Genomic DNA, 144,179 nt, shown 5'->3' with positions numbered 1-144,179 from the left:
GTGAGGCAGCCCCAAAACTCGGTGTAACTGCAAAGTAGCCCAAAAAACCAACAGACCTCTCCTGACTCATCAACAACAAGAGCACTGGGTTTGGGTGTATTGAGCACTGTTAAGACCAATAGAACATTTTAACATTTAACACATGTTAAGAGCAATGGAACATGTTGACCTTCCTTTTTTAAGGTTCTGTGATAAGCTGCAGTCAGGGGCATTGGCGTAGCAGTGACATAAAACAGTCCCCAGACCGGCTGATGCTGAGCCTGCCCTGCACCCTCTGCAGGCTGAATCATCCAGCCAGGAGAGGAAAGTTTATACAGGAATGGATTAAGTTTATAAGGGATGGTTTTACACCTTGTGGAGAAGGACAACACATCATATTTTACACACAGCCTTCTATGTCATGTAGCTGGAAAATGACAGCTGTTTAGATTGTTAAATGTCCATTTGAAAAGAGACCAGACTGGTATCAATCACAATAGATAATTTCCTTCCTTCTTCAAGTAGACAATGTACATACAAATACTATAGAGACAGTTCAAATTTAACTGAAGACTTATCCAATTTAGTTTTATATATTAGGCATACAATCATTTTTAACACCCTTCCAAGGACACAAATCTGTCTAAAGGATAAAAGACCAGTTGAATATTGCTCTGTTTTTCTGAAAGATGGAGTTTTCTGCCTTATTTTTAACACAGACAAAAGGCAGCTGCTAGTTTGTCTTTGCCCTGTATCTCATTTCTGTAAAATTACTTGACAGCTGTGTATCAAGACGAATGCATAATCTCGTCTCAACTAAAACATCCAGAAAACTGAAGAGATAGAGTTAAAATACATAGTAGATTTCCTTTTGAAGCAGTATAAGATATTTAAATTACAGTGTCCCATTACTGAATTTCTGAGGTATGTCAATTTCTTCTGTAGTTCTAATGCTTCTCATTTCAATTACATTTATTAGAAAAAAAAGTTATGTTTATAATTTCTTTTTAACAATAACCTCAATATATATAAAAATTCAACACTTAAAAAAATCTTAGAATATAAAAGTTCATAAATGTCAAAATTTTACCTGCTTTGGGGCAATACTGAGATAAGTTTCATCTGAAAATACAAAACAATACTTATGCAAGCTTTCTCCATCTCAGACTAATCAGAACATTGTCCTCCTCTTGTCTTCAAAACAATCAATTAACCACCAGACTTCACCACAAACAATTGATACATATTAAATATGGTGGTAAGAATACAGATTAGAAGCTTTTATCAAAACTCATCTTAGTGTTGCACTGAAAGCAGAAACTTTCTCTTAATAAAGCATTTCAGTCAATATCTGAATATGCGATAAGCATAGGACGCTTGAATACTGATGACCAGAATATTGATTAAAATTTTTTTGAAGGCTTGTTTCCTACTGAGACAATTTAATATGCCCTGGAATATATATATATTATTAATATAATGAATATAATTATTTATAATAAATTTCCAGAATTATGAATATAATTCTGGAAAGTTGAAACAAGCAAGGGGCCAGATCCAAACTGAGGCTTTCAGTAATTAAAATAGAACTTAAAATATTATAGGAATTCATGTCTAAAGTTATGTTGCTGAATAATAGCTCATGAGCTGCTTAATTTAGAATGTACATTTTTTACACCAAAATGAATTTGATGGTACTTATAGTTTTGACTGGCTTAGGGAATTCCAGAGATCAAGTTAATGTGGATTTTATGCAGGCAACACTTCACTCTTTGACTGAACTCCAGAACCAGGCAACAGCTCAGTTGTATCACTGATGAGCATTTCTGAGCTACAGGAATGTCAGCATGATCAAGGAATAGGCTTGGCATTGGTCTCCCATACTATAAACAAAAAATCTCACACTGTTTTTGAACAAGAGTGAAGTTTTTGCACTTAAAATACTTAAAAACCCAGACAAATTCACAGATCTTAACTAGAAGCAGAAAAAAAATGATTACAAATGAATGGGCTCCAAAACAGAGTATTTCAGACCTCAGTAGCGGTGTGGCTTTTCTTCCCTCCTTTGTCTCAGGGAAATGAGATCTTATGACTATATAGACAATTGGGGTGAAATTCATGTTTATTTTCTTTATCATGGACTTATGGCCACATGATTTAAAGAGCTATCAATTAGGATTGACTTCAACTTTGGATAAGTGATCTCCATTTACTTTACTTTACATTGTGATATAAATTCTGAAGCCAATATATACCAGACAGGCCTGCTGAAATTAAAGCTTTAGCTCCATATCCATCCCACCAATGACAAAAATGGCAATGTTTATTATTATTGTTGATGTTGTTATTATTATTCCTGTAGTTCACATAATGTTTAGTTCTGTATGATTAACAAAACTGAGTGGTTTTAAACTCAGCTGGTGAGGACAGACACACTTAGTAAGAGTAGCACATCCTCACGTAGAACAGATCTTGAGAAGCTTCTGCTTCATTACCACTCTCCATCATTAAATTACAATTGAAATGGGTCAGGTTAAACAAATAAGCAAAGAAAGAGCAAAACCATGCAAAACCACATGTTGTGTGAGTATTGTGCTAGCAGGTCAGTAATAGCCTACAGTGAACATTTAGTTATTTAGAAACAAAATAAGGAGCTTAAGCAATGCCAATTAATATGAAACAACATGGATTTTCAGGATTTTGTAATATGGAAAAAAGGCTTTCTCTAGATTTTTCACCTTTCTCATTCCTCTCAGCACTGAGGTCAGTGAACACACTGCTTTGCACAAAGTGACCGTAAAGGTGACCTTACAAGAACATTAAATCAAAAGCTAAAATCCACCTGATACAATTTGGAAGATTTTTGAAAATAAAGGGTAACACTCTCTTGTTTCTATCTCCAAAACATGGTAGAAGCTGACCTTGACAATTACAGCCCACAGAAAACACTTGTGAAAGTGAGAGCAGTTGGAAGCCATGCAATACAAAGACATGAAATGAAGAAAGACTTGCTTTTCTTTACACACATTTGCATCATACCTCTCTTCAGTTTCTCGAAATCACTTATGAACTGCAATGCAGCAAATTGATAGAACCACTGACACTGTCTTCACCTCATAGCAATGCCTGTGAAATGGAAAGAGGATTCAGAGGCAAGCTTGCAATATCCTTTAACTGAAAACTGGTCTGATAGCTGACTAATTAGTCTTTTAAAAAGGGATTTGGGTAATGAAAGCAAAAGCCTTCATAAAAGATGAGAGAAGGCTATTCTATTCTATTCTATTCTATTCTATTCTATTCTATTCTATTCTATTCTATTCTATTCTATTCTATTCTATTCTTCCATCTTTCTAAGTTGACAGACATCTGTGCTTTTAAAAAGACCAATGAGTATTAAAATTTGTATCTGTGCAGAGCAATGATTGTGAGCTGAAAAGTGTTGTTATTTGTATTCAAGACTTATGAGCTTTCTGAGAAATGCACTAAGCAGGAGCTTTTAGTGACTCACTAATTGTCAGTGCATTACCATAAGAAATTACTGGGATAAAGATTTAGTGGAGATTATGATTCAAAATGAATGCAGCCAGATTTTCCCAGGTACTTTACAAACTTTAGAGACAATTTTTTTCTGCTTTTAGCTGCTGATGGTAGACTATCCTTGGACTGAAGTAGGTGAGAGGGTGGTATAGGAGACACATTCAAAGAGATTCAAAGGAAATAGTCCTGTCACATCTGCCTCATTATCATCCTTCTGAAGCACCTTATGTCTGATTTATGTTCTAAGTTGAGAACCCCAGTGTTAAATTAAATGGAATTTTAGTGAACATCATAACAGAATCAATGTCTGTGTCGGTTCTTATAGTCATAGCAATCAGCTCATAAGTAACTGCCAACAGTTTTGTGTTAACTGTGAACTTGTCACAGTCTTTCATTCAAACAAAAGCAATTAGCTGTTTGCATGTATTCTGTTTGTAAGCTGACATGATAATGATTCATACCATTGATGTTAATGAAACCTGCATTGTAAAAATAATTTGATGGAAGACTCTCGGCTGTCATCCCACCCTTTCCATAAATCTTGTCCAGTTTGTGCCGTCATGAACATGATGATCTCAGGTGTCATGAAGTAAAATGAGTTATGCAAAAAAACCAAACAACCTAGATTATAAGCAGAGGTTTTACAACTCTAGGTTGTACTACTGTATTCCTTGATGAGCTGCAGGGTTCAGGCCCTGAATCAGGTCTCAGTGATGCTTTTGCTGTGTTAGCATCCATGCGAAATATCTGAACCTCCATCCAATTTTTTCTGTTTCATTGACATTTGATCAGTGACTCATAGAATGGTTTGGGTTGTAAGAGGCCTGGGAAGTCATCTGTGTGCCACAGGCAGGGACACGCTGCACATATGTGAGAGGCAGATCCTGCTGCAGCTGGGCTCAGCCACGCAGTGTGACCTGGAGCTGTCCCTGTCCCAGTGTCCCCAGCTGGTGGCACACAGACACGCAGGCTTCCGAGGCTGCAGCCCTGCTCCAGTTGCTGGCACCGACCACCACACTGGTCATGACCTCCTAAGTAAGCAAGAAGTAAGGAAGAAAGAAGAACAGTACATGGCAATAAAGAGCGGGTGAAGAAAGCAGCTGAAACACTAGCACATTTAACATTTTTTTACAAGAAAAGATTGCTATTTGACAAGATAGCAAGATTTTCCTGGCTGTTGTGATAGAGTGGTTGATGAACAGAGTTGGAAATTTGAGATCACTAGGAGTGGGCAGCAGAAGTGTCAGAGTCACCACAGTGTTTTCTACGCCATGCTACGTAATACAACAATGTGGACAGTACCTGTGGGAAATATTTTTGGTAAATCACTAGAAAAGCCTAAGGATGACCACAATCCTGAGAAATGGCAAGCCCAAGCTCATATGAGGAAATTATGCCTTAAATTTTAGGTTTTATATTTTCCAGATTCTGTGCTCTTTTGGTGTGTAGTTCTGAGCTTCGTATTAAGGGATGGTAAGCTCTCTTCATAGAGTAGGTAGACAAAACAATTCCTTCTCTAGCTTGGAACCAAGGACCACCAATCCAAATTTCAGGCCCAAGATCTTAAACAGCAGAGGACTGAAGAGAGAAAAACAGGAAGGATGGGACTTCATATGCTAAAGCTATAATTGAACAATTAACTCCAATATGCAAATGGACCAAAACTCATAAAAGTGTGGCACTCGTGATTGGTTGTCCATTTTACGACCATCTTGGGTGTAGCCCTGGCCAGGTTCTTGCAGTGCCCAAGGTGTATCCATTGAGGCCTTTTAATAAATATCTACTTTATTCTTTAATTCTGATTAGCCTCTCTTTTAGGTCAGCCTTCTCAAGGCATCAGTTCCACACAGACAGGTGGTCCTGATGGCTGATGTCCTAGAAGACTAAGCCCACTGAATTTTTTTAATAAAAGACTAAGCCCACTATAATTTTTTTAATAATCATATCTGAAAAATCAAAATGTCCATGGGAGGAAAATACAGACCTACTTAGAAGTACAGTAATTTTCTTCAAATATAAAGAAAGCAAGAGATTAAAATTTGTCAGAAGAAGGCAAACAATCTTCAAATCTAGGACATAATTTCTTTATTTAGGCAAACCGGTCTTTCACATCTGTCCCTGCTTGCATGACCCACATATGGAGCAGGAGTAGCATGTTTACCATAGGATGCAATTTTAGTCATTTTAAAATCAGTACGTGATATTAGTTGTTATTGCTTATGTGGGAAATTACATACTATTTATCTAGGTGTCTGTCCCTTAGATAAGCATTGGTTACATAGATTCATAGTTTTGTGTAAAACATAACACTGTACTGAATACATTTTTTTGCATCATTTTGCCACACCCTTTTGTTTTGCCAATATTTGCTTTTCTGTATGTTTGTTTTTTTCAAGGGACATTACTCTTGGCTACATCAGCCCAGAAGCTTATCTTGATAGGCATATTAGAACTGTGTATCAAGCATAATCACTGCCAGCAAGATCACTTTTTTTTTCTCTTTCTTTCTGTTTTCTCTTTTAATTGCTTACAGAAATAGCAACTAAAGTATACTTTGCTTTCAAAGGTATTCAGAATTAAATTTTTAAATACAAAAGAGACCTAAACCCCAAATTAACTTATTATGAATATTTTACTCATGCCAAGTATGCCTGTGGGATAAACGAATTGTTCAGATTGGATGTGGATAAATGGCAGGTGGAGTTAATGAGAAGCAAATGGAAAAGTCCTGAAGCATTTGAAGTTCCCCACTCCAGGCACAAGCCTCCAATGGCATTTCAAGAATTCACGAATCTGCTTGCTAGTTAGCTTTGAGAAATTACACTTGAGCATCTATAAAACCTACTTCCAGTCAAGAAAACTTCTGTTTGTGTCAATAATCTAACCCTGAAGGAAAACAATTTGGGATTAAGCAAAAATGGGGAACTGCTGGAGAAGCAGAATGTACTCATGCATGCTACACAGTTAAATACTTGTGGAGAATCCAAATAAATTATGGTGAACCAGAAAACTCCAAGGCATAATGACTTATAACCAAATTGCATTTAAAACCTCAGGTACTTTTGAGAAAAAAAGAGAGTGTTACCACGCAGTTGTATAATTTCCAATGTGTGAGTGTAAAGATTGAGAGAAAAGAAGTGTGAGATCATTCAAAACCAGCAGGTTAGAAGCTAACTTAAATGTGATAAACTAAATAAATCTCGTTAGGAAATATGCATCTTAAAAGCTTTAAATTGCTATACATCACCTCTAATATAAGCTGCTAGCAGCAACCTAAGTATCACAATATTGTAAGGAATCATCAGGTAGGCAAGGGAAAATGTCTCTGTGAATGACTCCACAGTACCAAATGGTACCAATTCACTGCAATCCTGAGAACAGATCTCTGGGTGAGTATTACTGTTCACAAAACAGGATCTGAGGGGAATAATTTTACAAGATTGGGCAGCTACAAATAGCGGTTCAACCATTCGTGTCAAGGTTTTAAGAGACATTGATAAGTGTGACACTTCTGAGCTTTGGGAATGCCCTCTCTGACTATATTCTGTACCATGAAAGAAGACTGTGATGGAAAAACACAGGCTATCAAGGCAAATAACACATTATTAGGCCAAGCTTTATACTCATTTCACATCTCCAGTGTGGAGGTGAACACTCACCTTTTGAGCTCCCCAGGACACCTCCCTGGTCTCAGGTTTTGTACAGGTAGTTACTATTTCCCATCATGTCACTGAGCTTAGACTCTGAGAGGGTATTGTGGGCAGACCCATCATGTCTGCAGCACCTTGTTCCGCCACACTCCTTGCTGGACATGTCAGAGTTTTCACCTTTACACCAGTGCCCTGCTCAGCCTTGTGCTGCACCACTCCTGCAGCTGCATGACAAACTGCTGCCTTTCTGCTCTCGAGTGATCTGTGTCCCAGGCAGCGTGCTTCTCCTGATGCTCTCCCTGGCATTTCATCTGGCTCCAGCCTCTCAAAGCTTTCCTGGCACTGTGGCTGGGAGAGCCACACCTGAAGCCACACCACCTTCCTCTTTCAATCTCCTTTCCCTGAATTCTGCATATTGCCCCAGACTACCTGTATAGAGACCTGTCCTTCAGAATGGAATAGAATAGAATAGAATGTGTATATAAACATATATACACATACCTATGCATATATATATATATATATGTATACTCTCACATATATACCTATATATATGTATATTAATGATTAAAGAGCATTAAGGCTGAGGTAATTGTGGCAGCTGTTCCTTTGGAAAAGACAATAAAACTATGACTGCTTCCCTGCTATGACCACCAGTTTCCTCTATGAGTTAAACTGGGATATGTGATCACCTATTCCTACACAAAATACAAGAGAGGAAGGCAGAGAAGTGATAGTGCTTAATGAGCTTTGCTTTGGAGAATAAGAACTGGCAGAAAACAAAGTTATCTTCCTTGTTTCAAAGTTGTGTTCATTTGGGAAGTCATGGGGAATAAACACATCTGTGCATAACCTTCTGCAAAGAAGCCCACAGAGTATCTCGTCCTTTGCCAAAAATATGTGTAGCAGTTTCTTCAATGAACTCCCAGTTTTCCCATTTTACTCTGCAAAATACCCTCATACTTGTGACTGAAATAGAAGGGAGGTTATTCAGACACACATGTATCTGGCTTCCAGCATAAGTTTTTCTTGGGTGACATTTAAAAAGGTTTTGAAATTGAGTTGTACTGGCTCAAATAATTTCTCCTTGGGGCCTGCTCTGTTCCAGCATCACTGGTATTTGTATAAACAAGAACTTGTATCCTTTGATAACTTCCTGAATTGGAACAGTGCTTGTGGTTAGTCACAGCAGGAAGAACAGCAGGGAAACACTTTGGGCCAGCAGACACATACGTGCCATATGTTGACTGCTAAAGTGGGTGCTTATGTCACAAGTAATGGTTTTCAGTGATGTCCCCTAGCTTGCTATAGTCTCTGTCTGTTTTTCTGCTGTGCCTTACAAAGTGCTTCCTCTGCTGCATTATTTTTTGACAGCTCTAATATGTTAAGGGATAAAAAGTAATCAGGGAGAAAAAGTAAGCAGGAAAAACAGTTAGGCCAAAAGGGTTATCAGGCACTGGAAGAGGAAAGTGGTTGTCACCACCTGTGAAGGTTTTTAAAAGACATGTAGATGTGACAATTAGGGATGCGGTTTAGTGATGGACTTGGCAGTCCTGGGTTAATGACTGGACATGATCTTAGTAGTCTTTTCCAACCTAAATGATCCTGTGATTCTATTTCTTAACTGCCTCTGAGGTAGGATTCCGGTAAGCCATAAAAGACCTGCTTCATTTTCCTTCTTTTACTCGACTTCTTGTGGCTTCAGAAGAAGACAGTTCTCCAGCTCTTCCTGCTTTTTTGTCTCTAAGTGGCCAGTTCTCCACCAAGATTACCTGGCAACTTCTCTCTTTATTCCTAAAAAAAAAAACCAACCAACCAACCAACCAAAAAAAAAAAAAAACAAAAAAAAAAAAAAAAAAAAAACAAAAAAAAAACAAAAAAAAAAACCAAAAAAGCCCCAACACCCAAAAAACCCAAAACAAACAAAAAAACCTCTGCAATATTGCAGCCAATGTGCCTGAAATTCCAATTCTCTTGTATGTATTTAGAATTTATAAAATCTATGAATGATATTGATCTAGAAAGAATTCAGAGTTTCCATATTTAGTATCTGTCTCTTCTGCTCTAGCACTCACCATATTTGTCCAATACACTGTGAATTTGTTTTCAAGACCAATATTAAAATAGTCACAGAAAAAGGAAATTAGTCAGAATGTGCACATTTTATGAATAAATCTAATTATAATTATGGGCAACTGTAGTAAATTATTAGCTAACAGGTCAACTGCTAGATTTCAAAATTAATATAATAATCATTGCTACCTTTTACTGTTTTCTCCAGCAAATGCATAGACAAACTTAGAGATCTTCACTTTTCCCAAAAAATATTTCTGTTTGAAGGGAGAAGTGTAGGTGAAGGGAGAGGTTCCAAATCAATGCTGAGTTTTAGCATTTCAACAGTCTAGCTCCTTCATATGTAGCTAGAATGGTTGTCATGTGCACATTACTAGCTTTATTTACTAGCACTATGATAAAATTCATAGATTAGTGAGGTTCTGTTTTATTTAACTAAAGTACTCTCTCTATTTTCTTACCTATGTCTTAATTTTAACGCAAGACAACTCAATCAGGGATGTGTTGTGCTTTAATTGTCATTTGTCATTTGTCACTCCCATTGAGTGGGATAGTATCTAAATTTGCTTCCCTTCGTTGCTTTGACCTCATCATGTAGAGATTCACTGGAAGATGATGTCTATATTCACCTTTTTGTTGTCCCATAAATTTAAGAAATTGAATTGAAGATGGACTACCTTGTTTAAATTTCCACATCAATGTAGAAAATTTGGAAGAGCATCTGGTTTTATAGTGCATTAGGGAATAAAAATATAATGGGACAAGCTGAGCCTGTGTAATTATACAACACAAAAAATGCTTGTAGAATTGTCTCATCTTGGTTACCCATTGTAAAAGTTGCCACAAACCCTGATCTTTCAAAGGCAATGACTCCTCCTTGTCCACTCCTTGTCCATCTTAGTGATGGCTCCTTTTAGGATATCATCCTTGTACCCTGAATTTCTTTAGATCTTGCTATAAGACAAACAACCGGCTAAATATTCATTTATCCAGACATGCATTCTAGTTTGTAATGGCTGTTACATTAGCACAATAAATAAATGGATAACATATGACCATGGGTTGTACGTATGAAGATATATTAATTTAATATCCATTAAGAAATATGGTATTTATTTGTGAATTGCCTTTCAGGAAACTGTTGTTTATTTCTTTTATCCTAATTTATAGAAACATTGCCACAATGAAGTGCTGTAATTTATATAGCAAATATATTTCACTGCCTGCACAGGAAAAAGTATGAATTAAATTAAAACACAATTTCCCTTGAAGTTGTCTTTTACACAGGATTTCAAATACAGAGCCTAGTAAACTAAATTAATTTCCACTGGTTGAACTCTACAATGTTGTTTGTTCAAACAATACTTAGCATGATAAAACACAATTTAGTGTATCCATATACACCTTGAGTAAAGATTCCCTTGTTTCTTCAATCTGGTATTGTGGTAAATAAAAATTGATTAACCTGTCTGTTACTTGTTTTTTCTGAAAACATTGGGGTTCGTTTTGACAGAAAACAGAATAATTTTAAGTATATCAGCAATATCTATTTTCAAGGCTTTTGAGAAACTGAGATTAAAAGAACTCTATTCCTAAAACTTGATATGGTCATTAGTGAGAAACTAGTTAGCTGTTGAAGAAAACATCACTTAGATTTACATGTTTTAGCAAGTCTTATTAAATATGATAAAGCTCAAAAATTTTTAAAGATTGTCCATTTTCAGATAGTGGAGAAGATAAAGTAGTAAAACCCCTACTCAAATTCGTGGGGAATCCATTCAGGGCCAGTATCTCAGGGAACAGCTGCAGTGGGAGCCCAAGCCCAAAGCAAGAGGCCAGGAATTGCTGATCCTTGGCAAAACAAAGGGCCTGGGGACCTGTGGCCTGGCCAGGGGACCAGACACTCACAGACACTGCAGGAGCCAAGGACTTTCCTGGGTCTGTGAGGACTGTGAGGGGACAAATGCCCAGTTTTCTTTTTTTGAGGTCCCTCTTTGGAGGCACGAGCTTGAGCTGGTGTAATTTAGTTACTGGACCAAGATTAAATTATTTTAATGATTGGTTCATCTGAGACTGCTGTGGGAAACCTGGGTCTGAGCCAGCTCAGGAGCCTGGTGTGGCTGGGTGAGTTTGGGGTATAGCTGTGGAGGGGCCTTGGTCCCAGCTCAGGTGTGTGAGTGTGACTGACAGAGTGGCTCCTGTAAAGATGGGCAGGGACATTTCCTTAACAAAGTATCCTGCCTTTTTAATAGATTGAATTAATATATTGAATCATGACTCATTCTGAAATGAACAGATGCCTTTTTGTTCCTAACCTCAGAGGGGCAAGGTTTCTGCTGTTTCTGCTGTTGCCAAGTAGTGAGAATCTAGACAGCATAGTTCATCTCCTATCTCCTATTCAACAAAGATTTTGTCTGGAAAGGTGCGTGAAGAAATTAAATAGGAGAACAGAGTAGGAAGAGAGAGAGAGAGAGAGGGAGATATGGAGGAAAATGCAATCTGCAGAGCACATGAACACAGAGTTCTTCTCTTGTGCCTGGCTTTCTTATTATTTTTCTCTATCAGTTACAGAGTACATTCTGGTTGCAAGAATGCCCTTCTGGAGTCACTCTAGTTTATCTACTCATTCTGAAATGAACAGATGCCTTTTTGTTCCTAACCTCAGAGGGGCAAGGTTTCTGCTGTTTCTGCTGTTGCCAAGTAGTGAGAATCTAGACAGCATAGTTCATCTCCTATCTCCTATTCAACAAAGATTTTGTCTGGAAAGGTGGGTGAAGAAATTAAATAGAAAAACAGAGTAGGAAGAGAGAGAGAGAGAGAGGGAGATATGGAGGAAAATGCAATCTGCAGAGCACATGAACACAGAGTTCCCTTGTGCCTGGCTTTCTCATTATTTTTCTCTATCAGTTACAGAGTACATTCTGGTTGCAAGAATGCCCTTCTGGAGTCACTCTAGTTTATCTAGAAAAGCTTATATTTCAGCCCTTCAGGCTAAAAGATAAATATTGACAAAATTCACTTTAGGGAATAAAAAGTACAGGTTCCAGCAATAACGAAAATAATGATCTTAATCAAAACCATGAAATTGATGTTTGTGTCCCAGCTTTTGTGAACTTTAAATGACACAAAAATATGTATGAATAATACCCTTGTGTTCTTAGAATCATATAATATCCTGAGTTGAATCCTGCTCCAGACCCCCCAAAAATCCCACCATGCACCTGGGGGCATTGTCCAAAATCTTCTTTAACTCTGTCAGGCTGGTGCTGTGACCACTGCCCTGGGGAGCTGTTCCAGTGCCCAAACACCCCTCTGAGTGAGGAACCTTCTTCTTATATCCAACCGAAATCTCCCTGGCACAACTTCAGGCCATTCCCTTGTGTTCTGTCCCTTCGTGTCACCACAGAGAGGAGATCAGTGCCTGACCCTCCTCTTCCCCTTATGAGGAAGTTGTTGATTAAGATTGCCAGTATTTTTGTGCTTTCTTTGGACACTGGTTTTGACAATATTGCTGCTCCTTAATGTAATTTAGGGGGGAAGATTTTAAGCACATTCTGTATAGGAACATTAACACATAGCTGTATAGGAAAGGCAAGTAGTGCACTTTCATTCAGATAGCATATTTTATTTCTATTTAATAAAGAGATGTCAAATTTTAATACCTAACAATATCTGCTTTCTGATCAAAATGTTTTGTCAGAATTTCTTTGTGCTCTTGAATCTTAATGTTAGAGCTTTTCTCTTTTTTGAAAGCTGCAAACATCAAACTGACAATTCAAGTTAGAATGTTAATTTTGTTTCAATATTATTTGAATAAGAATTACAGCAAGTAGATATAAAAAAGCAGCAAAATTGTCTGTATTGTGTTTCTTACTTTAAAGGGACTTTTGTGCTGTCAAATGGATGACAGTTTTAAAAAAAGTAGCAGCTCAAACCATAATTTTATATTCTCATAGAATTGAAGTCTGCATGGAATTCAGGGTTCACCTATATGCAAGGCATAAGTGATAATGTTCATATAAGTCTCTTAATACTTCCCATTTATAAAAGTCCAAGCAGTCTTAGAAACATGTGACTGTTGTCCCCTCTGTCTATACAGATGTGCTCACATTCACTGTGGCTGTAGGACACAGCAAGGATCAGGCTGCAAGGTTTGGGGTACTGGGCTGCTGCAAAGGTTCCCAGTGAGCATTAAAAAAACCTGCTGACATATTACCATGATGACAGGAGTAGACATCCTGTGAGAAATTCTGCTGTGTCAGTGTTGACAATAAGACTCACACTGACTTAAATTAGGCTAGATTTCACTGCTCCTTAATTTTCCCTTCTGTTTAATTTTCTAATAGTCTGCTCAGTGAACTTTTGACCAGTAATTAAGACCTTAAGGGGGAGGGGGTAATAAAAAGATTCAAAGTAGCTTTTTCTGTTTGCCTCTTTATAAAGTTTTATAGGACTGTGATTGTTCATCATTATTAAGTCTTCTGAATCTTTCCTGGGAGGATGCGAAGCAAAGCAGAAATGTGGGTGAGAGACTGGACACTAGGTTTGCCTTTGTTTCTTTGCTGTTTACTTCAACCTTCTTCTCTTAGACTACTTAGGGATTGGGGAGTCACAGTCTATGACACAGTCTACACAGTCTAAGTGGGTCTCCTGCACATAGCTTTTTTCAAAAAGCTGGGTTTTAAAATATGAACTTACTGCAGATTTTGAGTCTCATGTAGGAAAATTTTATTTCCTCTGGAATCCTTGAAATGTACAAAGCAATCATATAGCCCCTATGAACCGTTTGAAAATGTAATTTCTTATTATCAAAAAATAGTGGCATCTTCAGTCGGCAATTTTTTCTTGAATTCCTGCTTAGATGCTTTTTCTGTGAACAGCAGGACAGGCTGGGATCTAATGCCAGCCAACATGGCTTGTCCTCAGAAAGCAGCAGCAGAAAAGGAGACTGCAGTTTAACATTTGTTCACTATCTCTTCTATGCATTGGCAAATTCCTTCTTCTCCCTCTCCTCTCCATGAAATCCTTCTTGGTTCTTTGGGGATTTTAGAAGGAAGCTGTACATGAGCCCAACACAGGGAGAAGATGATTTATGTGAGGGAAGGTTGTCTTCTCTGAGAGTGAAACCTTTTGCTAGGTAAGCTCAAGAGAATCTTGTAAACAAGAAAGAGAAAGCTCATTTGTAGGCGACCTGAAATATGCGCAGGAAAGAGAGATTGGATTTCTTGTCTGAGTAGATAAATAACATATCTTCAGAGAGATTTGGGTTAGTCCTTAGTTGGTATTTAGCTCATTTAATAGGATTGGGAAGGTCTCATAACAACAATAGTAACTGAAATCTAGACATATCTCTGTAGTAACTGATTTCAAAGGATGTGCAAACAAGAAATTTGTCATTTTTCATGTAATTTTATGAGATCTCTTTACCATAATGCGCTGCACCAAGTAAATAAAATATTAATCTCCCAAACCAGACATTCTTCAAATGTTTCCCACCTTGCCTTTTGTGTTAAATACTTGCCACTTGTAAAAATAACACAGTGTAAAAAGAAAAGATTTTTCTTCATCTAAATATATAATCCATACAATTAGTTTTTAATGAACAGGAGTTTTCTGCTTTTGTTTGGTTTGATTTTTTTCCCTGAAGGAAGAATCTGTCGATTTTAACATTGCTATTTTCTAACTGGTTTTGTTGATAAACATTAATTTATTCCTCCTCGCCTTCTTTTTGCAAACCTGCCAGAGATTAAACAGATATACAGGAGATGGCAGAAGTTGCACACAAAATTTGGATGGTGTGCTTGGCATCCTCTAAAACACTTGGTGGAGCAGATGAGAGTTTAAAGAGAATATCTTAATTAGTATTGGTCCAAGACAAATGAAGGAGTTTGAAAACTGGAAAGAGAGGCAATCATGAGGAAATTTGGGTTAGAGAAATGAAACTCTAACACTCAGTCAGGCAAAATTCCCAGAGAAGCTGAAGTCTGCATTGTAGCACAAAGCATCTGCACAAAGTTTTCATGTTAAATGTAAAAACCCCATATGTTATAATTTCAAATTTGTAGCAACTTTTTTAGAACAATAATGTTTTCACAGAAGAGCAATGGAAAAACAAATATCTTGCTCCTTTTGAAGAAAATGAGCTGCCATCGTAGCTGCACCTTTGAGATCAACTTAGTTTGATATCTTATTCCCTTGCTGCATATTCCTGAATTGAGACTCTTGTTTTCAGTTGAAAACTTCACATAATATCTCTGGGACTTTACCAGTATTAAACACTATGGACGTTGTTTCAAATACCTGTAGGGGTGCTTTAAAAAACACTGACAATATGCCTGATAGCAGAGTGGATAGTTTAGGACAAAGAAAGACATGGGGTTTTTTGACAAATAATGAATCAGAATCCATATATAAACAAAGAAAACATAGGGATATGCAGGAGATGGCAAGAAGCTTGTACAAGGATGGAAGTGGGAAGCTCCTGCAAAGTCCATGGTGATGTTCTAAGCAGATAAGGAATGGCAGTTAACAATAATATGGTCACATTCAAACCAAATTTTTATGCCAAAAGGATCCACTGAAGAAAAGCAGATCCGTGGTCATAGCCAAAAGATGAGCTACTAATTTAACTTTTAAAGTAATTTAAATATCTGCAGCTTTATTGCAAGTTAAGGCAAATGTTTCTGTAAAAACATTATATACTACCAACACTCTTAGCTGTCCTCCAAGGCTCTTGGCAGTGAAGCTCAATATTACATGTGAAAAACAGATTTCTTGAACACCACAGCCAGCACAATTTTATTCAGGGTCAACATTTACTTCCTTTCTTTCATTAGAATAGAAAACAAGGAAATTTCCCCCCTATTATTTCTCTATTATGCATATTTCTGTTTCATAAGGAAACCAAATTGTCTGTAGATGGTTTTGGTGTGTGCTTTGCTTTGTCATCAGTCAGTGAATCAGCAACTAGCAAATATATTTTATCTGGAAAATCCTAGATTCTTTCAAGTAATATTCCACTAATAACTTCTGCAAACTAACCAGCTAATTATGTTACTATTATGTTACTATATGTTAACTATTTCACAGAACAGTGGGCCATCATTAAAATTACCCTTTTAAGCTCCTGTTGAATTATGTTGGGTCAAATTGGTTTCAAAGGCCATACTATTGTGTATGACTTATTTTCTTCCTTCAAGTTTGCTTTTTCCCTGCAGATCTTAAAAGGAAGAACACTCATTTCTGATCTGAAACCTATGCTACCTTCCAACTTTCTCTGTTATCTTCTCTTTTGTGCTGTCAATTGCAGTGGGGAAAAAAAAAAGAAACTAATCTCTTGATAGATCTAACTGGGAAGTTCAGTGGATGGTTAATGGAAAGAAATTACCTGGTTTGACACAAGATATCTATATTGTATTAACAGACTTACTTTGATGTGTTTGGTTTTTTGAATTGAAAGCTGTTTAAGAGCTAATTCTAGGATTCTTATAAAATACTTATGAGTATTGATGTCAAGTATTTTGACAGGATACTTTGTGAAGCCTTTTAATAAGGAACACAAACCTCCTACTCTTGTATAAAATATACAACAAATTTAAAGGAAATTAAAGAAGTTTACTCAGAAAAATAAAATACTTCAAATGTATTTGGAAGATACAGGAGTGCAAAAACATAAAATAAGAGGAAATTAAAGAAGTTTACTCAGAAAAATAAAATACTTCAAATGTATTTGGAAGATACACACAGGAGTGCAAAAACATAGAATAAGAATATGCTTAAGGAGCAGTTTCATGCTTATTCATGTAGTATTTTCTCTGTCCATCCTCTCAGATATGGTAGAAAAAAAGGCAGCACAAAGTTTGTTCTATTTCAGAATGTTTCTTTTTGTCGTTAAAAACATTAATACCATCACGATTTTTATTGGAGTTGGTGTCTTTCTGTGACTCACTCTGATTGTGTCAAAGCAGAAATAACATGGATTAATCCTTTAATCTGACAGTCAGCAGCTCTTTGCTCTACCAGCCACCACAGACCTTAGTCTTGCTCATAAATCTTTTGTTCTTGAACACACATGTGTTTTCCCGGTATTGTTTCCATCAGGTATCTGCAAGGGCTCAGTTATACCTGAAACATTGTCTTTTATCTGCTTTTCCTTCAAATCCCCATTCTTCTTCAGCTCTGTCCCTACTTTTCAGAACACTTGGAAATCGAACACATGTCAGGTGATAGCTCTTGTGTGAGTAGTTTATATCTACTCAGTGTTAACATACAGCTTTACATTTTTAGGTAGCTGTCTCTGTTTTCATCACAACCTTTACTTCATTGCATTACTTGTCCCAACTACCTTTCTGTTGTTGCTCTGTTTTCTGGCTTCTCCAGTTGCTCTACTCATCAGCTCAGCTTCAAATAAGGCCACATATGAGATATCATTCCTTGGATGGAATTAATTTTGTGATGATTGACTTCATTATTTTCTCAAAATGTAACAGGAAATAAATAATTTTCATAAAGTGAGTCACATAAATCAGGAAAATAGTTCATGATAAATAGATAGTGAGAAAGCAGTATCTGCAAGAAATAAGGAATTTTTTATATACCACATGGGGAATTTCAACAATGACTCAGGTCTAGAGGAGAGGAGGGGTTCTGAATGCCCACTTGGACATAGTTGGGTCTAAATCTGTTGCTAGGGAAATGTGGTTGTGCAGAATAAAATACCTCACTTTCTGTAAGAAATGTCTCAGATTAAAAGCATCAGAAAGAAAAATTATCTGTTGATTAACCTTTATCATGTTTCTTCTGATAATGCATTTCTGACATCTCCAACTTTCTTTGAAATGTTGTATGATGTTTTATATTCTCTCCTGAAATGTACTCTGTGAACTTTTGTTACAAATCCCTTTGTTACTGTGGAAGCTGAAGGCTGTAGAAACCCATTCTTCTTCATCTTTCCCTTCTTTTTCTCTTACCATTTCAGAAGTCTGGACCTTAGAGAGGATTGGTTTTACACTTAAAATTACCAACAGATTAATGCCAACTACGTTTTAGTTAGTGAAATATAAAGTACCCATAAAAAGATACATTATTGGTTCAGATCTATCAATCCATTTGGATGGTGGATTTTACAATGAATCCTAAAGAATGAGAATGATCAATATATTAGTATATACATTAGTATATACATAAGTAATAAAAAAAAAATCTTTTGCTTCTGCCAGCTGCTAACATCCTAAAGTCTTCTGTCTGAAATGTAGCACTCCAGAACATAGTAGGAGAGAGATTGTGGGCACATTCTGTTGACTATGAACTGCTAATAAACTGTAGTCTTTCTGGCTGCTGAGGCACATGGGAGCTCTCCCAAGCACTTTCAGGTAAAATCTAGGCTGCTAGCTGTTGAAGTCACTCTGGTTTCCAAAACCTCTTCCACAAAGAACTATAAAAAAAATAAATTTTATCTCCTATATTACTTGAACTCTTCCAGCAGATCTTTGGGAGTTCAGGTATGTTTTATCTGTTTTAGCAGGACCTCTAGTAGTAAGTGCACTGGAATCATAACCACCAAACTCATGACACTACACCATGGGAAGGCTTCTGGAGAAAGAATAAATACCTCAAGCCATGTGGTAGTGGGTTGAGTTTGTGCAGCCAGGTTTGGGTCGTGAGTGGCTACAGGGGTGGCATCAGTGAGATGCTGCCAGAAACTTCCTCCATGTCCAGCAGAGACCATCCCAGCTGGCTCCAAGGTGGATATGCTGCTGGTGAAGGCTCCGTCAACCAGAAATTATGGTTATGCCTCTGTGCTAACATAGTTGAGAAGAGAAATAAAGTGATTGCACAGTTGTAGTTGCAACCAGAGAAGAGCGGTGTGAGAGTATGTGAGAGGAGCAGCTCTGCAGAGACCAAGGTCACCGGAGAAGGAGAGGGAAGAAGTGCTTCAGGTGCTGGAGCAGAGATTCTCCTGTAGCCCATGCTGCAGGCCATGGTGAGGCGCTGTGCCCCTGCAGCCCATGGAGATCCACAAGGGTGCAGAAATCCACCTGCAACCCATGGAGGAGACCCATGCTGGAGCAGCTGGATGCCTGAAAAGAGGCTGATCCAGCCTGTGTTGGAACAGACTCCTGGCAGGGACCTGTAGACCTGTGGAGAGAGGAGTCCAGAGTGAAGCAGGTTTCTTGGTGAGACTTGTGACCCATGCTGGAGCAAGCTGTGCCTGGAGGACTTCACCCAGTGGAGGAGTGACCCATATTGGAACAGTTTGTGGAGAACTGTCTTTTGTGGGATGGATTCATATTGGAGAAGTTCATGGAGTGCTATTTCCTGTGGGAGGCACCCCACAATGGAGCAGGGAAGGACTCTCCTTGAGCAGCAGCACAAACAACCGTGATGAACTGATCATAACCCCATTCCCTGCCTCCCTGTGCTGCCAGGGGAAGAGGTCAAGCTGGGAAGAAGGGAGCAGTGCTGGTAAGGTATTTTTAAGGTCCAATTTGACTTCTCTTTATCCTGCTCTGATTTTGTTAGTAATAAATTCAATTAACATCTCTAATTCAAGTCTGTTTTGCTCATGACAGTATTTGATGAGTGATCTTTCCTGGTCTGTATGAACCATGAACCCTTTGTTACATTTTCTCTCTCCTGTCCAGCTGCAGAGAGAAGTGATAGGTATTTTACAAGGCAGTGGAGCACAACCTTCTCTGGTGCTAGGTACTAGATGTGAAATAGGGATAGCCAAAAATTCAGCTTGAGTTTTCCCAGCGTTGGGGTGGGAACACCAAAAATAACTATCCCAAGGATTTTGCTTTTGTGTGGACAGAAGGGCATATCTATTGGTAAAAGCTTGGATATGACGTACAAGCAGAATATAAAAGTTCCAAAACAGCATGCAGGTTTAAAATCCTGACCTGCAGCTACCAAACTTGCTTGTATTTGCTAGGGTTTGAACATTCTAGTTTTTGTTTGATTCAAATAATTTCAGAAAATACTTTATAGACATAAATAACAGTTAAGTATCAAATTTATTAAAAATCAATGGGAATCATTCTCCTTCTTTCTTTTAAAATATTTTGAATCTTCCCTTTTTTGGTGTATCCAGAACAGTATGTTAAAACTATGCTGAAGAACAGCATAAGGACCCAAGAAATGGTAGCAAAAATAGAATTCAAATACCCCTTTCAATCTGAAACTTAGACCTCAATTACATGACATATGCAATATGTATTTAATAAATTTAATGTACTAATATATTAATTAAATCCTTGCATTGTATCATTATTAATAAACAGAATAAATTATTGACAATAAGGATCTCTGATAACTAATTTTTAATTACTTTATATGACTATTTTCTGATAGAGAAAGTCCTGAGGTAATTTGCATATGTGCTTAAATATTCAAGGAACATCAGCAGCTAACTCGGTGCATCTAGATTTTAGTACATAAAGGCCTTCACGAAAAATCCTTTGCCTGTTGGGAAAATAACTGTCTTCTTCTGTTTGATTAACTAACATAAACAGAAGGGAATTTTAGCTGCAGAAAAGATAATGCAAGTCACTCGACATTGAAAGAATAAAATTATCAGCATAAAGCTGTCTCTCCTACACACTGTACTCTCTCATGTGGTTAGACTTGCTCCTTTTCAAAACTGTGCTTTAAAATAATCTACTTCCAGCCAGATGTAATATTTGAAACCAGCACCAGTAAGACACTGTAGGTTTAAGTTTCCACATGCAAAGGGACTTTTCTTAGCATTGAGCTTGTGACAGCTTGTCCAAGTATATTAATGACCGTGGGTAACAAAATAAACAACACTTCCCATAAGCTAATAATAAACACAAAATGTAACAAATTGCAAGAAACCAAAGTGTCAAGGTAAATAGCTTTAACATTCAATTCTTCTATTTTTCCTTATTATTATAGGTGGAGTGTGGCACCTAAGATCCTTCTGTGATCAAGAGAGAGAAAAGAGGATCTGAAAGGTGCACAAAGTACATGACATTAATAATCTTCTGGAAGTGTCTTTGAGGTAATGTCACTTAGATTGGAATTTTAACTATTAGATTGCTGCAATGACTTCAAATTAATCCCATGCTACTAAACAGGCTGCGTACAGGAATTCCCAGGGATATTTAGTGACAAGTCTTAGTCTACTCAAATACAGGCTGAACTTCACATGGCTGTTATAATTAGTGTAAGAGATGTTTGAAGTCAGGACTGACATCTCAAAGAGAGTTCAGCACTCAGGAGCCTGAATGCCAAATAGGATTGGGTAGAATAAGCCTTTACCTGTGCAAAGTGCATCCAACAAGGAAGCACTACTGAAGGTACTCACTAGCAGTGCCCAGGGACTCAAACACATCATTCAAGAGGAATGTAGGAGCCTTCAACTGCTGTCACAATGAAGTGGCATTTCTCTAAAGCAGGGAAGGAAGGCTGGCACTTAAATCCTGCCCTAACCTGAGCCTTCGATCCCTTGGGCAACAGCTGCCACTGGGACCAGCACTTCCCCCCTGAACCAGAGCTGGACTTGCTGCTGCACATGAATTAAAATTGATATTACTGATTGGTTCTCTATTGGCTTGTCTTTGTGTGTCATGTCTGCTTCAAGCTTGCTTTTGTCTTTAGGTCTATGGATATTTTAATAATAAATAGGTTCTAATAAGAACTAAATAAGTTCTAATTCTGATAAGACTGAATTCAGTTTTCACTGCCTTATGTTCTCCCTTGTATTTGCAGATAAAACAGAATTTAACATGAAGTGTTGACCTTAGTCTAAATATCTGAATGTGTAAGAATCAGGAAATAATTCATTTGAAGTTGAATATTATGCTTATTATTTCTTGGCACGTCTGTAACCATGAGGTCTGTAATTAACACCTCCTCTCTTTCAGTAGCATGGGACTCTGCTGACTTCTTTCATCAAAAGGTTTGTGTGCTTGTTATTTGGCACTTGCAGTTTTGTGTCACCACAGGATTAAAAAGTACTCAGAGCATTGCTTCTTCCACACTTACTGGTAGAAATGAACATTAAACATATTGCAAAGAAGTGTCCTTTATTTTTTTTTTAGGTGTCCAAAGAGGTTAAAATGATGCAATTTGAGCTAATGCAAGCAGTTTTTTCTCGGGTTGGTTGGTCTTTTTTTGAAAGAGACAGCCTACTGAAATTGGTGGACATATGAGAAAGAGGTCCTTCAGCTTTGGGATGTACAATCTCCATGTATGACACTCTTCATGCTTCTTCATATCCTTAATAAATTCAATAAAAATCCAACAATATTCATCCACTTCAGGTATATGTAATTGAAAATGCAACTTTCTCCCTTTATAGACAAATTTTGAAACTAAGATGAATGAGTGTGTCAAATGAGCTCTTCATAAGTTTAGGTTACTCCCTTAAAAAAATATTGCAAGGTTATGCTTGAGTTCTGTATAGACTCTAGTATGACTTATTTCTTTGCATGGTCTTAAAGAGGAGGAGAGAAAGTGTGGAAGCAGCCCAGGTTTTTGACTTCCTCTCCTAGGGGGATGATTAGGATGCTTGCAGGACCAAGTCCAGCCCAAGACAGAGACAAACCCTACATCTTGTTTTTTGGAGGGGCAGAATAACCCACTTGCTAGCCATGAAAACATGGGTTTTTTTCAGTTCATAGACATCCTTCTTGTACCTGCCTTAAGAACAGTGGTGTATAAGGTTTTATTTCCACTCAAACAGTACTGATGCATCTATGCTCTACCTCCCTTTTCTGTAGTGACAAGGACAAGTAACAGGGCAACCTCTCTTTCAGGTTGCTATAACATCATACTGGGGTCCTGGCTATATTCTTCTCTGCTTTTCATCTTATATCCTTAATGATTTTGTAGTCTGGGGGATCCCCTGACCAGCTTTACCAATTTGGTAAAGCCCAGCAGAACTTCTGCTCTACCAAAATCTTAATGGGAATCCCTGTGATCACATAGATCTATACAAAAAAATAGGGTCTGATGTGACCCTTAGGGAACGTGGGGTAGCACAGCCTGCCACAGCTAAACTTCCTTCCCTCATCCAAACAGCCCAGATCTGTCCAGGTTGTGTAATAGAAATAATCCCCGGCTCATTTGGTTCCTCAGATTTTCCTGGGCATTTTCTGATAGTTGCTACAGCCTAAAAACTACCTCTGCCTTGCCTGAAGGACTTCTGGAAACAAATTGATATGGATGGTAGGAACAGTGCTGAGCTGCTGTCCCAGACACCTGTTATTTTTAGCAGTTTTCACATGTCTTTGAGTCTCCTGCAGGTCCTTTTCTCTCTTTTGCCTCCAGGCTGGCCCATACTATTAGGTGCTACAATGCCTTTGTGAAAGGATATGTGCAGAAGAGATGTATCTGTGATTTTATTGTTTTAAAACTCTAATTTTCTTTTTTATTATTCCTATTTATCTTGTAAGCCATTTAGTTTAGTCCTGTTGTTTCTCACAAAATAAGATTCATTAGTTGCCCCCAAGATATTGTGACAAATAGTGAGCTATCCATCCCTACACAGCTCCTCCAAATCTCTGCTGTTTGTGATATTCTGGATCTTTATCACAATCTTTTTGTTGCCTTCAGCCAATGAGTTTTAATCTTTTTAGTAACTCTTCAAGATCTCTCACATCTTCAGGTATTATTTTTACCCTTTTGATTTATATTGTTAATATAGATGGTCAGGATTGTACTGATTCTTTAAAATGTGTGGGAACATTCACAAACTGACAGAAAATAATGCAATTTCTGTTTTGCTCTCAGTTCTTAATAGCCTTGAAAATCACCTTAACAGTTTTTGATATTTGTTGAGGACTTGACCTTCCTCCACTTGACCTCTAGACTACATTCACTTTCTAATTATTTCTGTTCTGTATTTTTTACACAGGAGTTATGAAATGATGTTCTACTTTGATTTCTTTTTTTTTTCTTTTTTTAGTTCTGTTGGGATTTTTAGTAATCTCTTGCTCAGATGCTTCTTGAAGCTGATAGTATTTGGTGTTTCAATAAAGGTTGTTTATTGTAGTAATTTGAGAAATAGTCACAGTATGTCCTGAAGGTCTCTACTTAGTAAAGAACAAAATTCAGATTTCACCGCCTAGGAACCACAATTCTAGGAAATAACATTTCAGCATAATTTCAAATGGTTTAATTATTTGACTTTGCTATCTTTTTAAATTCTCAAGTAGACTAACATAATTGTTTCCAAAGTGAACGGCATCTATTTTCTTGTAGCATCAGTCCTTCACATGTTAAAGACTGAAACCTAACATGCACTAATTTTCCATTTTTTAAAGTAACTCTCAGCTCTTCCTTTCATATTTTAATGTATTGAATTGTAACTTTTTTCCTTTCCCTATGTATGCAAATGTCATACTTCCTGCCAAGAGCTGAAAATATTTCACAGTGGAGAGAGTGAAGGAATGCCTGCAGCAAATCTTCTGGGTGGTTTGCTTTGTCTCTCACATGTTCACAAAAAACTACACAATAGCCAATGGAGAGAAACTACCCCTTGCATTATATTTATTAGGCACATTTTGGTAACAATTATTCCTAAATCTACCCATGTATTTCCTTCATTTTTATAAACTCTGTTGTGTGCATATGGTATGTGTCACAATTGATAATTACGAATATGTGATGAATTTTAATGGTTGTGGTTCACTTCCTTAACTTTCAGCATTTCTGCAAGAGTTCTGCAAGTTCTGCAGAATGCTGAATTCAAACTCTCCTGCAGGTACAGCTCACCAGGATGGCTTGATTTGCTACTGCAATGGTTCAGGTGAGAGCAGGATTGAATGAACTTATTGGGAAGATAGATGTCACAGGCAAACCCAAACATGTTGATGCTCAAACATTATCTGCCTATATTATAACCTTGGGTTTAATTTCCAAGACTTACCTCCTGTAGGGCCTGAAGGATAAGGAGGTGGGTTGTTTTGGATATAGTCTAGGTGATTGAAGTTGTAAGAAACAAAATTTTTGTGCATATCATAACAAAGATGAAGACTTAGTTATTCCAAGAGTAAAGTTGTCAATTCATGCCCTGAGCCAGGCAGGTGGGGAGCTTTTGAAGGCTCTACCTCTGGTCTTCTCTGCTCACATAACTAAGGCTCAGAGAACAAAAGGTCACATAAATAAGGCTTTCCTAATGCCTATCATTTCAAAACAGATCAAGTAGCCTCTTGTTTGAATCGTAAATTAATAGAGGTCACTTTACCTTTCCCAGTACAAGAAGATCCAGCTGCAATGAGGGATAATGAGCAAAGCACTCTTGTCCTGACCATGCTTTTAAAGAAAGAAGAGGAACACAGAGAAAATGAGCCCTTTCTGCTAGGCTGGCTTTTCAAGCCAAAGAGTGTTCCCATTTACTGCTCCTAAGTATTCCTCAGCAATAGCTGTCTACTGGGAATTGGCCTTAGCTTGCTTGGAAGCATTTGTGACTCTGACATTGAAGTAACCTGGGAATCATTCTGGGGTTTTTGCAAGACTGAGCCCTCATCACCCTTTCTAGCTAAATGCTATCTTCACTGGTATCAGCTTCCACTGGTAAGAAGTTGTTTTCTCAGTACCTGAGTGATACTAAGATCAGCACAGTATATCTCCCTTAGTAAAATTTTATTTTCATAGACAATGAAACTATGTAGATAAAATTATTTTGTTTGCTTCTGTTCAGAATCTTTGTATACAATAGCTGCAATCTGATTTGAATTCCTAATCTTCAGGATTCACTTTTTAAAAAACTTTTAAAATAAGCCCCTAATAGATTCTACTTGTATGCATGTGTATATATATATTAGTACTTATGAATATATATATGTATATATATTCATAAGTACTAATTTCCACTCTGCTTCATCCCAAGTTGCCCAAAGGGACCTATTTATATGACTGCTATAGCAGGATCAAAAGACATCCATATGTGATTCCTGTCTAAAGCAGCAGCAGTATTCAGTAGTCAGTACATGGAGAAGTCTGGAATTAGTCAAGACAGGAAATTTCAAAGACAGACTGTCTGCAACATTTATTGGCCAGTCACCTGCTGATAGAAGGTACCTACTACACTTTGGATTTATAGTGCTATAAATATCTTCTCTTTCATAAAAATCGAAAACATATTGTTGGTGGGTTTTTTTCCAAGATGTGTATCATGAAGTCTTACTTTCTTCCCTAGTAAGAAAGGTCATAAATGGCCTTAAAACTGTCATCCAGAAGTGAGATATCTCTCCTTGGTCCAAAAATATTCACATCCACATTTTCCACTCCCCGGTTAGAGCTGTTTCTGTGGTGTGAGCTGTCATTTTCACAGGATGAGGCTTCCTCCTGAAGCTCTGCCACTTCTCCCTGTAAGGACCTAGGCTCTGGGAGGAAGTGCTATAAATGCAGAAAGAATTTGGGACCCATGGGGAATCAGACTGTAGGCTGATTATATATAGGATATTTGCATTCCAGAATTTTTGCTGGAGCACAGGCTTGGTAGGCACATGAGGAAAGGTGAGCAGCAGTGTCTTTGGCATACGGGGAAGTGTGGCTCTGTTTAAAACATCCCACTGCCTTCTCTAGTCCAAACCAGCTCCTCGGGTGCCAGAGCTCCTCTGGTGCCACTCATCCCAATGCACTCAAAGCAGCAGGATCCTGCTGCTGTTTTGGTCTCAAAGGAAACAGCCCTGACCTTGCCAAGAGTCCCAGCGGCCCAGGAAGATGGTTTGACTTTGTTCCTAATGGGAGCTGCGAGGAGAACAGGAAGGGAAGCACTGCTCTTAGGCCCTAGAAGAGCACAAAAGGAGGAAGCTGTTGAGTAAAAGAGGGAAGAAAGCATTCCCTGCCTTTGCATCTCCCCCAGACATAACCACAGTCTTCCACAGAGATCTCTCTTGAAACTGTACAGACTCCTCTCTTCTGCCCAGACATTTGGATGTGCCTGGACCTTTCTGACTCCGACTCTTGCTCAGTGTCCCATTCAGGTCTCCTCTGCCATCCTGCTTTTAAGAGAGCCATCTGTTGTGTCAGTTCTCCCTCTCTTCACTCAAAACTGCCCAAACCATCTCTCCCCCAGCCCTCTCTTTGACCACCCACACACAAGTGTGGGCTTTTCAATGGACATCCTTCCTCCAGCTCTGCCACCTTCTCTAAACAAATTAGTAACAATTGAAGATTCAGGCATTTCCAAACTAGGAAGTGACTCCATAGAATATATGCACAACAGTTAACTTTAACCATCATTCATATGATTCAAAAACAAATTTTGAACAGTATTAGGTTTTTGTTTTGTTTTTGTATGTGCTGGCATAGACGTTTTTTATCTAAACAAATTAGTAACAATTGAAGATTCAGGCATTTCCAAACTAGGAAGTGACTCCATAGAATATATGCACAACAGTTAACTTTAACCATCATTCATATGATTCAAAAACAAATTTTGAACAGTATTAGGTTTTTGTATATGCTGGCATAGACGTTTTTTCTCCATTCAGAAAAACCTCTTAAAAATGTAAACTGACTAAAATGAGGAAAAAAGTGTGATATAAATTGAGAGATACATGCAAATAAAGTCTCTTACAAATGAAAAACTTAGTGTTATATTATTTTTCTATTGAACCAGCAATGAAACTTAAAGTCAGTTTAAACTAATGGTAATTGAATTTCCTATGTGATGTAGTTGTCAATGAAACGATAGCATCAGAGGGATGAAACTATTTTTTTTCATCTCTATTTTCATGTCTTTGGCATTTTAAAAAGCAGGAATATTTTTCCTACAAGACTTGGAACACTTTGATTTTTCAAGTTACCTAAGGAATTCTGCCTTGTGAGGTGCCAAATGAACAGGGGAAATCACAAGATGTGACAGAAGTCCCCATGGAGTCCACTCTAATTAACTGTGTCTCCCTGAAGGATCCCCAGGAGTGGAGAAAGGCACTTGTAGAATGAGGCAGCAGTTTCTATGGAAATGAAAAATAACCACACTCTGAATCTTCCTTTAAAAAAGCCCAAAAAAACCCATTTAGGCTGATTTTATGAATTGTGTTACATTTGGTACATTTGGTACATTTGGAAAGATGACTTTCTACACTAATAATGACTAGCAGTGCTCTTAGTCCAATTCTTTTAATATATTTGGGCAGATTTATTAGCTTAACTTGTAAAAGAGGTATGGATCACTCTAGTCCTCTTGTGTGCATGACCACACTTAGCTAATCACATTTAGATATCTTATCTTTTTTCTGTTTAGTTATAATTTCAGTTATTTTTCATTTTGAATATCTATTGATGGATAAAAATATGACTTTTTGACAGCAGACTTCTTTGCAAACTGTAATTACACAGCCTATTCTGTAACACAGCTGTAAAACCATTCAGAAGTCAACTGGCCAACAAATCTTTTCCAAATGTCGGTGTCCTACCTGACAGTTATGAATCCTTTGCAAAATTCAGCTCACTGAGCACTCAAAGTCAAGTTCCAAATGCAAAACAATCTGAAATCATGCATGGATTTTACATCTGACTTTTTGCAATAGTAGCAGAAAAGCATGTTTGAAGTTCTGCAAGATATAGGCTAGGATGAATGGCCATCAATGAATTCTTAAGCAAAATACCTAGAGTAAATATAAATATTAAATATTTTATGTTCAATTTAAACCATATATTTTCTGTTGAAGTAATTTAATAAAAAATCTTTCTAAAATAAATTTAATTATTTTGGCCTTTGGAAAAAAGCAGCTAAGCGTGAAGGCTTGAACTTTGGTCTCACTTTTATGTGTTCTTTCAGCTTAGAATAAATTTTTAGCTTCAATGAAACAGGACATAATTCCTGCTCTTTTCAATGGGCTGGGACATTGTCTGTGATAGAGAAGAACTAAATCCTCTAGTTCTGCCAGACAAGTAAAGCATTATGGTTTTTTCTATTATGAAAGAAGATATTGTCAGAAATACCCTACTCTCTTCTTCAGAAACAGATTAATCTAGCATCTAGCACCCTTGAGAGCAGCAGCCTAAGTGCAGAAATGACACAAAAATATTGGGCAGCTTGGATTCACCATAACTTTCAGAGCATGGATCCCTGGAATGGCTTCACACAGTTCTGGCCACATGGAAATATTGGAAACAGTGGGTATAAACGAAAAGATAAAAACCAAACAAACAAAAAAACCCATTCAAATTTCATTTCTCATTGCAGTCTTACTGGATGATCTCCTGATATTTAAGCAGTTCATGTTCAGACTCATGTGTAACACACAGCACAACTCATATTTCTGCAGCATTTATTTTAATCAAAACTTGTGGAATGAAGCCCCATGTAAACAAGAAAACTGCATGAATGTTCAGCTCTTGCTTCCATATATTTTGCTGCAAAAAATTAACTCTGAACAAATGAACTCTGATTTGAAACTCACCTCTTACATACTGTGAAGAAGAAGAGAAAGAAAAATCAAGGAGTTGTCATTAGCAAATCTCCACTGAAATTGATCACTACAGGTTTGATAATGAAAGCAGTATATTTTATCACAATTATTGTATTTAGTTTCTGTGGCAAGGTTTTGGTAGTCATACAAGTGAAAATAAATGTTTATTGAGTAGTTATTGAGATGATGAGTCTTTTTGTTTTGAGCCATAACCTTCAATTGGAGAGGATCTGGCATGGAAAAAATCTCTTTTATATCAATATAATTATTCAGATATTGATCAAGAGACTGTGGTAATAAAATAAAAATAATGCTCTAAAGTATTTGAAAGACTGAATTATGTCACCAGAGAATGTCATGCCTGAAAATTAGTTATTAACTATGAGTAAAATGACAAAATAAGTGGATCTGAATTCATATTAATAGAAGGCTAGAGGATGACAATATAATTAATACAAGTCACCTAATACTAAGCATCTCTGTACTGTAAGCTTGTTGTCTCAAAGAACTAAATGTTAGAGCAACAGTGCTGGTTTATTTCACTTGAGCTTATGTAAAAATACCTTAATTTCATTGCATGGCTTTTTAATGGGCTAAAACAATTTGAAGCTGACAGGATAGATGTTGATTAGATACTTTGCTTGTTTACATTGTAGTTTTAAGGGACTACTTAATTATGCTTTGGCAGGTTATTTAAATAAAAACAAAAAAACCCATTTCTTGGCTAAAGTTTAGTGAATATTTTTATCATCATCCTCAGTGTGAACTTGTCAGCTCACTGTCTCTGTATAACCAGACTCTGGGCCAGGATGTTTTATTTGGTATAGCATTTTCTGATGCAGTTTCTTGGCATTTTTTGACTATTAAACTGTGACAATATGTGACCTAATTTTATTAAGTAATAATGAGAATATGTAACTGGGGAGCTAGGGTGAGCACATGTGTAGAGGGAAAATGAGCCTGAATTCCTCCACCTGCAAGGGCAAACTGCAAGAAGATCAAAGACAGGGCTTTGACCTGGCTACATGGGCTTTCCTGGCAGCCCCTGTGTTGGTCCTAAACCTCCTTATAAGCTACTCTCTCCTTCTCTGCTTCCAGTGCTGACAGCATTTTGTGGACAAAAAATAAAATAAACATTTTTTATTTTATGAGAGCAGGCTGTGGATGTTGGGAGCTGAACTGTTACAGACCACACTGTTTGTAACCAGCTATTTTCTTTATTGCCTTGTAATAGTGATCAGTAAAACTCAGTGGCTGAAGGAAGCAGACCTCTGTCAGACTCTTTGCCTATATATGTGCTGCTGAATATAATGTGCAAGAAGCTGTCCTTTGGTCCTGCATGCAAATAGCACATAATTCATGGGTTTTGTCCTTAGAGCTAAACATTACCCACCACCGTGCATGCAACATGGAACACAGCAGCAATTGTGTATGTGGGCAATCACACACTAGTGCTTGGTGTCATGTATCTGATACTCTTGACTCTGGATGTTGACTAAGCAAAGTGCATTAAGGTGATTGAAGACAGCTAAAATCCCATTTAGTGGATCAGTTAAAAGCATTATCAACACTAAAGAACATAAAGAACAACCCATGATATAACTGTAAATGATGAATACTGGCTAGTCAGAAAATGGTCTTATTTCTGTCAACAGATGGCCATGCTATAAACAAAGCACAGTCAGTCACCTATACCTGTGCTAACATGAAATGAGAAATCAGAAATGTTCAGGGAGACAACATTCTGTGTAAAATACTGACATTTCTCTGAAAAAGATGAGACTCAAAACCCAAACCCACAAAGATGTTTATCTCTGCCTTAAGGCAGCAGATCCAGTCTCACAAGTTTTTGAGGCTAATGGAATCCATGATAACAGGCTAAATCATGAATAGAATACAGGTCAAAGCTCATGGCTTTGCATAGGAAACCCAGAGTTTACACTTAGGGAAATAGTTATATTGTTCAGAGAAATAAAATCACCCAGTGTTGACGGAACCTTGATCTTTGACACAGGACCAACGCTGACAGACAAGGACGCTGCAGTCAGAAGTGGGTTGAGAGTCATGAGTAAGTCAAAATCTGAGCTCTCTACTTTGACACAGGACCAACGCTGACAGACAAGGACGCTGCAGTCAGAAGTGGGTTAAGAGTCATAAGTCAAAATCTGAGCTCTCTGTGAGGAGCCAGAGCATCATGTCCTGCCCAAAATGTGACCATCCAAGCATGACCACTGCAACCCTGTGAGTCAGGGGGGAAGATACCAGGGGCACCCTGAGAGCATGTGCCTCATGGTCAAAGGGGTCAAAGAGCAGAGGTGCCTTGTGACAGCACGGTTGTCTCCCAGGAATTCCTCATGGGACACATAGTAGGAAACAGCTAATAAAATAGTTCCCATGAAATCAAAATAAGTATATAAATTTTGCAATGAGCATACGTACATGACTTTTATATTAGAAATATCAGAACCAGTACTAAAGGAAGAGATATAATGGCCAGAGATTTCAGAAGTTAACTCTTCTGAGTGTGTTAACTAAATTGTATATATTAATCACACCTTCCCCATTACTTCCTCTCCCATGCATTATGACATATGACATACAGAACTGTCTGTAAAATGCATAATAAAAAGGACTTGATACTAAAAGTTTGAACTCTGCCTGTTGCAATGTAAAAATACCCCACTCTTGAGCAAAAACTGGATAAACAGGACTTTTGAAGCTATGAGGAGGGAATGTACTAAAGATACTCACAGGATAATGAATGTCCTATTATCTGTATTTTTGTTTTATCTATTTTTTTCAAATCCTCTGTTACCCTGACAACGGAGTGATGGCTGTATATACTTAAAACTCATTGCTTAATGAGAAAAGTTCATTTCACAAGAGGTCTAAAGACCTAAACACATACTTTTGTGCAAATGGGAAAGCTGTAATTATGGTACCATTGAAAAAAAAGGAGAGACCAATACCGGATTAAATGGATGTGAAGGTATTACTAAGTCATAAATCTCATGAAAATGTAATGAATAAAAATAAGAAAGAATTTGAGGAGCCATCAAGGTAATAGAAAATCTCTCAATGGAGAGTTGGCGGGAATGGAAGGAGATTTATATAAGGGAATTATGTACATAATTCTGTATATTGATTCTGAACTCTATTAAACCTTGAGGAGAAGAGGATCTGTGGAAGATCAATTACTTGTGTTACAGTGACCAACATTTTCCATGTCAGTGATCCCCTCCAGTCTGCAACTCTGTATCACAGTGGAGTTATGGAGTCCACGGCACAAATTCTTCCTGTCAGCATTCCTAGAGAGCACAAGCATTGTGAACCTCTTTGGAAGTTAACACCACTCTGTTGACTGACATAGAAAGAGAATTCAGGACCATGGTTCACCACAGATTTGGGCTCATTTCACCCTTAGGGTATTTCTGTACTTCTCTACAATGTTACTGTGTTGACCAGAGTATGAAAGAGAATAGTTAATCACAATTTTCCTGAGGCATTAGTAAATTGGAGTCTTCACTGAGCAGTTACTAATCCCCGGTGTCCAGCTTTCACATTCCTGTAAAGGTTTGGAAGACTTTTGTGCCACATTTTGATTTTGAAATGCAAGCTGTGTTCCTATACTACTCACAATGAGGGACACGGATCTTCTTCTAAAAGCACAGCACACGGTGGAGTTGAGACTGTCACTTCTGAGGATTAGCATGCCGTGATGGCTTCCACTTGGATAAAATATGTATCTATATCTGTACCCGTGCTTGTTTATTTGCAGATACAGTGAGAACTGGTTTAGCACCCTGTAGCATATCAATGAAAACTCTTTGCTCCTGCAAGCTGGAACTAGTAAGACACACCTTGAGTGGCATGAGAGACTAGTAGGCGAGCAACGTGCCTTTCACACATTAATATGCATGGCATATGTTTGCATTATGTTGAGCATAGGGTACACATGTCTTGAAGGTCAAGGTCCTGCTCAGGAAGCCAGTCTTATAATTTGGAAATACAGTTTTGGGTAAGGGACCGTCATACAGACAATTCTTCATATAATTGTCCTGAACATGCTGGTTAATTATGTGTGGGAAGAGCTTCCAAGTAATTTGAAGAGTATCATTAAGGAAAAAGAGACAAAGTGGAGCACCCTGTGCCAACACTGCTAGAGCTGGCTCTTTCTTAAACACCTCCTACACACTTGATGCTGGCAGAACCATTACAGCTTGCACATTCCACTCCTACTGTGAGCTTCTTCTCAGATTAACAGCTGTTGACAACAAGCCATAGAATTTATAAAGGGTGTGAATTATCTCTCACTTAGCATTTCTGCACAAACATTTAGCAAATACAACTTAATCTGTATTTTCAAAAAAAAGTTGTACTTGAACTTCAGCTCTTCCTGGGGTCTACCATAATGCCATTTTCAGATTCATAAAAATGCAATGGAGGGCTAATGCAAGAAAAAGAAAGCATTTCTCTCTTTAAATCTTTGTTTAAATCTCATCCTCACCCTACTCCAACCTCAAATTTTTCTTTCTAAAATAAAGACGTAATAGAAAAAGACAACTCTTTTATAGAACCTCATACCTAATTGTTATTTCACTTTAAGATATGTTTCACTTCAAGTTATTTCACTGTTTAAGATATGACCTAAACTCAAATGCATATTCCAAATGTTTTTTAATTCTATGATATTTTCAGAACAATGTGCATGATAGTTCGTTTTTGTGTTTGTCAAAGGTTTATGTAACAGGATTTTTTATTATATGCTGTAGTTTCTAAGATTTTTGATAAGGCAGTTTTTTTAATGGGTTGACAAGGAGATCTAAAATATTATATATTTTCTTATCAAATTTTAATATATTTTATTTGCTTCTGTTTTCCCCACACACACATCCAAACCCTTAAGCCATTTTTTAAAATTATCAAATTTAATTATTTAAATAAGTTTTCCAAATGTACGATGGTATTTTCTGACAGTTTTGAAAAGGAATTGAATTGAATAGAAAGTTTTGAGGAAAGATTAGGCAAGAACTTATCAGAAGTCTAGGCAGCTATAGTGTTAGTCTGAGAAAAAAGGTATGTTACATACAACAGAGGTTGAAGGCCCATGCAGTAGTGTCTTTTAATAATTCTTATTTTATAATAAGCATAAGCAACCTTAGGCTAATGGTATCACAAACTTACCTTGGGCTACAAACTCGAGTAAAATATGTGATGCTGTTAATTCTCAAAAGATCAAAAAAATTTTTAAATGTTGCTCAAACTGTTCTGTGTTTTTGTCTGTTTTGGTTTGGTTTTTTTGTTGGTTGTTTGTTGTTGGTTTTGGGTTTTTTTAAGGGAACATTTGAAACTTGTAAAAGAAACAGTTTTGTCATATAAAGCTTTATCTTAAAACTCAATATTTCTTTGCCAGAAAAAAAAAATTAATTCTAAAATACATTTTACAACTAAATACACTGTCATGAGAAACCTGCCGTATCTCAAGTACTTGTCACATGCAAACCTTCTGAAAAATCTTGATTCCTTATAAGCATTAATTCATTATCTATAGATAACTCTCCATTTTAGCAAATATTACCTCACCTGTAAACATGGGAAAATTAGTGTACAGCATAAGCAGAACATCAAAATTATGCAAAAATTGTGGTTTAGCTGTTAAAAGCACCCTTGAATCCCCAAAACAGAAGAAATTTTCCCCATCCTACTAATAGGGATTACAGTTATCTTCTCTTTCTCCAGATGGCTCTTGGATACTAAGCCTTTCCAGACCCTGCATGACCACCATTAATGACTGTAGAAAGTAAAAGCACACCTGCAGCAGGGACTGTCTTTCATGGTACTATAAAAACACTGTGATCAACAAATTTTGCCCAATGCACCTTCTTATGAATAGATCCCTAGTAAAATGGCATAAACAACTAATTTTAAAACAGGAAAGCTGTAGGCAAATTACAGGACATGGACACTAATTAGAACTTGCATATTTTGTTTTCATTTTAGCCCATTGCATATTTTGCCCATTTTTCTTATTTAGCCTTTACAGGCCTGGCTATGGGAAGAACATGTAAAGTAATTCTCTAATTTATATGAATCAAACACTGAATGAGACCCAGAACAGAAAAAAAATTAAAATTATTAAGAATATATTGATTGGGAAAGGAACAGAAGATCCTATGCAAATATTAGGTGCTTTATCCTACATTATCTCCAGTCCAGAAGGGTTTATAAACAGAAAATGGATCAGTAAACTGTTCTCATATAATGACGATCAGAGGTGGATCCTTAGATAACCTAATGTTTGTAGAGATAATCAGAAGGAATTATTTTCCCCTATACACAGTCAATATTTTTAATCTCTATACATATTCAGTATGTAAATGCTATTTTAAAACTATTCTCTTTCTTTTATTCTCCTTATTTGATATCTATCTATATTTATTTAAAACCTCTCGTTTGGCCTTTTTTAAAATGCATGAGAACTGCTGTTTTTGTTTCACAAATGCATACATATTAAACATAGTTAGATAATCCAAATTACACTCTGGTGGAATAGTTTTGAACTATGTATGGTCACCTTGTCTTCTGAAATATAGGAAGCAGCAATCATTGTATTAGTAATGAAAATCTTGAACCAAATGAGTGAGTGAGTAGACACAAGCTAGTTGTAAAGATTCTCTCCCAAATGCAGGAAGGGAACCTCAGATCAGTCTTCCCACAGAATTCTCTTTGGGCATTGCTCATATATGTCATCTGACCAAGAAAAAAATTTATTAAAGACTTTCCTGTCCTCACAATCATCAATAACAGGAGTCTGGGGAGGGAGGGAGGGAGGGAGGGGGCTGTTCCGTTAAGTACAACGCCAGTTTTTGGCATCTCTGATGTAACTCAAATGAAACTTGAGCAAGGCAAGCCTAGTATTATCCATAGGTACCTTAGGGATATTGAGGCAGCAGCAAAACCTGTTTAACCTGCTTGCTTTCCCATACTCCTAGGCTTTACCTTGCTGCCTTATGCCAACCTCCTGCTTAATTGTTTGATTTAATTGTTTCTCATAGAATAATTGGCTTTATTCTAACCACATCAACAGCTGTTATACTGTTCTGGGTTTTTTTCTTGCTTTCATTTATAGTCACCTCATTTTGTTTGTTTGCTTTTGACATTGAGGGGGTTTTAACTCATCCTGTCCTTAATTTAGGGCCCTAATATTTCTCTATTCTCTGTGTCTAAGAAAGAGATTAGGAAAGCCAGAAGATTTAATGAGATGAAATTAGTTGAGATTCTTTCAATTCTGTCTTTCCATTTTGTTGGAAGAAGATGGGATTGACAACCTACAAGTATTGTTTGTATTTCAGATCCTAAACCAAGAAAAATGACAGAAATAATGGGACAAGTCAGATTACTGTTTTGAAAGGATGGGCGCTGCAACAGCAATAAAGCTGCTGGGAAGCATTGCAGGCAAATACTCAGCCCTCCTTTTGTTCTGACAAGTATGAAGTGAATAAGCATGAAAACCTAAACATTTGTGTCATTTCTGTGATTCACTCTTTCATGAACATCTGCAGCCATAGCAGTGATTAAATTTAAAAACCCAAACAATGAAAAATAATGCCGTGCTGACAAAAGACTGTTTTTAGGGTGTCACTCTAAAAAAGTCCTTCATGCGAGTCATGGTTCCTCGCATGCCACATCCCATTTCACAAATGCAATTCCATGGACCTTTTTACAAAAACAGGAACAACAAACATTTTCCTTTCATGCAGCCCAGTGAGTACAGTACAGCACCTTTTTTTTGAAGGATATCTCTTAACTTGTTAGAACTTGATTGTGCAAAGGCACCCAGTGTTGCATGTACTTGCCTGTTAACTGCTAAATAAAGGCCTTAATTGCTGTATTTCCAGCTTTTCTTTCATTTCCCAGGAGTCATAGCCAGTGTTTTTAGCTGCTTAGCAGCAAGCTGTTATTCTGATCACATTTCATCCTATCTGGACTTTCTCCCTTTCCTCCTCAGTTTGCAAACAATTCAATTACTGGCATGACCATTTGCCAGCTTTTACTGATACTCAGTGCAAATCCCGTTATTTTTGCTCTGCCTGGCTCCTGCATCCCAAATACCTGGTGCACAGGGAGGTGCTTGAAGAGGAGCTGGGCAGTGTCCAAGCCTGTGGTACATTCGTGTGTGCTGAAATCTACAGCTCAGTGTTTGACGTTCCATGCCAAGATTCTTCCCATGTCAGCACAAAATAATCTTTGACTCTATAGCTCATATCTGTCTCTGCCAGCAGCTTAAGCTAGGAAGCTGAGCTGCAAATTTTTCGGAGTGAGGTAGGAATATGTGCTTTCTACCACTCCAGTGACAGCCTTACTAGATCAGTGGCTCTGGCCTGGGTAGTCTTGATTTCCAGGCATTTGCAGGCATCTTGATTGCAGTTCGAACAAGCTCATTAAAACCCTGCATATGCTCAGTTTTGGGTGGTTTCAGTGCAGCTGATGTCATGCTGACACCAGTTTGCCACTGGGCTGGCTACCTCCAGCCCACAGCCAGGGGACAACACATCCCAGCCACAGCTCAGACAATGCCAGACATTACAAACCAACATGGGGAAAACAGAAGTTTGGGACAGAGTACAATGTTTTACTGCAATAGGGGAATGATCCCAAAAGCTGGAGAGAGAGAGAGGGAGAGAGAGAGAGTGACTCTGAGACAGAAGAATCAAGGCTCAAAACCAGAAAAAAAGCCCTTATTTCAGAGTTCTATAAACTTCCCTTTAGGAAAGTTACACAGACTCCCAGGTAACTCCCATCTTCCACAAGGACCTGGAGGAGCAGTTGATTCTTAGTTGCAGAAAGGCACTTTGCTACACTCGGGACACAGCACCTTTCCCACTCTTGTGCTGGCACTTCCTCACAGAGTTGCCCCTTGGTGGGTGCTGGGCAATTGAACTGCTAATCCAGTTCATCCAGACCCAGCTGCATCCTGGGTTACATCAAAGCAGTGGTAGCCACCAGTTTGAGGGAAGAGGTTCTCTCTGTCTGCTCTGGGGAGACTCCACCTGGATTGTTGTGTCCAGCTCTGGGATCACCAGCAGAGGTAAGAAATGCACCATTTGGAGCATGTATAGAACAGAACCAGAAAGGTAATTGGAGTCCTTTGTACTGTGAAAACATGCTGAGAGACTTGTGGATGTTCAGCATGGAGAGCAGAAGAATCCAGAGAAACCTTAGAGCAACCTTCATTCCTGAAAGGGGCTTGAAACAAAGATGGGGCCAAACATTTTAGCAGGGCCTGTTGCAATAGGACAAGGGGTAATGGTTTTAAATTACTAAAAATGAGTAGGTTATGACTACATATAAGGAAGAAGTCTTTTTACATTGTGGGTGATGAGGTACTGGAATAGGTTTCCCAGAAAGGCTGGAGATGCCCCATGCCTGGAAACATTCAAGGTCAGGTTTGATGGGTCTCTGAGCAACCTGTGTTAGTTGAAGGTGTCCCTGCTCACGGCAGGAGGGTTGGATCAGATGATCTTTAAGGATCCTTTCCAACCCAAGCGGTTCTATGACCTTGATTCCAAGTCTGGCCGCAGGTCTCTTCTGTGCATGAAGGAGTAGGAAAGCACAGCCCTTCTCCTGGTTCCATCCAGCGGGCGCTGAGGAGAGCTAGCTGGCTTAGATGAGCCCTGTAGGACACATGAGAACAAAGTGGGATGAAGTCTTTCTAGAGATAACTTGCACTGCAAAGAACTGGGTACAGGGTGTGTTTAAAAACTTATTCTTTTCTGTTAAGAAGAAACTAAGAAAGGTGTCTAAGTGAAATGGTATTTTCTCACTCTCATTTCTTATTTTGAATCCATAATATCCTACTACCATGACGTATGCTCACACTAGGTTTTGTGCACATGTGGGAATGAAGTGGCAAGACTGGTTTGAACCAGGACTGTTTATCACTTTGGAGACATAAAAAAGCCCCCCACAAACCCCTCAGAAAACAAAACTACTAAATATAAATTGCCATTTTGCTGCTATGGCCTCAACAACTGATACATAGCACATAATTCACTTGCAAACAGAATTTCTCTTTTAAAGGTCTACTCCTCTATTTTCCAGTATCTATGGCTTCACACTTCAAATTAATTTTCATTATGGAAATATTAATTTTTAATTTTTGTGTTTGTTGAATATCCTACTTACTACGAGTTCACAAAAATATTTTTCTGGAGTTCTGCAATATGACAGTAATGGGGCCAATTTATGAAATGTTGATGTTTCCTCCTGCCAAACTGCCTAGCTCAGTATTTTTGCTATACTTGTCAGCCATTCCAAATACAGGTAATTAGGGTCTGTAGACATAATTTTAATTTACTGTTGTGTCCTATGTTATTGTGTTTTCCTCCACAGTTGCGATGAGTTGCTGTGCTCTTAAAGGAACCAAGGAAGAAGAAATGCACTTTATTAAACCAAATAAGACACTTGTGAGTTATGGTAAAGGTACCCACAAATTAATGTGTTGTGTATTCCTCCCCAAATAGATCTCACCTACCTGAACAATGCATGTGCATTGTGAAATTTCCTGTTTCATGCTATTTAGAGTTTGCAGTTCTAAGATGGGGGTGGGAGGAGGATTGCCATGATAATAGTGGTTACAGCTTTTACTGCAAATATTTGGTGACTATGCTGGTTCTAACCCTTATGGAGCAATCCAATTGAGGATTGTGTCGCCAGGTCTGAACATGCTTTTAGGAAGGATGTTGCTCACACTCTGAGAAAACTCAGATCATTATATTACAGTCATCTGAGTAATTGCTTGAGAATTCAGGATCCAGAGCTGGATTCTCATGAAAGCTTCTTTGATTTTTGTGCCACTGGTTCAGATTTAGGCTTTACTAACTGCTAAATGATCAAGTTTAAATTAGGATCATTGGAGCTGGAATTGTTCCATCCTTCAGCCAAACGTATGCTTTACTTAATTTGCCACACTGTGACTCTTCCCAGCTCCTAACCCAGTGCTTCTTATACTTTGATCAGTTTTGATCTGCTTTTCTGTAAACAGCAACACACTGCACATTGTTTCACCAGACCTCAACCTTTGCTAGCACATTTTTGCAATGTACCCAAAGAAAAATAGAGGACATAACTCCTAGTTTCAGGTTCTTGCTTGGAATCATAGAATGGCTTGGATTGGAAGAGACCTCAAGGATCATCTGGCTCCAACCCCCCTGCCATGGGCAGGGACACCCCTCAATAGACCAGGTTGCCCAAAGCCCCATCCAACCTGGCCTTGCACACTGCCAGGGATGGGGCATCCACAACTTCCCAGGGCAATTGTGAGTAACTGTCCTTCTCTTAGGATGTGTTCCTCTGTGCAACTGGATGTTTCAGGAGAGGAAAAGACAGAGTCATCTGGATCTGCGTACCCATAAACCTACAGTTATAAAAATAAACATAAAATGTACCTGTTTATTGGAAAGAACATTGCAAATTCTGGGGCTACAAATTCAACAAATTAGAAAAGTGCTGACAAATATATTTTGTTCAAATTCTGTTAGTAATATATTTAACCAAAGATTGAAAGTTATTTTTAAGCACATACAATGTCATAGGCAAAAAACTTCAAACTATCTATTTTCCTCTCTCTACATGATGAAACACAGAAAACAAATAATAGAACAAATATTTGTGTCAGTGAAAACTAGAAAGATTTTCAAGAAAAAAGGGGTTTTAAAATATGAATTTAGAAAATAAAATAATTCTATTTATTTTGAGAAGAAAGATATTCTCTATTTCAACAAAAAGTTGGAGAGTTGATACAAGAAGTGTATTAATTTATAAAATTTTATGTCTTCCTGTGGAAATAGGACTTCTGTTATCAAAATGTATCATTTTTTACCATAGAATTTGAGCAGTGTCCAACTGCTGATTACTGGTAAAGGTAGGAACAGGACCTTCATCCAGTGTCCTTTATACTCAGTTATGCAGAGGAAATGAATACTGTCAAATGTATTACATCCATTGTATATGTTAGCAATACTTCTTAAGGTAGATAGTTGCTGTTCTCACTGCCGCAAATATTTCTCATGATATGAATTTTATGTTCATGATGTTGCATGTCAGAGAAATGTACTTTTTTACAGCATATATTCAATAAATAGAAATATTGTTTTCACTTCTAGAGGTAGTTATAACTCATCTGTTGATGCAAATATTTGTTTTAACTAAATGTAAGTGACCTTTTGAAAGCAGCTTTACTCTTGAAAACAACTTTACTGCCAAGGTGTTTTGATTTGTTTGCTCTGGGGCTGATTCAAATGATCATTTTGCCTAGCATGCACATTAGTCCACTCCCCAGGTCCACCTTATAGCAATCCAATTATTTCCCTGGATGAAGAAACCTTTGGTCAAAAAAGAGAAAAGTTTGCTAACAGCTGAGTCAGGTCTTTTATTCTTATATGTCACATCCCAATTTACCTATGACATACCTTTTATGTATAAAAAATAGCTAAGTGTGGCAGGTTGTGAAGCAATCATTCCATTATTCACTTGTTTGTCTCTTTGTGCAACATCTGTGGAGAAGGACAGAGCACGCAGCTCTTCACACCCTCTTTTCCCAGACCACTGCAGGGAATTTCCTAGGTTATATGTGAGAAAATCAGCAAGCTTGTTGTGCATACTCAGGTATCCTGGGAATTCCACTATTTGAAGATGAGCAGTGCAAAAGCTCTCAATCAGTGTGTATTTACCAGTTTCTCTTCTTTGTCTAAGACTGATGCTGTTGGAGAAGACAAAAGACTTTGTGACGAAACAAAAAACCAGCATGCCTAATGCAAAATTTAATCAATGTCTTATTTTTTCAATTTTTTTGTCAACTCTTATATTCTTTCTGAGTTGCCATAATACCTGATAAAAAATACAAAACAAATTTATAAATAGTTCATATAAAGGGCACATACAGTCTGTATTTCTAGAAGAGTTCTCACTCAATTTCCCCTTCTTTACTCAAATTTTTAAATACATATTGGTGATTATATATGTTTAAATATGATATCCACCTGCCTAATGGAAATTCCCATTTAAAAATGTTAACACTTCAGCCTGTTACTACAGTCCTTATTGAGAGATTTGATGCAACTCTTCAAGTCTGAACGTTAAGTCTTCTTGACAGAGGTATTGAGACTTTCACTCAATTATGCAGTTATTCTTATCCTGATTCTTGCTCCAGTCATTTATTTCACTCTTCTTACTCTGCCCTATTGCTTTCTGCCCATTTATTATCCTACCTCCCTTGCTGAATTGTGAGGGTTGACATTGTAACTAAGAAAAGCGTGTCTTTTTTTTATTCCAGCCATGACACAAAATGATTGCTTGTCCTGACAATTCTGTCCTTCCAATTTTTTAACCTGCACTTACTAGAAATAAATCCCAGCTCCTGTCTCTTGGAGAAAAATTAAAATATTCAGGAAGGACAGCAGTGTTTGCACCTGCTGACAGGAGGTCTGGTGGGGATGAATAATACTGTTTTTTTCCTGCAACCTTAAATGGAATAAAATAATTTTAACCATCTCTTTCTATCCTTTGCATTTATTTCTCACATTCTTCACAGTTTAGATTAAGTTTCAGGCTTTAGAATTTCTTCCACTAACAGAGACTTTCATTACATGTTAAGCATTCTTAACTTTTAAAAATTTTGCATTTGATCAGCTTTCAGCTTTGAAGAGACAAGTTGTATGGAACAAGGCACTGTCTTACTTTAACTAAAACACAAAAATCTGAGGTATCTACTTCTCAATTGTAAAATGATTTTGAAAGGTAACTTAGTTGCAGAAGCCACTTTTCAGTTATGGCTGCATACCTTTCATGTATAAAATGCACTCAGAATTATCTTTATCAGGCCAAAACACCTTTCCCACTTCATATAATTCCCTGGGAATATTTCTGTTGAAAAAGAAGGAAAAAATAGGATGGTGCAAAGTAGCATCTTAACCTATGGTAGTATGGTGTCTCCTATGAACTGTTGATATAATATCAACTATGTTGTATTTCAACTGTTGATATTATATCAACTATGTTGATATAATATGATAGAGTTTTACTTAGTTGAAAAGGGCCCAAAGGGCAGGAATTAATAAAATGAACAAAGGATTAAAGAAGTTTGAAGTTTTTCTTCATGACTTTTCTGAGCCTCTTAACTCAGGAATTTTTTGTGTGTGGATTTTAACAGGACCAAACTGGATATCTTTTTCCATAACTTCTATAAAATATTAATTTGGAAATGACTCCTACAACTGTTGCATTAAAGAGACAGACTGAAGAAATATTTCATAAGGAATTTCTGTACCTTGAGTTTTCATAGTGCTAAACTCAAAGAGACGTTAAAAAGACACTGAAAAAAAATGCTTTGTAAGGAATTTCTACACCTTGAGTTTTCATAGTGCTAAAAGCAACAAGTGTCTGATGCTAATAGAAACTTTTAGACACTATAGTATTGGTTATAATAATTTTATTTTCTTTTTAGATTACTGTATGTTTATAGTAATTAAGTCAATAGTTTTCTCATACATATCCAGTTCAGTTCTTCATCAGCTACTGCACGTGGTTTAAATGGAACAGTCTTTTCCCACAGTCTTGGTTGCTTTACAAACCCTTGCCTAACAGAAAAGCTGAGGCAGCTGAGCTTGTTCAGCACGGCAGAGTGAAGGTGAGGGAAGTTCTTACAGCAGGTGGTGACTACTTGAAGGGTAGTTACAAAGATGACAGTGCCTAAGTCTTCTCTGTAGTGGCAATAAGTATGACAAGAAGGTCAAAGGAGACCCCTTTGAACTTCACTAGCTAAGGAATTAACTGAAACTTCATTTCATTTCTTTTGTTTTATACAGTAAAAGGTCAATTAAATACTTTTACAGGAAATATATTTCACAGAGCCCTGGAGGATAGCACAGTAGTTGCTCAGACTGCAGTATTTTGCTGTGAAGCTGAAAATATTTATTTTCAAAAAGGTGAAAATATTTATTCTGTAATAACCTTTTTTTCAGTGAATACCTTCTCTCTTTCTACCTGCTCTGTCTCTCCTTCCTCCCACATCCACGTCACCCACATAGTATTGAATGTGTAGCTACATCAAGAGAACAGAGAACAAGTGTCTTTAAGTGACATTCACGGTTTTCTCATTCCAAGTGAATCCAAGGGCTGGCGATGTCATCGAAGTAATTTACACCTCTTAGCTTAGCTAAATCACCTCTCTTAGTTGACACTAGCAAAATCTCTGCATAGTTATGAAAGATACAGGCTCAGTCTTAGATGCGGATTTAAGTAATCAGATTTGAAGGAGAGATAAATGCTTGCCTTTAGCAGATGCTCTGCTAGGATCATCTTACACTGGTCTAGGTGTCTTACCTGATGAAAAAAATAATATAAAATGTGAAGAGGATGCTCTTTGAATATCATCAGGACAATAGTTTTGGACATGCCCTTGCATCTCAGCACAGGAGATTCCAGACACAAAGACTTCACAGCAAATAAATATTATTTAATGGCCTGCTCATGAGTTGAATACCCCAGCAGTTACATCAGCACAGAAGCAACTAGGTGGGTCCTCCTAGTGGAAATGAAAGCCAGATGCTTTCATGGTATGTATTACTTGTTGGCCACTGCTATGCAGCTTCTAAGTAAGCAGAATCTCTTCTGAGTGCACAACATTTGCCTTTAACTTGGATTCACAGTGCCCAGTTCCAGCATAGAGCTCAGTTGTAGAAGTTAAGAACAGATTTTCTATTTTAAAAACTGTCTTTTAAAGGAGTATAAATCACAAAGGTTATCACAGAATCACAGACCAAGTTGGAAGGGACCAGAGTGGGTCATCTGGAGAACAGTGCACAGGTTAGCATCCAGATGGTTCTTGGGTATCTCCACGGAGAGAGACTCCAGAACTTCCCTGGGTAACTTGTGCCATTGCTCAGAACCTGCACAGTAAAGACATCCTTCATAATATTCAGCTTGTTATAGATATCATGGTAATACGTGCTGATAGAATATGATTGTTTGAATAATATAATATAAAGCCTTAAAATCACACTAGCAAGGGAGAAGGGGATTGCCTCACAGGATGGTGAAAACTGCAGCTGGCATCTGAGGAGGAGGTGCATTAACATACGAAGTAAACCCAGCCTGCACAGGAGATGGGCATTCTCAGTGACATGAACGAGAGAATGCCCAGTGATGATGGCCCATGGAGATGTTCATCTCAGACAGACAGGACTATCAAGGATGTACATCTGAATGCGGGATTCCGGGAACTGGAGACAGATACACATCAATTCCTGGATGAGGCTTTGTCCAGCGCAGGACGGAGAATAGGCACAGCATGAATATGAAGAACTCCAAGGAAGGACAAAGGGACCCTGCCACGGATGTACATCTGAATGAGGGATTCCGGGAACTGGAGACAGATACACATCAATTCCTGGATGAGGCTTTGTCCAGTGCAGAACAGAGAATAGACACAGCATGAATATGAAGAACTCCAAGGAAGGACAAAGGGACCCTGCCACAGGCAAGAAAGAGAGGATAAAACTCGGACTCTGCCAAGAGGCATTGGTGAACGGGGAAATTCGGTGTGATAGAGGCTGGATTTGAGTTCACCCAGCTACGATCCTGGGGTTGGTGCTGCCTTTGATTGTTGGTTGTCGGGACTGTGTATCTGTCATGAATAAATGTTTTTATTTTTGTTATGTTATGTTTTTATTTTTATTAAAATGTTATGTTTTTATTTTTATTAAAATGTTATGTTTTTATTTTTATTAAAATTGGCTGGATCAATTTTTTTCTATAACAACCTGGAACATCCTGTGCATCAGTTTCTGCCCAATGCCGGATCAATTTTTATCTATAACAACCTGGAACTTCCTGTGCATCAGTTTCTGCCCAATGCCACTTGATCTATTGCTTGGCACCACCAAGACCCTGGGTCTATTGTCTTGTCTTCATATTCAGATACTGATAGAAATTGACAAGGCCCTATCTCAGTCATCTCTTCTTGAGACTGCACAAGCCCAGCTCCTCCAGCCTTTTCTCATAAGAGAAATGCTCCAATCCCTAAAACATTTTGCCACCCTCTGCTCGACCTGCTCCAGGAGCTCCATGTCCCTCTCATCCTGAGGAGCACAGAGCTGGACACAGCACTCCAGATGTGGCCTTGCCAGGGCTGAGTCGAGGGGCAGGATCACCTCTGTTGGGCTGCTGGCAATGTTCTTCCTAATGCACCCCAGGATACTGCCAGCCCTCTGGGCATGCTGCTGCCTCAGGGGCAGCTTGGTGTCCACCAGGACCCCCAGGTCCTTCTCCACAGAGCTGCTTTCCAGCAGCTCAGCCCCAGCCTGAGGTGGTGCCTGGGGTCATTCCTCCCCGGATGCAGGACCCTGCATTTGCCTTTATTGAGTTTCAGACAGTTCTCCGCCCATCTCTCCAACCTGTTGCAGCCCTTCTGAAGGGCTGCACAGTCCTCTGGGGTATCAGCCAGCTCTCACACCTTTGTGTCCTCAGGGAACTTGCTGAGGAGGCTTCTTCCATCGAAGTCATTGATGAAAAAGCAAACAATACTGAGCCAAGTATTGTTTGGTGTATCTACATGTGTAATACACCAAACAAAGGCTAGTTATGAGCAGGTTATAACAGACAAAGCATGGATTACATGGATTGCAAGAAAAAGCTGCAGGAAATGAACTCTGACAACACATCTAAAATCAACAAAACGAAATATAAATAGTTATGAAAAAGATGTTTTAGTAAATAATATTTCAGAAATCTGTCATAGTCAAAAAGAGACTATCAGAGAGTTTTGAATTTAGTCACATATGTCTTAACAGATGTATCCAAATTTGTGTGTTCATAATTGAACCAAATGAACAACAGAAAGTTTATACTGGTATGCAGCAAATAAAGCTCTATACTCGTTTATATGTCATTGGTAGATTTATCATCTAAGGTAGTGCCTCATCCAAATTCCATTAAAATCAAAAAGGAATCTAAATTAGGTCCCTAGAGGACACTTAATAATTTTTTCAATTACCATTGCCAATATGCAAACCAGAGAGAAATAAGCTTTACTTTTATGTTTTCATGCAACTTTGAGGGCTGTATTTCTTGCTGAAAAGCAACTTAATCCTGGAGATATTTCCACAGAGTTGTTTCAATAGGTTGTTCATTAGAAAAAAAAAAGCCTGAAATGATTTCAACATGTAATAAAGTCCTGTTAGGGCCATTTCTCAACTGTCCTCCTCTCAGCTGAGTCTCTGAACCAAATATAAAACTTTGTTATTAGCATGATGTATTAGTAGAGCTCTTTGTTGCAAAACTCCTTTGATTTTTAACAGTAAACCTGACACGACTATGGGTAGACTGTTGTATTGCTCAGCAAACATCTAAAGCCATTTTACCATGTCTTTGAAAGGCAAATATATTTCCATGGTAGGACACTGTGAACTGTGCAGAGGTGTACTTGCACTCTCTTTTGTGTCCTTAAACTTTTCTTACACAGGCACAGGTATACTGGAATATGGTAAGGATAAAGCAGAGACCAAATATCCTGTAATATAAGAACAGGCAAATACATTTTAGAATAGGGTTTATAAATGTCACAAAATGCATCTCATACTAAAATTCAGAGCAGAACTTCATATGTAGAATAGGTGAATTCACATAATAAAGCAGCTTATGCTCCCCCAGTATAGAGAGGGGATAAAATTTTCTTAAAATACTGACAGCACAGAAGAATTCAATTGCTGTACATGTATTTAATAAGCATTTAATTTACATGGAGGTTCAGGAAAGATTAAACACAATTCATTTAGATAATGAATAATGTCATGGTAAAGGTCCAAGGGTAATACCTTTGTGAGACACCCCTGTGCTAAATCCACTCCTTCAGAATGTTGAGTTATAGACAGTCTTCAAGGCATTTAGAAGGCATCTCTAGCATCAGTGATGCCACTATAGTCTCCAATGACCAATGCACACAAGCACTGGGTCAATGAGCATTGAATTAGAAAACACAGACTCAAAATATCTCTGAGAGCATAATAAACCAGAAATACATTATTACATTTTTACAAGTTAGGTACAATATATATATGCATATGTGCAGACTCTATTTAGAAACAAATTTTTATTACATATAAAATAAATAAAACTTGCAGTTAAAGTCAACAGATGCTGTTCCTGAATATGTAGTTGAAAGTACTCTAAAAGTTCCTGGTTTAGGTTACCTTGACTGACAACTCAACCTGATAGAAACCTCCGACCTTAAACAACTTTGGTATTGGTTTTTGTATGAAAAAAGAAAAAAAAAGAGTTAATTTGAGTTTTGTGGGACTGAATGAATTAATTTTTGTGAAACAATCTGACACCCTAGAGGAAATGAATAATTCAGCCTTACAGAAGTGTTTGAATAATGTGAGGCAAATAAGGTCAAGGGGTACACAGTGAGCAGTGAGAAGCAAATGCAATATACAACTTCTCACTGTTGGAGCACTGTCTCTCTTCATGCTTAATGAAGCAGGTGACCTATGTAACTAAAGTGTCATAGTACATTCAGCAAAAGATGACTGAATTAAGGTTTCCTGGGCAATCCTAGTTCTGGCATTTCCTATCTTTTGAGTACTTGACTCTGCAACCTTAATAATGTTCTATTGTTTGCAAGAGGATTTGTGTTTTAAAGACATCAGTCATTACAGTATCTAGGCAACACCCATGCAGTGCAAACAGCAAATCCTTCGTTACAGGGTACTTGCTCTCATCTCAAGAGGAAACAATCCACAGCACAATGTATCCCCCAGTACGTTCCTAGGAGCAACTCTGCCACTAGTAAGGCACTCCAGAAAGTGGTCGAGTTTGGAATGCTACTTTAGGTTCGAGGACAAGCTTACCTCCAGCAGCAGAAGGTTCCACAGGGGTGTTCTGCCTCCACCCCATCAGCGTCCAAGCGCTGGTGACTTCCAGTGTCAGCAGCCAGTGCAACAGCTGCAGGAGGAGAGCAGTGCAAAGGAGCAAGCTGGAGGAGCTGAACAGACAGACTCTACAGGCAAACAGGTATTTCAGGGTATCATGCTGAATCCAGTGTTCCACAAGTAGCTACTTCAGAGCAGATTAGGATACAGCCTATTTTCTTCCATCCATGGCAGCTGGGGTCACTGAACAGCAGTAGGAAGCTGTAGCCTCCCCAGAACTTTCAGATTTCATTGGAGTAAATGATAAAGCCTATTTCTGTGGTAGTTAACGCCACGACTTGCTTCAGCAAAAGTTTGACTGACACAAACCAGATGAGGCAGGATTTCTGAAGAAAAGAAATACACATATTTCTACATTTTGTGAAGAAACCCTTCAGACCACAGTACACAACAGAATGTTAATCAGAATACACTGTGAGAAAGACACCTGGCCAGGCAGACCTGCTGGATCTGTCTCTGAAGGAGAGAGTGGCAGAAGGCTTTGCAGATGTACCCACAGCTGGTTAGCGTGACTACAAAGTGACCCATGGATTGGTAGTGCCTGAAAAGAAGGAAATTTGGGGTCATTTTTCTTTCAGACCTGTGCCTGAGCCAGACACACTGCAGCCAGTTGGGAAAACAACACTTTCCCAGGTGGTCCTACAGGCTGATTCCAATCTGTGACAGAGGAAGATCACAGAGAGAACTCACCTTTCTTTTCCAGTGAGGATGACTTTAGGTAAAGAATAATATAGATGTTCAGCTTACTGCATTTGATTTTATTTGACTTTTTCCAGAAAAAACTCTTCCAGAAAAGACACTCTGCCAGGGAGATCCTCCTGTTGCTTACTGTTACAACTCCACTAGGATCTGAGCAATATGAAGTTGGTCATCTCACTTTTGAACAATAAAATTACTGCCTATCTCCAACACTATCTTTCTCTTATCAGTCTCTAGTAAAACTCCTTCAGAATGTATATCACTTGGCTTTTGAAGCTATTTTAGGTATGTAAACAGGTATCTTTTTATAATTTTTTTCATTCAATTTCTATGAAAAATAAGGGTAAATTTATATTTCTCTGGAATATAACTGACCCTTTGTTTAATGACCAAGGCTATTTGGAAGGATTATCTACAAAACAATAACATTTATTTATTCTGCTGTTTATGACTTCACAATGAATGATAAAAAATTACTAAAAACTTCCATGATATTTATATTTTTAACAATTTTTTTAAACATTTGGGATACTCTAAGTGTGGTATAAGAAATATTATTTCTCCTTTGTCGACCCTCACACCCACATCTTTGAGGGATGATAGCTGCAACATGGTCTCTCACGTGAATTGTATCTGCCTGAAACCCTGGGAGATTGATGTTTCTAGTGAAAAGCAAACACAGAGAGATGAGACTTTTCCCCTTCTTAAAGGTTGCAGGAGGAACAGAACAGTCTATTAGGAAGCATTACAATGTAAGACCAGTTTGTTCTGCTGTGTTACAATTTGGTTTTGGCTCCTAAACAGAAATGCAGTAAATATTACTATATTTTGTTGTTTGCCTAGATTTCTTCAGAGAAAAAAAAAAAAAAGCCACAACCAATCAAAACAAAGCAGTCCTGCCCTTGCTGAAATACTTCATTCTCTTATTGGCAACTTACTGCATTTTTCTACTGGTAACACAAAAGGTTCACCTTAGAGCCCAGTACACCCACCTGGAATCAAGAGGAATGCTCCTGAGGACTTTAGTGGGAATCAGTGATTTCAAACAGTAATTGCTGATGAAGATTGAAGCTAAAGCTGACATGAAGCTTGTGATGAGAGTAAGGAGAGGGGTACATGATAACTTTACCTCCCACAGCTATAGAATGGGAAGCTCCACATAGCAGGTGAACAACAGCTGCTGGGTGAGTAGAGCAGTGCTGTCTCGTTTCTCCCTCTGCCCTCCACATCAAACTGTGCTGGGCCCACACCAGCCAGACAGCCGAGCTCCTCCTGGAACAATGCCACAGATGCCTTGACATGCATTTCCAGGAAGACATCAGCGCTACAGATCTTCCTCCTGTTAGCAATATAGAAAAGGTTTTGTGGCGATTGCATTAGACATCTTTTAGAAGTCTAGAAGAGGTCCCTACTTGGTTTCATTATGAATAGTGCATAAAATCTGAAGTTATCAGATTCTAATAGGAGTCATGGTGATTTACCTTGAGTCTGTCACATTATGACTAATCCTTATATAACTTGAACATAATGACAGAGCACTAACCTTTGTCAAACATTCAGGGTGCTACAAGTCTGGCTGAATGTTCTAATCTAAGATGAAATCTCATTCTTGTGCAAACTAAAATGTCAATACCATTTGCAAAGCTAAATGCAAAGCATCATTTCCTATTTTGCTGTCCCAAAAGCTTACATTAATTAAAAAGCCTCCAAACCTACAGAGGCAAACACTGGTTTTCTTGTTTTTCCTATTTCTATCATAACAGTACAAAAAATTATCCATTAAGATTATAGTAAGTAACTAGGTACTGAATAAATTGAAAAAAAAAAGATATTTCCTCACCTGCAAAAGCATAACTCTAAGGGAGAATAATAAAACTGACTTTTTTTCTCATAGCCTCATCACAAAAACTTTTTTTTCAAATTCAGACAGATGTGAAGGACTGCATAGAAGAGATATTGCAAAGTCTGTATCCTAGTCCTTTTAAATAACATTTTGAAAGGTTCTGTGCACTTTAAAATTTTATATTCCTTACTTAATTTTGAAGTATTTTTTCTTCCTCATCACAAAAAGACAATTCCTTGGAGGTGGCATATCTCTCTGCCTTTTCCCCCTACCTCACTGGAAACAGAAAATTAAGGTAAGAAAATGCTATTGAGAGGTTAGCTTTTCAAGATTTCCTAGGTTTAGTTTTTGTTGTTGTTGTTTTGGGGGTGTTTTTTTGGGTTTGGGGGGTTTTGGGGAGTTTTTTGGTTTGTTTGTTTTTTAGGGGTTTTTGTGTGTGTGTGTGTGTTTTTGTTTTTTGTTTTTTGGGGGTTTTTTGTCATTTGGTGTTCCTCCCTTGGCTTTTTTGTCACAGAACTGCAGGATTACATTTGAGCTGGTTTATAGCATTTATTAGCCTACTGTGGTTTTTTTTTTGTTTGGTTGGTTTTTTGATTTGTTTTTTGTTTGTTTTTTTGTTTGTTTGTGGGGTTTTTTTTGTGTTTGTGTTAGTTTTTTTGGTTGGTTTTTTTGTTACAAGCCAGGACATCACAAAACTGCAGAATTATATTTGAGCTGGGTTATAACATTTACTAGCCTACTGTGAAGATCTTGGAGCTTTCATGGTATGTAAGCCAAAAACAAAATTAGCAAAGAGCAAACAAGAACATCTAGCTAATGCAGGAGACTTTTGAAGACGCCTGCACAACTTCCAAACCCTCAGCCTAGATCTGGAACAAAGGTGAGCCTTTGTACAGAGAGCAGTTCTCCTTTTCTGTTTGTTTCTTGAAAGAGAAAGGATCAGAAGGAAAATAAGAAAAGCCAGCCATGTACTTGATGCAAACAGACTGACAGTAACCAAGAATTACAGAAATTATAAGTATCCTATTCCATAACTGGTACTTGTATGCTGAAATACTATTTCATGTTTTTATAATAATCTGATAATTAATTTTATTGTGTCTCTTAAAAATCATAAACAGATGAAATTAACTTCTGAATTAGATTTTATTAACTTGACAACAACAAAATCTTTCAGTCTTTACCCAGCGAATGAAGGAAAATATTTTACTTGATTTAAACCTTATAAACAAGAAATTTTTCCGGGAACTTCAACTGTCACATTGTTTTTTCTGTAAAAGTGCCTCATTCTCATTTTGTTGTGGAAAAAAAGAACTGTCAATAGTGAGTAAAACACTTCAATATGCACAGTATGACAACAACAACTAGAAGAAGATTACATCACGGTATATAATCAGAGAATATAACAGTAGTGCTCCATTTGGTTTGTGGATTTGATTTAAAATGTAGAAGATATTATTAGCATATGGGTTTAACCAGATTTTAAAAAATAAAAAGTTCATTACTACTCAAAATCACCAAAGCTAAAGCTGTATCTTCAACACAAGCATTTAATGTAATTTTATCCCTCACCATTTCTTGGTCAATAGCCATTGGGATATATTACATTTTTACTACCGGATGAATTTGTGAGACTTTCTGTGTGATACAGCTAACTTTCACATCCATTTTCCTAAAACAGAGACCAATGCTGCATGATTCAGAATATGTTAGTCTAGTCAAAGGACAAAGGAGCACACAAATCTTTAACAAAGCAAGATACATTAAAAAGAATGAAACAAACTCAGTTATGTTAGTCATAAAATTGCATTTCAACAGTGACTGGATATGCTGCTGGGTCAGACCTAACAGGTATAGCACTATAATAATGCACAGATACCACTGAGATTAGGTACCCAAATACTTTTTTCTGTCAACTGAAACACCAAATTGGATAAGTTGTCAGCTTTTTTTCGGCAATTTGCAGCTTTTTATTTTTTTTCAAGCTCGCAAACTGTTATAATAGATAAGGTGGGGTTGTCTTGTTGGCTTTAATTTTATTTTTCCCTTTCAATTTGCCTTCTTTAACTGTAATATCGCAGGGAGGAGTTTTTAATGCTTGGCACTCTGTCAGAAAGGTAAACATCATTTTCCTGAGAAAAGCCAGAGCCCTAAAGGCTCTAGCAGTGTACGCCAAGACATTTCTTTTCAAGAGCCCTTAAGTATGAGGATGATCATCAGGTATGAGAAAATGCAACTGGAAAAGTACCAATGTTAGAGAAATACTTTTCCCATGTTGTAACATGAATGTGAAGATTCTTTGCCCAAGCGCTGAGTTGCGCACGAGTACTCTGTGAGACAGCCGCCCTCGAGGCACAATACAGCTGGAGGGGCTGGGAGTGAACTCCCCAGAAGAGTCATGATTTACTGCTGACCACACCTACAGCATTTATAAAATGTCAGTACAGCACATCTTGGTGTGGGAGAGAAAAGTGCAGCCAAGAAATATTTTCTTCAAGAGCTCTTTTCCAGGGTTAATGTCTGCTGCACGTTTTCACTGAGCTTGAGTGCTTTTTCTCTTTCAAATCAGAATTTTCATGGAAATAGCATTTGCAAACCAGCTGCTGTATACAACTCCTCCAGAGGGATTTTGAGGAAGGATTCCAAGTCCTTCTTTCTTTATGTATTTATATATATGAAAGAGGTTATAGTATTTGTGGATAAGGAAGAGTTGGAACTGCTTGCATCTAGATGCCTTTTATTATCCACAGGGAAAACCTCATGACATTTGACTCTTTCTTTGACACTAGGGCTGGTACAGCTTTCATGAGGGACTGTGGTGTTGGCATGAGATCTCACTGTCAAAAGGAGACATCCCATAAAGAAGACACACTGAGCCTTCTAATTCTACTGACAAAAGATTGTCTTAGAGCTACCTGAGCTGTGCTCTTTGTGGCGGGAGGAATATCAGACGGCTAAGAGATCCCATGGGAGAACAGCACCACTTCAGTTATTATCTTTTAAACCATTTCTAGAGGGTAGCAGTTTTTCTTGCTAACAGCCTGACAGATGAACTGGTGAAAGGAATCAATATTTTGTGGCGTATTTCCCACAAAATGTGCACCAGGCCTCCAGTGGACACCTCCAAAGATCTGTCTGCAAGTCACTGTGAATGCTGGACCTTTTAAAACAAAAAGTAGTGTGAAAGTTGATAGCTGAGGAGCATTTTCTACTTACTGAGCAAGTTTGTTTCTCTGTCAGAAATAACCACTGTGTTTCACAGGTATCCAGCGAGGACCTGTGCAGACATGTTCCCAGCATGCAGAGTCACACCCTGCTGCAGAGGGTGTGCAGCATGAATCACCGACGGAAACACAGTTTGAAAGTTTGGCCTAGTTTTTTTTTTTTTTTTGCAGAGTGCAGGTGTCCCACAGTAGTTGAAAAAATAATGTGCAAACTATACTTGGAAACAACCCAAGGAGCAGATTTCCTTTTTTTCTGCAATGTCCAGCTTCTCAGGAAACATTGCCTTCAGGGCAATGTTTACACAGTTAGTAAATCCCAAGACAAACTTCATAATATCATAAAGTGCTTATTTAGCACTCTATCAAGGGAAGAGTATCAACAGATTACTGACCATCTACTGCAGAGGCTGGAAAAATGAGCTAAAAGATAAAATATTAAACATAAGAAATGGAAAAGAAAAAAATTAATTATTAATCACATGGAATTCTATTTTAGCATCTTTGGACATAGCCTGTAAGCACTATACTCAGAATTCTGCTGGGATGCTTCTGATGAAAATTAGGCTCGTGCTTTTGTTCAAATTTTGATATTTTTGAGAAATAGATTTAAAGCAAAATTACTTTTACACTCGGTTCACTGCCAGACACAAGTATATTTGTAATTACTTACTGATTTTATCTATTTGTTGAGCAGCTGTTAATAAATGACTTTGTAGACGAAAACCTGGGTTCACTCCCTGTCATCCTCTGTGTTTCAGGAGAAAGAAATCAAACATTGCCGATAAATCTGGCCAAGAGTGCTCTGCCAAGGGTAATAAATATACCAATAAATGCCAAATGCCTTTTTACATGACAACACTAAAACAGAGAGGTGACATGATTTGCCCAAGGGTAAAAAGCAGAAAGGGGAATGGTTGCTGTTCTCCTGGTTCATGTGAGTTTGTCTGTCTGATTTCCAGTCATGTGCATGGCTTGGAATGGTACCAAACGTGGTGACTCCTTTAACTCATCTTGAGACCCAATTGTGCAATTCAACAAGGACAGACAAAGGCAACTAAACTCTGGCAGTGATTGAGGCTGGGGTCTGGCTGCCTGAGGGGCAGATTTTCTGAGGAGACCCTGGCGGTTCTGGGGGACACCGAGATGAGCCCACGCCAGAAATGAGTCCTGGCAGCTGGAATGACCAACAGCACCTGGGGCTGTGTTAACACAGCACGGCCAGTAGATCAGGAACAGGTTTATTCCTCTCTATTTAGCACTCATTAGACCACATCTAAAGCATGCATCCAGCACTGAGTCTCCTCCTAAAACAGCTGCAGTTGATTTTGAGAAAGTACACCAATACCATCAGTGCTGGAGCACTTGTCTTTGAGATGAGACTGATGGGCTTGTTCAGACAGGAGAAGACAGAGCTCCAGAGGAGACATACATGGAAGTTATTTGGGAGCCAGAGTCAGGATTTTCCCAGTGGTGTATCACAGAAGGTTAAGGGCAAATTGAAAGCTGAAATGGGAAGTTTGGAGCAGATAGAAGGAGAAATTTTGTCACAATAAGGATAGCCCAGCAGGAGAGAAGAAAAGGTTTGTGAAGTCTCCTGCCTCTGAAGTTTTCAGACTCATCTGGGTAAAGCCCTGAGCAACCTGTTCTGACCACATCTGATCCTGGTTTGAGCAAGAAGCCTGAGTAGAGACCCCCTGAGTTTCCCTCACACCTGAATTCTCCTGTGATCCTCTGACATTGGCTTGACTAGTTACACCTTGTGTTAACACTTTGTTCTGGCAATAACTCTAGAGTAACTTACACATAGCATGCAGCATCCATAGTTTGTACAGTATTCTTGAATGTTTTTTCACATTTTAGGACTGACAGCAGTGAAAATAAAGACTTTAAAATATTAATTATTACCTGTAAATATTGTTCAGGAAAAAGAATGTTTTCCAATTGTTAGTATTAGAAAAATACATAATTAAGGCTGACCTAATGTTCCTAATAAAAAATAATTTAACTAATTCCATTAGTATTTTAGGAGTACCCTTCTCATGTTACTTGGTACACCTGTTGGGTCTCTGCTGTAGAAAAACAACACTCTGTTGAAACCACAGTAAAAACACAAGCTTAGTGACTGCGTTGCCAGGGTTCAGTAACATCCAGTTACAAAATACACCAGGGATTGCATCACATAATTGTGGGTGCATTATTGGTAATATCTATGTCTATAAATGCTCAACTATGTTGGCTTTGTTTTTGAGGACACACAATTTCTAATAATTTTGTTGTATTTTTTTTTTAATTGAAGCAACACACATAACACCTATAAAGGGATGCCAAAAACTTTATGGATAGTATGAACTGACAATTCAAGGGTAACATGGAAATTTTTTTGGACAGAAAAGTGATTTCATTTTCATGCATTCTAAAGCTACTTCTAAGTCTGAGATCCATTTTCAGAGAAAATCCCTTCAAATTTCTGTAGCTGGCAGAAAAGGGCTTGAATTTGTGCATTTCTGTCAATATTAATTTCATACTGCTTAGGATTCTGGCTCCAAAACCTCACAGTTGCAGTCCTCTTCAGAGTTATAGTCCATGGTGCCATGAGTAAGCAAAGGTGAGCTCTCCCTGTTCAAATTTCTAGTTGGAGATTCTGACACAGATGATCCATAAACTGTACTTCCAGGTTCTTTTGTGATACATGAAAACCTTTGCTACAAGCCATGCTGAAAAGAGTGGCTCACTACTAAATCTAGAATTTAGAATGTATCTTTTCACATATCTGCTCAGAATAACTGCATGACTTTCAACCAGTATGTGTAACTCTAAGCAATTCTGGAAATGTCTGTTGATTCTGAATTAATTTATCTGTAAGGTAAGACACAATAGCTTAAATAAGAAACTCAATATCTTCATGCAATTACTTCTCATTGTCTTTTTTTATTGTTATTTTTGTGGGTGTTGCAGAAAGCTATTAGCACTGGCATAAAGAGGGATTAATTCACAATAGCAGTGACTGACATACAAGGCTGCTTCTAAGCTAGGGCTTCTATCTTTATGTATTTCTTGCATCAGGCCATTGCACACTTTACAGCTTAAACCTTTATCTTTTCTGATCTGACTCCAATGCTTACTAGTATCTGCTTTTGTAGCTGTTCAGTCAGCTAAGTAAAAGAAATCAGTGCTGAATACATAATTTTGTCTAAGCACAGACTTAAAAGTAACCTGCTTCCAAAATGCTTAAATTAGTTACAGGGGATTGTAAACTTTAAGAATCTAAAAATGAAGAGAATGAGTCTTAAAACTGTTATTATTTCAAGTGATTCATCTCAGAATCAACCTGACATTTCCACACAGATTAATTCTTGTTTTTCTGTCCCCTTCCCAAAAAGTCCAATGTCAATTCAAAGCCTGGAGATAAATTTGTAAATTAGTATGTTTACTTGTTTTCCTATTGCAAGAAGACAGCAGCTTGACATATGTCTAAATTGAACTCCTTTCCTTATGTGTAAGGTAGCATAATGACAAATTCATCCAAATGTGAATGATTAAGAGGATGCTCTGAATCTTGAAGCAAGGAGATGGCACATTCTCTGTAGCACTAAAGGCAAATATACCACTGTGACCTTATACTGGCTTGTCTGAGGCTGCTGAGGAAGCACCAGTCCACAGTCTCCATATCTCAGAAGGTGCAGATGAAAAGCTAGCAGCACAGCTCATAGAGAAGCCCCGTGGTTACAAGCCTCTATACTGTCCCTGACATGGCAGAGTACCACAGCACACACCTCTGCAGACAGATAGAGCGTTCTGGGATCCAGAGTGGCAAATGCTGAGTCTGAAAGATGAAACACCATGGATTTTTATCTGTATTCCACCCAAGACACTGACAAGCACAGGATGATTTGATGTAGATATTTCTTCTAAGCAGTCAAAGAGAAGAAAAATAGCAAAAGATATTTTAATAAAACTGTGTGACACTTAAGCATATATTAGTTTTTTACACCAAGAAAGACATGCCTTATGTCTGACACCTTTATTGGCCCAGGTTTTCAAAGTATATGTGCTTGCTTGAAGATGCTGTTCTTAGTATTGTTTCTATTCCTTGTGATCTCTTTTATCTGTCTCTTTCAAACTTAGAACACTGTGCTTATCCAGGGAGTGACTGGGTGCTGATATAAAAACATCTGTGATAATCAAAACCCTTCTGTGTTTCTCTGTGGTGTGACAAGCTGTTTGCCTGCCTGTCTGCCAGCATTGCCTGGAATTTGGAATGTGTCAGGTGTCTTTGTAGTATAATTGAACATATCAAACACTGCATTTGCACTGGCAATAAAATCACCTGCAACCTGCACCTGTGTACCTTAACATTTTCCTATTGGTAACCAAATATTCTACAACTGGAAATAAAGCAGGTCCTAAAGAAGTCTCATTAATAAGGGATATATTTTTTTAGGTATCCATAATCCAAACCACCAAAATGCAATAATATCAAGTGTCCGAATCCATGCCTAAGTGGTGTGGCCATGTCTCTATGCAGGCTTTTTTAAACACCCAGTGCAACTTGCCATGTATCAGAACAACACACAGAGGTGAACAGGGTAATTTCAGCTTGGGGGACACAAGCCCCAGGGAACAGAATGCAATTTCTAGATACAAAAACCTTGTAAGAACAGCAGGAATATTTCAATTTCACTGGTCTTAGAGAGATTTCCATTCCTAAAAAGGACTAAAAGGACCGTTAACAACTTTCACCTTCAGATTTATGTTTACTAAAGTAATCTTGGAAGGGTTATCCATGTACCCCTGGACATAAGATTGTGCAGAGGGATGCTCAGAAGTCATTGCAAACCACTGTGAGCCATTAGCTTGACCAGCATACGTAAAGTCTTACATTTTTGAATTATGTGAACCAGATTTTGGCCTTGGATGTATTTGGATATAAGCTATTTGCGTCTGTTCATACAATTTTTTGGAAAGTTCAGTGTCAAGGTAGTTTTTCATTAAGTATTAATAATAGCCATATGCAGGCTATATTGGAGGTCTTCATCAAAGCTAAGAGGCATGCATCAAAGGAAACTGTCCTGCTGTCATGCACATCACACAACCTTTGCCAGACACATTTCTAGAATGGGAAATCCCCTTGGGAAACTAAGGTGATTGATGAAAAAGAGATGAAAAGGAAGAAAAAAAGAATTTCCCTTTTGTTATTTAGATACCTGTTGTGATTTTGTTTCAAAGCAGCAGTCTACATGTATTTCCTTAGACTAAAAAAAAAAAAGGTGATATTTTTTATCCAAGAGAAATATAAAAAAGTCAGGGTGACCCATACTTACCTGGAAACTTACAGGCCCTTGCAGCCCTGCCAGCATTTCATTCTGCAGAATAGCTGACTGTACAAGCAGTCAGCTATTCTGCAGATGACATGTAAAATTTGTAAATGTGAAGCAGTTAAGGCTGCACACATATAAGTGTGCTGCACATATATATGTGAATGTGAACAGTCCTGTTAGAATCAGCTCAGCTTCCTGGAGCCTGGAGGTGCCAGAGAATGGTGCCTGGAGCAGTGAAGTACAGTAATTGTGTTGGCATTAGAGATACAATTGTAATGCTATCCCCACTGAAGTTCACAAGCCTTTGGAAAAAGAGCTTCCTTAGCAGGAAACAGTTCAAAGGAATGGCATAAGATTCATTTTTACTGAGAAGTCAAAAAGAAAGAGAAAATAACATAAGGCCTGAAGACACTCAGAAGCTATGAACAGTAACACATTATCAGTATGGTGTTAGATCTCCCAAGAGACCACATCTCCTAAACTCTTTCTTCCTGCTCCCTGCTGATGGGCTGACAGCACTGAGGGCACAGAGATGCTGCACCTGAGCCAAGCAGCTGTGTCCTTACACAGTTACCGTGTGAAAATGTCTCTCTGGCCTCCTTCACAGAATGCTGTGCTCCAGTTCCAATCTGCATGAGCCTCTCAGGAGATGTAGGCCAGGTGCATCAGCCTCACTGCCCACAGATGAGCTGCGAAAGTTAAATGGAAAAGTATATTCAACCTTTAGCAGAAAAATGGGGAAAAAGTGTCAGAAAAGGAAATTTAGACATTTTGCAAGAAGAATCCAGCCAAAAGTATATATGGAAGAAGATTACAGAGGAGAAGAAAAATTACATTTCTTGGCATGTTTAAAATCAGCCATGATAGTTTTACTGATAAAACTATATGTGAGGGGCAATCCTACACTGCTGGAAGGTGACAAGACCAGGTAATTTATTACCATTTGCATATTTTTTGACACTAATTTGGGCTACTTCAAACAAATTTTAGGCATCAACAAAATCTATTGCTCATTCTGAGACTGCAAATAAGAACAGAACTTACCAACCTGAGCCTCTGAAGACCCATTTGCTGATATAGAGAAGTTGTTTCTTTCTGAAAGCTACAATGGCTGCTAATAATTGGTAGCTTACATCACTACATGAAAACCAGATATTTATAAAAAAATATATATATTAGAAAATGGTTACTGCTGTTGCTAAATGTGTAGGAAACTCAGCTACATGTGTATTTCCATATCCTGTTTGAACTGGACCCATATTGGCCTTCAAGAATCAGGTAAAAGGTGGTAAAGGGATTGAAAGTAATAACTTTGACTGTCCTTATGTTCCACTATCTTGAGATGACTTTTTACCTTAAGGACACTGTACAAGTGACAAGTGTAATCTTCCCTAATAAAGCTCAGTCTGCTACAAATGGCTGCTTGGAAGGGCAGGATAGAGGTGTATGAATCAAACAGACTCCGAATCAGACAAGCTCAGATGAATGGCCAAGAGCAGCCAGAACAAATGAACCCCTTCTCAGTTCTCATTTTTAGCAGAAGTCTGCTCTTTCAGCAGCAGCTGATGGCTGGTGGCAAATAAATCTGTTTGTGTGATGCAGATTCCCCACAGTTGTTTTCCTTTCTCTGAAATAGAGCTAATTTCACATTCATCCCAGGTATTCTAAGAAAACAGCAGTATTTACATGAAATTGTCTTCAATGAATATAATATTACATAAATAGCTCAAGTGCAAGGTGAGTTCTCATTAAAGTACTAGAGCCTGCCCAAAGTTTTGTGGCAGCCTACATTAGAACACATGGCAAGTTGAAACGTTTTTTCCTCATGCTTGGTTTGTTTTGCATTTGCATTCCTACCTCAAATACACCAAGTGCCTAGGGCTTTCCTCCATTGATGAGGACTCTTCAGCCATTTTAAGGATTTCTGTGGTCTCTGGAGACTTCCTACTTGAGGCTAGAAGTGAGAAAGCAGATATGAATTCCACATTCAAACCTGGGGGTTGAGAGGCAGCTAAACCATGGTGCAATTTCCTACTGTGTGAGTAAGAGAGGCTGGGCAGAATATTCAAACCCAGCCTGTGGCTGCTGCTGAAGTGTAAAGCTTATACAGGCTTAGTGCCACTGCAGTCTTCCCCAGAAAAGGACATTTCATCTGTCAAAGAGATCATCTATTGGAAAGTAGGTGAATTTGGCTTTATTTTCACATTGGCATGGAAGATAAGGAAGTTTCATTTTCCACCTGTGTCTGATGACAGAGGGATGTCTGTTCAGGAAAAAAAGTCAATATCAGATAGAGCTCACAGCGATTACATCCAAAGCTGTTGTCACCTGCCTGTGTAATAATTTTTTTATTATTATTATTTCTGTTCACCACAGAAAAGTAGAAATAATAATTTAAAAGATATTTTTAAATGTAGGAAAAAATTGGAAAGAAATATTTTGAAATATTAAAATCCCAGTTGTGAAGAGAAGGGGAGGTGAGAGAAGTCAGATTTCAGCTGCTGAGATCTGAAAATATTTTCATGTTTTGAGTAAAACATTAAAATACTGACATTCAGGCAGGTTGGTTTTTTTAAAACTATCTTCAAAATACAACAAGTCTTTCAAATAGGTATACAGTAAATATCAGGATTTTATTTTAATTTATTTTCTTGAAGAAGAGAGATATTATTGATCACAGCTTGTAATATCTCCATGCATAAAGCATTTTGTATGTTCTTCCATATAAGAAAATATTTAGACTACTGGAGGAGTTTTGTAATTTCTTATTTCTCCTCTATTTCTTAACTGAGATGGATATAAAGCATCTAAGTCAACACAGTCAAGCATAAATGTTCCAAAAAATGATTGTACCTTCCTTTGGTAGTCAGAAAATTAGTTGCAGTAATTTCTGACTAATATTCAACTTGATAGATGTAACCCATCTGAAATTTTGCTAAAATATGCCATGTGGCTTTATTGTTAAGTAACTGAGCATATAAAAATATTTACAAAGTCAAAAGTAACTCTGGATGTTCACCGCTTATAACATTTTAAAGATGATTATATCACAGAGGCTGACAAATCAACATGAAGAAAAGTTTATCATTTTCCAACCATCTACTTTGTGTTACCCCTGCTGTAAAAAGCACTCTAACCACAAAAGTCTGGATAAACTGTCTCTGATTACTTCCCACAGGTGAGTCTTGTAGGATCTGCATGTATTAGGCACACCCATTTTTTCTCAATGAGCAGTGCCAATAGGAGATGATTTCAGGAAAAAGCAAGCTCATAATTATTCTTAACAGAAATATAGTATTTTTGTCAGAAATGAATGAGCTGTCTTCCTTATCCACTAACATCTGAGTAGTTTTTAAGACAGTTGGTCTTAAAAACAATTATATGAGTTTGGGATATGTGATCTTGAGAAACAGAGGAGACAAGTACAGGATTTGAAAAAAACTGAAAACACAACAACAACAGCAACAACACAACAGCAATGTGCAGAATCAGTTTGCACTTTGTTGCAGTTTTTCCAAAGTATTTGTAATGAATTTGGAGCAGTACTGCACCAACATGTAACATGTTTTCTTTGTTTCAAAGAAGGTACAGCCCTAATGTGGCACGTCAAAACATAGGATTAAAGGCCAAACTAAGTAAAGGTGTGAGACCAGTACTGTGGATTATAAAAGAGAGTTACCTTGGAGATATGTGTTTGGGGACAGCAGAGTGAGAGAGAAGAAGACCTGATAGATGAAAGCAGAAAAGATGTCTAGCAGGATAGAAGGAAGGAAGCAAAGCAGATAAAAGAAGCAGGAAAATTAAAGGATTGGGAAGAACAAAAAAACAAGAGAAGAAAGATAAAAGCAGGGGCGAGGCGATGAGATACGCAAAATTCTGCTCAGACACTTATAAAATTAAAAACACACCCTGATGTGTACAAAACTTAGCCACACCTTCTTTTCACACACAGATCACTTACACTACCTGATAGTCCCATAGATATGCACTCCATTTCACTAATATAAAGGCATATAAAATCCACATCCAATTAACTTTCAGTCTAAATCAGATACAACCCTCAGCTGAGCAGCAATTTATATACACACTGAACTTATTAACATGAGACATCACACTGACTATTAGCAGGGCTTTACACTGTCCTAGAACTTGGTATGTAAATAACTACAGGTTGAGACCTCTGATGTGTGTGCTTCCCACTTTATTTCTAGTTTAGTGCTATTACTAAGAACCTAGCTGTCATGAAAAAATATAAAAGTGCAGTGCTGGTACACAGCATGAAAAGTGTCATCCTGTGAGATCTTTGGGTAGTTAGAAAAGTGCTGTGCTAAAGTCACAGAGTGGTGTTTGAGAGGCACTGCTCTCATGTACACTCAAGCCTGCAGATACTAATGTTAGGGTGAGTGTTTCCTTTTTGGTTTGGTAGTCAAACCCATCTTACTCTGAGGGTCAAGTGGTACCAGGATACTAACATGAAAGAAATCACAACAGTGGCCTTGGAGACTGTTGGAGACACCTCACAGCATTAGTTCCCTGTATTGGGTGGATGCCTGAGAGGAGGCTGTGACCCTGTGGGAATCCCATGGAGAGAGGAGCCCAGGCTGGAGCAGCCTGTCCCTGAGGGACTGCACCCTGTATTGGGTGGATGCCTGAGAGGAGGCTGTGACCCTGTGGGAAGCCAGTGGAGAGAGGAGCCCAGGCTGGAGCACTCCCTGTGGGAGTGACCCATGCTGAAGCAGTTGAGGGAGCCTGTTGTCTGTGGGATGGACTCACACTGGGGAGTCTATCACCTGTGACAGGGACCCCACACTGGAGAGGGGGAAGGATGCCTCTCCCTGAGCAGCAGCAGAAACAACCTGTGATGGACTGACCATAACCCCATTCCCTGTCTCCCTGCACTGCTGGGGGAGGAGGTCAAGGTGAAGGGAGAAATGGGAAAGGTGTTTTAAGGGCTTATTTTACTTCTTATTATGCTGCTCTGATTTTGTTAGTAATAAATTCAATTAATATCTCTAATATGAGCCTGTTTTACCCATGATAGTATTTGGTGAATGATGTCTCCTTATCTCAAATAATGAGCCTTTCATTATATTTTCTCTTCCCTGTCCAGTTGCACAGGGTAGTAACAGAGAGGCTTTGGTGAACCCCTACACTTCCTTATGAGGGCAAACAGATGGGCAGGCACTGAGCTCATCTCTGGTGACAGTGACAGGACCCAGTTTTGGGGGAAGTCAATTACTAGAAGAAGCAGCCTTGAGCAAGAATTCACCATTCCGGCTGCATGGATGTGCAGTAAAATCTGAAAAGGGACTTGAAAGCTGATATAAATGCGTGTGGTCAATGTTGACACAAGCACACATTCACATGGGTGTACACAGTCATGTAAGCACAGAGACATGCACGTAGATATAATGGTTGAAAGGGGGAGTCATAGCTGCAACTAAGCACCTACACATTTTAATCGTAGGAGATTTTAATCAGATGCTTACAGCTTCAAGACCTCCATTTGCAGCAATAGTGCAAGTACTCTTTGCAGCAGGGTGATTTCACACTGCAAACTTTTTTCCTGATCTACTGTATCTGTGCAATCTAATAGAGAATGAGATCGCATGAAATAACTCTTCCAAAAGATTCCAGCCTCATTCAAAATGCCTATTTTTTGGCTCCCAGAATAAGGAAAATAAAGTGTTAATAGAGATAGTCAGCTTCTCACACTTTGACATATTTAATGGGTCTTGATCAATACATACAGTGTATAATTAATCTAATAAATCCTGTCACGCTTGACCTGGCTTTGCACTTCTCCCCAAGACATACACACACAGCACTATACTCAATGTCACTGTCCTGCTGACTCACTACCAAATAAAATTATCCTGCTGGATGAGTCTACACAGGTGAGGTGAGGGTAGATGGTTAGTTGTTCCAGCCCTATGGACCCTTGGCTCATTTCCAGACATTTTGCTACAGGGAGGGCTTAAAATGGGGTTAGTCCGGTTTATGTCTTTCATGCAGTAAAACCAAGCATGTTAAAGGTGTCAGTGGTGCCTACTGTTTCTATGTCTTCCCCAGCTTTAGAACTTTTCTAGCAATTGTAGGGGGGTGCCTATCACACTGATTAAAAGTACTATCAAGCTGCTACTTCCCTTCATTATGTGCATCCGCTGAGTTACCACAACACCAGTGGCAAGGGAGACAACATCACATCCTTTCACACTGATTAAAAGTACTGTCAAGCTGCTACTTCCCTTCATTATGTGCATCCACTCAGTTACCACAACACCAGTGGAAGGGAGACAACATCACATCCTGGTTCTCTCTCCTATCCCAGGTTTTCACAAGCAGTTTGGTGGGTGTAGAAGTGATGGTGACTAAGTTCTGTTTAACTGGGCAGAATAAGAATTGTGGCAGCAGACATTGGGAGAACCTACTCCACGAGCAAAAGGGCTCTTATTTTAACCAGTGTCATATACTGGTTCCAGTGGACAGCCTCACTGCTTATTTGGAAGGTATGATTATGACCATGATACCTATGTGGAGATCAAGAAAAAATACATGGCAGATAACTCTTCTCCAAGCAAATAGAGGATGCAGAACCATGAGATGTCTGTTCCAGAAACTGCAAAATTGGTCTAATGACTGAATACTGAAGAGTTTGGTTCTAGAAAGTAGAAAGGGAGTGATTTCCTTCTAACATTTCTAAAGTATGCCTTAAAAAAAGTTCAAAAGAAAGTTAGGACAATTTCAGATTCAGTCAGTTGCTCCTCTTTGAGGAAATAATTTCTTGAAGGCTTTGTGGTACCTTTTTAGTGAATGGTTGCAGTACTAAAAATTACAATTATATCTCAAAACCATTGGCACTGCAGTCTGCACTGTCATCCTGCATGTTCAACAGGCTTCATGTAAATGCCTGACAGCAGAGATTTATAGGTTTCTTTTAAGTAGTGTTTTACCATCTCTCATTACCCATCTCTTCTCTGTACTCTGTCAGAAGATTTGACTAGCATTGCATCATCTTGCTCAAGTAGCATCATGTCACTGGGTTAGTATCTGGAATAGCATATGCATTAAAGGCTGCATAAAAGGCTAATAAATAAAATTATGCTGTCCATAGCGAAACACTGTTCACATTAACATGCTGTTAAAATGTTCTTGTTTATGTGCCAACATCAGAAGATCTGTGATTTCAGTAGAGGTCACCTACTGTTGGAATTCAGTATTTTTTACTTTTTTGTACCCTTGTTTTTGAACCAAAAGTTCAATTAGATTTACTGGTATCACAGAGTCTAGATATATTTTAGCTACTGTATAGTTCTGCAATTCTGATTTTATTTTTAGTTGAACTACATGGCTTTTAGATTTTAAGGCCAGTTGTAGGTATATTAAGCAAGCTATGCAATACAATTGGCAGGGGAAAAATTGTGATACAGAGGATTTAAAATAAAAGAACCTGACAGATAACATTTGTTTATCTGGTAAATGCAATTTCTATTTAACCCAGTTTCTATTTCAATAACATACGAGAATGTCATGTTTCCTCTTTCACGTACAGAACAATTGTTATAAATGTAGATATTTGACAATTTACTTTCAGAAAAACTATTAAAATAGGTGAAATTGTAACTCAGTCAAAAGACTATAATTTCAATTTAGTAATTTTCAGCTTAAATTTATTATCAGTATGTTTAACTTTGCTGCAAAATTTTAGTATTTTTTAAAATGAAGAATTCTGTGGTTTTGGAGGCAACAAGGTCTTCAACACATTAATGAAGGCATTTTAAATATTTATTACTGTCCATGTTTGACTGGAAGGCTGCTCTAGAATATTTTGTTTCTACGTAAATCAAATTTATTTTCCTGACTGGAGTGACTTATACAATGTCTCAGAAAAAGTGTAATATGTGCTGGAAGCCATTGTTCGCAACTGTGATGTTAGCATTCAATTGATGTTGCTGAAGTTAAACTTCCTGTTGTTTGTACATGAATTATTACCCTGTTGTCTACTGGCATTAGTGGCTGCAAGACAGAATTTCAGGTTAGGAATATATTTACACTGCCGGTTTTTCTGTGACTGCAAATGTTGCTGAGCAAGGCTGCAAAATCCACTAGGGAAGGTGAACAAATAGTTTAGAAATCAACAAAGACACACTGCTTCCTGCTGCTGCCCTGCACTGCGAGGAGCTGAGTGCCAATACCCATCTCACCCATTTAAAACTGGCCTGGGTAGGGCTTAGAGTCTGCAGCCAGCCTCCAGAGGGTGCATGTCAGGTCTACCCTTGGAGGAAGTAGAAATGACTCCAGAACTAACTCACACACGAGCTTGGTGAAGTGACAAATGATCCCAGTGCAACAGCAACAGACGCCCCTGAGACCACAACTTCTCAAACAGCAGCTAAGGGTCACCAAGAAAAGAAGCAGAGGAAGGATTAGGCCATTCCACAGGTGTTAGACTGAAAATGCAAATCCCTGCAAAATGAAAGCCAAACCAAACCAAACCAAAGCAATTATTTATATGACCAAACTGCAATGACATCAATCTGACATTGATGCTCAGATTATTACTGTTCAATAGATCCCAGATAGTATTCCAAATCATTTATTAATTTAAACAGTGGATTAAATGAAACAATTCCAAATAAACATATTCCATTTGCATTGCCAGATTTTTGCAATCATAATTTATAGGGACCTTATTAGAGTCAGCCATTTCTAAGACTTTAGTGAATATCTACCTTCCTCTTTGACTGTAATATTAAAAATTATGGATTTGTGGGGAATTACATTCTTTTTCTAAACATATTTAATTGAGATTTTTCTTCTGGCTTATTTCACGCTACTGAAAGCACAAAACTTAGAAAGCATGGAGAGTCATTTCAGAGGCCAAGGAAAATGGTAGCTAGCTGTTTTCTGACTTCAGAGGAAAGCTATGCCAAGTGTTGTCTGTGCCAACTATATATAATTCCATCAAACAGCAATGTCAACTGGGAAACGCCGTCTGCCAGAAGTATTCTTTCCCTGTTCTTGACTTCATATAAATTTCACTTGCAAATTAAACCTATTTTTTAATGGATTAGCAACATCCAAACACAATTTTAGCCTAACACAAGCAGTGAAGGCTAAGTTCATTACTGACAATTTAAAATTGAAACAAAGTCTTTTAGCCTCACACTGTCATTGAAGCGTTCACCACTTTACCTTTGTAGATATATGAAATCTCACTCATTTGTTATATCTAAAACAAAATGTCTTTTCACATCCCATCAAAGTGTCAGCAAAGAGCACTTCTTATCACTTTTATCACCATTTATAAAAATGGTTCTAAACTCCCAAAGACATCTAACAGTCTTTGGACAATTTGTCCTTCAAATACTTTAAGCTTTGATTAATATCTTTAAGCTTAAACAGGCTGCCAATTTAGAGGTGTTTCTTCCTCTTAAATTGAGCTTGTTTTTGGTTTGCAGTGTTGGGCAAAATGGAATTTAAGGCTACCCAGTATTTACACAGGAGAGCACAAGGTGGGGAACAAGTGAGGCTTTGATTTCACCATTCCTAATACCAGCCATGCACGACCACATCCCTGAACAAGACAGACTCGTCCTGGCTCACACAGGGGTGCACAATCAGACTGCAGAGGATGAATGAGCAGGCAGCCACAAGACATTGTGCACCAATTTGATGCCAGCTACAGAGAGACAGATGATAACTTAGGATGAATTAAATTCAATACATCATGGGATCTGTTTATCAAATACTGGTGTCTTTTCATTTCCATATCATCATGGTCAACTAAAGCAAAGTTCCAAAAATCTCTGGTCTTAAGAACAGACCTTATTTGCATTGACTTAATTTGAAGTTAATGGGAATGTTCACCTTGCTGAGGTAGGTAATGTCTTTATATCCTTGTGACCTTGTAAGAACAGAGGAAATTTTAAAAAAATCAATTTTTTAAATTTTATTTTCAAAATAACAAATAGCAGCACTTCAGCACTGCAAAATAATCACAAACAAATATTTGAATAAATGTAAAACATTTATGTAATATTTGAAATTCCTTTTATTTGTAGCCCTCTTTCAGCTTTTACCAGTACTGGTGTAAATCAAAATATCTGCCCAAAGTGGTATAAAAAATTAGTTTCTTTTTAATGTTCACTGAGACTGAACCATTTTCCAAAACTCCTGAATTCCCAAACAATTCATTTCACAATAGGAAAGGCTATATGGATAATGGGCAAAGTCTGTGTCTGAATATAGTACCAGCTGGTTATCTGCTGACAACTATACACAGGCTCAGAGTTTACCCATTGGTGGAGATCATCAATTGCTGCTTATGAATTAAGTTATTATTTAGTTATAAGTCAAACAGCCAAGAAGAAAGCTTGATACTGGTGCTGAATGACCAAACCTGCTGGCAATACAAAATGCTTCAACAAGCCTGTGCTTGGCAGTTGGTGAGCTAAGCTTTCTGTCAACACATTAAGAATGTAATGCTATTGCATAGCTACAGATCTGTACAGTCTTATTTTAACTACAAAACCTGTGCTACATTATATCTCAGAAACCAGACACAAGTGCAGAAATTTAAAGCAGATGACAAAGAAAGGGAAGCATTCACACAGAAATTAAATCTTTATCATTTTATTAAAGCCCAGTCAAAAGGCTTGGATTGCAATAATCAGCCCAGATCTCTAGGACTGAGAACAATCGACTGTACAACAGTGGCTCCTGTGGCTCTAAACATTTTTTTCAAGTTTTATCTTGTTTACAAATTAATTTTCCTTGGCAAAATGATTAAGAATAGGTCAATGTTAAGTTCCAACAGTCTAATATTCCAGAAATTAACTCCAAGTTCCAGCATGTCCTATATGTCAAAAACCAGGACACAATTAGTGTTTCTGACCCTGGCAAGGCATCAAGGTAGCTCTGACAGCTGCAAAATATTCAACAGGACACATTTGCCAGTCACACTAAATTATTCTGGTATTTTAAACAAAGTACAAGAAATAGATGTGTCATTATGGGTCTAATATATAGTATGACATTCCCTTTTATTAAAAAGACCATCCTTGAAAGAAAATAATGCAGCCAAGTCCTTCATCCTGCTTTTCCTGAGGTGGTATGCTTCAAGGTAACCCCTGTCCAGGTAAGCTGAGAAAAGCATCATGTAGTCAAGGGTATTTGGAGAAGAAACAAATTAAACTATGATTATTTTACATAGGAACACAACATTATTTTACAAAGATAGAAAAAATAAGAAATGGTAAGAAAGGTTTAAGTCATTGGTAGACATACTACATATCTACAAAATTTAATGGAAAGTGTGAGTGAAATAAAAATATGGGAAAAAGTCACAAAGCACGTGTTTATCCATCTATAAGACTTTAAAGATGTAAAATAAATATATGGAATGGCAAGAAGTAAGAATGACAGACACAGATTTAATATGGCTACTAGCACAGAAATCTAAGAAAAAGAAATGTAAGGGAAATAAAGGAAAGTAAAACTGGTAACACCTGAAAGTGATAACCCATTTTTTAAAGTACTACAGTAAGAAGATGCAGGGCTTCTTACTGCTTATCTTGAAAGGAAATAAAGAAGCTAATAACTGAATGAAAATACTTTAATTTAAGCTTGAATTCAGTCCCTGAATTAATGAGATCATTTTTTTTCTTGCTGTTTTCAGTTGCAAGAGTGTGTTGCTATCACTTTTCCATGTAATAAAATCTTTTCTGTGAACAGATCCACCATAGAGAAGACTGCTTCCAGGCAAATTGTAAAAGTTGCAAAAAGGTATCAGTGTCCTATAGCCGGTTCTATAGATGTTTACATCTGAAAATAATTGAGTCTGTTCATGTGTTAACCTAATTAAGGATGTCTGTCTCAAGTTTAGACTAGTTGGACAACAGTTATCAACAGATCATCTTCTTTCAGATCTGTTACTTTGGTTTCCATTAAAGGTCCCAAAACATTAAAACATAGGCATGCTAATTAATTCAGAAAGAATTCTCCATTTACCAGTGCATTTCATTAGCAGGAATTTTCCAATATACTGCTTCAATTATTAAAAACAAAACAAAACAAAACAAAACCAAACAAAAAGAAAACCCACCAAAAAATCCAAAAAGTTGGCTTATTTCCACCTTCCTTAGTAGATTTCCCATTCCTTAAAATGACTGCACTTTACTACTGAGCACTTAAAATGTGCCAGCAAGTATCTTATCTATCTACAGATCCTAGATTTTGGGCAGACCTTAAGAAAGTAGATGAGATTACTGCATAAGATGAAGGCATACATAAGACATATATAAGGAGCTTGACCTGGGACACATATTTACTAAAAGAAAAGTGTGGCAACAAAGTTGGTCTTCAAGAGTCATTCATAAGGAAAAGGACGCCTTGTTTTTGATTCCTAGAAATAAATGGATTTTCAAATATCAGACTTACTTTGTAGAATGGCTAAGACCTTTTTTTGTCTATCCTATGCACAGGTTCTGCTCTCACTACTGATATGCTCAACACCAAAAATAAAGGACCTAAGTCCTACTAAGAGAAGATAACCTTGACAGGACTCTGAGCACCCATAATGGTCGAAAGGGGCATCATTTTTGGGATTCATGGAAGGCTGGGAGGCAGGAATTCAGATTCTCTGTTGTGACAAAATGGGGTAAACAGAGTGGCATCAGTCATGATTAGGGTAAACAGGCACATATATTTCTGTGGGCAGCCTGCCCTGTTTGCAGAGTTAGACAAGTGAGATGGCTCCCAAACACGGTAACTATTGCCATTAAGTTACTGTGTGTGAGCTAATTCATCCCTCTGAAAATTGGGGCTTGTTAGTATAGGTGTGTCACCATGCCGATATAAAGACACCACTTACCTGCCAGCACAGGAACTGTGCTTGCATTTCCTGATGGTACAGCATCATGTGGACATTTCAGCTCGAGTGGTACTCCCTCAGGGTCTCTAAAACCCTCTCCACACAAATGTGTGCCCTAAAGTACCAGAGCACGATCCCCTCCAATGCCTACAATAGATGTGAAGCACCATTTTCCTCTTCTGGCAAGGCCCATTTGCATCACATAGTGTAGCTCATCTTTTAGATACAGGGCTAATAAATCCATTTGCTAAACACCCAATCACAGTCTCTGCAAGCAGAGACACAGCTACAATACTGTTCTTCAAGTTGATCAACTTCAAGTTGATGAACCCTGTGCTTTGAAGATAAAAAGGGTGATAAAAGTACATTGTGCTTCGGAAATGAAGCACGAAACATCTCATGTTCAGCATCCAAAATTAGGGAAGGTTTTGACAATTCTGACCTTAATCTTTATGTGTCTCAATTTCTCAGTTATAAAATGAGGGTAATAGCGGCACTTAATTTTGTAGGGAACCATAGATTAAGTAATTTTATGAAGCACTTACATGCCATGGCAAGAGCACAGCACAATCATCCATGAAGATATTAGATAATTTTGAATTTGATTCAGGATCTGCCCATTGGATGTTGAGTAAGATCTGATATCAAATACTGGAGGAAGAAGAAATAAGGAATAACTACCCCTTTACCGAATAAGGCAGGATTTCCAAATGTGAAGAAACAATGCTGATACAATCACACAATTAAAAGCTATCTGATAATCTGTGTACATAAAAAGGGCAGATTGAAATTTACACAGGAAGCCTTTTTTTTTTACATTCCCCACATTTAAAGCACCTCACTTTTCAATCACAGTTTTGATATGGTTTATCCCTGTAGGCAACTTTATTTTAATTACATGAAGAGTTTAGTGCATAAGACAGTTTAAAAGATTGAAACTTCCGGTTTTCACACAATGTCAACAAAATTATTTTGATTGTCCTTTTTATTTTCCATGTGTATTTCTGATTTGGTAAGCATTTTTCTATCATTATAAAATAATTTATTATTTTCATTATTGTTGCTGACATATTATCAGGAAGTTTAGCAGTTCATTCCATAATGCATGAAGCAGGCAGAATCAATTAAATCAATGGGAAAATAGAATTCTGACATTATTGAAAAAACACCTTTCATTCAAAAGAGATCCAACTAGTATCAAAAAGCTGTAAGTGGAATTTGTTTTTCAATGCAATGCTCTTATGTGTGTACAGCAGTCCAGCTTTCTGCCTAAGAGTAAAGTGAGTCTCCAAGAGAAGGAATTTTTTGTAGGTCACTCCAGGAAGTGTAGTATTATTTTTGAGAGAAAATAATAGCCATTGTGTGTTTAGCAATTTGCATTTCAGATGCAATGCATGTCTCTTCAGTCTTAAATTTTCCTGTTAAGACATACCAGGTATTTGTTTGTTAGCTTTACTTGTTTGCTTGGTTTTTAAATCCCCAACTACAGAATCCTACAAAAACAAGCAGTATAAAATGTAAGCAACTTTCCTTCTGGAGAAAAAGGAACAGATGGAACTGTACATGCTGTTTCACGATCCGTTGGCAAGGCTTACCCAAAACTTTGTGGGGTGGTGGAGGAAATGATGAAGGATAAGATATTAGATCTGTATTTACTGGAAGATGCTTTTTGTTTAAGAATGTTAAATGCAGACTGTAGTACATATGAATTAAGACTTAAATAATTTTACCAGCACTAAAAGTCATCTAACATCAGACATTCCAACACAATCAGGGTACAATATCTAAAATATAAAGTTGTCCAATGTAAATACACAATAAATGTCCAAATAAAGAAAAATACTGATCTTAATTCATGACAATCTTTCCTGCATTAGCATCTTTATTTCTCCTCTTAATAACTGATCTTAACTTAAACAAGGTCTATATCCAAGTATGATAACCACCATATTTTGGACAAATGTATTTAGTTCTATGCATAAATCACTTACTTTTTCTTATTAAATAAATCACCACTTCCATCTAGTTTTGTTTTTAATTCTTCATTTTCAATAAATATGCTACACACCTAATTTTTGTGTTGCATTTGTTGTCTGGATATTTTATGCTCCATATTTGTATTTTCATAAGTATTTGTATTTTCATAAGTATTTCTATTTATTGTGATGCCAGAAATTCATTGGAGTAATCTGCTCAGTTCCACTGTGATAGCTCTTCTCAAAGTTGCCAGTCACTCACCTGATTTCTCAGCATTTCTCATCCTGGTTAATACATTAATTACTATCAAAACAGAAAGCACTATCAAAAGTTTCCAGTTCCTGTTATGAATAATAACACTGAACTAGAACTTTAATTTTACATTACACAGAATTAAATGTTGTACAAATCTCCCTTCTCCCTATCTTCATATTTCCATTCTCAAAGCCAGGATCACCCTTACTGTCAGGCATTTGCAGAAACCTCTCAAGGCTTCCTCTATGAATAGTGTGACTCCTGTGCGTCTGCTGACATGATTACCTCCACTGTGTTATTTTCTACCTGGCAATGGAGTAAGAGCAACTCAGTCAAACTCATAGTCACTCAGGCACTTTTTACCACAAATATTCTTGATTATTATTCACTTTTTGCTGTATCTGGCTTTCTGTGATGCCCAATATGAACTTAAATCAAAACTTACAGACATTCTACAGAGCTACTTTTGCACTTTATTAGGCTGTGGAGGAACATTTTGCAATAGTAATGAACAAACTCACAGAAAAAAGGAGAATGATTTTTTTTTCCAGGAATAGCAGGTTTTATTGGGAAACTGCAGGATGACAAGGAAAATGAGCAAAATGCTGACAATGAAAACTACATTGCTGAGAAGGTCTATATTAAAGGTGCATATTGAAAAAGTATGTATGTGCATATTCAGTAAGGGGTGAGACAACAGAAGATGCTATTGAATTATTTGCCTATGAACGAGCCTTTGAGGAATACTTGTATTCTTATCACATCTCAATTACTTGTATTAGTATTTCTCACTAATCCTTCTGTCTCTCACTCTGTGTTACTTCTGACATGGGCAGTAGTTTTCCAAACTCAGACCACGATTTATTATGACCCTCCTTCACGAAAAAACTACTTCTACTACGAATAACATAGCAATTAAATGCCTAATGTAACTGCCAATTTGGAGGTTATTGATCAAGATCTAAGGGCTGTTGTTTACTTGTCTTCCAGCTCCACTGTTCTTTTATTGCTTCCTACTGCTAGGATGTACATAACAACAGCTGGAGGTGACCTTGCTCTGCTGCTCTTCCTGTGGGTGTGGACATGCTGCATTCTGGTTCATGCTGTAGGCCACCAGCCCTCCACTTTTCTGAGGTCACCTTCCTCAGAAGGAGCCTTCCTCACCAACTGCAGTTCTTGCACCAGCTTCCTCCGGTGAGCTCTGCTCACGCCTCTGTTGAGATGTGTGCTGTTGGTTAAGAGCCTGAACTAAAGCTGACTGAAGCAAGTTGAACTGGGGGCATTTTCTATGATTTCATTGTAAATTGCAGTAAATAAAAACTGAAATGTAGTTGAGAGGATCAGAACGAACCAGAGAACCTTTCAATCTGACCACTGGGATGTGAGAGGAGGAATTCAAAACCTCTAGGAGTGGATCACGCTTATGAGATAGGTGTGAAGGTGCATATAAGGACCAAGATCCCTGTACAAACAAGCACAGAGCATCAGGCAGTCTAGAATTTAAAAAGGAAAAATTAGGATTCTCTGGAGCAAGTTTAAATAACAGTTGAGAAGAGTTTATTTGATGAGAAATTTTCAAGACAGGAGTCTGAAATCCTGTGTTAGTCATGAAAGCCCCTTGTAATAATAGTTGAAATCATATTGGCTACTTCATTCAGGAATTTCTTTGGCTTTGATAAAAAATGAAAGGATAGTATTTTCTTCATTTGGAGAAGATTTTACGGTGCCTAACATTTTTATGATAGTCTGCCTCATTCTAGCTTGCCATACATTTTAGTTCAGCATGACCAAGATATGTTCTATCTTTCTTTTTTTCTATAAATGACTCAATTTTAAAACAAGTTCAATTCTTGGTGAGGGCAACTGCCAATTTCCATGTTCATAACCCAGCCCTTTTCACTCAATTACTCCATAGTCTATGTATTTTTTGCCTTTAGTTGAACAACCTTTATTCATTTACTAACTCAGTACAAATCAGACAAAGATTGCCACTTAAATGTTAATGTATTTGTTTAACCTAAATGAATTGTGAGCACATGACAACTCATAACTGGTAAATATATGATGACAACTCAAACCCACTTCTAGGCCTTCATCACACAGGTTTTCCATTTCAGGTAGCTGAAGGGAATGGAAAGAATCCACAAACATTTGAATTTATGGGTATGTTTTGTCCAAGATACCACTCAAGGACCTGATTATTTCAGATTAACCATCACATATCATAGACCACTCAAAGCATTGTTCTTAACACTGAAACACAATCTCTTGCAGTGTTATTGATAAAGTACAAAAACTTTTCATCTTTTTTGTTCATAAACATTTGACATAGAGTTTCTCTCTGATGTCAGATAGTTCACCAATTACCAGTAAAATCTGACATTATTTGTTTTGTTTGAAGTTTTGTAAGTGATAGTCATGTATAGTGCTATAAGGAACACACATGGCCATGACACAATTATGGTTCCAGACCTAAGCTGGTGTTAATAAATATTATGTATTATATTGGTTTCAGGATTTCAAGACAGACCTTAAGGACATTAACAGCTAGCTGAAGACTCCAGTGTTAGGAGTGAACAGTCTCCATTGATCTGGCTGTTTTAACTCCAAGGCCAATTTAAGTATCAGAGAAGTTAGCCATTCTTTTATTGATAAAATCTCATGACACAATCAGATAATAAAATTATTTCATAACCTCAAGCTATTATTTCTCACCTTTTCTCAGCTGATTCTCACATGAATCGACAAACCTCCTCAGTTTACTAGAAGTAACTTCTGCAGTGCTCTAAAATGTTTTGAATACAAACAGTTAAACTTTTAAGCCCAAATTTTTTATTATCATTAGGTAATTTCAGTTAAAGACTGGGGATTATAATATAACACACAATAGAGATGCACAAAGAAATATTTCATTTCAAAAAATTCCTGTAAATTTTTTACCATTCTAAGGATGGAATATCCTCTGTCAGAACTACAGCTGTTACAGGAAGGAAAATAAGGACAGAATCACAGTATGACAGAACAATTAGGCTGGAAAGGGTTTCTGGATGTTATCTAGTTCAACCTCCAGCTTCAAGTCAGTTTAACTGAAAAATTAAATGAGGATGTTCAAGGACTTGCTCAGTCATGTTTTGAAAATCTCCACAGAGGTGGTTCCCACATGCTGTCCAGGAAGCACATCCCAGTGCTTAACCACCCCCACAGTGAAGAATTTTCCGGTGCCCAATTAGAATTTCTCTTGCTGCAACCTGTAATTCTTGCACCTTGGTGTCTCATCGTCACAAAGAGCACTGCCTAAGTTCCATTACAATGTAACCCCTTCCTCCCACAACCTCACAGCAAGAAACATTGAAACGAGAGTCTCTGTATCTTATCTACTTGGAAATCAGATATGTTTGTGTTTTCAGCATGCTTTGGGGATGACAATGATGGGGATCCATCACCCCCACTCTCATATGCCTTTGAAAGAGATAAGAGATGAAGATGGAAGACTTACCCAAATACTTGGTCAAAGGCATGATGTTGAATTAGATGGATTTAGTATAGATACTCCTGCATTGTACTTGTATTGTTTCTCTTCTGTAGTTGAAACATCTCCAGTTTAACCCAGAGAAATTGTTCACAATTTGTACTTGTATTTGAAATTTGCTGTGTCTATTCCAGGTTTGGAGAAGTATCATTGACCATAAGCTTGTCTGCTTTCCACAACAGCATTCAATGATTTGATGAAAGATTTAACTATTCTTAAAAATCTGAATCATAGATATTCTTAGTTTATCATAGTTTATCACTATACTACTACATTAATTCTGAGGACACCTTGATAAATGCAGAATAAATTATATTTGTTTCATTAACTGTACATGTAAATTAACAATTTCACACTGATTATAAAGAACCAAATTAATGGGAAAACATTTTCTGAGTTCATAGTGCTCATAAGTGAACTCCAGCATTTGCTGTGCACCATTCAGCCAATAAACATTCCCTAATCAGAGTGCATTTTTGTTTTCTGGACAGGTATGTGGACACTTAAGAAAACCTTGTATTCAAGGATGGAATATTTCTGCCACTTGTTTGCCACTTATGCCATTGGTAATAACTTCCTTGGCTGTAACTTAATTGGCAGTTTGGGAATCTATCCACAAAAGAGTAAATCTGCCATTTGTAGTAGCTGCATTCAGACTTACGATGTTGGTACTTTAGCAAATTGACATAACTTCCTTTGCTGTTGAGACTTCAATGTGATTTTATTACTTGATATAGGCTGGTCTACTCCCTGGTTTATCTTTCTCTTCTACTTCTGCCAGTATTACTTTTGATGGGTAACAGGGCAACTAGGGTAACATTGAAGACTCCATGTAACCAGCTCTAGGAAAACTAGCTTCAGGCACTTCTGGGATTGGAAGGAGACAAACAGCTTTCATCCTTTTGCCAACCTCACCTCCAAGCAGAGAAGTAAATACTAGGCCAAAATTGGGTCCTTGTAAGTGGCAACCCACTGCCACAGTGGTTAGAAGGTGGAAAGCTTTGAAAATAAACCATGTGCAAATCAAGCAACAATTTGTTCCCTCTAGCCCCATCTCATTTTGCTCTTTCTATGAATTTATTTACAGGACTCACCTTTTTTCCCACTCAGAAGGATCCTAGGAGCTATGAATTCTCCTTTTGACTCAAAGATCCTTACAGCTACGTAGCAAGTCTGCATGAAGGGAGGGGATGGCATCCAGAGGGACCTTGAGAATCTTGAGACACAGACCAATTGTGAAGTTAAACTAAGAGAAATGCAAGGTCCTACAGCTGGGTCATGGCAATCCCAGGCACCACTAGAGGGTCTAGTCCTCTACACCTCTACTCCACTCTCGTGAGACCCCACTTGGAGTGCTTCATCCCCTGTGTCCCCAGCATAAAAAGGACATGTAACTGTGAGAGCAAGTCCAGAAGAAACCACGAAGTTGATGCGTACTGGAGCAACTTCCTGTGAAGACAGGCTGAGAAAGTTGGGGCTGTTCAGTCTGGAGAAGAGAAGGTTTTGTGGAGACCTCACAACAACCTTCAGTATCTGAAGGGGCCTACAGGGAAGCTGGAGACAAACTCTGTGAGGAACTGTAGACAGAACAAGGAGGTAAGCCCCATCTCATTTTGCTCTTTCTATGAATTTATTTACAGGACTCACCTTTTTTTCCCCAGTCAGAAGGATCCTAGGAGCTATGAATTCTCCTTTTGACTCAAAGATCCTTACAGCTACGTAGCAAGTCTGCATGAAGGGAGGGGATGGCATCCAGAGGGACCTTGAGAATCTTGAGACATGGACCAATGCAAAGCCTGTGAAGTTAAACCAAGAGAAATGCAAGGTCCTACACCTGGGTCATAGCAATCCCAGGCACCACTAGAGGGTCTAGTCCTCTACACCTCCACTCCACTCTCGTGAGACCCCACTTGGAGTGCTGCATCCCCTGTGTCCCCGGCACAAAAAGGACATGGAACTGTGAGAGCAAGTCCAGAAGAAACCACGAAGTTGATGCGTACTGGAGCAACTTCCCTGTGAAGACTGGCTGAGAAAGTTGGGGCTGTTCCGTCTGGAGAAGAGAAGGTTTTGTGGAGACCTCACAACAACCTTCAGTACCTGAAGGGGCCTACAGGGAAGCTGGAGACAACTCTGTAAGGAACTGTAGACAGAACAAGGAGGTACAAATTGAAATAGCGGAAATCTAGGTATCACGAAGACATAAAATCTCAGAGAAACCTACTGCCCATTGTGCAGTCCTCTTCCCCAAGGCAGGGGTGGAATCATATTAAATGCCACACATGGGTATTTCAAGCCTTTAAGAAGACCAAGAGGAGCTACATCTCTGATCCATAGAGAAGGAAGTTAATCCCAAGTAAGAAATCTGTGCTTCTACAATTTCTTTATACATTGTCTTTAGCATGCTCTGAAGGAATATAAGAACAGCAGTATGAATTTCGGAACAAAGGTTTGTGTAGCCCTGTATCTGCCCTTTAATGACATGCAGACTAGTGGCAAAGAGAAAAGTGAGAGGAATGAAGTATAGGACCAGAGAATACTTTGTCAACCTCCATCAGTTTAGAACTTCTTGTCTTGGAACTGCCTGAGAGAGAAATATTGGCTTCATATTAAAGCTGACCTTAGAGGAGTTTCCTTCTCTGTATTCAGACCTGTTGTACATTGGAGCTACACGTCATGTAATGAACCACACCAGGAAGCCTCAATCACCAATTCCATTCCAGTCTGAAGAATCCCAGACTGCGTGACTCTTCCTCAGATAGCAGCTCTTCTTCACCTTCAATCATCCCTCTCACTCTGCTCTTTTACCCTCTCTCTCAGCTACTTGTGCTATTGGCAGAAAATAAGGGCTGGTGGATTTCTATTTATTTACTTGTGTCCCAAAAATAATGTACTTTGCATAACTTTATTCATCTCTTACCAAAATTTCTCAAAGGAAATACACAGATTCTCTTCACACCATTGAACTTCTTGAAGTAATTTCAGAAGGCTTGTACAGAAGCTTTTAACACAGGGCGTGAGCTATAACAAAAAACTACCATATAGTATATACCCAGGCCCCAATATATGGGTTAGGAATGCTCTCAGTAAAATACCTTGGCTTTAATACTTTTTATTTTGACTCCTGGCTTTTTCTTGATCGAAGCTATGAAAGTAACTGGCAAACTAGCCAGTGATTGGACATTGCAAAGTATTTCCTTAATATCATAAGGACCAAATTAATGTATTCTTGATTTAAGAATATGATACCAAATAGAGTAGGTTATGATTATTTAATTTGAAAAAGTACTGAGAGTAGGATGTCTGCTTTTCCATATTAACTTGTAGTTTTCTGTCTCATTTTTCTCTCTGCTACTTTATGAAAGGTGTGGATTTTGTATCACTACCCATCAAGCTTTGTTACAAATGCGGTGCAGCTCCTTTTATGTTCATATCTGTAAAAGCACATTTCCTCTAATTTTAAGATTAGTGTGTGAAGTCTCTGTGCTTATGCTTTAGAGTAGATGGCCATTGATTTGTAAATAGTATGAATCTTCAGGACTGTATTATTTCTTCATCTGTTAAAATCTAATAAAGCTCAACTCATAGGTATCGTGAATTGTATAAACATCCACTGCTTCCAAATCAATGTTCCCTTTAGTAAATCTAAATGAAATCTTAGTAAGCATGCAGTAGGAATAGAAATAAAATTCATATAAGTATTGATCCTTAATAATCATCCCTACAATAAACTTTTGGACTGGTGCCATTGCACATGTGCTAATAATCTTTTATCTTCTGCTTGCATTCAGCTAGACTTGTATAGGGAAAGATGATTTGTCAACACAAAAAAAGTCTCAGAATTGCAAATGGATGGGAGTAGCAGGGACCATCAGCACCATCATCCCACCTGGGTACCAAAGTACCCAGGTCACTTAAGACAATCATTCTAAAGATGGTGGCATCAAACATATTGAATTGATCCTTTTCTCTCATGTAGTTTATGAAAGAGCTATGTCTAAGAACTTCTGCAGTTTTGAGGCTTTATGAATCAGTTGGATTACAGTAAAACAATTCCAAACAGCAGGATGCTTCAACTGATCCTGCCCAATGCCACACTTTCAATGGCAAAAGGAAAGGCTGTTTAGGTAAATGAGGGCTGCCCAATTTCTGCAGTCCCTTCCCCTCAAACTGCTGCAGTTCCACAGCTCTGGGAGTAAGGACACTGAAACACATTCTCCTGCCCCATACTTTTACAATACAGTTTTATACCTATTGTTTTTTTGTCTTACTGCTTATTAAGCTTGCTCATACTGTCTGCTTCCACTGATGCCTGTGGCTGCAGGACACAGAAGTTTGCTACCTGCTAGGTAAAAACATTCTTTATTTTGACAGCTAACAGTTTCCAAAATGCATTACCCAAGTTAGGTTTTATGAACTGTCTGGCCTAGTATAGCTACTGGAGGGCTTCAATTGATAAATTGTAAGGGAGCAGAAAAAATCCTTTTCTTCTACAGATACTAATGAGGCAAAAGAAAACCTAGATATTTTCCTTCATGCAGATTTCCTTATTAAGTTTGCTACCTGCTAGGTAAAAACATTCTTTATTTTGACAGCTAACAGTTTCCAAAATGCATTACCGAAGTTAGGTTTTATGAACTGTCTGGCCTAGTATAGCTACTGGAGGGCTTCAATTGATAAATTGTAAGGGAGCAGAAAAAATCCTTTTCTTCTACAGATACTAATGAGGCAAAAAAACCTAGATATTTTCCTTCATGCAGTTTTCCTTATTTAAAAAGCTATGATTGGTCTCATTACAGCTTTTTGTTTATGCTAAGCCTGTACTCAACCACTTAACTTCTTTAGAAGACACAGACTTGTAAATTTCGTGTAATAAAAGTGCAACCAATTCATTCAAGGTCAAAAGGAGTTTTGTGACCATTCATCTACCTTCCTACCCTTTCTTAAATAATTTTAGAAAATAGATCTGCTCTCTCTGCTCTGTTAAAAATTAGATAGCCTCACCTCCTTATGGGTAAGTTTCCACAGAAATTTGCTCGCTTTCCTGACTATGTATTTTCATGGGACCAAAGGTGCTGTGTACTGACTATAAAGTTCTATGTTCATTTTAAAATTTTGGTTTTAAAGCGGTTTTCACCCCTTTTTTTTCCTATGCAAAATTCTTTTTTGAGTGTGAGAACAGTCTAATAATTAATCCAGATGCTCCTTTGTCTGTAAAGGGTAGTCCATGAGTATATTAACACCAACTATTTCCTCTTGCGCATTCCACTACCTGAACTAACTGCACAGGAGAAAAACACTCCCAGATGGCCAGACTTATACACTTACATGTGATATCGCTGTGCAGATATTGCATATTTTTACTGTTTTCTTCAGAAACCATCATCAAGACGTCACAACATAGGATACATCCCACACTTACTATTAGGCAGTATAGGTTAGGAAAATGAGTTTGTGCCTAAAGCCAGACTGGATGAGTTATTGCTAATAAAGCCTAACTGTCAGGGTTATACTGCATTGTCTTAAATGGCTCAAAAAGAGCTGCCTGCAGATAAGCACCAGAGTATGATGTGGACAAAGTCTACAGAAAGTTTAACATTAAAAAAACCCTCAGTGTGCTGTTATGCACACGGGATGCACTGATCTGTTGGCGGTTGCAAGATGCTGCTGAAGAGATGATGGTGTTTTCAAAGAGCTTTTCAGAGAAAGAAAGCGCCTTTTCCGAGGTTTCAACACGTGCATTGCCGTGCGCCGTGCCCAGCCTGCTGCTGGAGCGAAGAATGAAGCAGAAAGGTACATTGCTGCCAGGACGGGGGGCTCTACCTTCGGGTCCGCATCTCTCGCCCAAGACATCAAGAGCAAAAGAAGAGCCTTCTCAAAGCAACCGAGCTACGGAAAAGGGGCTTGTCCATATATCCGACTTTGAAGGTCTCAAACGGGTATCGCTCCCTTGCCAGGACTTGCTCCACCGGAGTTAACCTGGAAACCGTGACTCGAGGCTGACGGGTTTATTTTTTCTTGAAGCCAACGTTTACTTTGAGTTTAATCTCCCACGCACACCCCGCTCCCGGGCCCGCCGCGGGGCAGCCGCTGCCTTGGCTCGGGTCGCCCCTGCCCCGCGGGCTCCCGGCCGGCGGGGAGGGCCGGGCCGGGCCGGGCAGGGCAGCGCAGGATGGGCCGGGCGGGCAGGGCTGGGGCGGGGGGCCCGGCGCGGCCCGGGAAGGCGCTGCCCTTCGCTCCGCGGGAGAGGGCCGGGCTTCCCCAGTTCAAACAAGTCCTCGCCCCGCTCCCGCGGCGGCGGGTTTGGTGCGACACCGTCCTGACATGTTGTAACTGGTTTCCACACCCACCGCGCCTGAGAGCGACGGGAAGTACCTGCGATGAGCGCTGCGCCGCCGTGACTCGCCGCCGCCGCGCTCGCAGCACCCGGGTCCAGCCGCCCCGCCGCTCCGGAGGCGAGACCCCAACGCGGGGCACCGGCGCAGTAAGTGGGTCTCCCTTCAGCCTCCCCGGGAAGGGACGGGACAGGGGCAGGGCAGGGCAGTCCCCCGTCCCGCCAACATCCCGCTCGGCGCCGCGGCGCGTTTGAAGGGGGCCGGGCACGGCGGGCGGCCCGCGGGAGCGCCCCCGCCGCTCCCCGCCGCGCTCCCTGCCGGGGCCGCGGGCGCCACACGCGCGGCGCCGTCCAGCGGAGCGCCCGCTGCCTTGTTTCGCCTGGAAAGTTAACTTTCTGGTTGAACTAACGAAACACCCCCCCAAAAAAATAAAAAAAAAACCGGCCGAACGGCCTCAAAACGAGCAGAAAAACAAACGAGAAAATAAGGAAAGCGGCAGGAGCGCTTGCGGTGTTGTTTTTCACTTGGATTTGATGCCCTTTGTATTCACAGAAAATGTAATTTCATTAATAATTAAATAATTGCCTGTCACTGCTTAATGTAAGGTAATTATTATTTATTCTTGATACAATTCTTTAATAGAAAGGTTGGTGGAAGGCAGGTGTCATAAAACGCCTGTTTGTTCTCTTAGAGGTTGGTCATGCCAGGCCCTGAAGCCGTGGGGAGGCTCCTTGGCCGAGCCGTGGGCCCAAGGTGCCCAGGTGGATGCCCTTAAAACCATACCTGAGAATATGCAACAGCTCACAACAAGCTGTTCTTGAGGTGTAAATTTCCTGGCAAGGCTGAGACTTTATGCAGAAACTGTCAAAGTAATCACATTTCCATTGGAAAAGCGATAAGGACATCCTGAGGAAAGCACCATGGCCAGGCCCATGCCAAGGACCGGCTGTGCAAGCCTGAGGTTAGAGCTGCTCCGTAAAGTTGCTGAATGGGAAATTTTTCAATTCCTGTGAATATTAGTGTGGCAGGGAAGCTCCTTGTCTCTAGTGCTAGTCTGGAACCCCTGTAGAATGTTGCATGATTTTCTTTAGTGGACATTTGTCATCTGCTGTATTTGTGAAGTCTGTGATAGTCTCCAAATGTTTCTATATAAAGGCATAGTCACTTCTTTCTCATAGAAAAAGGTCTTTTCTTGCTGGGTTCCTGGTAATGGTGCTAGAAAGGTCTGAGCATGTTAATAGAAGGACAAGACGATCACATGAATACAGGATTCAGAATTTGTGTTCTTTAGCAGAAGATCCAGTTTTAGCAGCTCCATTTGGGTTTAAATTCAATTAAAGGCCATTAATAGCACTTACTGAAAAAGTTTTAAGTGACTGATCCTTTTGTTCAAGTAGAGAAGATGGCTGATATGCTGGGCTGGGATTAACAGGCAAGGTTGTTTCTCAGAGGATGAACGACAACTTTCCTGGTGCTGGTAGAATTTGTGATCATGTACATAAAGTGTGATAAAGATCTGTAAGCCTCAAGAAATGGGCCTCATTCTGCACAACCTTGCCAATGTAATTGTTGACCTGAGGAGGACCTTTGAAGAATCAAGTTTATTATGTGGAAATCACAATACATGGGTGAAGAAGACATCAAAAAGTTATTAAGAATTTTGTCCAAACCTCTACTGTTTTATACAGAATTATATGGTTTCACAGGTTCAGTTTCTGCACAGTAGCTTTTACCTTCTCAGGAGAAAAATACCTGTGTAAAGACATCTAGAGCTTTTTGTTAAGTATACCTGAAGCCACTGTTTTAATTTGGGAGTTCTCCTTTGTTTCATATGAATGTATTTCATGCTGATGTCCTTAATTTCAAAAACCAGGATTAAAATTTTTTCATTTGTCTCAAGTGTTCTGTGATTTATTTCCATGCTGGCAAATTTTACATTTACTTTCTTAAATTAATGTGCACTGCTTTAAGCTTCTTTTTTAAACAGCACTTGTTAATCAAACATCAACTTCAAAGATGTTCACCGTAAAATGACTGTTCTTGTTTGGAAGATGTTGCACTAGAAGTCTCACCTTTTCAAGGTTACTTATACTCTGCTTTCAGCATAAGTCTGAGCATAAGTTGCTGTATTTGACATATTCAACACTTAATTAATTCATTATGTTCAATGAAAAGTCAAGCAATTTACTATACTATTGTGAAAAACAAATGAAAGAACCAAACCAAATAAAAGAAATGCATGTGAGGCAGAACACACATGTAATAATTTTTTTTACTTTTTATTTGTTCATAACATTCAATATTTGATATTGCACAATGTTACCTATTAAGTATAGTCCTATTCCCTTAAGTTATTTTCAGAGGACAGTATGAGAAGAAGAAAAAATCAATTCAGGCAGGCTTTTGAAATAAACACATCTTTCACAACTGTATATATGCAGTCAGTGAAAAAGTTTGTTTTAGAAGTATCCCATTCCAAAGTAGTGAGATTTTAGGAATATCTTTCATTTGCCTTTGTAAAATCATATTTATTCTTACATGTCGTAATATTACTGACTTTTAAGACTGACTGTGTTGCTGCAGTGACTAGAGAATGATTTGTCCTGGAGGGCCCTAAAAGAGGGGTGTGTTGGAATCTCAATGAAGTCACCTCTATTACTGTTCAGACTCTTGAGGGCAACTCAGCTGAGTACCTGCATTTTATACTCTTGGTTGTTCTTCATTCTGTATCTAAAATGTCTTGAAAACCAGACGTTTGGGCCTGTCCTGATGTGAGTGTTTTAGTTTTACACTATGTTAAGGGCTTAATCTTTGAATCCGTCTTGCCTGTACTGTGTGCTTAGTTCTTCGTCAGCTTCCACCACGGGCTGTCTCTGCATCTGTGAGGAGGGAAATGGTATCACTCCTGTTTTATAACATTTCATTTCTTCTTGGGAGAGCAGTGTAGAATGAAGCCCTGAGTAGCTGTCAGAGGAATACATGTAGTTCTTAGTTTGGGGCAGAGCAGTCAGATCCCTTTCGCGTTCTGCTTTCCAGTTCACCACAAAGAGCTACTCTTGAAGCAGCAAGGAACACTCCTTTCCCTCAGGCTCGAAAGCAATCCTATCTGGGAAGATCTGCCCTGCTACTTGGCTGAGAGACAGGATTCAAATGGAATTATTCCATATGACATGCTGATGCCAGCTTCAGATCTGAATTTTTATTTCTTGGTCTTTTTTTAACCTCACTCTTCCCAAGTTTCTTATAAATCTTGGTTTAATTGAACATTTAATTGGTTTTTGAACTATCATTAGATATGCAGATTTTTATTTTCATTCCTTTAGGTTAATATAGGTAATTTACATTTCCTTTCGGGAAGATTTAAACTGTTCCCAACAGACAGTAGGAAGCAATTGCATTGTTTGCAGAAATATCTAGGTCTTGATGGGAAGAGGGAATTAAGTTACATTCATATGCCAGTAAATGAAATCAGAACTCCATAGAACTATTTGCTATTATAGTGCTATAATATTAATTAAGCTGGTAGGGAAACCCAGTGTTAACTTTCAACCTATCAAGCTTTTTCTAATAATTCTGCCTTCATTGCAGGTTCTTTGTAATTCCGCAGTCTTTCTCTTAAGCTTCATGCCCTAGCCCTGGAAGATGTGCTACCATCTTTCTGTTTTTACATGGCTATGCTGACGCTGCTGCTGTGAAACACCTTCCCCCCTTTTTTTTGGTGGGTTACTGAGGGTTGCAGAAATGTGAAGGAAGAAACATTGGGTATTTGTTCTCTCTCTTTCTTAAATCTCCAGTATGCAACACAAAGCAACTATCTCAGACCTTGCTAAATGAAATCAAAAAGTATAAGAATGAATTTATAAAACATCAACAGTAAACAACTTGTTATTAATGTTTTGAAAAAAAAAAAAAGAGATTAAAGCAGCCGCTCCTTTTGGCAGAAGGAATAAGCAGGGTGGAAACTAGACATCAAATTGCTGATTCAGAGTTTGATCCCAGATGTGGGAGGATAAATCTTTCTGGAGTTCCTCATAACTCACTGAAATGAGGTAGGCTGGTCCTGCTTGGGAGCAACAAATGGATTAGATCAGCATGGGAGAACAGGTAGATAAGGAGGAGGACCTGAATGACTGTGGTTTCAAAGAAGCCAAAGAAAAGAGATGCATTGCAGAGACAGTAATGTATGAAAAAGTAGGAAATTTAATTGGTTTCTGAAGCGTTTCTTTGGACATTACTCAGTCAGTTGTTGCAAAGTGAGTTTTGAAACACAACCTGTGACAGTGTGTTGGAACATGCATTGGGTATGTATTGGTGTTACTGGTATGGATGTTTGGTGTACTATGAGCTCTGACACAGCTTGTAATATCAACTTCCTAAAATCACTGAACTATGTGTTTAGTTTACTTTATGTAAAAGCTCTTTATCTCTCAAATATAATATTATCCATCTATCTATCTATTTATCTATCTATCTATCTATCTATCTATCTCCTTAATATTTATCTATCTCTTTAATATTTAATTTTTGGCAACAGTAGTCCCTGAGCCTTTTAAAAATATTTTTAAATTCTTGGAAAATGCTAGAAAAACTTAGAGCAACTTTATCAGAAGAGTATTTTAGTTAATAACTGTGTGCATGTCATAGTTATCTAGAAGTATTTTCATTGTTTTCTTACTTATTTTCTCTTTGCAGATACATTTCATCTGCTCATGAATGGACTTTTAAAAGACTTCATACAAAATACATGTAAAAATGGAAACTTCATCTTTGCTGTCATCCTTACATGATGAATGCAGATCAGACAACTATATTGAACCTCATTACAAGGAATGGTACCGAATAGCTATTGATGCTCTGATTGAAGGAGGTTTAGAAGCCTACAAAGAATTTCTTTCCAAAGAGAGATGCTCAGAGTTCCTAGCAGATGAGGAGATTGATTATATTTTGAACAATGTTCACAAACTTCCCCAAAACACAATTTATTCCTCTAACCATGCCATTGATGACACCTCTTCATCAGGAACCTACTGGCCCATTGAATCAGATGTGGAGGCTCCAAATCTTGACTTAGGTTGGCCCTATCTGATGCCTGGAATTTCTGGTGGCACAAATATTGATCTGCTTTTTCATCCACCACGAGCACAGCCTTACACCATTAAGGAAACTGTTCGGAAGATGATACGAGACGCAAGAAAGGTAAACATGAAAAATAATACTGGGGAAAAGGTGGCAATAATAACAATCTAGTTGGTATTTTATTACATGGGTTTTGTAAATTTTATTTCTGTGCTGGCAGGAAAAATTATCTGGTTGCTCACAATTCAGTAGGAGAGGTTTTCCCAGGCTGAGATCAGTCCTTTGGTGTCACATGCACCAGTGTTGTTAACCTTAATTCAGAGGGACCAAGGGTTAATTGGAGGGATTAATTAGCACTGCCATTATAATGAATAATTACCATTTTACTGTAATGCTGACCAGTGCATGAGAAGTTTGTAGATAATCAGCACACATTTTCTTTGACCTCAGTTGAATGTGCATTGGTACAATTCTGTGTAACTTCAGGATTTATACTAATGTTTCTGTCTTGCATCAGTGGCAACATGCATTGGTTTGGCATGGCAGACAGTTATAAGAAAACACCTCGGTGTTCATCTGACTCACATACCTTGAGAGTCTGTTTTTTGTGATTTTGGCATGTTCTTGCAGAAATCAAACTCTGAATGAAAAAAACCAAACTAGACTAAGCAACAGGGAAATAGATCTTACTTGTGTATCTTGCCTTCATTTCTGATTAATGACTAGAAAATTTGGACATTTTCCAAAATGTACCTGTCTCCACTTAGAAGCACTTGTATCTTTGAGTTTCTGGCTTACACCTTAGAGACAGAATGTTGCATGTACAAACCACTATTGCTCTCAGTGTGTCAGCTTAAAACTTTTAAGTTTTAAATTTTTAAAACAATGTCAGTTAAAAAAATCAGAAAAAGTATTAGCATGCAGATCTGTTTGACATGGGTATATAATACCTCTTTAAAAGCTATGACAAACATTCAGAAGTATTTCTGGCAAGTATGTCACACTCTCAAATTTCCCCCGTGAAATACAATTGTGTTTTGCGTGACTCTATGAACTTTAAATTGGTAGACTGGGCTCTATCTCACAAACATCTGTAAACACTTCAGTGGCTGAAATATGTGTGTAAATGTGTGCAACAGAAACGGACTGGGCAGGGCAGGGAAGGACTGCATCTTTTTACAATGTCTCTGCCATATTTAGATAAAGCATATAATTTGTTGCCATAATAGACTTATCACTAGGCCTTTTATCTTACAGTTTATAATTTAGAATGACTGTATGTGCAGGGAAGAGTTCATTGATTCTCTCCCTCTTTGTCCCTTTCTGAGTGAGATTTAATGTTTTCTGTTTTGTTATGTAGTGAGACCTGACTGTAAACTGCCCAAAATATTCTTGTCAACTGCAGTTCCTGACCTACCAATGTATCCACTGTAAGGGAAACAACTAAAACACTGTTAACTCTGTTGAGAAGACTAGTTCAGTTTTGTTACAAGTCTTGAAATGCTATGAAGTTAGGCCATTCCCCCTTAGTTTCTTCTTCAATGCAACTGTAGAAAAAAATTAGGTGTGCTTCTTGCTGTGCTTTGGAAAGAGGTTGAATACATTGTGCTCCTTGGTGTGCTTACGTTGCTTCCACTTTATAAAGAGGATGTTTTATGCGTCTCACTGTCAAATCTGACAGCTGAAAAATTTGTTTAGTTCATCAGCACAACCTCAACATCAACAACCATAACACTTTTGATACAGTGATATAGACTGGTTGCTTCAGGGACCAGCAATTAAATCTAAGAGACATAGTGTTGTTCAACCTCTTTTGTCTGCAGATGCAGAGAAAAGTTTAAAATATTTCTGAGTAAGGTAAAGTATTTAAATCATGCTTAACAGTAGGTAATCCCTTTGTAAACAGCCTAGTGCACTTCTCCTAAGCAACTTAAAAATGTAGTTATATTAAACAGGTTTCTTTGTTATGTGGTAGTGGAAATGTATAGTCTTGAGACTATTCAAAGGCGAGAGGATAATGTTGCACAAGAAAAACAGAAACCTGTGAAGAATAAATCAAGAATCATATTCAGCTAACAGAGGTCTAAGCAAAATCTCTGAGAATTTCAGCAAACTTCTGTGTGAAAATAAACAGGCTGTTGGAGGTGGGCATGTTCATATCACTTAAATTCAAGCACCAAGCCTGATTGTCTGAGTTCAGGCATTGATTTCCCTGGGCTGCCTGACAGCTCAGTGTAGTAGGAAACCAGCTCCTACAAGGTCAAGGCAGAGAATATTTCTGCACTGATTCACTCCATGAAGGAACCCATTTGATGTGTATTTAAATGTATAAACTATCCCAAAAATTCATGAAGGAGACTCAGCCACTTGAAACATAGATGCTTTTGAATATTGGGATATATATAAGGATAAGATGACATTATTAGTGGACTTATTCTTGACCTCTTTCATGCTTGATGCATCACAGTGTCACTCCTTAAAATGATTATTATGTATGTTAATTTTGACCTTAAGAAGATGTTGTAAACAACATTAAGCAACTTGCTTGCTGACTGATTTTTTCCTGACTAAAGAAAATCATTTGTAAGCCCATGCTACACCAGAATAAAACCAGTGACTATAGAGAAGTGTTGTAATAAAGTCTTGAATACGCAAGCAGCATAAAAATAGACATCACCTTCATTGTAAAATACAGGTGATATAATAGTGGAATTCTTACAGAAAAGTGTCAGTACTGTTAGATCCTAGAGAAATGAGCTAACCATTTTAAGGAGATGAATCCATGCTTGTGATATATGTTTCTGAAGGTTTGTTAGAGCAGGGAAGCTGTATTGTGCACAGCATGGCATTACATTGTCACCTACATACTACAGCACTTCTGTGGGAGAGATGTGATGTTAGCAGAGTGCCTTAGGTAAAACCAAGATGTCAACAAGATGGGCTTACAGTTGGTGTAACTAGACCTCATCTCTAAATGATACAGCTTGCCAGCCACCCTCCTCTGTCAACATAACCTGTGTTCACACAAGGAGGCTGTTTGGCGTGACTGTGTCAACTGGGGAGACACGAGTCTTTTTCACATGTTGATATAAGCATGTGAGGAAAAGCACTGCAAGGTCTGTCTGACCTTAATGATGGAGACTTTTGTAAACAAGCTGGTAGCCTTATTTCTCTTATGTTTTGGAGGCTTCTACCTTTAATCACTGGCAGGTTTCCGGCTTCTCTGAGGCTCGAGGTGCTCCTACAGCCTGACTCATCATGGCTGGGCTGTCTGAACAGCAACTGATAATGTTTAGCAGTTTTTACTGAGAAGATTATTCATCTGGGAAATGATATCAAGATTATTACTCACCTGTGCCAGGTTGTAGTGGGTTGATGCTGGTTAACATGAAACTTCCTTCTTTTAATACTCTGTAACTCAAAGATTTCAATAATGAAGTGTTCTCACCCTCTGTGACTTTTCCTGAGGGTTGCCTTAAAACCATCAGTTATGAGCTTGTGCATGTGTGCAAGAAATCTCTTGTACTATTTTCTCAGGTGTGATTGACAGGGTGAGGCAAGAGGGAAGGGATAGGACAGGGCACCAAAGGGACCTTCTGGCAGTGTGTTTTTCTCTTTTACAGCAACTAGATTCCTCTGTCGACCATGGATTTCGTTCCTACCCAGTTTTAGAGAGAAGGCACATTCAGACTAATATCCAAATAAGGATCTGCTCTTCCTGGAGAGGATTAAAATATGTTTTCTAAAGAACTATGTTGCTTAGACAACCGAAGGGTTACTGGTTTGTACACATGCCAGAAGACACTTAAAGACTTTCCTGACGTACTTTTGGGATTTATGATGGAATGTATGAGGTAGCACATTATTCAAAAAAAAATGCAATACTTTTCACTGACTTTATTTTATTCAAATATACTAGCAGTCATAAGCCTGGGTTCATGAAGTCAGTGATATTTGTAAGAATATTTTTAAAAATATCATTGCACAGAAGCTTAAATAAAAATTAGAATGGTTAGTGTATTGCAATTTTGGAAGATAAAAAAGGCAGTTGTTTTTGCTGAAATACTCATGATTGGGGTTTCTCATGATGAGAAAACTTGCAAAACTTGGGCCCTTGGGAAAGAATTACGTTATGTACTGTGAATCAGTGTAACTTGTTATTAGTCTTGCTGGACACTGTAGGTAAGCGCTTGGTCACAAAGGTGTTCCTTTGAATTCTCGTGAGAGAGAGTTATGTACAAAATCTAATGCCTTGCATTGTTTTCTATAGCAGTGGACCTCGTCAAATAAAAACAGTTGATTCGTTTTACAAATATATATAAAAAGGAAAATATTTTCTTTTCCTTTTGTTTTTTTTTTATTTTGTTGTGTATTGTTTCAAGCAAGAGTGAAAGGTTTGTATTACAGAAAAAAATGATTCACTATTAACTCATTATTATTTGCTATTTGTTATTATTAATTATTGTTCATTCTTCACTGTTATATACTGTTAATCTCATTTGGTCATGTGTATAATACAATAATAATAGTCTAGTACTGGCTGCAGTCTAGTATGAAAGAAAATCAAATTCTTACATGCTAATATGAAGAGTAATGTTTCTGTACAGGAGAAAACTTGTAGAATATGGATGTGTTGAGCAATCTTTTATTTGTCTTTCACCGGTACTCTTTGCCAACTATTTTAAATATAATTTGAACACAGACTGGAACAATGATAATGAATAGTGCTTGTGGCAGTGCTTGTCTTAGCTCACTAATTGCATCGGTTGAAGCAGATGAGAGAGGGGCTGCACCTTTTAGATGCAAAAACCAGAGCAATCTGCTGAATACAGGGAGAAAGAATAGATAAATATAGTAGTTGTCGCGCTCAGACATTTTCTTTTTTATTTTTAAAGTGTTAGATAATCAGCAGATACCATTTTTTAAGGTGAGAGTAATACACAGAAATACTCAATTTCTGGCTGAAAACATGTAAGGCAGCATTTTCCCTGCCAAGATATTTTGCTCCACAAGGATTTCAGCAGGTGCCTTTTGGTTCAGCTGCTCTGCTGAAGGGTGAATTCATCATTAACTTCCTCTCAAAGTCTCTTAAAAGACTTCCTGATGGTTGAAAACCAGCATGGCAGTCATGTGTATGGTTTCCAGGTGAAACATAATTTTTAGTTTGTGATAGATGTATTTCAGAAAGTGAGATTGTGTCCCATTTTTTCTAATTGCACAGAGTACATGCCATGCATTGGAAGAGGACTGGTCTTGCTCCTGTTGCTACTGTGTGACCCAGTATCAATTTTTTGTCATCACAAAGTAGCACTGCTCACAATAAGTAACTATTTCAGGCACTGTGTCTGCCTGGATTTGCCTTTGGAGTCTTCACACTGTTTTACTGCCTGTCCCCCTCTCTCCCTGCTGTCCTGCTCCCCCCATGTAAGGGCAGTCCCGGAGCAGTCACAGCAGCGCGCTCCCAGTGCAGGCAGAGAGGACTGCCATCGATGGGGCACATCTGCTGGCAATTTTGTAATCTGGAAAACCTGGGACTTTGGTGAAATCCAATTCTTACGTGCTCTGAACATGAAACTCACAATTTTTCTTGATATTGCTCCTGTTACTTGGGGAGGATACAAAAGTGAAGAGCAAGCAGAGTGCAGAGCCTGGGGAGTGGGAATTTTTGAGAATGTAATTTTTAATTTGTTGTAGTAGTTTTGTATTCACAGGTTTCTATCTTTGCAAGGCTTATAACATCTTCAATACTTGTATTAAAAGATGTAATTAAATAATTTATAGGTATTGCCATTTTTATGTCAGAACTGTGCTAATGTGTTATCAAAATACCACACCTCCATGATGAATTTAAAAATAGAATAAGGAAGATTAAAGGCTAGATATTGCAGGCAGCTGCATTTTTTTATTAATGTTTGTCTCATTCACATACATATGAGAAGTAAGCATGCACATATGCTTTGTAGCAATTCCTTTCATTAAAAGATTTCCTGTCATTGACATAAATCTCTGTCAGTCAAGACAAAAGCGCCATTAAGAAGTCATTTACGCTTTTTGCACATTCAGTAGATTAAAGCGTTCTTTATCATATTCAACAATAACTTGTACTACATTATGCTGAAGCAGTTACAGATCAAAATACACTATAAATACCTAACTGTTCATTTAAAATAATTTTGCCCAGCAGAATGCTTCTTTCAGTGCCCAGACTAGTGTATTTGAGTTTTGTCTCTCTCCTTTTCTTGCTTGTCCAAAAAAATACTGATTATGTTGAAATGCTGTTTTTGTTCTTATGAATTCCTCTCCTGAAGAGATCTCCGTTTTTCTGGTTTTTTTTTTTTTCAGCCAGGAAACAATCTTGCCTGAAGAACTATAGCTCTAATCACATTCATAAATCCATAAGCCTTTTTTCATCTTTTGCAGTTTTAGCATAACTTTTGAGCTCATGATAGCTTTCCAGCACAGCCAGTGATGCTCTGAGTGGGACATATTTAGGGTAATTTTAAACTTTGAACTTGTAATGTATCAGAATTTGGAAAGTAAAATATTATATTATCTGTGGTAGAATTTTAAATGAGCATAGCTTTGTGTGCAGATACCTGCAGCCCTGAAACAGTATTTGTGTAACACAGTGTGATAGAATCTACATAGAAAGTGGAGAAGTGCTGACCAAAAAAGTTCAAAATTTCCTATTCTTGTGTTCGGAAAGAGTGGGATTGCCAGTGAGTTACATGTATTAAGTTTCCTCATATATCAGATTTAAGTAGAAGTAGCTACTTCTTTTGTAACTTCAGAGCAACTTGCTTAATGCTGCATTATTTTTCTTGAGGAGTACTGCAAGTATTCCAGCACAGATGGTAGACGAGACAAAGTACACTTTAATATTTACCTCTCTGAAAGTAGTGCAGACCTTGCCCTAGATAGCTGTGTAGTCATGCCTTCCATTTTAGCCTGTTGATTAATGTATCTATACCCATTTTCTGTATCTATAACAATTTTCTAATAAAGATGCAATAAAATTGCAAGAGAAGCTAAAGTCCACATTTTCAGAAATGTTGTCAATGTGCCTGAGACCTCAGAGTGCTTTTGCTCTCTAAAACCCTAGTGTAATTTACCTTTGGAAGGAAGGCAGCATTGGCATCACAGCCATAATAGGGTGTAACTGGTGCTGAGCTTGCTGCTTTACCATAGGATCTGCAGACATCCATAAAATGACTCACCTCAATAGAGCTATCCAAAATAAATAATTGCAAGATCTGGCTATTGCTTGCTTGATCAACAGTTAATAATTTTTCAGTATACAATCCACTGATCAGTAGGCCAGCTGAATTTATAGTAGTTTTATTTACATTATAAATACAGAATTATAAGCAATCAAACTATCTATCTCTGCTTTCCTTGCCCTTGTCATCTTTTCCCATATCTTAGGTGTTTGTTTTCTGTAGCAGTGAATGTTATTATGTTTCACTGTGTGTCTGTATATCCTACACTTTACTGCTGTCCTAGTCTACCTGATTGGTGCCAGCCAGTACAGACATACCACTACTATAATATAAACAGTAGATTCAGAATTTGTATGCTCTCCTTTATCCTTAGTCAGCAAAGAGCATAACCAAAGTGTGTGTGGTTCTGTAAATGAGACTACTGAGCATTAAATTAATATAAATCATGGGGTTTTTTTTAAACAAACAGCTATAAACCAAAAGTGTGAGAATATTATACATTAACAAACAGTACTCAGAGCAAGTAGGGGCCATTTTTTATTTTCTTGCCTCTGTGGTTTTAGGTTTTGACAAAAATTACTGTTGTACATTTGTAATTGTGCAGACTAATTTCTGATGAACATCAGTACTTCCCTGATAAAAGTTGCAAAACTGTAGCTGTGTAATGCTTACTTTTCAAATATATTTGTAAAAGCATGAAGCATTTCTTAGCTTCAGATAAGAGGGGTGTGACGTATGCAGGGTGTTCTCATACCTTATCTGGAAGCGGGTTATCTTAACCAGCTCTGTCTCTTGGTCTGGAGTGCTTGTGCTGACTGCCCAGATCTATGGTGGGAGGGAACAGAACAGATTCCTCAAAAACAGGGTCCATGGTGACCCCTGCTTTCCCCAGAAAGGAGTGAGGGCATGTATCTGCCTTCAGAAAGCTTCTTGGTGCATCTTTTATCCAGGGATTTTTGCTAGCTGCAGCACCAGATCTCCTCAGGCCTTTTCACTTCTGCCAGTGATCCTGCTGTCAGAGACGAAGCTGAGTGATAGGATAATATGAGAAGTTATGCACCATATCTCTTAGAGATGAAAAGAAAACTTTGAGATCTGCATCATCCCCTAGCAATCAGGCTTGAACAGTAGCACAGGATTGTGTGTTCAGGTAGCCAAATAGGTGTGCCTTCAGTTCAAACAGCAGATACAACATCTCTGCCCTATTTTCATTCTGTTTCCTGGAGCTGCAGGCACTCATTGCTAGGAAGGCTGCACTTCAGCTCAATAAATTCCCTTTATAGCTTAAGCACTAGGTGAAGCCATAAGACATCACCTTTGAATTCAGGTGAATCTGAGTGGCATCAGCCCACAGAAGGCATTGTAGTTAGTGAGGCTTTTGATGCTTGATAAGGAAGAAATAATACAGAAGATGAGATGAAATAACCAGCACAGAAGAAAATTATGATTCTCAGTGGGACCTTTCTCAAGAAATGCCCATTTAGGGACTCAGCTCTTCTTGAGCTGTGCAGAACTGCCTGTTAGTGAGCTGTGCCTTCTGATTAGAGACATCCGAGACAGCAAACAGAAGTTACAGTGTCAAACCAGCAGCATTGATTTATTTCAAATGCCAGAGAGATGCTGCTTGTCAAAGCAGCTAGGTCTCCATCCAGCATGAAAGAGCACAGTATAATATCAGAAGCTGTCTGCTGTTCTGATAATTTCCTGTCACTGACTAATGGTGGATTAGCACAGGCATGCAGTAATTGCCTGAAAAGTCACTCTTAAGGGCGTGGGTTTTTTTTAAATAACAGACAGGCCTGTGTGGCTGCACAGAATGTGTTTGATAGAGATCAGTAACCTTTGTTTGCTGAGGACGGGCCTAAAAATACAGCCATCTACAAGTCCAACTTTTACAGCAGTATGTACTCTAACAAGTCTACAGACATTTGTTTTAAAACATAACAAAAACTATGTTATTTTGCTCAATGGATATACTTTTGAAATGAAAAGACTAAGCATAGATATGAAACTGGGAACTATGACTGATTCTTCTATTTGTTTGTTTATTTTCTATCACCCTATTTCATGTTTTAGCATAACATGAGCACCAGTAATATCACTGTATTTTCTAATGGATTTTATGATGCATAAAATAATTGCAGTAATATCATCATGTATTCTGTTAATGACTTCTAGATTAATGAATATCAGTAAGCCACTTGTGCCAGAAATCTCATTAGTCAGAGGATTTGATTTCTTATGCATAAGTTTAATGACGACAGTTCAGTCCAGATCTGAAGTGCCATATGATATTGCAATCACCCATTACAGGATTTCTGTCCCAAGTAAAGGCCCTGTTCTTCATCTTGGAGTTAGAAGAGTTAAACAGTGTTTTTGCTATGAGTTCTTAGAGCTCAGGAAGCTCTTTCTGTGTGCATGCCAGAGCCTTTCAAAGCCAGAGCTCCAGGTGCTTTTTGGAGAAAGGAGAGCAAAGGAAGGAAAAGATGTGCTGCTGTTCTTGGGTGTTGGGTAAGAGGCGTGTCAGAGGAGCAGAGATCCTGCCAGTCCTTCCCATTGATTCTTTTTAGCAATCAGTGCAGCAACTAAACACTGTTTTCGATGTTCTGAGGGACCATAACACTCTGGAGCCTGCACCCAGGGTGAAAATGCTGCCAGCTTGAGGTTACTGCAGTCTTAGAACATCATGTGGAAGGAGACAGCTTAGGACATGCACAGATGCACCAATGTTTGAATCAGCTGGGCTCCACTCTGTGGTGGTGAGCACTGATCAGAAATAGCTTCCTGAGATTCTGTATCAAAGGGGTGGGAGTAAGGCACAAAAACTGTGCATACTGAAGTGATCATCCTTACATACCTGGCAGGAAACCATCATACATTTCTGGTCATAGCCCCTCTTTCGTTTCCCTCCCTCTTTGGCCCCCTCTCCAGCTCTGTCCCTTGGACATCCCTACCTCCTCTGTCCTTCCTCCTTTCACTGTGCACCTCAGACAGAGGTGAACACTTGCTGCCTGCTCTAGACACTTGTGGCATCTTTCTGGAAAGCAATTCCAGGTGAGACATCTGGAAACAATATCTGCCTCTTAGGTCAGTAAAGACATGTGTCTGCCCTGGAGGGTGCCAGTCAGCATACAGAACTTGCTGTGTGGTGTTTGTGTCAGTTCCCTGTCCTCTGTCACTACCTGTAAGAACTTGTAAAGCACCAACATGATGCTAGAAACACAGCACTGCTTTTGAGTTGCTAATCCAATCAATTTTATTGCCAGATTTCTGATTTTTATTATAAATTGCATCTCTGATATTAAGTATTAGGAAGGTATATTTTCTGAACAGGACTATCTTACTGAAGTTTTTGGCAAAAATTACAAAGTTTAGAGATTGAACAATTGTGTATCAGAAATTACAGTAGGCTATTTAATTACAACTGTGACTTGTATACAAAATTGCTTTTCATCTCATTTTATCAAACAGTACATCTAATAAAATTTTACAAGAATTTTTTGGGGAATATTTAGTAAAGGGAAGAGAGACAAAAAAATAATATCTGCTCAATGAAGACACTTTTTTTTCAGCAAGCAAAATTAGATCTGTAATTCTGGGAGGATTTAAATACTGTAATTTGTGTACATGAGAGGTTCTATTAGTTTGACATGCATATGTTTGCAGGATTGATGCCTAGGGATATGGCCATATATCATTAAGGATCTGATTTTGAAGGTTCAATTAATTTATTTCTCTTAAATCATGCCACAGTACATTTGTAGTCCAAAATGAGCTACATCGTCAGGTGATTGCATCCACTGTGAGCACCTAAAAAAAGAATAACGTGTCCAAGCAGACTGCTGCAATTCTTTTATTCTAAATAAAAACTGTGTTGAATGACTGAATATCTGAAAGCCAAGCAAAGCCATGAAGCCAGTGGAATGTTTTGCTTTCCCCAGGTGCTATTCCATCCCTTTACTGACCCCTGCATTCAGGCCCAGCTGCCACAGAAGTGGGGCGGGTGCACATATTAATGTTATAGAAGATAGGCTGGTCCTTCAGAAGGAATACAAGAGTGAGAATTTATCATGTTGATACATTAAGAGCAAGAACAGGTTTTGCCAATATAGAATGTCTGTCAAAGAACATTTTATTCTGTAGTTTCCTGTAAATAGCATCAACCAAAATGATTAAGTCCTCTGCTAGCAAACCTTAACAGTTTATATGGGGAATACAGGCTTTATTCTGCCACATTACACGTTTACTGAGCTCAGTTACACTGCAAGGAAAATTCCATGGAAAAGTTTCTCAATTTGTACTCTTAAGTACAAGTTAAGGCTTTAAAAATGATTGCAAAATGTATTGCAAAAAGCACACGTGCACTTTTCCATGTATGCTGGTATGCAAGCAACAAAAACAAAATAAAAATGAGTAAGAAGCGAACTTCTGGAATTTAATTATTGTGGTAGAACTGTCCAAAATACTTTATGGATTTTGTTTTTTAAATGCTCCATATTCTTAAATTAAAACAAAACAGTTACCTCGAGAAATGGACAATTATGACATGTTGATACAGAATGGTGTGTACACAGGTAGGTCTACCTATTTTGATTTTTCTTAGTGGTGTTTAAAAAATTCTAGGGGTCAGAATTTCATAGTCTGCTAAATTCTGTGCAGAGACCTTGCTCATACTGTCTGAGGAGGTTATTTGCTAAATTTAATTATACAAAGTAGTCTTTTGAGTAAAAGAATACTAAAATAAAAGAAGTAAACAGTTTAATGTGTTGGTGTTTAAAAAATTCTAGGGGTCAGAATTTCATAGTCTGCTAAATTCTGTGCAGAGACCTTGCTCATACTGTCTGAGGAGGTTATTTGCTAAATTTAATTATACAAAGTAGTCTTTTGAGTAAAAGAATACTAAAATAAAAGAAGTAAACAGTTTAATGTGTTGGTGTTTAAAAAATTCTAGGGGTCAGAATTTCATAGTCTGCTAAATTCTGTGCAGAGACCTTGCTCATACTGTCTGAGGAGGTTATTTGCTAAATTTAATTATACAAAGTAGTCCTTTGAGTAAAAGACTACTGAAGTAAAAGAAGAAAACAGTTTAATGTGTTACTGTCTAGTTCATAACCCAGCCATCTATTTTAAGGTACACTGCACATAACAAAAACAGAGATAATTTGAAGAGAGAAAATATCTAATTTTTGAAATATGTAATAACAGTTTTTTAATGCAGGCACTGAAGTTAAAGTTTAGCACTAAAGCTAAATACTCTATCTGAAAGCCTCATTAGAAGATAATCCTTGTCAGACTTTTTTCCATAGAACACAATTAGGTTGAAAATACCACAAAAAGCTAGGTGTTTAAAGATTTGGGGGGATTTCCAGTTAAGCACATTCCAGGAGCATAGTTATAGTTACCTGTTGTGGAAATATGATACTGAATGAAAAGCTGTGGCATTTTAATTCCTAATGCAGAAATCTTTCTGACCTGTTTTAAAGAAGTAACAATGGCATTGCTGGCTGCTTTTCATTTCACACTGATGTTCATACAGACATTCCAGTCTTAGAAATTCAAATGGAACTTAGTCAGAGCTGCTTTTTCTCATACAGTGTGTGTGGGGATTCATAATATATATAGTGCATGCAAAAAGAAACAGACATGGATTTAAGCATAACTTTTCCTTACTCAGTAGATCTGAATCTGGCAGTCTCTTTGATCAATGTTGGCTGAATCTGTGTAAGGAATCTAAAATTTTCCCTAAAGAAAAGAAATCCCTGATATGGTACAAAAAGCTTCTTGTTGATGCCTATTGGAGGCACTGCTATACTAACAGTGGAGAAGTTTCTGAAAATTATGCTAAATATACTTCAGTTTGGAGATTATGAAAGAAATCACTTTGACTAGAAGCTACTTCTCTAGTGAGAAATCTGGAAATATAGAAAGCATTGTAACATAAAAGTTAAAAATAATCCAGTACTTTACTCTTTTTTCTAATTTAGTGACTTCCACTGACTGCCTTAAATTACAGTAAAAATACACTGGTTTATATTTTTTCTTTTTCAACAGCCATGAGTAAAGCAATTACAGTGTAAGTAATAAGCACTGAACTATTGAACTATTCTGGTTTTGGTTTTAAATTGCGGATCTGTGGGTCTAAATTGGATTTTGGCCTGAAACTAAAAATGCAAAGCAACCTATTTTGATCCATTTTATACTTATAAAATACATAGATGCAATAAGAGAAATCTCTTAACCTGTTGAAAAAAAAGTAAGAACTGACATTAAATATTTCAAAATAATCTGTATTAACAGGTTACAAAATATTTATATAAATAAATACACACGCACACACACACGGGAATTTCATTGAAAAACTTGCTGTCAGCAGTGCCATAAGCTGAAATGCAAAACACCGGTGAATATGATGTGTGCCAAAAATCTTTCATTGTAATTATGAACATAGTTAACTAAATTAATGCATTATGAAAATTGAGAATGATATTTCACTTAGGACAGTTTAATTAATTTCAAAGTCATGGTTGGCTCTTGAAGGTCAGCAGGTTGTCCAGGAAGGATTTTAATGGTAATAACTGTACACTCCTTTTTCCTTCCATTCTCAAATTTGTTCAAGACCACAAAACTGACAAAATCCCAATTTAAATGTTTCATTTGTTTTTGAGTTGTAAAATATTCCTTGGTGTTTCACAGAATCTGCAGTTTTTGCTTCTTTGGTGGTTTTTAGGCATGCTTTGGGGTTCTCTGTGCCTGGGAATTTGAAGTGAGTGGCTCTTTGCATTGTAATTCCTATGCTCCAGGTTTAGTCTCCTTAAAATCCCAGGCCTTTAGTTTTGAGCTCATTCATAGAGACATGGTCTCCTAAGGCTAGCAGTCATTCTGGTATTTTAATGAATGCTATTTTTTCCTATTAAGCAGTCTTCTGTACTTCTTGATTATACCACTGCTTGTACTGTGTTCATGTGTCCTCTTTTTGAGCCTTGTCATTGCTTTCCTTTTCAGATATGATTTTCTAATTGATTTTACTGGGAGTTGTTTTGAAAAGGAGCTGGGTGAGCCTGTTATCAGTGTTTGTAGTCTTTAAAAACTCATAGCTTGTTTGGGCTCTCCCTGTTCATCTTTGCAGCCATTTCTGGGCTGTGAAATCAGCAGAGGCTGATAAAGCAGAGAGATTCACAGGTTTTGATGTCAGAAGGGACTGTAATCATAATGACATCTGACTCCCTGCACAACACAAGCCTGACAGTGTTGCATCTTGAAAGAACTAAGAATAAATCTGACCTTAAAACAGGTGGTGCTAGTCTTGCCATCAACACTTTTGGGTAACTAATTCATAATTGCCCAGGAGATAAGTTTTTAGACAATCACTTTGCTCTAAATGATGGAATTTTCTTGAGGAAACCCAGGTTCCAAGCCCAGACCAAGCCTGCTTGAGCTTTCTGCTTGTGTATCTCATCAGTCAACATGACAGTCAGCCAAAAGAGAAGGTGCAGAGAATTCTAAATGCAGGACTGGAGGGTGAGGTGAGGCTCGGGCTGATCCGTAGCTGCAGGAGTTGCTTTCATAGGGACCTTGGGCTGCTCAGCCTCTCCACAATCCCTGGCTGTTGGCCTCTGAGAAGCTGCTCACACAGCAGGGGTCAGTGCACAAGGGCACTGCGAGGAGCAGGGTGTCCTCACCTCCTCGGAGCATCACCTTAGCGTGACCAGGGTGTTTGCAGTGGCAGAGCTCATTAGCAATGGGCTGACTCAGGTGTCCCTGCACAGGACAGCAGCGGGACACACACACACACCTTGTTCAGTTTCCCAGATAAAAATAGATGCAATATGTTATTCTTGCATTTATGGAGTGGTTTGCACTTTACAGAGGAAAAGCTTTCTGTGTGCATTTAAGTGTTAACTTAAGAGGAATTTAAAAAGAGGCTTATTTTTTCTGGTAATTCTTCCAGAGTCTTTTATGACAAAGAATAATAGAAACAGATTTCAGTAAGTTTCTGGTTTTTTAATTGTTCCAGGGATGATTTGGGAGGTTTTAAATAACATTACTCTATTAAAAATATATTTCTATGCTAATATCTTCTGAAAGTGGATAAATTGGGAGTGATTTACATGGTTTTTTAGTTCCCTGCATTTGTCTGCATTCAGAGGTCTTTTACATCCTTTAAAAAATATGGCAGTTTTTGTATGTTTTTATTTTTGTTGAATATAAAAAAATTCTGATTAAATACATTGGTCTAGGACTGGGAAGACTTGTATACAAATTCCTTGCAGAACACAGACTCCTCATCTAAAAATATGAATATAATCTCAGAGTGATTTGTGAAAACATATAGATAGTTTGGTATACTATGCTAGGGGTAGGGAACAGCTTCAAGAGCTTATGCTGAAATCTACCTTTTTCAGGTGCTTCCAATAGTTTAAAACTTCATATTTTGCATTGGCCTTTTGTGTATTTGTTTTGTCCATGAGATTGTTTGCTTTAGAGCATTCAAGCAGAAATATTTCAGTAACATCCAAATATGAAACAGAGTTGTTTGCTTCCCCGTTATCTGCCCATCTTCTGATGTTACTTTTTTTCGTAATGTCCCTCTGTGCATGAGAAACAAGAAAATAACTTTTTTGTTGTTCACTTGAAATAGTGTTTCTAATTCAGGTTGCATTTCAGCAAATGCTCAGTCACCCACAGAAGTGTCATGAAAGTCTCAGCTTTCCATACCTGAGTCATGTTTCATTGCAAAAGTTGTTCCTGTGTTAGTGAAAATTATGTATATTGCACATCTAAGATTGAAAAGAGACCGGAGTATCTTTTAATTACCAACTGCTAGTCACAGTAAACCAAAAATTATCATAGACTCACTGAAAAATTCCTTCCTGACAGCTGTACTTCTTGAGTGAGTGCACACTGTACCAATATCTGAAAGCAGATTCAGAATTACAGTGAGAGACTCTGAAGAGCAGGAAAAGGTATACACCTTTTTAAGTGAGAAAGAAAAAAGGATAAAAACTGTCCTGTTACTACAGTCTGATGTGATTGTTCTTTTTTTCATTTGTCGATACAGTACTGCTTTGAAACTTTTTATCTAAAGCAAATAGGGAAATAATAAAATGGGTTTTTTCAGTCAGTGTGTGTGCATATGTGCACATTCCTCTACCAGCACACTGTGCTACAGAAAGTGTGGATTCCATGCATGCACACAGGCACAGGGAGCAGAGCAGTCTGGGATGGGGAGAGGCTTTCTGGCATGAATTTGAAGTGGGGAGGTTACTCAAGGGGACATGTTTCCTGAGACCTGAGAGGTACTGGGTAATAACAAATGTTTATTTGAAAGGCACTACTTTGCATTGAAAAGCAACACTTTACAAAGTGTTCTTTGAATAAAATGTTCACCTCTCCTCCACAGATGCATATTGCATGTTCTTACCTCCATCCTTACTCCAAACTGAAGTTTTCTCATATATTTAGCTATTAGCATGCTTGGCACATTTTCCAGCAGAGCCAATTTGCCAGTAGAACATGGCTTAATGTAAATCCATGGGTGGTTTGGTCAGTGGTGTTTCTGCTTTCACTCCATGTTATTAGAAGGTTCTGCTTTTGATGGCAAAATAAGTGAATTTTCCTCTCAGTCCCTCATGTTTCCTAGCATATATATCCTTCAGGTACACAGATATTCAACACTGGAATGTTTTGTGGCTACAGGGGTTTCACTGGCACAAATAGACAGCAAATCTTGTAAAGAAAGGTGCTGGAGAGCTGCAGTAGGTGTCCCTGTGACTGATTTTCTTCTTCCTCCTTCTTAAATTCAGGTATTAGCTGTGATGTTTTGGAGAATACCACCTTGCTCTAGCAGGAGTTTTGCATTTCTTGCTGATGTTCAGCAGGCTTCCTGATTATATCTCTGATTATCATTACCCAAATGGAGGTTAGGTGTGTGTGTGAACTGGCATGCAATGCACATGAGGAGGAATATTTTGTAGAAAGGGAAATGCTCTCACATACATGAAGCTGTACAGTGGAAGACCTGTCATCACATGTTTCTCTTTTTCTTAAAAAACCCTATTAACTTGCCTCAGTAGTTCAATTGAGTATAAAGGGTTCAGTTACTTGCACAGTGATAACTCATTTATTTGAATAAGTGCTCATTTTAATGATTCTTGAATGAGTGCTTCATTATGCATGCTATCCTTGTGAGAATGATAAAAATGAGAGGAGCAGACCATAGTGCCCATCTGTGGCTGAGGCAGATGGAATCTGGGTTGTGGAAGGAAGTCTTGCAGCCTGGCTGTGTCTGCTCCTTCCCAGATGTGTCCTGGAAGTGGCCTAGGGCTCTGATTTAAGAAAACATTATGAATACGCTTAATTAACTTGTAACCATCAAAAATAAACTTCTACATTTATTTGGAAAGAGTATTAGATAGCAAAGATGGAGTATTATAAATACCTGGCCAGACTTTATCACAAGGATCAAATAATCTTTCTTCTGATTTTGCATAATTGTAGTATCAAATTACAAGTGATGAATTAATACTTGTGTGGTCTTGTGGAAGAGCTGTACAGATCAGTGAAAGCTGATGCTAACTGCATTTTCAAAATAATAGTGTCACCAAGATAATTGTAAAGCTGTATTGCTTCTTGCTTGACAGAGGTGGTTATTTAAAAGTCAGTTCACATAGAGACAAAAGATCAGTTGAGCAAAAACCTGGCAGAAACAAATAAGAAAGAAGTGTTTCTTTAAATTCTTTTTCACTAGTGTCTTTTAATTTCATTTCTTATCCCTTGACTAGCAACTCCCTCAAATACCTTACTACCTGTGCAGGATTCACGCTCAAACAAGAATTGTCACTTTAAAAGCTTTTAAAGGATTTAAAAATTGAAATTATTTTTATAAATACAGTATTTTTAAAGCATAGCATCGGTACTGAAATTATAACACTTTAAAAATAATTTTACTTGTAATTATTTTATTGTTTTTGTTTTTAAGTGCTGCATGTGATCAGAAATTAAATTCTGTTTAGTACCTTGTTTAGTTCCAGTTCACAATTCACTCCACTGGGGCTACAAGAATTGCAGCATTACTTATCTTCTTCATTTCAGTTTGCTTCACGGGAGGTTTGAGCAGGGTTTTTATAATTGCTTCCCTACTATTGCAGACATCTTGCTCCATATGTTATTGTGCATAAAAATTTAAATCTGTTTTCTTCCTGAAAAGCTGCGCATAATTACTTATTAACAAGACTAATCTTATTCTTATCTTTAGGACATTCTGCTGATGCTTTCAGACCAGTCTGCAATTATTTTTTTTCCTTTTTCATTTAATCTATAATAAATAATCAAGTATGCCAGGGTAATGGATTTCACCTGAGGACCTGAACATGATTTGCAGACAACAATTAATTAATTAGTTTCAAAACCTGTCTTAAATAGGTGAAATTGAAATGCAGTCTGCCAGCACACAGTCATTAGCAGTATGTTGCACAAGTAGCTGTGGCTGCTCTATGAGCAGGTGGTGTAATCTGCTTCTCTTGACTCTCAGGGAAGGTACGTGCTCAATTGGCAACATGTTTAAAAAAGTAAATAGTTTAAATCATCTGGTTGCTTACTGGCATTCAGATGTAACTGTGTGCCATATGGACTTATGCAGGCTTACATTATGTCTGTAATACATGTTTCAGAATCGTGATCTGACGTATTTGCTGTTGCCTTTTTTGCAACATAACTGTTACTACAGGTGTTGTCCAGTCATTCTATTTTTACTTGTAAATGCATTTTACTATATAATGTAGCTAAACTGGAAAAATTTTAAAGGTAAACAGAGAATCTGGCAGAGCTAAACCTTGCAGAAACTTTTCATTATTCATCCTCGCTTATTTATACCAGAGGATCACTGGCTTTCCTTTATACTGACCCATCACTGACCTGTGGCCAGTAATTTTAAACAGCCTGCATTCTGTATTTTTCTGGTTTACTCTAACCATATTACTGCTTGAGTTGGCCTCCTTAAACATATTTAGGTATATGTATAGAATTTGCAATTAGTAGCATTGAAGCAAATAGTAGTTGTAGCAGGAGTCAAAAGCTTTGTTGTGAATATCATAAGGGTATAGTCATAAATGTGGAATAAAATGGGGAGTATTTTTAAGCTTGTATAGAATGCGTAGGAGCCCATTTTAAGCCCACATTCAGTATCTAATATCAGGTTTTTTTCAGTCTCAAATTTAAATCAGTTTGGAGTTCCTCCCTTGAAAGAGGGAAGAAGGGACAGGAAGGGAGAAAGAAAGAATTCAGGGAGTGAAGTGGTAGAGGGAAGAGGGAAGTAAGGCAAAGGCAGTCACAGAAGGAAGGGAAGGGGGAACAGAAATAGGCCATAATAATCTGTGAATTATAGTGGGTTTGCTTCCCCTTTTGTGACAGCTGTATGAAAATCTTTAATATCATTGAGCCTTAGTGGCTTCTAGAAATATGTAATCAAAATGTTTTCATTGGAGAACTGCTTTACACATCTGACCAATAACCAGGCCTTAAGTGTGTACACCTCATGTGTCTTACTGCCTCTCAATCACGTGTATGAAGCTGAATACAAAAGCTGTATTTTGAAAAAGGATGAAATAAGCAATATTTGAAAAGGTGTTTTCCCATTTACCATTTTCTAAATAAGTGATTAGCCTTCATTTCTGTATTAATTGACTCTTTTGTTGGTTTTCCTTTCAGAAGTCAGGCTGAGCAACGAGCTTGGGTCATCAAGCTGTTTCTTAAATTGTGGCCATAAGCATTATTTCCCTGATACTCAAAAGTTTAATTAAAAATGACCAACAGCAAAATTATTTTGCTGTCTTGCATGTGATCCATCCAGGTCTGCTAATTGCAGTGCAACAAATACTACTCTATTGCAGTAGACTGTAATGTTCCTTCTTAACTTAAGGAAATTATGCTACTAAAAGATTAACAGGAGCCTCTGTTGAGGTTTCCTTTCTTCACTTCAGTATTACCTTCTCTAGACCATGAACCTAGAGGAGGTTTTTAACCAGAATTGCTTCTAGTCTCATTTGGGGTTCTGTGGACATACAACAATGTCTTCTGCAAGGACTCCCAATTTTATACTCCTCTTTTTTTCCTACATTTATCTCTGTAACACTTTCTCTACCAGTGTTTCTTATGCAGTCTGCCTTTTGGAAGAAGTTTTAAGTGTCTATAGAGGACTAACCTTCAACAACTAATGATACAATTAGGACTTGTTTCTCAGTATTAAAGTCATTAAGTCAGTTATATAATCAGGTCATGGTCATTGGTCTACAGCCCTTCACTGATTTGAAATCTAGTGACTGAACTTTTTTTTTCTTGGTTTGGTTTTTTGTTGTTTTTGTTTTGTTTTGTGAGTTTTTTGGATTTTTTGTTGTTGTTGTTGATGATTTAAATTGGGCACTGCCTACAAAAATACATTTGTTTTCTCTTGGATGCAATACCTTCCATGTTAGAAAATATTAGTCTTGGCATGAATTTGTGTTTGCTTGATGCAGGGTCACCCTGGTGTAAGACTCGTGGACTTAGCAGTACATGGCTTACAAGTCTTTCTCAACTATATGCTTTTATTTTTCCACTTGCTAAAAATGTTGACAGGCCATCCATGTGGACTGTGCCTAACATACTGCATATAGGTATTCCAGATCTGAATCATAAGCCGCATAAGCCACTCTGAAACACATCAGGTTTGTTTGCTGACTTGGATACACCAAAATTTTAATGTGCATAGAAATGCAAAAATAAGTGTTTTCTGCTTTTGAGACACTTAATTTCATCTAACTCCATTCTTTTCCAGCATCCACTGTGGAGTCAGTCAGCAGTTTCCACCCCTGTGTTACATATCTGCCTTTCTTTTGGATTCTCTTCTGTGCAAGTTGTTCCTGCTGTACCTACTTACTCTTGTAAGCAAGAGCACAAGATTTCAGGCAATTTGCTATTAAGGTCTTAAGGATGACAAACAATACATAGCTCTTGCATAAGCAAACTTAAAAGCAAAGTTATCCTTCCTGCTCTAGAAAAGTTGGTCTGAATCATCTTTTTTTTTCCTATAAATCTGCCTTTGATGAAGAGAATCTTTCATTGTTTCCAAGTGACTAATTAACAAATGCCAGCAAAGTTCTATACTTTAAGAAGTGCTTTTGTTATAGATTAAAGTTCACAGCCTGTAAATGTTCATTTATATTGTGGGGTTTTGTACATTGTCTAGCATTTTTCAATATATAAACTCTCAGGAAGAGGGGGTTAGTATTGAAAATGTATACAGGATTCTTAAGGAAACCTGAGTGAATCAGTGGGAAGGCAAACTGACTCAGAACTGCATTCCTAATCTAAGAAAACCCGCCAAAATGTACAGTTAAAGGTGGCAAACCCCCAAAATATTCTCTAGAATTGTTATCTAGATTAGCTGAAATCTCATACATTTACTTTAACTCTTTGATAGGTAGTCAATTATTTTCATATTTCTTGAAAGAAATTACAGGAAGAGCCCTTAGAAGTATTAATGTCCAATCTAGTTAACTGTGGCATGAGGAGCATTTTTACGCAGGAGTAATTTGAAAGGACAATTTTAGTGCATTTTAAAAATTGCTTTTGTCCCTTTGCCTTCCCCTTATCCCCCCTGCATTTGAGGTATTCCTTTCCCTTGTTCTCAGGTGTGAGATAATTATTTCAGGTATTTAAAGAGTTTTTAACCTTGCAGTAGTAACTCATACTACTGAGACTTTTAAATAAAATAGTTAAGACTTATCACGCTGTTTTAAAACCTGAGTGAATCAGTGGGAAGGCAAACTGACTCAGAACTGCATTCCTAATCTAAGAAAACCCGCCAAAATGTACAGTTAAAGGTGGCAAACCCCCAAAATATTCTCTAGAATTGTTATCTAGATTAGCTGAAATCTCATACATTTACTTTAACTCTTTGATAGGTAGTCAATTATTTTCATATTTCTTGAAAGAAATTACAGGAAGAGCCCTTAGAAGTATTAATGTCCAATCTAGTTAACTGTGGCACGAGGAGCATTTTTACGCAGGAGTAATTTGAAAGGACAATTTTAGTGCATTTTAAAAATTGCTTTTGTCCCTTTGCCTTCCCCTTATCCCCCCTGCATTTGAGGTATTCCTTTCCCTTGTTCTCAGGTGTGAGATAATTATTTCAGGTATTTAAAGAGTTTTTAACCTTGCAGTAGTAACTCATACTACTGAGACTTTTAAATAAAATAATTAAGACTTATCACACTGTTGTGCATTGTTTGTTTTTGTGCAGTCGCTAAATACACACACATGAATATGTAAGTGCTTCTACTTATAAAGAAATTTAAAATAAAAAGTGTAACATTATAATAGTCATTCAAGTAGCCTAAACATTCACTAAATATTAAGGGATCCCATGAGAACCCACATATTGAAGCTGTTAATACTTTTAAATAAAAAAAGTATTTCTGAAGCAGCAAGTCTTTGAAATTCATCATAGAGAAAGCCAGAGGCTAGAGAAGTACCTTTGATTTTTGTCATGAATTTCCATTGTGGTATAGCAGAATTGTAGGCTGTCAGAAATCCTGGCATTTCCTTTCTGATTGCTTTCCTCAGAAAAAGCTTGGCAGCTTCTCAACATAACAACTGAATATGAACATTCTGAAGAGCTAAATACAAATATTAGAATCTTGCTACCCAACCAGCTGCAGCCCACATGGCACTGGGAATACAGCAGCGATACCCGTGGCAAGAGAAGAAAGAGCAGAGGAAGGTCCCTGATGTGTTCCCTCCTTCTTGCCAAGGATTTGCTGTGCTGCCTTATGTCCTTTCCTGTAGGATCTCTGCCTGCTTCTGTTCTCAGTGACAGAATACAACTTGCTTGCTAAATACCAAAAGCATTGTAGTTGTTGATGGGAGCACTGCAAGCAGGAAGGAAAGTGTTAAAATTGAACATTGTGAATGTTTGTTGTTTTAATCATGCATGACAGATTTTTGCAGATTTAGGTAAATATTTTCTTGTCTATGGTGTGCCAGCACTGAGCAGCAGCTGGTTCTTTGCAGATCCTTCATTCCAAGGATTAGGTTTATAAATGCTCTTTGGAAAGTCCCCATGAAGAATGCCTGGAATATCCCCTTTCATCTTCTCATTGCCATGACTTGCTGACACTCAATTCTGTATGTATGGAAGTAAAGCTTCAGAGGAATTAGTGCCTCTGCTGCTGGCCAGAGTGAGGAAGTGTCTCCTGTAATTTGGTCAGCTCACGATGAGTTCTCATTAATCCTTCAGCCAGAATAACAACTACCAAACTCATAGATAAAGATCACATTTATAGAATTAATGCAGCTCACTCCCATCGGTTTTGCAAGATAAAATTCCCAGTTGCCTGAATTTCAAGACGTGACAGAGAAGGTGTCACTTTAAGGTGTTGTATATGTGACTTGCTAGCTTGGCCTGCAATAGCTTTCTGAAAGGTAATGCAGAAGGCTTCTATACAGACTCAGAGGTGACCTTATCACTCTCTACAACTTCCTGAAAGGAGACTGTGCTCAGGTGGGGTTGGTCTCTGTCCCGGCAGCAACTGACAGAACCAGAGGACACAGTCTTAAGCTGCACCAAGAGAAATATAGGTTGGATATTAGGAAAACTTTTTTCACAGAAATAGTGATAAAGTTGGAATTGTCTGTCCAGGAAGGTGGTGGAGTCACCATCCCTGGATGTGTTCAAGAAAAGACTGGATGAGGCACTTGGTGCCGTGGTTTAGTTAAGGTGTTCAGCCATGCGTTGGACTTGATATTTAAAGTCTATTCCAACCTTGTCATTCTGTGAATTCTGTGAAAACTATTTGTATAGTTGCCTTACGTGGTTACCCACCTTCATAATTTTCTAATGGTTTGCATTGTTTTTTCTTGTTGTATTGCAGGAGATAGTTAGAAGTTTTGTTTTATGTTTTCTGGACAGTGAACTTATTTGTATGATTTTTTTGGTGGTGTTGAACTTTCCTGATGTGCTGTTGCAGAGAGAAATTGTTGAAGTTATTGAAGATTGCTAATGTAGATGTTGGAAGTTAACTTTTATTCCATATAAACTGTAAATAATTCTGTCAGATATGTGGTTCTTTGTTCTTGGGGTGAGAAAGGGTGGTGGCATTTAAAGCACTGCACAGCATTATGGATTTTTGTCATGCAATGCCCAAAGTAGGCCACATGTGGGTTACAAGAAATCAATACTTTTGCAGTATAGGGTAGATCTTCAGCATTATTCCTTACTAGGTTATTGATGTTGGTAGGTGTCACTAGTAAAGCCTGCCCTAAGCAAGCAGTTTTAGTAGAGGACTCCTGTATTTTTATTGTTTATAGCAAAGGAGTTGTTAAATGCAATATATAACCTAGAGAATAATAATTCATATATGTGAAACAAGTGGTAATGCTGAGATAATGAAACTGTCAAGGTTTCACAAAACAGACTTACTGAGAGCTAGCAGTAAAGGCCTTTTGTTACATTTATGCTTGATTGTCAGCACACATCTATTAAAAGGTTCATTTTGATGTCCTAAAACTCAATGAAGATTAAAATCCACTTAGTTTTTCTTATCAAAAATGGAATAAATAAAGCAGAAAAACTCCATCTCTTTTTATAGTCTCTGTTTGTTTTCTTTAGGCCTTACAGCAAAGTTTACAATTACTACCAAACACAGCAAAATTTGCTTTAATTTTGACAAAGATGGGAGTGAAGATCTCTGAATCATTGAGTTGCAGCCTTTGGTCAATTGGAAGTCTCCAGCCCAGCTTCCTGCTTAAAGCGTGGCTAGTGGTAATATCTGAACAGTTTGCCCAGGGCTTTATCCAGCAGGGTCTGGAAAACTTCCAAGAATGCAAACTGGACTGCCCTGGGCAACCTGCTCTACTGCTGGGGTGTCCTTGTGGGAATAAGGGGGTTTTCCTGTATCCAGGCAGAACTGTTCTTGTTTTCATTTGACCATTGTCTTTTGTCCTGCCACCACTGCAAAACACCTGATTTTGTCCCTCGGGAACTTCCCTGTAAAGTACCAGAACTGCTGTAAGATTCCCTGAAGCCATCTTTGCTCCAGGCTGAACAGGCTCCTTCAGGCAGTCTGCACAGGGCAAATGCCCTCTTGGTGGCTCTCCCCTGGATGCACTCAGGAGTTGTTTAATAAGTGTATCTGTTGGGATTGGCAACTTCTTTCTAGATAAGCCTCTGAATAGAGTTAGTTTCTGAAGGTGAGAACCATCTAAGCAAATACAATGCACATGGATGGGCCCAAACTAGCACTAACTTACCCTGTAGCATGCTAGGTGCCTCAGAAGTGAACATTGACCTCCGTTTACTGTGTCATGTTATCCACTCTGTTGCCATGTCACCATGTACATAATCTCCTGTTTATCAAGGATATGCAAGATATTTCAGCTATATCTTTTTGTTTTAACCAATAAACAAATGTATATGTGTCTTTCATGAACCTTGTCACTGGTACTTTTTGTAGGAGTCGGTCATTTACTGAAATTGAAGATTGAGGACTTTGAAAGAATGAAAAGAATACTCTGTATTCTTACAGAGTGATGATAGTTTAGAGATACTGAGCTTTAAAATGGTACTTTCCCCACTAACATGCAAATTAAATAAATCAGCTTACTGAAAAATGTTTTTTAGAATATTTGCATAAAAACAGTCCTATTCAACAAAATTATACTTTCTTCTCTGTATTTATATGTTTTTAAATGTTAGAGTGGGGTGTGTAGTTTACTTTTCTGTTGAAAAGCATACTCATAGTGTCAAGACAGTAAGAAGGATAATAGCATATGGCTCTACTGGTGCCATCAGTTAGGTTGAGCATTTTGTCAGATTCATTAAGAGTCATTTTGTGCTTGATTTCAGCAGATTTTCCTGTTCTGGAAGGATGTCACTGAAACCAATTTTAAGCTTAATCACAACCATTACTTAAAAAAAAAAAAAAAAAGGGTTGATAAGATAAAAATACTAGCAGTGACAATCAAAGATTATTTTAATTTTGGGGGAGGAAAGCCAGCATAAAAACTGTTTTCTGCACTGTCTTCACTTTTAGTTGATCACTGAAATGTGCTCTTCTATCTGTACCCACGTAGGTGGTGGTAGTTCCCTCTTGCTGTGCATAATTTCAGTGCTGTGTGATATTATGCACAGCAAGTATCTGCTCTACCAATGATTTTCTCCTTCCTGGAGGTGTAACATGCTTGCTTAGCTGTTCCCAAATGAGGGTCATTTTTGATGAGGGTGATAATCAATTTGACAAGGTTTGGAAAGTTCTCCCAGAATTCTGGTCTTTCATCAAAAAATTTCTGTACCTATCCACTTTTCCTGGAATGGTTGGAAGGCCACTGTATTTGCTTCAAAAGCATGAGTGGTTCATTTTAAAAAGATCTTTGCATTGTGGAAAACAAATATGCTTCAGAAAAAAAAGGCAGTTTGTAAGGAAGCCTCCTGTGTGACACTAGAGCTTTCTGCCTTGAGGAGGTTTTCTTGACTCAGGATAATGTTGTTATGCCTAAAAGAAACAGAATGTATGGAATAGGCAATTTTCTGATGTATTTCTGCAGTTTGAATTATATCAGTTTTTCTTCCTTGCTGGAATCCACTGTTGTGTTCTTGTAAGTACCAGGGTGGAAATTAGCTCTGCAATTACAAAAACAAAAGTAAAAACACAGCAGTGAAATCTTTCTTTCCAAAGTGATGCAGCGAGTAACTAATCCTGCAGCTGTTGTTGCAGCTTTAATTAAAGGTAGGTACACATTATAGAATACCTCACTGAAGTAATTTCCTAGTCTTGGTCTCCTTAATTAATCAAAACTTAGAACCCTGAATACCATATTTGCTTTGTCTTTTCCCATGTGCAATACTCCCTTCTGCTGCAAAACAGGCAAACTGGGGAAATGTATACATACCCCTATTAAAAGGAGAAAGAAAAAGAAAGTTTAATACATTTAAAGACCAGACTATTCCATGACCTTTATGGAATCTACTTCATCTGAATTAAAACCTATAGTTTATGGTCAAACATCCGTTTTGGTTTATAGAAATCATTATGCAGAAATTACTTTATCACTGTTAATGACTTTTTACATATTGTGTGTATCATACGTGTATCGTATGCATTGTTCAAATTTGGCACTCTTCTCTAGCAGCTGAACCTAATTATGTTTGTGTTTAATAGATCAGTTGAGTATTGCTAAGAGTAAATGGGCAGCCTAATGAGGACATGCAACAAGAGTCACCTCTGGTTTGTAGGAAATGCACAAATGGATGCCCATTTAGTTGTCAGATCATGACTGTGGCTTTGCATCTGTGTGCTCAAATTCTGGTAAAGATTTTTCAGACAGCACAAGCTTCGGTTTCAAAAGATAATTCCTATTCCTGTTCTGGAATTCCTTTTCTTGCAAGACTACTTGATGCTTTGCAGAGTTACAACAGAGAAGATAACTGGTTTAAGAATAATTCTACTAGTGAAGGCAAAGAGGGTCCCCTGTTCATTCCCAAGTGAAATATCTGCACAATAATGCACACGCATCTTTCCTATGTCACCAACTTACTGGCCTGCTTGCTTACGTGTTTATTTCTCTACCTTCATAAAGATAGATGTGGCCATTCCAGTCAGTGCTGGGTTTTAATTTTTGTTACATGTTCTTGTGGGTTTTTTCTGCATTTTTCCAGTTTAGCAGTCTTTGCAACCACAAAATGCTGCAAACCTGTGAATATCTTAGATATCTGCCATAGGAAAGTGTTAAAATTATTTTTTGAGGGCTGTGCGGTGGGTTTTGAATATTTCAGTACTCGTATCTCTGTACACTAATGAATCCATTCTGGATTTTTTTTCTTACATTTAAATTTATCCTAGAGTGCAATAAGCACCCTTTTCTTGAAGATATTAAGAAAAGGAAAGTCTGGGAAGAAAATAGGGAGTTCAGAGGAAGAGGGAAACAGGTAATGAAACAGACTATTTGAGAACAGATTATTTTTTGGTCTTTACCTACCATACTTGATCTGCCTTGGCAGTTTTCTTCTCAGATGCAAGTGAAACAAGACAGATGAATAAGTAGGGTTGCCTTGTTCAGTTAATGCTGTGTATCTCAGAAACAAGACCAAGCAGAAGGTGCAGTCTGAAAATTATGAGATCCTTGGAGTCAAGATAAACATTCGTGTTTTCAGTCCTTAGATAAAGAAACATATTCTGTACTGGAGATAAATAAACCTAACGTTTAGGTTTTACTTTCAAAAATCAGTAAAGGAAATGAGGTTGTGCATTGGCATGTTACCTAACATTTTCGAAAGAATGGAATTCTTTGATGCTGTTCAGTTCCTCTCTGACTGGTCGATTTGTGAAGACTGTTTATTGCCATGTAATGAAGAGGCCAAGTTCATTCCTTTTCTCTTATTCAGGATTTGTCTTTTTACCTTTTCTAATTGTTTCCATTGTTTTTTTACTTTATGTAAGTCATCTCTCATTTATATTTCTAGTGATTTAATTACATGTTTGGCATAAATGAAACTTTTAGTTCTAAGCAGGTGGAATTTAAAAAAGGTAATTTGTACAGCTGACTGGAGACATAACTTTTACCTGTTTGTGTGCAACAGCATTTACCTGGGTGAGGTAAATATTTCAGTTCTAGAATAAGATGAGTACTTGCAACTTAACAATTACACCGTTAAAGTTGATGTACAGGTAGTTTAAAGATTAGTGAAAATTGTAAAACCTGCTCTGATATGTTTTACTCTGATATGGAGTAAAATTTGCATCTAAGACATCTCATTGGAACTTTTAATGAAAATACTAGTGGATAAAAATAATACCTTTAGAAGTTACACAGGCACTTATTTTTCCTCTTATTTTCTTTCACGTTTCAACAGTAGTTCTTCCCAAATTACTAATGGTATGTCAACAGTATAACATTTCTATATATATATCTCCAAAATACCACTAGAGGGACATTGATTTTCCAAATCAGACACACTCGCTTTATCCCTGTGGTTTGAAGGGTGTTGGTAGCTGATGTTCAGCATGCTGATCTTCTCAAGCCAAGCTCTCATGAGCTGAGGACGTTTTGTCCCAGTGAGAGTGCCTCCAGCTCTTCAGTGTCTGCTTATTAGCTACTTCAAGCTCTTGAGCCATTAGCTTTAGAGAAAATAATGAAAAACTGAGAAGCCTTGTGTACAAAAATTTTATCTGATTTTTTTAAATGCATACTGAAATTTTATTTTGAAGGTTTTTCCACAGCATTTGTATTGCTGTATTCCTCCCCCTTTCTCTTTTACTGGGTTTCCTTTTCACTTATAAAACCAGTCACTATACACACCCATATCATGGTTTAATCCTGGCCAGCAGCAAAGTTCCGCACACCCACTTGCTCATTCACCCCCTTAGTGGTATGGAGCAAAGAACTGGAAATAAACCCTTGTGGGTTGAGATAAGAACAGATTAATAATTGAATAAGTAAATTTACTATAGTAAAGATAGAAAGTAAAATGTAATAATAATAAAATAATACTATTGGTATTTATAACAGTAATTTGAAGTAAAAGGATAGAGAGTTGCTCACCACTCACTGACCAATGCCCAGACAGTCCCTGAGCAGTGATTGGCCCCTCCCAGCCAACTCCCCTCAGTTTACACACTGACCATGACATCCTGCAGTACGGAATATCCCTTTGGTCAGTTTGGGTCAGCTGTCCTGATTGTGCTTCCTCCCGGTTTCTTATGAACCCGCTCACTGGCAGAGCATTGAACATTGAAAAGTCCTTCACTTGGGGTGAACACTACTTAGCAACATCACATCAGTTTGTAATTGACATTATTCTTGTGCTAAGTCCCAGCCATGGCACGGTACCATCTATTAGGAACAAAATCAACTTGATTCCAGACAAAACCAAGAGAACCCACAACTCATTTTCTGGACTTTGGTATTTGTGACTAGTGTCGCACAGGTGGTCACTTGATTTCTCAAAAAGAAGATCCAGTGGTCTTGAAAGCTTTCAGGTTAAGTGGAACAACATGGAAAATAGAATATTTTAATGTATAAAAAATGTTCGTGTATTAGCTGCTCAGCACAGGCTTCAGTGGAAATTCTATATATGAGTTTATACAATACAATAATTTGTGTCTTTCCTGTTTGATTCAGGTCATTGCCATTGTTATGGATATGTTTACAGATGTGGATATTTTTAGAGAAATTGTGGAAGCATCTGCTAGAGGGATTGCAGTGTATATCCTGCTTGATGAGTCGAACTTCAGTCACTTTCTGAAGATGACAGAGAAACAAGGCTGTCAAGTTCAAAGGCTCAGGGTAAGGCACACTGTCTTCTTTTGCATGAACGTTCACTACTTACTCCTCCACAGCCCAGTGAAAAGTGATTGTTGTTGGAAAAGTGGTTATTAAATACTGATTTTTCAAATTAACAACCAGGTATAAATAGGTAAGCTCTCAGCAGAATTTTCTCTACAGATACATTTTTTTAAAGCATCAAGTGTCAAAACAAGAGTATTTCATAGAATGTCATAACTTCCATATATATATATATATATATATTATTAAATTTCCATTATTGTGTATTTAGGAGTACTGCATATTTGAAAAACTAAGCCATGATTTGGTTCAGTCTTGTTGGAGTATGGATGATACTTCTTAGTCCATACAGTCCATACAAAGTTGTGTACTTTCATTTTATGATTTCTTCTGCGTTAAAATACTTTAGGAGGCCCAAGATTCTATTTTAGTAGTGTTTTCCTGAAAATCCATATTTTCATGTCTGTGCTCTGTCCTATTCCTTTTACACATTAAATATGTAACTTTATCCTGTAAGAGAGATAAGAAGATGACATTTACATACTCATGAGATGTCCTGCACTGCCTACATATTTATCAGGTGTCAGAATATAAACCATGAGCTGCACTGAACTGACATAAATGCATCGTGATGAGTTTTCTGCAGTGTTTCAGACTCAACACCTCTGTCTCTTTTTCTCTCCCTTTGAATCAGTAAAAAAACCGAGATGCAGTGATGAACAAAACTGTATTTTTTAATTCACATTTACAACTAAGTAGTCTTCTGTATGGAAAAGATAGAGGATTTTGTTCATAAATCTTCATTACATGTCTCTGCAGACAATTTTTCTCATTTGTAGTCTGACTCCAGTTTCAGGGCATGTTTTCTTCTTTATTGAAACATGTGACTGAAAAAATGGATGGACCATATATTCTGTCATTATTTTGTGAATTCCATACAGGAAACTAGGAAATCAGGGGTTACTAGGATTATTTTTAGTCTTTTCTGCAACATATTTTAATGTTTAGTCTTTTCTGCAACATCTTTTAATGTTTCTTACTTACATCTTGATATCACATCCATCAGTGAGGCTCAAATAATTCTTTTCCTCTACTTTCCCATTTCTCTTTTCCAGTTTCATTAGTTTTCTGGCTGTACTACATTTGTCCTCAGTAATTATTTGTTTCTTTTTTTTTTCTCCTCTACTTAAGCTTCTTTGATTAACTTTGTCACTGATCTGACTTGCTTGGTCAGCAATTCCTTTGCACAGAGAGATGAAGAGTTGTTGCAGATTCAAACTTTTTATTTCCAGGTGATTTTTCAGAAATTAATAAGTAAATTTTTTAACTTTTCTTTTTTTTTCTGCTGCTGACATGTATTTTACTTGATATTAGATGAGATGCTGGAGGTTCTGTGCTCTGGAGAAACCTCTTTTTTTACTCTCCTGCTAATAATGAAGAATCATTTTGCTGCAGGAGGATATTAAAAGCTATTTGGCAGGACCTGTTTATTACCTGATAATCTTCTCAATATTTTTAATGAATTGCGGGAAAGGGAAAATTAAACCACTAATTGATTTTACTTTCCTTCTGTGAAATCTACTCCCAGATATGCATGTTTAAATACACAGTAGGAGCTGCTCTTGAGACCTGCTTGCAGCCTGTTTTTTCTCACCAGTGTTACCAAAATCATAAGAAATTTTCCAGTACTTCCACAACTAAGGCAAATTTGGTTATTGAATAGCCACTCACAACATGATGTTCTGTGTGTGGGTGAATTTCTGTGATAAGGACCAGACTCCAGTCAAGTCTTGAGTGGTCATTGAGTCATATTTGAAGTCAGAACAGAAGCAAACTTGAAAACTACTTGGCATTTGTACTGCACATATGTGGTCAATAGTTATGTTTTAAGCTGACAATCTGTCACAAGTGGAATCATCCAGGGATCAATTCTGGGCCCAATGCTGTTTAATATCCTCATAAGTCATCTGGATGAGAGGATCAAGTGTGCCATAACAAAGTTTGCTGGTGATACCAGACAGAGTGAATAAGTGGGCACTTTGGAAGGGGGAGCCACCCTGCAGGAAGACCTGGATTAGCTGTAAGGGCTAAAGAGACCCTTACAAAGTTCAGCAAGCATGAGGGTAAAGTCTTGCACCTGGAAAAGCATAATCCAGGAATGCAGCACAGGCTGGGATGTGACCAGCTGGGGTTCTGCCCATTACATGCTCAGTGTGAGTGGGCAGTGTGCTGCTCCAGCAAGCAAAGCCAGCAGGGTGCTGGGCTGCATCACCAGGGGCATCACCAGCAGAGATTAACAAGTCGTTGTCCCACTCTGCTCAGCACTTGGAATAGTGTGTTCTGTTTTCATCCCCACTTCTTAAAAAAGATGTGGACAGGCTGGAGAAGGTCCAGAGAAGGGCCACAGAGATGGTGCAAGGTCTGGGGAGATGTTGTATGAGGAAATGTTGAGAGAATTGAGTTTTTTTGGCTTTGAGAAGAGAAAGGGAGACCTTATCACTGTGTTCTAGCATGGAAAGAGAGGCTTCAAAGAGGATGGAGACTGATTTTTTAAAAGGAGTCACTTGGAAAGGACAAAGGGTCTTGGGAACAAGTTACTCCTGGAGAGATTCCAAGAGGAAACTTTGTCACAGTAAGAACAATCAGCCATTGAAATAATTTCCCCGGCGTAGTGGTGGATTCCTCAACACACTGGACACTTTTAAGATTCAAGTGGGCAGGTGCTGGGGCCATCTTGACCAGATTGTACTTTTGCAAAGAATGGTTGGATCAGATGATCCTTGAGGTCCCTTCCAACTTGGTATTCTATCATTTTATGACCTCTTTTATCTTACTAGAGAGGAGAGGCACAGGACAATAAATTATTTTAGTAATTAGGAACAATGAGAAATTTGACTATTTTTCCTTTAAAACTATTAGGCTAAATATTAGGTAGACATCCATTTTCTTCTTGTGCATATTCTTGACAGCAAGTATGGGGCAAGTAATGGAACACTGATAAAAGCAGTGCCTACAAATAAAAAGTGCTGAAATGAAATATTTGAGACCAGTATATTCACTGTACCTAGTTGTCACATTGGAGAGATTTTACTAAGAAAAATAAATGTATAGTGGTGAATAATGCTTCAAAATTTTAAATCATCATTATGTGGCACTCTCTGGAATTGAAATGTAAAGAAAATGTACAGAAAGTGTGCATGAAAGAGATTAGACCTTGTTTCTTGTTCATCATTGGGTGCCATTTAACTGGATAGCACTGATGGCTATCCTTAAACTGCAGCCACTGGATGTTTTAAATGTTCCTGAGTGTCCTGTAAACTCTTGGACAAGAGAGAAGATCCATTTGTAAGTGAATGATTGCTCTACCCACAATGATGCTGTGATGAGCACGCTGCTGTTAGGAGAGTCCTATAGCCTGAGGATGAAACCAGGCAGGAGGGTGAAGCCCAGCATTTCATACTAGATGGGGCTTGTAATTCAGTATGTGTGTGTTTACTGCTTCTAATCCCAATGCATTGTTTCCATATTCCAAATATGGTTTGGGTGATTTGGGATTTTGGGTGATTAATAAAAGTGTGCATTCCTGGCACCTTAATTAGAGGTTTGAAGCTGGTGAAGAATGCTGGATGAACTGTGCAGGAAAAGGAAGTGTTATGTGAGAAAGGTAAGCATGATCTCTGGCACTTGTCACATTCCCATCTGGTAATGGATGACCTACCAAGGGAGGAAAAGAGTTCAGAATCAGGGAATAAGGATGGAAAAGCTACAAGAGGAAAAATACTGAAGAGAAGGTAAACAAAAACTACAGTGACTACAAGTTTTTTTAAAACCTCCCAGGAATTTAATGTAAATAATTTTATTCCTTTTTTACATATGCCTACTTAAAGTTATATTTCAACTTGTGTGTACCTAAGGCAAAGCTTTTTTTTTGGTGTAGTATGGTAATTTGCAAGCCATTAGACTTGGTTGTGCCTCCAGCATTGATTCCCAAATTATATCCTGTCCAATACTGATCAGACATTACCTGAGTAACATTTAATGTGTTCAACTGGCATGTCTTTAGGCCAGCATTACTTGTTATGGGTACATGAAAATGTATAAGCTGCTCTCAAGTTACCTTTTTCAAATTATAATGACATAAATATGATTAAATATAATTAAATATATCTGAAATACACATATAATTATGTGGTCTATAGGACTGGGTAAAACAGTCATCAAAGTAAATGCAAATTTCATTACTAATTCACAGGATTTTATCGAAGTAAGGGGTTACTATTATGGCTATCTATAGAATGGGTAAATTTCAGTATTTTCTTCTTTTTCAGGAATTACTATTTCCATAGTATTTATCTTTCAAATAAAGGCTTTTAACATAATTAATTGAAGCTTGAATAGCTGCTGGTGAAGAAATTATTTTCTTCAGTGGGCTTGTTCAAAGTTCAACAGAATCACTTTGGAAAAGCACAAAAATTGATTTTCATCAAGAAGAAAACTTCTAATTGGAATGCAGAAAACTTAAAAGAACATTCAGTTGCAAAAGTGATTAGCAGTTAGAGATGCAAATTTATGTTAACCTGGCATTCAGTAATACAAATTGGGTTGTAATTAATTCTTTTGTAGCTATTTCTGAAAATAGACCTAAGTATCTACCTGTATTTTTTCTTTTAAAATTTTTACCTTTTAAAATGTTACAGCACTTCTAGATAATACTCCTGTATTTATCTAATGAAGAGATAAACTTTATATTTTATATTTGCTAGACGTGTTTTACATTTGCTAGATATACAGCTCACAAAAAAAAGTAATTCTTAAATGGTGTCTTTGTACATTTTAATTGAGTTGAGCTTTTTCAAAGCTTGACAAAAATGCAAAGCAAAAACTCTCCTAATGGTGAATGAAGTTTAAACAACTTTGATAACTCGAGTTAAACCCTAATTTTCTAACTCAGAAGCTTTTAAGTGCAACTCCTGTTTCTGCGGTTGGATTTTTCATTTGATAAAAGTTTCAAGAGGTCAACACTGAAATATAGACTGATTTAGAAAGCACGTGTTATTTGGAAGTGTGCTTTCATGTCATGGATATTTTCTCCTAATTTTTGAATTTTCTGTTTGGAAAGATAAAGTTCATTGGATTGTAGTAGATGCTGTCTTTAAAACTCCTACAGCCTCTTTCTGCCACAGCTTCATATGTTTTAGGCAAATGTAGAAGTGCTCCCATAGATAATGAAGGCTTATGTCACTGTATTGCAAACTCAGTCATACTTTATAGACTGGAATTTTAAATTAATTTGTAAGTTTGAACATCTCTAAAGCTTCCTGAGAATGGGAAGTGAAAAAGGAGATGCTGGTCTCTTCCCCTTGGTATCCACTGACAGGATGCATGGGAATGGTTCAGCCCACCACAGGAGGTTTAGACTGGACATCAGGGAGCACCAAGGGAGTTGTTAAACAGTGGAACAGGCTTTCTAGGGAAGGGATTGACCCCCCAAGCCCATCAGTGCTTGAGAGGCATTTGACAATGCCCTTAATAATTTGTTTTAACTTTTGGTCAGTTCTGAACTTGTCAGGTAGTTGGAGTAGATGATCATTGTACCCCCTTTCCATCTGAAATAGTCCTATCCTATCCTATCCTATCCTATCCTATCCTATCCTATCCTATCCTATCCTATCCTATCCTATCCTATCCTATGCATTTATTTAATCCTTATCTGAAATAGTCCTATCCTATCCTATCCTATCCTACCCTATCCTATCCTATCCATTTATTTAATCCTCCTGATTTTGCAGTCTTTTCCATTTGCTTCATGAGCAGCCCTTCCACCTTTACAGAGCACCTGTGCTATGATGTGCAGCCTGCCCTTGTGGCAGTCCTGCTGAAGGTGACATTCCTGTCTGCTCACAGCTCCTACATTCCACCATTTCCATATGTATGTCATGTATGTACAGAGTATGTAATAATCGTGTAGATTCTTGGTTTTTACTGTCAATGCTAAATTATGGATTCTATTCCCACTGGAAAGCTTAGGGTTCCTAGAAAAACTATTCCAAGTCTAGAAACTACAGTAAATATTGTGATTGTTCACAGTTATCTTCCAAGCTGCTTTTATGTCTTGTGAAGCATTTTGTCTCATATTTACATGAAGTAGATGCTGGTAGTTGGTTTGCATTGAATGTAAATTTTAGTTTTTTCTATAAATAAGCATCTTCTATATAACAATTTCTGTTAAATGTGTCTTTTTCTTCTACATCCCCATAAGAACTTTTTGAAAATTGTTATTAGTACAGTCCATGAGGTATAGTAACAACTTCTTTCAAATTTTCCATTTCTATGAACATAAAAACCCAAGTGACGGTAAAGAGAGAAAAATTACAAGATGCTGACTTAGTTGAATCAGTTTCATCTGTAGCCTGGGATAAAAAATCACCACATTTTTGAGATCCGGCATGGAAAATTTCCCAAGTGCCATTTACTGAGTTTGCATGAATAAAGCATAAAGCTTAATAGAATTCAAAATCAGCTGCTGCATTGAGTTTGTGCTACCTATGCATGTTGTGTTTCTGTCTCTGAATTTCAAAATGGGATTGATCTCAAGGTGTAAAGCTGATAGGTAAATTTTATTAGTGGTAAGTCTGCAAGGGATTCTGACTCCAAGTGGTATAATTCAGTGGATGATCTCAGAGTAGGGTATGTGTATTTCTAGACACAACAGCCTTGTTCAATTAAAATAAAAGTGATCCTGTCTCACAATTTCTCTGTGATTAGCAGAGATACTTGGAAATCATATAAACATGTGCATCAGCTGATGGAAAGAATTTTTTTTACAATACAAAATCTCTTTCCCTTGTTAAAGATATCTTCTGCCAGAACTTCTTCTCTGAAGTTGTGGCTATGGAAAACTGGAATTTCATTCTCTCAGATATAGGGAATCTCATCAGTATTGACAACAAAACCATTTTGGGTCCCTAGGTGATTCTGTGATCAGCATTTAATTCCTTGCAGAATTTATTATTTTGTAATAATTTAACTTTTCTCCTACTGTTCCTCTGAATTTTAGCTCTCTGAATGCTAAACATGGACTATAGTAGATGAAGTAAAGTGTTTTGATTGTCTTTTTCAGAATATGAGGGTGCGGACAGTGAAAGGACAAGATTACTATTCTAAAACAGGAGCAAAATTCCATGGAAAAATGGAACAAAAATTTATTCTTGTTGACTGTAAGAAAGTCATATATGGTTCTTACAGGTAAGATCAATCACTGAAGTGTCTGTAGCAAATCTGTCATCTCAGTACTGCTGCTATAGCAAATTTTGGGGTTTTGTATTTGTGAAAATTATTCTAGGGAATCACATGGGTAAATTTGATTATGTTTTCTGTAATGTAACAAGTTTTCATAGATACTTATTGCTAACTAGCCTAAGAGATCCTCTGTTCATTTTTCACAAATAAGAAATAAAGGATATAGGTTTTGCTACAGCTGAAGTGTTGTAAAAAGAAAAAATCCCGATTTGTCTTATGTTGTCTGAATTACTCTTGTTTAACATTCACTCCAGAGAAGTGAGTGTCAAAATTTTTTCATAAGATAGTTCCTCCATGTAATGATGTTCTAATTAGCGACTGATTATGTGCTTCTCTGGTGTATGATGGTCAAATTCAAAATTGCCCATGTCTCTTTCTGTGTTTGGCTGAGTTTCTGTATTCTGTTTTCCTTTGTATTTTCAGTGTATGTGAGCAAAACTGGCTGGAAGGACTTAACAGCCCTGCAGAGCTGGAAAAGACCTAAGTTAAAGCAGAAACAGTCTAAACTCACATATTATTAAATATTTTCCTTCTTTTCATGCTACACTTTTCTCCTTTGCCCAAGTAAGTTAGTTTCTGCCAGCACAGTGCCTGGGTGCCAGATCCACAGCCACTGCCTTTCATAGATTTCCACCGCTGTAAGCTTTTGAAAATCTGACCTTTTATTTCCTCTAAGACTCAGCCAGCCCCAAATTCAGACTGACACATATAAATGGTAGTGAGGTAAGTGAGAAGTTCATAAATGACTCAGGGTAAGAGACTGCAGGGAGAGCCTGCATGCTTTGACATCTACACACAGTGTCATAGTCTGTGAGAATGGGATAGATTTTCTCATTCCAGTTTGAAAAACAACACTGCTTGGACACTTTGCACCACAGGGGCTGGAATCATCAATTTCTGTAGAAATTAGGCCTTCTTGGTAAAAGAATCTAGTGATTTGAAAAACAAGTTTTTCTGAACTCTGTCACTGAACTCAATTTAAAGTTCAGAGGTTTTTTCCAATATTATATGCTGTTCTTAATTGTGAGAATTAATAGGAGAAGAACTTAGGCAGCATGATTTGATTTAATCTTGATACATTATAACTTACTGAAAAATACAAAAACAGCAAAAAAATCCCTTAATCAGTAAGCTATTTTTGTGGACAAAACTAACATATTTTCTAACATCTAGAAGAAAAATACAAATAAATTTTTTTTTTCTTTTTTCCTGAAATGTAGGATTTCAAAACAAATTTTTTCTTTGTTGTAAACTACAAATTGTATGTTTTCACTCCATGATACTAGTCTTGTTGCAGCATCCTTAATGTACATGTTAATTTATTTTATCTCATTTTGTAACTGTAAGTTAATTGCATGCAGCTACTTAGCTTTGAGCATGTGTTCAGTTCTCTACAGCAGAAAAAAGAAAAAAGCATTATCAAAGCATTATCATGTCAATTAAAAGAAATTTTCATATCCAGTGCAATGTGCATACTAGAAAATGTATACTTTTTTCAAATTCTGAGATGGATCCTTTTGAAAATGTTTAGAATTAAGTACATTCAAAATTGCTGAAGCATTCGTGCATGTTATTTCGAATGTATTTTTTTTCACAACATCATCACACAGTAACATTCTCTGACAAGAGGTAATTGAGTGGGTATAGGTTAGTCCTGCTGTAGACTTTGTAGAAGTGATCTTTTTCCATTAGGTATTTGTACTTTACTGTTCTGCATTTGTGAATCCTTTTTTAGAATACTTTTTATAAGAGCAATTATAAAGGTAGTTATAGACTCATTCCTGCTCCCACTGAAATCAGTGGAAAATCTCCATCTGAATTTAACTGGTGTTAGGTTAGACCTTCTGAGTCCAAATTACATGAATCTTGCCCTCAGCTTATTTATTTAGAAGGTACTTTTACAAGCCCAGGGTTTGTGTAAAAGCTTTCTTCTGAAGCAAGACTGGTATAATACTTCAGCTCAAAAGAACTGTATCTAATAGTCATTTGTTCTTATTTCAGCTTTATGTGGTCATTTGAAAAAACCAACCTCAGCATGGTTCAAGTTATCACAGGACAGCTTGTTGAATCCTTTGATGAAGAGTTCAGGACACTGTATGCCCGTTCTTCCGTTCCCAGCTCGTTTGCTCCAGAATTAGTGCGGGTAAACAGTCGCAAGACACTCTGGGATAATGATACATACCAGCATTCAGTGTCTTCCTTGGCTTCAGTTTCTAGCCAAAGAAACCTTTTTGGCAGGCAAGACAGTGTTCTAAAGATAGATCCTGTTTGGAAATCTCGTGGAAGATATGCAGTAAATGAAATAGATAAATATGGCTTGAGAAATCAAGCCTATAATAAGCAACCATTTAATCCATCTTTTAATGTTCAAAATCCAATACAGCAATATCAACCTAGTGAAAAAAATGAGCACTGGAAGAGACATAGTTACGCTGGAGAGAAGCCAGAAAGGACACCTTACCTATTGCTCAACAGAGCTATTAACAGAGCAAACAATCTACCAAATACTTGGAAAATGCCATCTGATAGCCTTAGTATTGTGTCTTCATTACGAGGAGGATATGCAAATAACTACAATATTCCCCAGCAGAGTTTTGCTGATCAGTTCTCACGACCAAAGGTGAATCTTGCGGACAGAAATTCAATTGTGCGGAGGTCTTTTAACGGGACAGATAATCATATCCGCCATCTGCAGCAGAGGATGCCAACCCTTGAGCACACAACAAAATCATTCCTACGTAACTGGCGAATAAAGTCCTATTTGAATGACCAGTCCGATTATCCAGTAGAGTCAAATGGGTCAGCCTTGGGTGACAGATATGATGGCTATGACACAGCTGAAAATATTAAAGCTCATGCACTGTACTCTCATTCTCGCTTGCGATCGTCATTGGTGTTTCAGCCAACTTTGCCTGAACAGCAGGAAGTAAGCAGCTGTGCAAGTTCTTCAAATTCAACTATAATTGGGTCAGAGGGAAGTGCAACACCCAAAGGGACATCTAACCATGCTCCGAGTGTGGAAGATGGAACAGATAATAATTTAGAGGAGCTTAGCACAAACTCTCCTCTTAAATCAGATGCACCAACAGGCCACAGAATTCAGATTGCAGACAACAAAAAACCTAGTGTAAATTCAAATGCAGCTGGCGACTCATCACTGTATTTGTACACAACGCTGTGTACAGACAAACATGCAGAAAATTTGAAGAACCTTCAAAATGAAAATATGCTCAAAAGGAGAAGTTTTCCCATGTTTAATTCAAAATCCATATTGGATCCTGCTACCAACAAACATGCATCCAATTATGTTTACAGCACATTGACTAGGCACAGACTTAAGCAGCCAGTTAGTCCAAAACTTCCAGAAGACATGCTGAAGAGTGCTAAAAGTTTGCATAGTGTAACCAATCACTTGCCACAGGAGGAAAAAGACCTGAAAGGAGAGCTGAAGAGCCCGACTGCTAGCAAGGCAATCTCCATGGCAGCTCTCACTGAAGCTAGCAGGGAGGAGTCTAGTAAGGATTGCACATCGAAGAAAGAAAGTAAGAATTCCCCAAGTTTTCTGAAGAAAGGATCCCAGAAACTGCGGTCACTTCTTAATCTCACACCAGACAAGAAGGAAAACTTGTCAAAAAACAAAGGCCCTTCCTTTTACAGAATGTGTAGTAGTTCTGACACATTGGTTTCTGAAGATGAGAATCAAAAACCAAAGATTTCTGAAAATAAGACAGATTCTTCCCCAAGGAGAAAAAGAAACTCATCATCAAATTCTCAAGGTAGTTTGAACAGAAGTAAAGAGGATGTCACCGGGAGTCCAAAAAAGTCTCCAAAGTCTCCAAAGTCACCAAAATCTCCAAAACCCCCATCTGATGAGAGCAATAAAAAGTGTCCTCTCTTGTGCCCCCTTGAAACTAAGTTCATTGAAACTGCAGGAGATCCGTCTACTCCAAGATTTAATACAGAACAGATTCAGTATCAAGATGCAAAGGAAATCTCCACCAATGCTACTTCTGAAAGCGCTCCTGTTTCTGCTCTCCAAAGAGCAAGTTCAGTGACACCACAGCTGGCAAGCTCCAAGCACCAAGAAGAGCTGAGATCTCGTTTGAGTGAAAGGCGTGTTTATAGTCGCTTTGAGCCATTCTGCAAGATGGAAAATGCCAGCCAACCTGCAGGAAATGCAGCCAACAGCAGTTCACATCTATCAGATATCAAAAGCAAGACCTTAGGGAATAATTATGGCAGGAGTAATCACATGGTCAGCTACAACTCAGCTGCTTACCACCCACTGCAGCCTAATGAAAACAAGCTGAGAGGATTTATGCAAAAGTTTGGGAACTTCCTACACAAAAACAAGTAATGTTATAATTTTGTTGATTATATTGAAATGCAGCAAGACTGGCAAATCTGGACATAATTTTAATTGGACAAAGACTCGTGGCAACTTTATAGAGTTGACTTGGATTTCTCCTTGGGTCTAGGTCATTGGAATGAATGTACATATTTTTAAAAATAATTATTCTAGAATTGTTATACTTAAATCTTCACAGAAATTCTCTGTCCAGAAGATGTCTCAAGGAAGTTGTTTATAGTGTTGATATTGTAAGATTAATTTTATACATTTTCCTTGTGAAGAAACTACATTCTAGTATATTTTAAGATTAATAAACATGGGGTAAAAAAGATGGGGGATGTTTTTAAACTTCAGATAATACTGTCTCCAAAGATTAGCCCTTCAAAAGTAGGATAGCACTAGGAATAGTAAATCGTATTTTTTCAGCATTTATTTACAATTTCAAATGATAAACACAAATGTAATGCATTGCATGTTACTTAATTTTTGGAAACCTCTTTTAGGTTTCATCTTGTTAATAATTTACCATCTAGCATCTATTGAACTGTTTGGGCAGTAGATGGAACTATCTTACTTTATTGAATTTTCTGTGTAATATGATATTTTTCTGAAGTATTTGGCATACAGATTTGAAAGTGACCTTAATCTGAGTTTTCATGGACTTGTTTACATGGTTAAACTAGTGTGAATGCAGAATGAACATTAAAAAAAATATTTATAGAAAAGGTGCCTTGAACATAAACTACAACTAGTTTAAATTTCAATGGGTTAATTACATTTGTACAGCATGCCAGTATTCTGTAATGTCTTCGTTAAAAAAGCTTTTTTATTACATTTTTCTGTTTGGTGTTTAAAAAAAAAATAATGTGGACTTCCATTTCTCAGGTAAGTTTCTGAGTTTCACATGCAACAGTCTGTTTTAAGCGTTGCCAGATGTTTTGCAGCTGTGGCCTTTAAGTGTGGCCAGGTATTTTGTGATTTTAATGGCCTTATGTCAGGATGACTATTACAAGCACGTGAGGAATTAGGCAGCTAAAAGTGAAATTTGTAAAAATCACCACATCAAATGATAAGGCACCTTTCCTAAGACAAAGAAAGTATCAGTGAGGGGCAATAGTAGAAAGTGTTAAACTTCAGTGAAGGGATTGAGGCACCTAACTGCAGTCTAAGGGACATTTGGTTTATCTGAGCCAATGTATCATAAAAAATTTCTCAATAATAGGTGACTACAGGTTAGTGCTCACAAAAACAGAGGTGTGGTGATGTGTTTGGCCATCCACTTCTCATCTGCAGTGCACAGCCAGAACATTCAACTGGCTTACCCTGTCCTGGGTGTAAAGTTCATGTCTTAGAAGGACTCCATAACTATTTAGCTGTAAGATATTCTGTGACAGTTGTGTTCGAAATTCAGAAATTTTTTTGAAATTTCACTGCTGAAAGCTTACAATTCTTATACAGATCTTTGTGTTTCAGGAAAGAGTTTTAGGAGAAAACTTCAGTCTTAAATCTGAAAGGTCCCACGGTGTTCTATGGAGGAGTCCACCATGAAGGTCTTGGCATCATTCTTTAGAAAGAAATACCAGAAAGGCAAAAACGCACCAGTTAGATGGAGTCAATTTTCTTATCTACCTGTGACCCTGGGAATAGATTTTAAATGGAAATCTACTTCTCACTGAGATCCTGCTTGGGTTCCCATGAAGTCACTGTAGTTACTGTCAGTGATTTCAATGAAGCAGTGTCAGCTTTTTATTCAAGATTTTGTGCACTTTTATTAGGCCTTATGCATTATAGCAGCAACTGTTTCATTGTGGGGATGCATATTATTTATATGACTGACAAAGACTTGCATCTCAGTCCTCTGCTGAAAGTTTAGTCTCTCCATTGCTTGTGATCACAAAAGATTTAATTAATTTCTTGGTGAACATTTTGTTCATTCCTTGATGAAATGCCATAGTTAGTATTTTTCCCAAACAAACATTTGTATTTAAATATTCCGTCCCAACAGAGGCACCATGTGTCTTAGTTCTCAAGGCATGTTTTCAGCATAGGCACAATGTACTTCCACAGCTAGGCAGACAACAGCAATGCCATACTGTACTTTTTAAAACACTTAATAATTTTTAGCCAGTTGGACATTTGCCCAAGATTGTACCTGAATTGAAGTGCAGTTGGTGTTAAAAATGGTGGGGGTAGTTTTAGGAAGATCTTTAGTTTTCCTTTGTGCTCTAGTGATCTCTGACATATGCTTGTAGGCAGAACTATATTTGGGAAGGAAATGAGAGAAGGAGAACAAGAATCTTGGGGCAAGTTTAGAAGAGCAAATGCTTTCCATATTGTAATAAGCTTTGGGAAATCTATACTAATGAAATTTGGAAATATTTACTGTATTTTTCAAAGTACATTGCTAATTAAAGAGTCCTCATAAGGCAGATATTTTAATTTACCAAGTCACCTGTTTTTGTAGATATACACTGCTGGTTTTTACCTGCACAGAAGATTAAGATCCTTCAGTGAAGAGCCTGCTCATAGACTTGATAGTGCAAAAAAAATCTCTGTAGAAGTAGCACTTTTTTTTCATTTTCAGCTCTCTTCTCAGAGTTCCCACATAGGAACGGTCTGTGCTAAGGCTTGATCCGAGGTTAATGAAAATGAATTCCACGGACCTCAGGGGAACTAGGATCAGACTCTTAATGTACTGACATCACTATTTCAGGAATGTAACAAGACCCAGTGCTGCTTGGGGAGGATAAGGCTCTGCTTGACACCATGGGAAGAACAGCTTAATGCCCTGCCTGCAGCTACAGCTTTGAAGGTTGGGAAGCACACTGGGGAGGTCCACAGATGCTGCAAGGACCAAGTGTTCATTTGTTCCCTCCAGAACCTGTGTTAGTGGGAAAATGCTCACCCACTACTGTCTGATGTACTGATCTCTGATGTGATTGCCTCGTGTCTCCATGGGAACCCAGTTTTCCATAAAATAAAAAGGAAAATATAGGTGGCAAAAAAATCCAGCAGATAAAAAGGATGTGCAGATTTCTGGAGGAAAAGGTTGGAATTTGTATTTTTTAACTTCTTTTTTCCCAAAGCTTGTTTCAATGTTTCTGCCTTTCCAAAGAGATGCAGTTCATTCAGTGTGTCCTAAATGTGCCTTGCACGTTATGAGTTTTACAACCCACACACACCCAATGCACTCCCAGTTTTGTAAGGCTGTGAAGTAATAGCTGTTGCCATGCATGACGGTCATTTGGCCATAACATGGCTTGGGAGTTGTGAAATCCGTAAGAAATGTCATGTCATTCCCGCATTAAATACAGCTCCATTAGCATTGTCCCACATCTCTGTGAAGGCTGGTCAGGGTCAGGCAGTGCTGAGGGGGCTGATCTCCCTCAGGGGCACTCTTGGGAGCAGAGAGTGGTGCAGCTGGGAGATGCAGGTTCCTCATACAGTGCTCATTCAATTTGTGTCATAAATAAACTACCCCTACATGCAGTCATAATATGCAGTGAATAAATTGCTTCATTTCTTCAGCCTCGTAATAAATAGCTTTTGCTGCCTCTCAGACTGCAATATTATTGGTTGTTCTCTTATTAATGACCTTGCACTGCCCTCTTTATTCATGCTAACAAACACGAACTAGATGTGAAGAAAGATTATAAATCAAGAAAAAGTGAGTTGCCAGCTGTCTCATAAATGAGGATAGTAGTATTTGTGACAAACCTTGAGAAAAACAAAAAGCTTATCAGGCACTAGATGTTTGTGCATAGGTGAAAAATTACTATTCAAAGACACCAACTGTTTGATCATTTTTCAGCTTTCTGAAATGTATTAAAACATGTTGTGGTTTATAAGACATCATAAAAATACTAAAATTTGTTGCAGGACAATGTAAAAATAAAATTTAAATTTACTAAGCTGTATGATAAATACATATGTTTTTTCATTTATAGCATTATGTGGGGTAAGCTGTACAATCAACAAGTAGCTTTGCAACTGTGTAATGCAGAGATCAGTAGGGTTACCATGGTACTTAGTGTAATTTATTCCCCATATCAATGTTGTATTGCACAGTACAGTACTTAGGAGTTTTTTAGTTTGTTTTCATTTAGGAAAGTTAGAGCAATATAAAGCTGCAGTAGTTCATGGGTAATTGAAGCCTGTTCCTCCAATTTTGCCTTCACTTGCACAAGCACATTTTCCATTAGCACCTCAGTGAAAAGAGAGGAGACTACGATGCTCAGAAGACTGTCTTGCCATTTCATTCCTTATTTCAGAGAGGTGCTTACAGATAGATGTCTGGGTACCTTTATACGGGGTCTGAAATCTTTCATAATTTTCAGCTCTACGAGTTACAGTTAGGTCTACAATTTTCACATTTCACATGATACTAAACATGTTGCATGTTCTGAGAATGCTCTTCTGTAATTGTAAACAGGATGGAAGAAAACATTTGTTCTTGGAGAGTTCAGAACAGGGCTCCTTTGGTGTTAAGCAAAGCTGGTAGTTCTGAGTTGCTTTTGTGATGTTGTCTAATTAAGTCATAAAACTTGTGCTGCAGACCCTTCACCAGCTCTGTTGCCCTTCTCTGGACACACTCCAGAACCTCAATGTCCGTCTTGTAGTGAGGGGCCCAGAACTGAACACAGTGTGCCAAGTATGGCCTCACCAGTGCCAAGCACAAGGGAACAATCATTGTCTTGATCACTGTTACTGATCCAGCGTGTCCAGATCCCTCTGCAGACCCTTCCTACCCTCCAGCAGGTCAACACTCCCAGCTAACTTGGTGTCGTCTTCAAACTGACTGAGGGTCTATGTGATCTCCTCATCACGTCATCAGTAAAGGTACAAAGCAGGACTGGCCCCAACACTGAGCCCTTGGGAACACCACTGTGCTGGCTGCCAGTGGGAATTGATTCCATCCACCAACAGACCATACTGCTAGTTTTTTACCCAGTGAGCAGTGTTCCCATCCAAGCCTCGAGCATCCAGTTTCTCCACGAGAATGCTGTGGGAAATGGTGTCCCTGGCACCCAGATCAGAGTGGACAGGTCTGTAGTTTCCTGCATCCTCCTCTGGTCCTTGTAGACTGACATCATATTTGCCAACTTGCAGCCCCCTGTGATCTTCCCAATAAAGCAGAACTGCTAGTAAATGAAAGGGACTTGGTGAGCACTTTTGCCAGCTCCCTCAGCACCCTTGGGTAGATGCAATCCAGCCCCATAGATGTGTGTGTTTAAGTGGTATATCAGGTATCTCACAATTTCCCCTTGGATTTTGTGGTTTCATTCTCCTCCTCATGCCTCTCTTCTAACTCAGGGGGCTGGTACCCAGAGAACAACTGGTCTTACTAATATACACTGAGGCAAAGAAAGCATTAAGTACCTCAGTGTTTTCTTCATCTTTTGTGACTGTGTTTCCCCCTGCCACATCCAAGAAAGGATGGAGATTCTCCTCAACATTCCTGTTGCTGATGTGTTTATAGACGGCTTCTTTATTATCTTTTCTGGCAGTGGCCAGGTTAAGCTCCAGATGGGCTTTGGCCTTTCTAATTTTCTCCCTGCAAAGCCTCGCAATATCCTTGTGATGTTGTCCTGAGTTGCCTGTCCCTTCTTCCGAAAGACATAAATATTGTTTTTTTCATATATATCTTTGTGGATTTTTACAAAATATCTCTGTATTTCTGGAGGAGGATCTGGTTTGCTAAAAATTACTTGGCATCCCTTCAGAGGAAGCTTCTGTGGTGGCTATGCATTTTTCTTTCACCATATGTGTTCAAATATCTAAAACTTCAATGGTTAAGTGCAAAAGATAGTTGGAGGGAAAACCAATAATTTCTGATGCGTGGGCCATGATACGTGCTTATTTTGAAAGTGTTGCTTCCATATGTAAATACAGCTGGGAGAAAAATTGCTTCTTTTCTCTCCAGAACACACAGAATTTATGCCAGTTGAAGTAGAAATATTTGAAAGACTGAGCACCAGTGACAATTTTTTATTGTATTTGAGAAATGAATGCAAGTAATTAATTAGCATTCAAACACTGGACTCCTACATGTCTATTGTATGTCTGTTCTTGCCTCATTTAGCAATCAACATACTCAAAATTCAGACTGATGGTCTGGAGCTTCCCATGCTCTTCAATATTACTCTGAAGAACTGTTCCAATGAGGCATTACAAATATGCTTAGATTTTTAAACTAGGCCATCCCAGGATAAAGCATACCACACATACATGTTTTATTAGGTTTTGGTACTAAAACTCTCAGTGCAATCCTACCTGATGTATTGTGGGTAATTGTTGACTACGTACTTTCATTGTTTTGTTTGAGTCACGTCTGATTTTGACCCATGGCAACACCAGATTTAGACATCATGTCTGACAGGTTTATTTCAAATGTCACATGTGCTGGAGTGAAAATGTTCTGATTTCAGAGTTTAGATCAATCTTCTGTAAAACAGAGTATGTGGATCTGTGATGTTCCATAAGATTTCAGAAGAGGATATGGATGTGAATTTGAATTACTGAAAAACCAGAGGGACAAAACTAAAAAGCATTTACAGGTATCTTCACACACACCAAAAGAAACAAATAAAATCAGAAGATGAAATCACAAATATTCATAATGTTTTACCAGTTGAACATTTTACCAGTTGAAAATGAAAGCTAGTGCACCAGCATGGCAGGAAACATAACAATCAGTTGTTATTTGATTAAAAAAAACTGAGACACTAATCTAGATGGTGCGAAAGAAACATGAGGGATGCTACAAATACACAAGATCCAGAATGGATTTTCCTGCGTAATTTTGGGGAGTGAGGAGCATGGGAAAGGAATTCCATCAAGTTGGTTTCAATACTGACAGATGTAAAGGACTGTGCTGGTTTCATTTAAAACTACTTGATATGTAAATCCTTTTTTCCTAAGATGGAATTCCTGGATTACATAGCAGCCATGTTATAAGTATACTGTGTATGTACAAATACAAACCAAAAATTGCCTTGAAATAATTTATTACTTTATTTTTTACCAAATAAAATGTTTCTTTTAAAGCTCAGCTCATTTCTGTGTTAGTTTTTCGCTGGCTCATACTGTTACTAACAATTCTCGTTTCAAAATTTTAAGCATCTTTTAAAAAATGCTGACATCAGAAATGTTGAGTGAAATGTTAAAAAACTGAGGTCTCAAAACCATATTGTGGTAGCATCACTGCTGTACCTTGTATGGGACCAAGAGTTCACAGAAACCACAGAGAAAGGACCAAAGCCAACATCACTAAAATAAAGTAGCTGCAATAAAATATTGGCATAGAAATAATGAAAGTAAGTGGCATAAAAAATGTAGGGGGGTAAGGTCCACAGTGTCAGTATCTCATGTTTGCTTTCAGAGCCTTCTATCACTTCCTTGCTGTAATATTTTGGGGTTGTTTGCCTTCCTGTTAAATCTGCCTTGCTAGTAATGTCAGGTTCAATAGTGTTTTCTTTTTCCTCCTATCTCTGCCTTAATGTCCTCTCCCCTATTTAAATGAAACATCCTTCAGAAAATCTCTTTGCCTGTCTCTTGCATTGTACTTATGAGAATTAACTTCTGACAACTCCGTGCATGAGTTGTACCATGGGACGGCTCTTGAGAAATTGATTTTGAGTCCTGAATATTTGCTCAGTGCCTGTGAAAAAACAGTAGAAAACATAGTAGCTTTTCTGAACAGATTATGATCTATATATAGACTTAATGGAGGAAGGAAATTAAGATAAAGAGAGGAAATTTGCACTTTTTCAGTTATAAAAAGTTGTAGAACATTGAAATGATTTACCACATATGGAGACTTCGATGGTTGGGGTTGTGGCCTGGTGTCTTCAGGCACCCATGCACATACCTGTATGGATAATACTAAGCCTCCTACTTGTGCAGGAACTTCTACTTACTTCTAAATTGTAATTTAAGTAAAACTCATAATGGTTCCTTGAGTTCAAGTCTTTTCCCAGTTCCCATACACAAAAGTCATTATAATAATTGCTACCTTGTCTCCTTTACTTTGTGTTTTCCTTACTTAGGACAAACTTACCCTGCCAGTAGCTCTGTGTGCATCATTCTGAAATGTATGATCACGAAGTAAATATATAACAAACAAAACCCTTTTCATTTTTGAGACATATCAGTTGGATTGAGAAGGAAGGTATGCATATATCCTAATGAGAACAAGAATGATGAATGTATGAGTAGGGATTTCTGGCTGGAAAGCACTTGCACACCAGTTATTACTGAAAGTCAAAATGTGAGAAAACTTTTTTTGTCAAACTTTTTTTGAAAACGAGAATATTTAGAGTTTTGGCAGAATTACTTTATTATCCAAGAATTCCTGGTAGCTGAGAAAGAGCTGTCACACCCCTTTGGCATATGAGAATCCCAATGCCTTACTGCTGCTGCATGCCAGAGTAGCTGTGGCTGCAGACATGGATTTCTCTTTGTTTTACTTCCATTTGAATTTTCCACTGCCTTGAATTTTCCAATAATATGGTGACTGGGAGAGTCCATTTCCAGGTGTGCAAATTAGGTCTTGTTTAGCACAAGTATGTTCCATATTGCTAAAGTCTGGATCCATAGGTTGGACTCAATTGGTCTCAGAGGTCCAACCAACTGATTTGGTTCCAACCTAACTGATTCTATTAACTGTCCATAAAATTGCAGATCTTTGTATATACTAAATGGCCTTTCCCTATGTATCTCAAAACCTACAAACTTTCACACTGTATTTATGATATCCAGCTATTTTTGTCTTGAAGTAGTGACTAGTAGTACTTGGGGCAATGTATTGTGATAGATGTCTGTAAGTAGAAAACCCTTAAACAAAGAAAAAAGTATTAACCATTACTCTGTATGCAGTGGCCAGTTTCAAGTCAGTTAACCATGCTCTCCACAATTGTTCTGTTCAACTTGCTTATCAAAACAAAAATATCTTTGTGCTTTCTAAGGTGGGACAGGCAGCTGGCTCTTAAGTCTCTTCAAGTCCATTTATGCCTACACCAGAGTGATGCAGAGGACTCAGTCTGTAAGTGGATAAATCAATGGGGCAGACTGGCCTTGGGGTAAGGATATTCTCAGAAACTCCTCGTGATTGTTTCCCTAACCAAAAACATGACAGCAATCAATGCAGGCCACAGGGAAGCAGGTGGTTGCCATATATTTATTCTCACAGCTAGCCAGAGAAGTGCCTAAAGCACTCTGTTCTTCCATCTCTGATCAGAACAAGGGTTTGGGGGAAAACTGAAAAAACTGGAGGAAAGAAGATCTGGGAAGATCAGAAGCCTGTTTGGCAGCAGATTTTTTTTCCCTCGTGCTACATAAAAAGACATTAGGAGGACAGCATCTGTCACTGGTTACTTGACAAATAAGTAACCTGCTGGGTTTTAGTTACCGCATTGACACCCATCTGGGGCTCACACAGTCCCTGCACTGCAAATTCTTAGTGGTGGGAGGAATATTCTGGAGCAATGCATTGTATACAGTCTTTTTTCAACCAGGTAACTCTGCCATTGTTCAAGAGACTGCACCATCATCCCTTGATGCTGCAAATGTTTGGGCAGAGATAGGAGCACAAATCATGGATTTGGAATAGTATTTTTCTCACTTGCTGGGAAGACCTCAGAAGCTTGTTTCGCTCTGCAGATTTCAAAAACAGATGTTCCACAAATTAGATTTTTATTTTTTAATTGAATTACCTTTTTTTTTCATACACAATGTGCAGACTTCAAGCAATAAAACTTCTCAAACAATAAAGTGTTGAACTTTAGGAGATTATAAGCAGAATGAAGGTTTTGCCTGAAGGATTTTTGTCCTTTTTTTTCCCCCACCCACACCACAAATGTGGCCAGAGAGAAAAAATATCCATGAAAATAAGAGTAAACCAGAAGGCACCTTTGTATCTCATACTTGCTCATACTCTTTTCCTAACAGGACTTCTGTGCTAGCTTAGCAATTGGTTTTATGTCTCTGCTGCAAACCTGTAGGATCAAGTTGCTCTTCTGACACTGCTCTTCAAACCCACATTTCACAGACTTGTGTTTAGCCCTGCTTTTATCTCATCATATTACTTCTTTCACCGCTCTGAGAAAAGCATTATCTATATGGGAATCTATTTTTCCTGAGGAGTACTACTTGTTACAGAGGATAATATTTTAGGGGTTATCTATATATTCATGCATACATTCTCACATGAGCTTATTTTCCAGCTTGATCAGCTCTTAAGACTGATCAACAATATTCAACAATGGTCTATAATTCAAAAGAGATTATTTTCTCAGTAGATAAAAATTTACAGTCTATAATCTTTAGATTAACAGGGAATATTTTATTCAGTCAACAAGCCAGTAATTTGTTTGGATTATTTTTGAGATCAATTATTTATTAAAATGTTAATCTCATTACCTTGAGAGATTAATAATAAATGAAGTTGATAGTTGACAGTTTAAATTCAAACAACATTTACTTCATCTGCATTTCCTTGAGCAAGAAGTATTATATGTTTCTTTTTTTTTGTAAAAAAATCCCTGTTAACTTTTCATTTCCCAAGATCAAAAATATTTTATTAATTAATAGATCTTATTCCTTTGAATTTTAAATCATTCACTCCATTATCTGTGCCTTGAGTTCCAAAATTATTGAAACACAACAGACATGACTTTGCATTTTTTATGTACCTTAAGTTTCAAGAAGTATACCATTAAGCATATTTTAGCATGTTCCTTCACAAATAATGGAACACTTTCTTCTCTTATTGAAAAACAAGAACCATTATGCTCTTTAACTATTTAGAAATACTTTTAATGTGAGAGGAAATGTGGGTCAGTGCATTTATATCATAACAATTGTATGCACATCTGTACATCTCTTAATTAAATGCAAAAAAAGAATCCTAGGGCAGAAAGATATATTAATCCCTCCACTTGCTTGAGGCAACCAAAATGTACATTGGCATATTTTAATTCCCTGCCAGCAGCAAGCCAAACCAGCAGCGCTTCAAAGTGACAAACAAAATAAGGTGGCAACTAAAAGTCTCATAAAACCCAGGCTAGCATTTCACTCAGAGCACTATGCTCACCTGTGCCTTTTGTCTTTCAGCACGAATCTCAGATAATTACCAGAGCCAGACCCCACTGTTGTTTTTGTGAGCAGAGAGCAGAGTTTGCCCACTCTGAGCAGCAGAGCGGGGGCAGAGCCCGTCCCAGCAGGTGCTCAGCACACAGTGCAGGGGA

At 37.9% G+C, this 144,179-nt stretch overlaps 1 protein-coding gene across 1 annotated transcript; it reads left to right on the top strand.

The window, feature by feature from the left end:
- The first annotated feature begins 84,425 nt into the window (after positions 1-84,425).
- Positions 84,426-139,969, top strand: FAM83B (family with sequence similarity 83 member B). Its single transcript, XM_039729961.1, has 5 exons — positions 84,426-85,820; positions 90,364-90,867; positions 121,119-121,283; positions 128,404-128,528; positions 130,584-139,969. Exons 2-5 carry the CDS (start codon positions 90,424-90,426, stop codon positions 132,937-132,939), a joined length of 3,090 nt encoding a protein of 1,029 aa, XP_039585895.1. The 5' UTR covers positions 84,426-85,820; positions 90,364-90,423; the 3' UTR covers positions 132,940-139,969.
- The last annotated feature ends 4,210 nt before the right edge of the window (positions 139,970-144,179 follow it).

This window comes from Passer montanus, unplaced genomic scaffold (assembly GCF_014805655.1).
Source record: "Passer montanus isolate IOZ18808 unplaced genomic scaffold, ASM1480565v1 scaffold11, whole genome shotgun sequence".
Classification (NCBI taxonomy): domain Eukaryota; kingdom Metazoa; phylum Chordata; class Aves; order Passeriformes; family Passeridae; genus Passer; species Passer montanus.
Note: the sequence above shows the minus strand (reverse complement) of the source record. Positions and strands in the feature narration are given on the sequence as shown.

Excerpts from the sequence above, each read along its gene's own strand:
- FAM83B (XM_039729961.1), top strand. The coding sequence starts at position 90,424 with ATGGAAACTTCATCTTTGCTGTCATCCTTACATGATGAATGCAGATCA. Across the intron at positions 90,868-121,118 it reads TGATACGAGACGCAAGAAAG|GTCATTGCCATTGTTATGGA; the intron begins GTAAACATGAAA and ends TGTTTGATTCAG. Across the intron at positions 128,529-130,583 it reads GTCATATATGGTTCTTACAG|CTTTATGTGGTCATTTGAAA; the intron begins GTAAGATCAATC and ends TTCTTATTTCAG.